This window comes from Pipra filicauda, unplaced genomic scaffold (genome assembly GCF_003945595.2).
Source record: "Pipra filicauda isolate LSUMZ 115617 unplaced genomic scaffold, ASM394559v2 scaffold12_size5214236_pilon, whole genome shotgun sequence".
Taxonomy (NCBI): Eukaryota; Metazoa; Chordata; class Aves; order Passeriformes; family Pipridae; genus Pipra; species Pipra filicauda.
Window position 1 is genome coordinate 3,037,650 of NW_024103763.1, and position 144,179 is coordinate 3,181,828.

General features: G+C 39.2%; 2 protein-coding genes across 4 annotated transcripts; one reads left to right on the plus strand and one right to left on the minus strand.

Moving 5' to 3' along the window:
• The first annotated feature begins 297 nt into the window (after positions 1-297).
• MAP3K15 (mitogen-activated protein kinase kinase kinase 15) lies at positions 298-83,463 on the plus strand. Of its 2 annotated transcripts, none has more exons than XM_027738247.2 (29): positions 298-784; positions 27,143-27,282; positions 30,507-30,530; positions 38,597-38,790; positions 41,344-41,512; positions 42,799-42,905; positions 50,743-50,913; positions 51,919-52,031; positions 53,044-53,203; positions 53,827-53,977; positions 54,382-54,489; positions 55,802-55,851; positions 58,725-58,820; positions 60,206-60,293; positions 63,926-64,059; positions 64,639-64,766; positions 66,484-66,614; positions 66,897-67,002; positions 70,021-70,178; positions 73,860-74,043; positions 76,517-76,694; positions 77,398-77,572; positions 78,923-79,108; positions 79,527-79,632; positions 80,840-81,050; positions 81,899-82,011; positions 82,178-82,275; positions 82,377-82,453; positions 82,962-83,463. In XM_027738247.2, the coding sequence occupies exons 1-29, from the start codon at positions 469-471 to the stop codon at positions 83,077-83,079; spliced, it is 3,990 nt and encodes a 1,329-aa protein (XP_027594048.1). In that variant the 5' UTR covers positions 298-468; the 3' UTR covers positions 83,080-83,463. The 2 variants fall into 2 exon arrangements, with proteins under 2 accessions (XP_027594048.1, XP_039233922.1); XM_039377988.1 differs by lacking the exon at positions 298-784 and adding an exon at positions 17,370-17,383.
• A 127-nt stretch (positions 83,464-83,590) lies between these two features.
• PDHA1 (pyruvate dehydrogenase E1 subunit alpha 1) lies at positions 83,591-99,278 on the minus strand. Of its 2 annotated transcripts, XM_027738250.2 has the most exons (12): positions 99,103-99,278; positions 97,792-97,806; positions 96,304-96,372; positions 94,621-94,794; positions 91,159-91,285; positions 88,734-88,825; positions 88,287-88,379; positions 86,725-86,880; positions 86,462-86,533; positions 85,592-85,659; positions 84,695-84,803; positions 83,591-84,056 (listed from the first exon to the last, which is right to left on the minus strand). In XM_027738250.2, the coding sequence occupies exons 1-12, from the start codon at positions 99,166-99,168 to the stop codon at positions 83,892-83,894; spliced, it is 1,206 nt and encodes a 401-aa protein (XP_027594051.1). In that variant the 5' UTR covers positions 99,169-99,278; the 3' UTR covers positions 83,591-83,891. The 2 variants fall into 2 exon arrangements, with proteins under 2 accessions (XP_027594051.1, XP_027594052.1); XM_027738251.2 differs by lacking the exon at positions 97,792-97,806 and having other exon boundaries at positions 99,103-99,267.
• Between the last annotated feature and the right edge of the window lie 44,901 nt (positions 99,279-144,179).

A 144,179-nucleotide genomic window follows, 5' to 3' on the forward strand; every position in this document is an offset into this window, starting at 1 on the left:
CGTGCAGCAGTTGCCTTTGCTCCTGAGGCAGCGGAGCCGCGGGCGGTGCGCGGAGGCGCTGCCCGGAGAGGGGCGGGGAAGGGAAGTAATAAAGGAGTCGCGATCGCCCCGACGGCGGTGCCTCCTTTTCAGTGCCGCCGCGGTCGCGGAAGGAAGCGGGGCACGTTGTCCCGGGAAGGCACGGCGGGGTGGAGCCGGGCTCTCCCGGGCTGTCCCGGCCGGGGAGGGCGGTGCCGAGACCCGCTCCGCTCCGGCCGCCTTTACCTTACTTCGCCTCGCCCCGTGTCCGTGCCCGCCTGCCGGGGCAGGCTATCCCGGGGCACGCTACCGCCCGGCCGCGGGCAGAAGGGCCGGCAGGAGGAGAGAGGGAGGGAGTTGCCGGAGTTTGCCCAGCCGTTTGCGATGGGACGCGGCCCCGCCTGAGCACCTGCCGGCAGCCGCCCGCTCCCCTCGTCCCTCGACGCCGCTATGGAGAGCCCCGCGGGCGGCAGCGCGGCCGCGGAGCCGGCGCCCCCCTGCGCGGAGCCGGAGCTGGCGGCGGCCGGGCCGGCCGAGGCGGAGGCGGCGGAGGTGGGCGCGGCGGCCCCGCGGCCGCGCTGCCTGCGGGTCGTGTATGTGCTGAACGACCCGCCCAAGGCGGGCAACGGGGCGCGGAGCCCCGAGGCCGGGGCGCGACTGTGCCTCCTGCGGGCCTGCGAGGCCGAGGGAGCTCAGCTCAGCACGGTCAACTTCGGGGAGCTGGACTTCGGGGAGACGGCGGTGCTGGACGCCTTCTACGACGCAGGTGAGCGGGTTGGGCTAGGCTGGGCTGAGCCGGGACGCGGTGCCACCTGCCCAGGCGGTGCAGGGACGCTGCCGGCCGGGCTGGGGAAGGATCGATAAAGGCGCCATAGAGGCCAGAGAAGAGGGGGAATGGGGCGAATAAGAGACTGCGAAGGGGGGCTCTTAGGAAGGATTGTGGAGACAGGGAAACGTGTGTGAAGGGATTCTCAGGTAATGTGCCAAGCACATGGAAGAGGAGGAGGAGGTGTGAGGAAAAAGTTCAAGCGCTTACAGCAGCCTTTTGAGTCCCTGCAGTGTGTAGCTCCAGCAGGACTGTGGATCCTGCAGCACCAACCGAGCCTTAAGGAGTAGCGGCTCTTGCTGGTGTGGTTTGCCCAGCCTGGCTGGGAGCTTAGTGTGACATCCCATGAAGACAGTCCAGGCTCTGGTCTGGCTTGGCCAGAGGCTGCTTGTTCACCCCTCTCACTCCAGACCTGGACAGTGAAATTGGCTTGTATGTAGCCAGGAACAGAGTGATCCAGTATTGCTCTGAACAAGGGCCCTGAGGAAGACTTGTGAGTATTGCTCACCCCGTTCTGGCTCCAGCTGGTCACTGGTGTCGGATGGTTCAAAAGAAAGCTGCTGTCCCTTCTCCACTCAAAAGCATGTGGCTGCTTGGGCACGATGGCAGAGAACCGTGAGCTTTTTGAGCAAGCAGAGGAAGCCTCTGAGTCAATAGGTATTATTAAGACTAATCAAGATATGTGAACATGTTGCTGACATGCAGACTTCTCCTATCTGTATGAGCAGGCATTAAGAAATGGGGGAATTCACAAATTTCAAAGAGGGAAAGTCCATGCTGATGTCTGTCTTTCACAAGAATAACTTTGTTTTGCTCATGAGATGTGTTAAAGAATACTTCTTAAAACTTTAATTTTATTTTAAACTCTCATGTGATTAGGAGTCCGTTTCATCCCAGTAAGTTCTCCAAATATTGAAGAACTTTACATGCTCTGTTGTCATTGTTTTTTACATTCCCCGTCAAGGGTTTTTTGTTATAACTGCTAGCGAGGTTGACGGGTGTGTAATATATTCTTTGTGTGTCTTAGTACACAAGCATGAACTAGCAATTTCATTGTGCATCTCCAATATTTTTTGTAGCCCTTTTGAAAGTAAACATAATAGTGTACTCATCAATACAAGATTATTTCACTGTTTCCACTAATAGTCCTATTAATGTATTGTGCACACACCTGCTCTACATTGTGCTGAGAGCTTGAGACAGTTATTCAAAATGTTTTCCTGCTGCGTTCTGGAGTGCCTCTTTTCTGGGAATGTGGCCTAACTTCATGGACTTTTGCATTCAAGTCATCTTGTAGGACCAAGATAATTTTATCAGTGATTAATATCACTTTGTAATAGTAAAGTGCATTGTTTCTGGATGCTCCTTCAACACATATCCAGGTTTGGTCAGCAAATACTTTATATCATTTTTAGTGTCCATTAAAATTGAATAGTCGCCAGTCAGGAATTTCAAAGGAGACCAGTCAAAGTAGTGTTTACGTGGATTTCTTTATAGTAGCAACATCTGGAGATCAACCAGGGGGAGAGCTTTTTAATTTGTGTAATGTGTGCCTTTATTTGTCAAAATTTTTGGTCAAAGCATCCTTTAATGATAAGTTACTTGTATTAAGAGAAACTCGAGTGTATTAGCATAAGTCATCTTTATCAACCAGACCTTCAAGCTGTCAAAAGCAGAAAGATTTATTTCACTGTATATACTTTTTTGAAAACCATGCTGAATATGTTAATAGTATTTTAGCATTACTGTATTGTCAGGGATCCCAATTATCTGCCATTGAGTGCAATGTCACCCTGAAAATGCTAGCATTCTTAATTTAAAAAAAACCATTATTTTAATAGGGTTTTTATTTAACTCTTCTGTTGTTTTAATATTTTAATAAGTGGCTCTTCTAGCATCGACGTTTTTATATCATTTTTGTTTTTGCTTTGCAGATTGATGATCTGAGAACTCCTCAGTCAGAACCTTAGCATTTCTAAAATTTAAGCTTACAAAATTATGCTGAGCCATTGAGTTGAAGTGTCACTGTGGGTTTTAAAGTGCTGCCTCTTTTTTTTCAGTTCTCATTTTATGTAGAATGATCTGTTATTATTTCCTGAGAATTTTTGTTACGCCCTTCTTGTTTTCTTGCTCTGTGTTCTTTATTGGTGGGTTCTCCCTGCCTCATGCTTTTGAATACAAGTCAAACTATTATCCAAAAATGCCGAATCTCATAATTTTTCATTTACATGCAACATTCTTTATCCACTACTTTGTGATCTCTTAAATCTTTGAAAAATCAGTAATTTTTAATTTCTGTGTTTTATAGATGCAATTCATTGTTACCATATTCTTTTTCCAGAATATGTGTTGGATTGGGACCATTGACATCTATTCAGTTCTTAATGAAGAACAGCATTAAGAATGAGTTTTAATACAAGCAGTCCTATGCTTCATGATGAACTTTGTGTTTGGAAATGACAGTGTGTTTACTTTAAGAAGAAAAAAATCTAAAGAAGTTTTATTACTACCTGTGCAAGATATTGAGCAGGTGTTTCCTACAATGAAGATATCTGTTATAGTATCTATTTACTTTCTGTACATCGGGGCAGAACCTTGAGAAGAATGTCCTCTTGCTTTGTAATGAGGGTGGGGGGGATCTCTAAAAGATGCCTGTAACCATCTCTTGGTTTACTAGTGGAACCTTGACCATCTACTAATGCTTAAAGGCTGAGCAGCAAGGACCATTTCATTGTGAGTAGTAAGGAGAGTCTTTGTTAAAAATGCTGTCTATTTGCCTTTTTCCCTGGCCCTGCTTGAAATTGTAGCCATTTATTTAGTCATAAGACAATCCTTGTCCAAATCAAGCTTATCTACCTTATTTAGTATGAATCTATAATATGATTACTCTTGGAGCTGGAAAATCGATGACAAAGTCAGCAAAGTTGAAGGACAGAGTGCAGTAAAAAAGATCAACAGGAATTTCCTGTCTGCAGGCAGATTTTCTAGTAGATGATTTTTCAGTACAACACTGAGTGCTGCAAAACCACCTGTATTCCATAGTAAGACAATATGTCTCTTTTTCTCCTTGAGTGTACTCATTACTGACTTATTATCATTTGAAATCTTATCATGCATGGAAGTGTGACTTATGCCATTAGTTAAGTATTGCAGGTAATGCAGGATGACCCTGATCCTAAGAAATCACCCAGTGTTCTCAGGTGCTTTGCTAGAGGGGAACTACAGCACTTGTGAGAGCAAATGTACAATAAATTGTGAAATAGCAGAAAGATGAGATTTCTTTGCTCAGTGTGTGCTAGAAACAAGCTGTCAGGAAAGTAATTTATGTTATGCTGAAGTGGGTGATGGTATGTACCTAATGGAGAAGCAGCAAGGATGCTTGCATACATTGACTTTATCTCTGGGAAGAAAAAGAAGCGATATTTTTAGACTGAAACCACAGATACTGGGCATTAGTGTGAAGCTTTTTTGCACAAAATAAAGTATTTTCCTTAGGAACAGGGAGCCTAGGAGCTCACTAAGGATTTTTAGAATTCTTCAGAATTGTCCCATGCAGAAAAACTACAAAACTACAAAAACTACAGGTGGTATGGTGCATTCATAAACAGCTTAAGAAACAGTGAAAAGGTGAGTGTGACTTGGCTAGTGATGTTGCAGGCAGAGTGGTTCATAGCTGCAAAGGATCTTCCGTTCTGGATGTACTAAGACAGCAAACATGATGTCAGAGTCGAATGTCTGACCTGTACCTCTGGAAAAATGATGGTAGATAGAAAGAGATGTAGCTTTTCCTTGTCAAACAAAAACTTTATCTGGGCTTATTGCGTGAAGTGCCACAGCGTTTGGCTACTGTGTGGAAGTGAAGGAGTGGATGAAGTACAGTTATACAAGTTTTGGATGTTTCTGTTTTGGATTGTGAAGTCCTGTTTCTGTAGCTGATCATCCTTTTCCCTCATGAGGGATGTACAGCACTCTGTTTCGAGGCTTGGAATGTTTCTTTGAACATTTGACCAGAGCATTCAGAGATGACTGCAGTCACTGAAGTCATCAGGATGAAAATCAACTGAAAGGAAGACAAGCTAGAAAGAGTGGTATACTGAGGAATGAAGCTAAATATTGGCCTGAGAAAAATGAGTGTTCCTCTGACAATCCAGGACACTATCTCAGCTAATTTGTGAGTATAGTGGAATATTTTGAAATGTGTTTCTGTTGTTTTGCTATATATCGAATTGTCTAACGTGCATTATAAGGCAGCCCAAAAATTCATTGGTATCTGTCTCTGCAGCCCCATCTTCACTCAGAACCAATGTTAAACTTGGAAGGGAACCCAGACAGAGACTGAAGCGTGGGTCCTCCTTACTTCTGTACCATAGTTGAACCACTGTTAACATAACCCTTATTTCTTGTCCCTGAAACTCCTCTTGTTCATGCTATACCACGAAACTGGAAGGAGGAAATGTATATGCTGGATCCTAATTTTCAGACTCTGGCAACCACTGGGAGAATGAATGATTGTTGCCTGTACCCGGCTGCCTGCCCTGAAGCTCTCTGTCCTCAGAAGGCCGGTGTCCCTGCTTCAGAATTGGCAGGGATGCTTCAACTTCTTCAGCCCAAAGGCTTAGTGTGTCAGAGTGCAGTAAACATTTGTCTCTAGTTTAGGATAATACATGGCTTGGTAACCAGTGTAGCTCAGCTGGAGGCACGTTCTTCTCTCGCTGGCTATGCCACAGGGATTGTAATCTGACAGGAAGGTGAGAGTGACAGTTGAGGGCAATAACATCTTAAAGTTCAACAGACCTTCCTGCTGCAATTTATCTTTGCCCCTGGGTGTGACAATGAGCAGCAGGGAAGGAGTTAAGAGTTAGCTGTCTCATACTTACCTCAGCAGGCAGGGTTTTTTTGTTTTACTGGGGAATACTTAAACTTTTTTCTTTCCTTTCTTTTCCCTTGCAACTGGCTCAATGGCTAGGGGAGTATTTGCTTTAAATCTCAAAAGGTGTATATACCACAGAATCCAGAAATATGAAGAGAAGCAAACCAGCTACTTTCAGAACAAGAGAGTGGTAGCTGAGAGGCCAGAGCTGACTGGGTTGAATATTGTGCTGCTTTAATACAACAGCAGAGCTATCGGGACCGGATCTTTTATCTCTGCGTGGTATTGCAAATGTAGAGTGACTACAGATGTCTCCAGCAACGCTCTGCACTGTGTCATCGAACCAAATATTTTGATAACTAGACCTTGTAATGTACCGGTATTGTAACCCTTTTGCATGCAAGTATGTGAGGCCAGTTTTAAATTATGGTAATGAGCCTGATGCAATCCATCAAATCTGTATGTTACTGTCACAGAATCATAAAATGGCTTGGATTGGAAGGGACCTTAAAGATCATCTCACAGAATATGCTGAGTTGGAAGAAACCCACAAGGATCGTCGAGTCCAACTTCTGGCCCTGCACAGAGCCATCCCCAAGGGTCTCACCATGTGCCTGAGAGTATAATCCATATGCTTCTTGAACTCTGTCAGGCTTGGTGCTGTGATCACTTCCCTGGGGAGCCTGTTCCAGTGCCCAACCACCCTCTGGGGGAAGAATCTTTTTCTAATATCCAACCTGAACCTCCCTTGACACAACTTCAGGCCATTCCCTCGGGTCCTGTCACTGGCCCCACAGAGCAGAGATCAGTGCCTGCCCCTCCTCTTTCCCTCATGAGGAAGTTGTACACTATGATGAGGTCTCCTCTCACTCTCCTTCAGGCCGAACAGACCAAGCGACCTCAACCACTTATATGAGTTCCCCTCAAGGCCCTTCACCATCTTCATTGCCCTCCTTTGGACACTCTAATAGCTTCATATCTTTTTTTGTATTACAGTGACCAATATTCAAGGTGAGGCCACCCCAGTGCAGAGCAGAGCAGGACAATCCCCTCCTTCGACCAGCTGGAGATGCTTTGCCTGATGCCCCCCAGGACACAGTTGGCCCTCCTGGCTAACAGGACACTGCTGACTCATATTCAACTTGCCATCGACCAGGACCCCCAGGTCCCTTTCCAAGGTGCTGCTTTCCAGCATCTCATTCCCCAGTCTGTATGAATGTACATCCAGGGTTGCCCCAACCTGGCACTTTCCCATGTTGAACTTTGTTTCAACCCACCTGCCATGGTCAGGGATACCTTCCACTAGACCAGGTTGCCCAAAGCCCTGCCCACTCTGGCTTTGAACACTTCCAGGGATGGGGCATCCACAGTCTCTTTGGGCAACCTGTTTCAGTGCTTCACCGCCCTCACAGTAAAGAATTTTCTCCTAATATCTAGTCTAAACCTGTTCTCTCTGTTTAAAGCCATTCCCCCTTGTTCTATCACTACAGGTCCTTGTAAAATGTCCTTCTCCAGCTCTCCTGTAGTCCTCCTGTAGGTACTGGAAGGCTGCTAGAAGATCACCCTGGAGCCTTCTCCAGGCTGAACAGCCCCAACTGTCTCAGCCTGTCTTCGTGGGAGAGGCTCCAGCCCTCTAATCATCTTCATGCTCCTCCTCTTGAACTTGTCCGATGGGTTCCCATCTTTCTTATGTTGGGAGCCCCAGAGCTGAACGCAGCACTCCAGGTGGAGTCTCACAAGAGTGGAGTAGTGAGGGAGAATGCCCTCTCTTGACCTGCTGGCCACCCTGCTTTTGGTGCAGCTCGTGGTTGGCTTTCTGGGCTGCAGGCACACATTGTTGGGTCATATCATACTTCTCATCATGCAACACTCCAAGTCCTTCTCCTCGAGGCTGTTCTCAATCCATTTTCTGTCCGGGCTGTATTTGGGCAGAGAAATATACCTTGATTCTCTAACAGAGAGAGATTCCATTGTGTTACTTCTCCTTTTGGAACAAGCATCTCTTTTTACTTGTGATGGGTCAACAAGTAATACACAACTTGTAATAACACAAAAAAGACATATCAACAATCCAAACCCAGTATGAGTCCTGCCTTTTAATGAAACTTTGAATGAAGTTGTTTGCCTCTCTAAAAATCTGGTGTGAGCCATGCAAATTTGAACTTCTGTTGTTCCAAAGTGAGATACTAAATGTGCGCACATATGGTCTATGTGAAGTGACTAATTTCTGTGCCATGACTTTTGGGTAAAGGAAAGAGAAAAAGCATGCAGTTATTTTTGTTCCGTGTTCTTTCCTGTGCATAAACTTGTTTGCATGAAAAACCCAAAAAAACAACTCAGCCTACAACTGTGTTTTCTGTCTTTCTCTATTCCTGAGCTTAAATACTAAATCTGAGAAGGCTTCCCAGAATCTGACTGTGAACTCTGTCACTGGGCTTTGTAGCTAGGAACATATCAAATGATTTCTAGGTGTTGAATCGGCTAAGAAGGAATCTTCTCTCTGGATACAATATAAATTGTTTGTTTCTGTTTTGTTTTAACTTACTCTGCAAATAGTATTTTTCTCTATATTATTAACAATCTTATTGATTCTCACTAAATAGACTTAAAGGCTTTTACGCCCATTACAGTCATTACAAATGATTTCAAAAAATTGAACATTTAGGGTTATTCTGAAGAGAGGAACAACTGCATCTATCTTAAACTGCCTTTGTTCTGAAGACCAATTATTGGTGCACTTAACTGCCCTTGAAAACACTGCCGTTAAAGTGGGTTAGGGTTTTTTTTTTTAAATATCGTTTAAATGTTTTTTGTGAAGTTAAACTTCCAGCATTTTCTGAAATTCTTCACATCAGTAAATGTTCTGAAAATGTTTTCCCTCTGATAGAAGGAAAAAAAATGTGCTGGCTATGCATACCAGTCAGCGCATTCTAAAGCTCACTTTTTTTGTTTAGTTTAGGAGTTCTATGCAAACATATTTTTCAGTGTAGTTCCTAAGTCGCTCTGAAGGAATGTACTGTGCCATTTGACCATGAGATGTGGGCAAGAGATCTCTGGTTCTGTCTTGTGGTATTTCAAGTTTACTCTCGGTGACATCAGAGAACTGCTGAAAAGAAGCTGTACGTGAGGCTGACAGGCTTGAGTCAACCAGGGGCTGCTTATGTGGGAGCCTGGTCCCTGGCCACTGATCTCCTTTACAGGGATTGCATGCTTGTTCAGTCTCACTGTGCTGTGTGTAGCATATTCTTCATAGGTTTAAGAATTGTTTTTCTTAGACCTGAAAGTCACAAAATTAGGTTAAAGGGAAAAAAAAAGGAACTGTTTGCTTGTGTGGGTTAATTACACTGCTTTAATTTCCATCCTCCCATAAAACAGACTAATTATGGTAGATATGCAGTAGCTCATATTACGTTCTGTGGTCATGCTTTGCTTTTATCAGTGTAATCATGTGTTGTTTTTTAATTGTCAAATTACACTTGCATGTACTCTCTAGTTAAAAAGTAACTAATGTTCGTGGTTTGCAGATGTAGAAGTTTGAGGTAAAGCTCTTCTGAGGTGTAAGGACTTGGTGCAAACTTGGTTGAGAACTCAAGACTTTTTGGGTTCCTCAAGATGGACTTGTAGCAAAGTAGTGAAGAGAAGGCTCTTGGCCAGGTGCCAGAAGTAGGATATGGTGATTATGTGAATGATAATTATTAGATTTATTGCTAATTCAGTATTGAATATTGCCAGTGCAGTTTCTCAAATAACAGCTCTATCATCTATTATAATAGATTATAGTATGATCAAGTCATGGTCCCTTTGGTTGAGTCATGAGCTTCAGTGAAACCCACTTGCTTTCTAAACTTCTCAGAGAAGTCTAGGTGTAGCTAGGTCCACTTAATCTCAGATTTGGTCAACAGTTTACGTCTAAAGGCTTATAATGCAAGCAGGTTTGGCTAGAAAAGTACAGGTTTACAGTCTGGCCTTGCTGAATTCACAATTACAAAGCAACAAAGTACCTATGCTGCTACTTTAGAATTTTATCTCCGTATGTGATGGGATCTAAGTGCTTTTTACTCACCTGTCGAAAAGTTCCTCATCTTCAGGTTGCACATACCCTGCAGGCATCTGTGCTGGGAAGGGGCTCTGCCTGGAAGCTGCTTGCAACACTGGGAGACCAGTTGGCCCAATGTCCAGCAGCGTTTTATACCCTTATGCAGGCCAGTGTGTGCCAAAGTCAGTCCCAAACATCTGGGCTCCCCCATCTCTGAAGTGCATTTATCATGCATCCAGACAGTTCCTCCTGCAATACTCACCTGGTGTTCTTATCCCAGGACAAATCTCATTACAGTCAGGGACTGCAGAAAGGGAGAGGAGGGGTGGGGCTGCGTGTGGAGGATGTATGCAAAGACTATATTTTGTCACTGTCAGGGGCCTCCAGTTTGAACTTGCTGGCTGCAAACCTGTGTTCAGGTGGTACTCAGGGCATGCTGCTACTTTGGTGCATGTGGAGGAGCAGCTGCAGCAGTGATTGCTTGGCCAAGCCTCGTTTCTCACTGCAGTTTGTTACATGGCTGCAGTTTGGCAGTCGAGATGGGTGTAGGGTCTTAGGGGGACCTCAATGTTTGCTGCTGGCAGGTGAAATCCGTGAATATGGTAGGCTCTGTTTGCCTTGCACTTCAGCGCGGATGTGAATTGCTTTAGCCTCAGGCTACCTTTGAACAGCCATTTGAGTGCCTCAGGCTGAGCCAAGAGAAGGATTGCAACTGTTGCTTTATCCTGCTCCCTAGCACAGGCTTGCTATAAACAGCATAGTGTGTCTGCTGAGGTCAGGGTGATTCAAATGGCAGCCCGGTGGTCAAACGTGTCTCACAGTATGAGTTCACCTAACCTCTTCTTTCTCTCAGCAGCGCTGCAAGAGGCCACCTTTTCCAGGAGGTTGGGCTGGCTATAGAGGCATGCCAGGAACAGAAGTTGCATCACTGTAGTCTGCAAGGTGGAACCCAAAGCTGGAATGTGAATTCTGACACTTAATTGTATTGGATTGCTATGTCATGATAAACCATGCTTGCTTTTTTTATCCTTTGTAATATTCAACCTGAGAAGGTAAATGATTATGCTGTGGTGTTCAAGGTGGTAGAACTGAAACTTTTCAAATATTATTTGGTAGCGCTTCTGAGCATTTAAACTTCTGTCTGAGTCAGTAGTTCAACAACAGTTATGCCTTGGAGCTCCAAGACAAATGGGATTCAGAACTTTAAAAAATGTACCCCAGCTTTTACTACATTGAAAGGACATGATCCCAGTTTTGGTTAGTATGATCTTTCTTTGACTAGAGGAGGCTCTGATGACAGACACAAATCCAAAACAGTGATGACACTGTTCAGACTATGTCCCTAGCTTTCTGCTCATCCGGGATGGTATTGCCAAATCCAGTAGCAAGGAAGGTAGTCCAGTTTATCATAGCTGAACTTGTGCACATGCAGTTGTGTCTACTGTAGTATGTACTGCTTTTGTGCTTAAGTTATGTTTAAAAAGTCTTCAATACCACTTCAAAGTAAAACACAAAGAGAATCATCTTGAATTAACTGTTTCAGTATAATCTTTTTTGTTTCATTTTGTATCAAGTTATGGAAGGAAATGTCTGGATCCTCTGCCTTTTGTGTTTTTAATTCTGTTTAGGAAAACACGCCTTTATGCACAGAACTGTAGCTCAACTGATGGTCATGGACCTCTCAACAATTTGAAATGTGTTGTTCACATGATAGCTAAAGCTTTTGAAGTCTATGCCAAAAATGTGTTGGTTCTGGAAAACAAACAAACTCCTGTGCAAATCAGCACGATAATAAGCTTTGTCTAAAATTCTTCAGTTTCCTACTGGTGCCAGCAGTGCTTTCCATGAATTGTGGTACTCTGATGCCTCCAGGCCTGTCAAAAACAGTGCTAGACTCTATGAAACTGATTGTGGGGAAAATAACAGGGGAGTTACTTTTTTAAATTCAGGATAGTGAATTACTGCCATTTGATTGCTGTCCTCTCTCCTGTTCACCTTTAAATTTGCTACAACCATTTAATAGCCAGCTCAGCCACGAGAAATTGTATTGAATCAAGTGTCCTTGCCTTAGCAATCACAGAAAGGCTGTGGGTTTTTTCTATTGCAGAAAAGTATCTGCCTATAATAATTTCACTTCGGTGAGATTAGCTGCATTAACTCTCCTGTTGCTGCCCTTCACTCACAGCAGTTGAAGAAAGACTTTTTTTTAATTATTTTTTTTTAATTCTGCAGTACAAGGCTGCATTCTATCTGTTTCTTTCTAACAGTGCTAGACCAGTCATCTCTGTTGGACTAATCTTAGTCAATAAAAATTTGCAGTAGAAAAGCTAATGTTTACAATGGCATTACTGTTTGGCACTAGGCTGCCTTACTTAGCAGAGCTTCTGTGTGCACAATCCTGTTTCACACAGTAACTGTCAGCTTTTATCAGCATCAGCTCTGCCTTTTGTGCAAGTGTGATATTGTTTCAGATGTTTTCTTTGTAAATGGATGCTTGACATGCTTCAGTCTTTTTAAACCCAGTTTGAGGACATGATTACCATCCTCAAAGCCAGACATTCTGCCAGTTCCTACTACTGCTGTTTATGATGCTTTAGACAAGTGACAAGTTATGACTTGTTGTCAGGTGAAGAAAGTATCTAAATTAGAGTGAATGTCTGAAAATGTTTTGAGATGGATTTTTTGTTTTCATGATAATGAAGTTTTGGAGCTGATAAACTTAGCTTTTTGCTTATTATAGTAACACAGCTAGGTAAGTCATCATATTGTTTTGGGAAAGCCAGAAACTGCTTTGACTTTCTGGCTTGCAGTCAAGGCACAAAAGAATGCTTGATTATTTTTTAACTTTTTTTTTTTTACCCTCTGATGCCTCTGGTTGTATGTTGGACATCTTGTCCAGAAGAATACTGTGAGAGACAGTATAGAAATCTGTACTGAAATCCAAAAGGATTACATCAAGTGGCTAATACCATTGCTGTGATTATAAGAACTTAATTTTTCAATGAAGGCTAGTGAAATCAGGCAATGTCAGAACAGATGGGAAGATTTTGCTGATATACACTGAAGATACACAGCCCATGTGCACCAAAATGCATCAAGACTCTGTACAGTGTTTGGATGACCTGATAACACAAATTTCTGAAACGTTTTCTTAGAAACTGCTTGCCATCTGAAAATTTCACTGCTGTTATTCACGTATTTCTTTTTTTCCATATCGCTTCTGAAACGGTGCTTGTAAAACCAGCACACCTATTCTAGTGATACAAAATGCAGTGTTCTCCCTGCTCTGTGGCTCAACCCTTACTTACAGGCACAGACCTCTTAAGTTCCTCCAATCATTTGCAATTGACTTTTCCTGCCAGTTTAAAGTTGAAAACTGATTCTGAGTGACTGATAGAACAGACGTTAGGAGTTTTTTCAATGTTGAATTCTGCTCTGTGATCACTGGGGTGATGCAGAAAAGTGGTCCTAGCGTGAATATGCATGAGCGTGGGGTAAAGCACTCTGCTGAAGCATTATGGCTTGGCCCCATCCTCTCCACAGAAGGTGCAATACACAGAACTCAGAAGTCTTCAGAAGAGGAAAGTGACTTAGTAGAAACACTTTCACATTAATAAAGATGCTCAGTGCTTCTGCAACCCTTTTTCTTTTTTTCTTTTTCCTGAGTTTTGTTTTTATTCTTTGCTGATCATCCCTAAATCTGACTATGGTCTTTCCGCAAAATAAAGAGAAAAGGATACTTCATCAGGAAGTGACAGAGATTTCATAAAGTCTTTTTGGGACTTTGGACAAAGAAAGTACTCATAGACTGCTGATTTGTGTAGAAACTTCAGCTGTGGGTTCAACTGTATGATAAATATAATGTTGCAAGAAATCAACCTTAAAGCTGCGGAGTTAAATTTACAAGAAAAAAAGCTAAGAGAAAAAATACACCATTGAACGCTTACACTGAGATATTGTCAGCATTCCTGCTGGAATCCGTATTGTGACAACTTCATACTTATCTATATACAAATATAGGCTGGGCAGAGAATGGACTGAGAGCAGTCCTGAGGAAAAAAGTCTTGATCTCTACATAGTGTCTTGAAATAGATCTTTCTCGTTTTTTAATGAAGGCCGCCCATTTTTTAAATTACAATATTCAGTGGTACATGCAGTGTTTTAGGCTGGCACTTAAAGCTTGTACTGTTTATAGTAAAGCTTAAAATAGCAGATTGAATCCCCATCTGCCCAGCATCCGGAATAATAAATCAAGAACTCTGTATTAATGTGTGAGTGCAAGTTTCTTGGCTCACGGAGGATGCTGTGGATTTATGTAAACTATGTTAATAAGCTTTTGCACTTTAATAATACTGCCTTTCCTCAATTAACATTTTCTCTGTGTGTAACTTATTGTGCTTTTATATGGGTCCTAATGAACAATGTGGGTGTCTGTCAACATATAAAGAGGAAATCTGTACTCTAGTTGTGAGTTGGGATAAGTCAGTTTGGTACATTAAAGTTCTGAGTGGTAATGATGGAGATGTCTCTTGATGTTTGTTTTTAAAAAAAATTTGGGAAAAAGTAACAGTCAGAGTACGAAAGTCTCATTTATTTTCGTATGCTGTATTTTTAATTCTTAAAGAAGGGAATAAAGGTGTTTAGTTTAACCCAGGCTTATGAGCTTTAGTGTACTGAAATATTTTTTCTTTTGATTTTTAGTTCCTTTTATTTTGATTACTGTTCTTATATCTTACATTTCTTTGAGAAGAAGATAAAGCTCAGCATAATTTTATTTTTCTCATTTTTTTTAATATATCATGTTGACCAGTGTGTGACCTGTGGGAGATGTGCAGATTAGGCTTTTTTTTTTCTGTTACCCAGCCAAGATATTCAACATTAAATGATGGGTGACTCTCAAGTGGTTTAGTTTGGATAAATGTCTAAAAGTTTGAAGCTTACCTAAATCTCCTTGGCCTAGAAATTGATTTGCCTGCAGTCAGGGAGGAAGGGACAACCTTTCTTGTTGAATTTCATACTCTTCTTAATTTTGCTTAGGTTGGGTTATTGCATTACACAACCTTTTTCTCTATACTTCATTCCCTTTCACTGCCTTTTATGACCCAGTGGAGGAAGTGCAGAGGTGCAAGAAAAGTTAAATAAAGTTCACTTTCTCGTTTTCCCCCCTAATTTCAGACAAGGTTCAAATTAGGGTCAGGCTTGGGGTGATTTTTCTGTGTGCTCTCAGCTGGCTGCACTCTGGTGCATTTAATGGAAATCGTCTCATGTGAGGCTTGGCACGCTGCGAGTGCGGCGGGCAAGTGTGAAGTGCCTGTTTTTAATTTACTTCACTGTTTCTTTTCTTCTCTGATATTAAATAGGGCAGAATAATGAGAGATCCTGTAGAATTGGTAGGCTCTTTGGCTTGCAGAAAAATTTTAGGAAATAGTTATCCTTAGGAAATTAGTTATCCTTAATGACTTGGCATAGTGAACAGTATGTATGTGAGATATCTACTCATTATGGCTGTCCAGCATCTCTGTAAAAATTCTGAATATACTTGGAGCATATAAACAGGGGAAATTATGGAACAGGTGTTTTTCTCAGATTGTCTATGATGGGTAAGTTTTTTTGTAGCGTCCTGGATACACAGATTTTGGGAGCCTTTCAGTAATAATGAATTTGGGAAAAAGTGAGAAGTGAGTGACTTCTGGAATCTTCATTTGCCTAATTCTTGTAAGCTTTTTTCTGCAGTGGTTCCTGCTGTAGCAATTTCTATAACATGCAACTCAAAACATGGTTGCAGCAATTTAAAGGTATATCCATTACAATCTCCACCCCTTCTCAGTTTGGACCAGACCATAGGGTTTAAAATTACAATTAAAAAAAAAGAAAATGAACTCTATCTCAGCCAAACTCAGCATAACCGTATTTAAAAAAGTTTATTGGAATGTTAAGATTCTTCAATATATTTTAACAATAGTTAGGTAGTCAGTATCACTACTGTCTTACCACTCTGTGATAGAGTATTTCACCCTAGGAAGGATTGTTTATCCTGAAACTTGCAGTGATTAATAGATGTTGCTTTGTACAGTATATATGGTCAAGTGATGAAAGTCAACCTGCAGGTAGCAAATTGCTTTGTCTTTTTTTTCCTGTTTTACTCCTGTTGAGTACATGCTTAGAAAGTTTAAATAACAGTCATTGTAAGTGTAAGTACTTTGTTTTGGCACTCATGAAATGTGAACATAATATAGTGGGGATGACTGTAAGAGGTGTTAGTGTGTGTACTATGTGAGCATTGAGTCTTTTTTTACTACTTACAGAACTGGATTTTTCAGTTACAGGTGCAGATGTGTTTTGTTATATGATATGTAAAAAGTGAGTTTTCATGAAATTAAGTTTTTAACCTTTATTTCTTTCAATTGTTATAAAGTGTAACAGTTTCATAAAGTACTTTTCTGGAAGGCTGGTGTGAAGCTGGTAGCTGATACCACTCACAGGACTGATTAGCTGCAGTGACAGAGCAGATTCTGTCTGCTATTGTGCTGTCACTGAGTTAGCCAGAAATTGCCAAGTTAAATATAGGCTGAGGGATAAGGGGAGAATAGAATGGTGAGAGAAGGAAGCAGAGACCATGGGTCATGGGAAAGAGGTAGGAGTTGCAGGCAGGCATAGGCATTCATCAGCCTGAGCTGTGGAACCGCTGAAATGGCCAGGATCCAAGTGATGAGATCTCTCTCATTTCCTAACATGGGAGCTTGAAGGGTGTAATTTTACAAAGAAATTGTATAAATATTGATCTCCTGTGCATGTCACAACTTTGATAATTCATTTATTAGCTGTGTGTAGATTTTGGTAGGACCCATCTGAAGTGTTTGTGGTCGGTAACTAAAGGCATCTGACTGATTGTGAATTTTTACAATCCTTCCTCAAGGAAGGGAGACTGTGTAAAGGGGTGGGTGCTGGGTGAGTTTCCAGTGACAGTGTGTGTGGACGTTCTCTTTTTCACTGTGATCTCTCACACCAGTGTGAGTTAGCTCCCTCACGCTTGAGGTTATGTTGTTCCCGGGACCTCACAATCTGTGGTATGGAAGGAAGAAGTAAAATAAAATAAAAAAAAAAAAGATAAAGTGTGTTACTCACTGTAGTATGAATGTCAGTGCCTTACAGGGAAATGTCATGCTTGTATTTGTCTTGAAGGTAATTTTACTGAGAATTTAACTTCTGTATTAACTTCATCCATAGGCCAGGAGATTATAGTCAATGTGCCAATATAATTAAACAATCAGATTATATGAGTTGCAGAAAACTCTCTGGGCTGTGATAGTAGATGCAAAAACACCTCTTAAAGAACAGTCATCCCTACAGTTATATAATATTTCATCATCATCATGACTGGGCTTCGCGAACGAAGATTTGGGAAAGGCTCTATCCACATTTGTTACAAGCACGCTGGTGGCTAATAAGGCCAATACGAGACAGACATTGAGTGCCAAAATAACCAACATTGTAAGTTGGGATTCAGAAATGAATGTGTAATTTATGGAAAACTCGAACAAGAGTTAGTTGTTTCAGAGACTTCTTTGGAAATCTTAGGTGAGGGTTTGAATTGTGACAGTCCTTCCTTTTCTTTCTCACAGATAGAGAAACTGTAAGTCAAGTACTGATGAGAAAGCCCTGTAGTCCTTCTCCATTGGCTACCATCTGGTTGGTGGGAACATCTCCAGGGAAATAGCTGCTGTGATTATATCATCGTTGTCTGAAATGGCTTAATGGTTCATGAAATTCTTCAAAGCAGAGCGGTGAGGCTCCATAGAAGGGGTGTCATAGCACTGAACACCTTCAGTGTGGGTGTCTGCAGTCGCTTGGACTCCCTTCACAGCCAGTGGGGAGAAACAGGCACTTCTGGCCTGCAGTTCATCTCATCCTGAAGTAGGTGTCTGACAGATGAGAGGAGCGGTGCTCTGAAGTGCTTTTCCTCTCTCTGCATTGACAGTGAAGGCAGTGAGGACTGGGTGATCTGGGTCCAAACACCTCTCTCGTGCCTGACCAACTCACTGCTGATAACTTTGCTTTGGAATGAGCACCATTTCATGAGGCTAAAGGAGTACTACTTCCAAGCAGCCTGACCCACCTGACACATTTCTGGTTTTCTGCTTGGAAGCACTAAGGCTTCTTAATTTGGCATGAGAGGATGTTTAACATTGGCCAGAAATAAGTTCTCCAGTACAGTCTCAAAAACTAAGTCGGTTTTAAGTAAATCTCTTATAAAGAAAAATCCAAACCCCAACAACCTGAAGCAAAAACTGGCAAAGTTAAAAAGGAACTGAAAGCAAAGCTTTGTCAGGGAAAACATTAAGCAACTTTTAAGCCTAGGCCTACATTGTTTACAGTGAATTATATTTTTCCTTACTTCTGCAATTCAATATTGCAAGAGTTCTTTGAGGATTAATTGTTTCCTTCTTTCCTTGAACTGCCAACTGCAAAAAAATAAAAAAAGTTCTATACTCTGTTCTGAATGACAGGTCACTTTCAGTTGTTTTACTATTCCAATCATATAATATTTTTCTCCTTCATACTTGTGCAAAAGCATTAAAAAGGCATTCTACATTTGGATGCCCTATGTGTTACATTGCTTTTCTTCCCACACCAGTTCTTGTTGGGTGGTGGTTGTATTCTGATTTGGCAGAGTCTGAGAGACTCGCTTTAAAGATAAGATAAATAATAAGCATAGGCACGCTCTTGACACAACTTTCACTTTTCTGGATCAGGAAAATTGCCTTCTTAGTGTAGCATATTGCCTTGTTTGAAACTTAATTTTACTGTGAATTCAATTATATTTAAGAAGTATCTAAAATGTTTCTTAAAGCTTTTGCTTTTGGTATTGAAGGTTTTTGGAAGAATTCTTGCTTCCATTTAACAAAAAAGTTCCTAATATGGAATTGCAGGGTAAAAAATTTAAAAGTTTCAGATGATATATCTAATGAATAAGGAAACCCCAAAACACAAAACCAAATGAGTGCTTAGGTTACAGATCAGCTCCTAGAACTAGCAGTTTTGTTCACCTGCTGTAATTTGTTCTGTTCCTTTTAAAGCGCAGTTTCTTGTGATTCAATTTTTGGAATGGATATTTTGATATTAAGGAATATGTATCAATTATAAATATGGCATAAATACTTTGTCATGGTTTAGAAAAATGAGTAGTTTTAGATACGGGTGTCTCCTGAGTTGCAGTAAATGCCACTGAAGCATGAAAAATATGTTCTAGTTCTATTCTTAGTGTGAGTTCCATGTACCAGAGGACAGATGAAAGATGCAGTATCTGAGTACAACTGTAAAGTAACACCACAGCACTAACATGATTAGTGACTGTAATGTTTGGGTCTGAATGTAACCCTGTTGTGGAGGCGTTTGTATGAAATGGGTTTTGGTACAGAATTATGAAAGCCAGAGAGGAGCATTGGCCCCTCAGTCTTGTCTGTCCTGTTGTTTTGGATGGTTGTTGATTTTCACTACATGCTGAAAGTTGATATTGCTGGGTGGGGTTTGCCAGTGAATGTTATAATGTCATACATTACTAAGAGAGCCTAACATTAACATTTCCTAATGTTGCCAAAGCTAGTATTTGGAATCAAAAGGACAAAAGGTTACAGGTGAGAACCCATCTCAAGCACAAGAATTTCTTTCTGGTTATAACTCAAGTAAATATTTAAAATAAATACTTTTTTTTATTTCTTACCTACATTACTTTGCTGTCAGGCTCTGTGTACATGTTGCTGTGCTGGTTGCATTCATTACTAGTTTCACTCTAGCTACTTGTGCCTCAGTTTCTTCTACACTGGATTATTCCGTTGGCTGCTTCTTTGGACTTCACATTTCATCACCTACAGGATGGCTGTCCAAAAAGTGCTCCTTGCTCTGCCATTTCAGGCCGCTGAGGCTTCTCCCAGTGGTTTGAATGGAGGCCGTTTGGGGCATTTTTGTGATCTGTACATGAAAAACAGGGACCCCCTGGTGGTCTAGTGGTTAGGATGCCATGCTCTCACCGCCGCGTCCCGGATTCGATTCCCAGTCAGGGAACCCCTCCGGGCAGATGGAGCTCGTCAGCCCTGTAAGGCCATCCAGCTAAGAGAAGGTCACTCTAAACAAACCTACGTCCTGAGGACCTCGCTGCCACCGTCCCAGCTTCGTTCGGCCCCGGCAGATGAACCTCAGGATTAAAGGGTGGGCTCAGTTCAGCGCACACTGTGTCTCACCTAAAAAATCCACTGCGCAGGCTCGAAGGGTAATGACCTTTCCCAAATCTTCGTTCGTGAAGACTGACCATACTATACTATACTACTATACTATACATGAAAAACAAGTGCACCAGCTTTGTTACCTCTACTTTCAGACTGTAATCCAGGCTACAACTTTTCTTGGTAAATTTTAACTATTCTGGTAGTTTAAAACCTGCTTTATTTCAGCTTTTTGCCTTGGGAGCTGAGAGGATTGAGTTTGAGCGCTCCAGACTTTTTAGGTGCGTAGGAAGGAGGAGCTGCCTCGCTGGGCCACATGAAAGGACTTTCTAATATGCACCCAAATGCTATGACTAGAAACAGATTTGGGTGTCAGCTGTTCCTCCTCCTCCTCCTCCTCTGTGTGGATGTGTCCTCTTTCCACACAAAGGCCGGTTGGACCACTTTCCTTAACACAGCTGTTCCCAGATTTGTCTCTGGAGGTGGGAGTCTGCCAGTTTTAATGTGTTGTGTGTTAAGTGAAGTAAAGCAATCATTTGAATTGCTGCAGTTAGTAATGCTTCTGGATAGTGGAAAGACTCATCTGAAAAATTAAAGTTTTTCGATTTCCTATTAATCACTGGGCTCTGAATTTGCCTGATCCTTTCAGGAAAGTTATTTAACAGCTGACTTTCTTAGCCAAGAATGCTGCTTCTGCTCAGTTAATACATAGTTAAAATGATTTCTTCAGCACTGAGCAGAGTGAATTCATGGGAAGAATGTGAAACTGCTTTCCAGAGCAAGATTTGACATGCAGGAAGGAGGAAATGCAAAAGACATGCCTGACTTTCCCCCTTGTGTTTGTGGTTCTAAGAATGTTGGCTTTTATAAGGCCCTCAGTTGTTATGCACTTTTTTGGTCACCTTCCATTTTGCTGGATGAGAGGAGCAGAATCGATACATGTTGGTATGTGGTGGCTTTTCTCACCAGTAGATGATTTTGTAACATAAAACCTGTAGCTGAGGAAGGTAAGATTAAAGCCATAACTAAGTAAAAGGCAAATGACAAGCTCAGTCTGAGAACACAGATTAGAGGTGTTGCCCTGTTTTTTGGTAAAATAACACAAGTCTGAAATTGCCACTTTACAACAGTTCTTTTGTTTTCCTGAGCAAACAGACAAACCATAGAAAGACACATTTCAGAATTTTTACCATTTGATACCCGGGTTTTCAGAATTGCTGAAGCACTTAACAAATCCATTGGAGCTGTCAAAAGGGAGATATATCTAGGTTTAGATTTTACTTCATTTTATAGTCAGTGTATGTGTACGGATAATATACCACAGTCGGAATCAAATTCTCTCTTAAGGTAATAAAAATTTTAAAATAGTGAATTAAAAATTATTTGGCCAGTATTCAAGTTACCTTTATTCTCCAGTTTGTGATTGATGTCATTAATAAAATCTGAAAATGTAACTTTTTTTTTCTTTGGTGCTTACTATCTGTGAACAGAAGGAAATCTTTTTTCCCAGATTAATATGATGATTCATAACTAATTTAATTCTTAAATTTCCTGTTCTTTGAGTCGCTTCCTTTGGCCTGTGAACTAAAAACCCCTTCCAACGGAAGTGCCCTTGCTGCAACAAAAAGTTTCAGACATCCAGTTTGCATGCTTGTGTTTCCTTTTCTGAAGTAAGGAGTAGGCTGAAACTTGTAGTCAAACACCAGCCACGGCTGAACTCTTGTGCAAAAGTTGATTGGATTGTAAGAACAAGCATCCTTCTTAAGGGTGCCTTGTAAGCAATTTCTAAACTGTAACAGTTAATTTAAATTTTAGTATTTATATAAATGTGCAGCACTTGGTTTTAATCTACAAGAAGTTAAGCTTAGTCTGAAATAGAGGAAATAGTTTTTAAAATGGTATTTAATGTGGTTATAATATATACAAGTCTGTATTGCAGGATAAATCATTCCTGCCTAGTTGTTTTTTATTTTTCTGACCAATTCTTGTCCTATAGCAAACCAATGAAGTTAGCAGAGTTTATGCTATAATACTGCAAACTTGAAGAGGTTGAATAGAAATACCATAAATGCCTAAATTTAGAAAAAAAGTTGCATCTTTATGTTTCATGGGTGTTTTAGCTTCTAAGGCAAGTTTAGTTTTAGTGTTGTATTTTAGAATGTGATTGTGATTGAAACAATTTTTTTTTAAGAAAAATAAGCAGATTTTTACAGAATAACATGATTTTAGAGCAGTAAGATTTTAATAAAACTTGCTTCATTATAAGAGTCACAATAGCAGCACGAATGTTGACAGTGGTGTTACATTAACATTGGCCTGTGCTTAGGATGTAATGAAAGGCACTGACAGTTTGCTGGTATAAAAAACTGCTGAAAAATTACTTCAGTAGTTCTCTTGGTAGTTACTACTAATGTGCTTTGTTGCCTTGAGCTATTCCCTTCCCTGGTTTCTGGGAGGATGGGGTATATTAAAGTTGAGAGTGGTGTGCCTTTTCCTTTAGCTTAAGTGAAAGATGCAAAGGGTTCCTGGTTTTCAAATACACCAGATTTTACCATAATTGTTGCCCTGTAAAAACTTTGATATTTTCTCCTTTAAAGGACCATGCAGAAAAGAAAATGAATGTGCATTCTGAAGTTCAGGATTTTTTATTTGTCATCGTTCTTCTGAAGAACTTGGCAGTTTCCTCCAGTGGATTTCAAGGAATAACACATTTGTTTACTTACTAACTATGAAGGACACTGATGCAAATAGCTAATAATCTGAAGTGATACTAATCTGAAGATTCATAATTTGCAGGATGCTAGTGAATAACAAGGGACAGAGTTCTGCATTTTCCTCCAATAATGTTTTTATTATCATGTTAATTTTGGGGATTTTTTTAAAATCAGTTATGTATAGAAAGGTTCTAAATACTGTAAAATAATGAATCCATAATAATGGAGTAAGGTTCTTGCTCTTCACATGGATAAGGCTGAATGGAGTCTTAGATTAGAATATGAAGGCAGTACAGACTTTTTTTGAATTTTTCTTCTGTTAGGCTTCCTTGATTCTATTTAACTTTCAACATATTTCCGGCTTTTTATTGATTTTCTCTCATTTACTACTTTTTCGCTTACAGATCCCAAAACCTGGTGCCAAAATTGTCCTTTTGGTTTTCCTAACAATGCCATAAATCATAGAACAGCCATATGAAGACTTGTGATTTGCTTAGATCGTTATGTGATGCCTTCGAGTGCATTTCAGAGAAATAAGTCCTGTGGTTTTAACATCTGTAATAATGTTTTTCCCTGTTGAATTATTTATAAGTTTTATAGTCGCTTGTTTTACCACAATTAATGATATGAAATCTTCATTTCTGGTCTCTTAAGACATAGTAGTGTAAGAAACTATTTATGTTTCATCTGCTGCAACAATGCAGAGACCTAATCAAGATTGTGCTAGGAATATTGATGAATTGCCTTAGTGCACTGAAAGTACACACATAGCTTAATCATTTTATGATGGAAACAAACAAAACCCAGACAAATGAACTGCAGATACTCAATAAAGTGAGATCAGTTTGGGGGTTTGTGACAAAAATGAACTGTTTTCAGAAAGAAAATAGTTTTATGCGCAACTATGAGAGAATAGAAAGAGTTGAAAATATCTGTTACGCTTAGGAAATGTTCTTTTGAACATGAGTTGCTGCTGCAGCAAAAAAGCAATGAGTTTAAATGTGCTGTTCCAGATCATCCAAAATTGGTCATATGCAACATTAAGCACATCCCCACCCCTCCACACCCTCTGGCAGATACATTGTATAGATCTTTGGGCTTCGCTTGGAAGCCTTCTATCTTTGCAGAGGGGCTATGCCTTCCCCCGCTCTCTTCCCTTCTGAACATAGGGAACCATATCCATTGGTCATCTAGCTCTGCGTGAAATGTTTCATTATTATATAAAATTTCTCATGCATTGTAAGACTTGATAGAAGTTGGCATTAGCTTTTGCTTCACGCTTGTCTAATGGAGGAGGTTGAACCTAAATCTGGAAAGGGAAGTCCAGAAGTATATTTGACTGAACAGGCTCTCCTGTTATGGAGGATGATGGGGGTTGAGGATGAAGTCTGATTGACATATGTTTTTATTCATAAATCAAGATGGGCAAAGCAGATACTAGTGTTATAGTATTTCTTTTCACGTATCTCAGGAAGTTTAAGGGAATTCTTATCTCTCATCAGTCATACTAAATATGTGGTTGAAGTGCAGGGCCCCCTGTCTGTCTTTAAGGAACTGTAAATGAAAAATTGTAGTATGAATCATAAGAAAAATCCAAGACAATTGAAACCGAAATATTTGTGGTATTTGTGGTGGCACACATGAGCTTTGTTCACTGAAGGATTCACAAAACTGCCTTACACCAAGGAGAGAGATGTACCTCTGAAAACAGCAGTGGTGGGGAGCATGCTTAGACCCAGCATCCAGTAACGCTGGACGCTGTGCTCTGGCACTCCATGCACTGGATACATCCTAGGGTTCTACTTCTTTAATAAGTGTTTACTGTTGTTCATCTCTTCTCCATCCAAATTTGCATTATTTTGGGGCCCACTGGACTCAAGCTACATTTCAATAGCACATTAGTAAAGCTGGTTTGTAAGTAGATCTCTTTCCTCCCTGCTCTAAGCTTGCTGCTGTTACTGGTGGAGGAGGGCTTGGAGAGCTCTTTGGGAATGCAGCTTCTCATCTCTGCTCAAGCCCGCAGCCACAAGCACTTCTGATGCTCTGCTTCTGTCTGCTGTCATTTACTTCTGTGTCATCCCTTGATTTCCATGACCAGACCGAAACCGTTTAGTTTTCTTCCTGGGGCTTTTTTTCACTTGCATGCCTATTTTTGTGATACCATCTTCATCTCTGCTAGTCCTCAATTTGTTTTATTTTTATTGTATTTTATCTTACTCATACCTGTTTGTGAGATGTAAACAAGCAAGAAAAACTCATTCTCATAAATCTTCTTTTATCAGTGTGGATTAATATCTAAGTGATGAATAATCATCCTTTTTAACGCAGGTGCTCACTTCTGTTCTTATGTCTATTTAATGTGGTTTTGATACCACTTACATTGTTACGGAGCAGCAATCAACAGAAGACAAATTTCATTGTAGACCCGATGTGGCAATGAACTTTGTATAGCCTTGTTTCAGTGAACGCCTTTACAAATCATTGCTCACATTGTATTGTAAAATGCGATATCTGTACGCTGTATGAACCCATTGTCTGAATTCTCTTACCAGGATGGTGATTTTGATTTCACAGCACTCTGGTTCCACAAAAACAATTTATACAAGCACTGCAAACCATGCAAGCTCCTAATATTTTTCCCTATATGATATTTGATTCTCTGTTTGCTTGTTAATTTCTCTTAACTTTTGTTTTATAGATTATTTATGTTTTCCAACTGATTTTGTAATATTGGGATAGTCTAGATATGGTTGGGTTTATGGAGCTGGGGTTTCCTTCTTCAGTCTCTCTCAATTTATGTGACTCTACAGTGTGCAATACACTAAGAATTTTGTCCATACTGTATAGAGCTGACCAAACAGGAACTGGAAAGATCATCAGTAGATGGTGCAGGATTTGAGGTTACATAGGAATGAGAGGATTTTTTCATGCCATGACTTTGTGTTGGGGTTTTGTTTCTTTGATGGGGTGGGGGGAAGGCATGTTTGGATTTTTTGTGAGTTTCATTGGGTTTGGGGGTTTGGGGTCTTTTGGTTTAGTTCTTTTTTTTTTTTTTTTTGATCTTTAATAGTGATGTTTTGGTCTTAAGACAGGTGTTTGGACTCAAAATATTCCTTAGGCTTTAACAGGAGTCTCACAGTAACCAGAGGGACTGGCTGACCCCGATGTGGTATGTTGGAATACCCTGATGGAATTGTACAGGAGTGTATATTCATTGCAGGTTTTTCCAAGAACTTGCATACTAAGTATGTACTATTGATTCTTGTGGTGCGTAACCTTGGTGACACCAAGGTTAACTGACTGCTGCATTTGGGTCTGAGCCATCAGACCTGCTTTTAACTTTCTTGTTTACTAGCAACTCACCCTTCTCTGTCTTTCCCCATATGTACAGACACTGTCTGTACCCCTTCAGAGATGTAGGATTTATTGCCCAGCTGCACTGAGTCTCTGCAATCTGTTTTGAGCCTCAGACTACCCTGGGTTTTGATGCCAAGGCTCTAGTCTTATGAATATATAGATTTAAATTCATCCGTCTGTCCCATAGTGGTGAAAGCAGACAGACATATAGATACAGACCTTTTTTAAAAAGCTTTAAAGCAAAATTTTCCTAGGTAGCTATAGGAGATAAGGATCAAGGAATAAAAACTCAGCATTAAGTGTCCTCCAGTTACCCCTTCTCTGTACTGGCCTTTAGATTTATGTGAGAACAAAATGGTGAAATCAGAATCTTTTACCTGTATCTCAGCTGTTTTGCATAATATGGAGTATTTCTCTTTAACTCTCTGTACAACTCATCTTCCACTGATGTAAACTTTTTAACTTCCATTTCTGATTGGAACACTAGCCAAGAGCAGCAGAGGTCTTGCTCTGGCTACCTGTGGTTGAATTCCTTCCTTCCTGCACCCTCCATCTTCAACATCTTGCCTGTAGCTTTTAAGAGTCAACTTTCACAGTAATTTCTTTTTCTACTGTTTAGGAATTTCCCATTCTCCAAACCTTAACCTCTCAAGATAAACTTGGTCTGACAGTTTTCCCTAATTTTCTTCTGCGTTATAATTCTTAGAGATTCCATCTGAACATTTGAAGCTTTCTGTCCTATTGGGTATTCAGGCTGTCAGGCCTAGATCAGAGAGCAAGTGCAAAAGCGCTTCTTCTCCTAGGCCATTCCTGATGCAGTAATTTCCAAACCTCAAGCAGGATCCAAAAACTGTGCCTCCCAGTTACGGTAACACTGTGATAATTTAATGAGTAGGTTCATGTCTTTTATATGAATGGCATAATTTACTTCTCTCATGTTAAAATTTACCATGAGGAAATGATCCTTACTTGAATATGTTGATTTTGTCTTTCCCAAATGTACATGTAATTTCAGGATTTATTTTAAATCCTGTGTAAGAATAAAGTTGGTTTTAAGATTATTATTTTTTAGCATTTTCTTTTCCACTTTTCTCATTTCAGATGTTGCAGTTGTGGACATGAGTGATATTTCCAAGCAACCATCACTGTTTTACCACCTTGGCGTGCGTGAAAGCTTTGACATGGCTAATAATGTTATACTTTACCATGACACTGATGCTGACACTGCTCAGTCTCTCAAAGTAAGGTTCTCACTCGAAAATCTGCTTCATTTCAGAAATATCTTTAAATACCTGAATCTACAAATGTTTGTGTTTTTCTGAAACTTCCACTGAATGTAATTTCCTGAGAGCTACATAACAGAATCATGATAAGAAGAAACAGTTGCTAGCAAAAATGGTAATAATTAGAACAGTATAAAAGCTTTTTTATAAGAAAAGTTCCGTAATGTGGTACTGATTTTACTTCATGTGGTTAGACTTGGAAGTGAGAGTGCAGGTCTTATTTTTTCCTTCCTTTCCCTCTTAGTTTTAGTACATGTAAAAAAACCGTTATGGATTGTATTATCAGGACACTTGAACAAGGGCTGTATTGCAACCTACTCCTATTATTGAAGCACTTCTGTCAGAGGAGGTTTGTATTCCCTAGGTGCTGAGCAGCTAAAACTACAGGAATCTCCTTTTTATTGCTATTTGAAGATTAAAAAAGAGATCCTTGCCAAATCTTTTTATAGAACTATCGTTCATTTTTATAGTAGGATAATACATGCTATAGACTGAAGTCCTGAAACTGCTGTTCTGGATGCAAGTCATAGGTTGTGGATGTTTCTGCCTTTCTCAGTGCCATCTATTTCTACTTTTAATATCATCCATTTTCTGTTGCCTTCACTGAGGGCAGCAGTGTTCTTGCTTTGTTGTTTTTTTTCCTTATTTTGAGTTATTGCCCCTTGCTACTTTGCTTTCTTCACACCATCAATGTCCAAAAATCCTTTTTGGAATTCTCCAACCTCTCTTGATCCTGTAAGAATATTGTTTCATCTTAATTTTAAGTCTCCTTCTTTCTTCCCCAGAAAAGCTCCGTTCTGTCAAAACTTCTCATTCATCTGTCACTGATTTTAGTCTCATGTATTTAGTATCCCATACTTGTTTCTTCCTGCAGTGGTCCACATACACATTCACATTCCATGTGACCTGGAGTCACAAGAACTTAAGAGCTGGAGCCTCTCACACTCTTGCTCAAAGAGGTTATCCATACGGATATGAGCTAAGGTATACTGGCATGTCTTCCTTTCCTCCAGCTAATCTGGATGGGCAGGAATGCAGCTTTTCATCCTGTGTTGGTAGTACACCTGACTGCAATGAAATATTTCATTTTTGGTTTTCATCAGCACATTTCTATCTTTCTTTTATGCTGTTGCTCAGATGTTCTGATCAACTTGGTTCTCCCAAGCACAGGCTAATCATCTTCTATTTGTCACTGCCCAATGAGGATGGCTTTGATTTCTGCACTTGGTGCCAAGCACACACTCAAGCACCTGCTCCATAACTGGAGTGCTGAATGATCTCCAGGATTACATCCGTCTGATTGGCTCTCAGATTGATTGTTGTCAGAACTTGCAAGTCTTTGCACTGTCAGTTGTAAGGCTTTTTTTTTCTGAGGATGTAAAGCTCAAGTCTGCGGACCTGGGAACACTGGAACGTGACTGGGTCACATAAAGCTAGAAAAGCTTTATCTTTGTCTTCATGTCTCTTCTTCAGTGCCTCTGTCAATGGCACTGATATCTTCCTCATCTCTCAGTTGTTTGCATGACCTCTTTGGCCTATATAGGTCCCTAGCATGTGTTACTGTGGGATCATAAAGCTCGATGTAAGTTCCTGGAACCAAGCAGAAGAGATCTTCTGTATCAAGTGCTAGAGTAGTTTAAGCAGGACACTGGTTCAGGGTTCAGTCCTACTCTGTTGTCCATGGTATCTCTTCTGCAACTGAACCCCAGTTCAGTTCTGGGTAGCATTCAAATATGCTAATACGGCTTTCTTAGGAATACTTCAGAAAGTAGGCAGGGATTGTTCTTGGGTTATTTCAGCCAGGAACCGTCCATGACACATTTCACACAGTTTCAGAAGAGTTAATTTCTCCTGATGAGAAAGATCTTTATCTGCAGTAGGTAAGGCTCTATTGGAGATACTTGCTTAGCTTGGTAGACATTAAATTTCAGATATGTGATATTTCAGATGTCTAAGCCTTCCATCACTTTTTTCCTGATGTATTTTATTGGGTTTAAGGAGTTTTAAGTTAATGAGTAATTCTGTATTTTTGACCATCTGCCGATGGTTCTTTGTTCTCAAGTTTATGACTAATTTGGTCAGGACTTTTTTCCTTCCCTTCAGGAATTTATTACTTTGTTTGGATCTAGGTTGCTGTGCACACCTCTTAGGAATGGTTAGCCTAAGTGTTACAAAGGCAGTATTCATGTCTGCTGTTACTTCTACTGAAGATCTGTGAAGTTCAGGCAGCCTGACTTTATGTAGATTATCTCCTATGACCCATCCTGAAATTGTCCCAGGAGTTGTCTCTTTAGTTTCACCAATATTCTTTCCAAAACAATCTAGTTCTGAGGACATAGAAGATTATGTAATCTGGCTGTCAAGAGGGTCGTATTTGCAGAACTAAATCTCTTAGATGGCTCCTGATATTTTGTCTGTTGTTGAGGAAAGGGGTGTGTTGGCATGATCATTTCTGTGCAGTCCAAGTGGATTTCAGGCTTTCAGATGTGAAGTTGCTAAGCAGAATGACCTTAGGTTTTCAGAGCACATTCCATTAAATTATATTGATAACCTTGCTTAGAAACAAGTCTACATCTAATATTTGTAGCATGGCTTACCTGATGATCTCTTCAGTTTGACTGAACAGTGTTCATTGGACATGTAATCCATCACTAAAAAGAGGAGAAGGTTACTTACTGGCAACTGAAATCTTTGAGGTCTGGTTTACATGCCCATTAGTTTATCATCTGCTTCACAGTTTCGACATCTTTCTTTAGATGTTAAGGTGAAAAAAATTAGGGTATAGGAGGAATGTGTTGACCTGTGCCAGTCTGGTAGGAAAGGGGCTTAGGTATCTGAAGGATACCCTTTCAGAGAGAAAAACCCTCCAGCTTTGAATGCTTTTGTCTCACAGATGCCCAGAGTGTGTCTGGGTGTGCCCAGTCTGACGAACTCCAGTTACTGGCAAGTACAACTTTATATTCTGAGCACTTCTTCAAACAGGTTTCTTTGCTGAATTGTTAATTTTTATGGCTTTTCTTGATGTTCTATCCCTTTACTGGAAATCTACCGTGTCAGGAAATCTCACTTATACTGTGAAGAAAACATCTGCGTGTATATATGTATAGCAGTGATTTTTATTGGAAATAATAATTCCCAGTAAAAACAATTAAACATCTCTATTATCTCTCTTTTCCCCACAGGATATGGTGTCTCAGAAAAACACAGTAAGTATTAAATCCACATTCATTTTAAAATACAAAATGGAAATACTACATTAATGTAATAAATACTACTGTATACCCATTCTCTTCCTTACAAATTCACAGATTTACTTAGAAATATAACAAAAGCTTACTTCCCCCCAAAAAATATTCTTACTGCTAATGTAAGTAAAACCAAACAAGTAAGTCTGAGTTAAGATAAAATGTTGGTGTTATTTTAGGCTTTTTGAAATATGCCACAATATCTTATGCAGTTGTATATTTGTCATACTTCACATCATGTCAGTGGTTACTTTCATTAAATCCTCCACACTTTATTTTGAGGACTGCTGAATTTGCAAAATACTTAAACTTCCATTTATCCTTTCTTTTTCCCTCCGTTCACCATATACTTTTATTTTTTTCAGAACAATATCGAGTAGGAATAAAATAATAAAATGGTCTTAGAGTTTGATAATAATTTAAAAGGGAACTAGAAGAAATAATGCATTAGTCACAGCAGTTTATTTTGAGCTACTGTTTATACTTGGCCCACAGCGCTGCATTAAGGCTAAAGATAGATCTCTTTCAGCAAATATAAATGCAGGTCATCCTTCCCGGCTGTCTGGTGGTCTTTGAACTAGTTTGACCTGTGTGGTGGGAACTGCTTTTACTGGTTTATAGTTTTGTTAAGGGGGACTCAGAATGAGGCAGATTTGCTTGTAGTTGCTACTGTCCATCAGCTGGTGGATGACCAAAATTTCACAGGCATGTGTTTTCCCCTCCAGAGCAAGAGGGAGAATTGTGCCTGAGCTATTTGGTGGGAATTCCAGAAATGGAGTAAAGGAAAAGGGACAGTGGCAAGTTCAGCCTAGTGCAATCAGGTTAGCAGCCTGCAGTCTTTTCTTTTGGCAAATTCTTTCTCCAAAAAAGGAGGTATTGATCTTTACACTGAAGAGAAGAAAAGATAGAATCACAGAATACGCTGAGTTGGAAGAGATCCATGAGGATCATCGAGACCAACTCCTGGCCCTGCACAGGACATTCCCAAGAATCACACCATGTGCCTTAGAGCGTTGTCCAAACACTTCTTGGACTCAGACAGTCTTGACCAGTTCCCTGGGAAGCCTGTTCCAGTGCCCAGCCACCCTCTGGGTGAAAAACTTTTTCCTGAAACCCAACCTAAACCCCCCCAACAGCTTTATGCTGTTGGTTCTAGTGACATGGTTTCTACAGCAGGGCCTGGTATAGGACCTGTAAATACCATGTGGCTAGCAAAAGGGGCAGGGAGACATCCCTGAACTAGGATCCTGATCCCTCCTTTAAAAAAGGGGGATTGCCTAATCTACTTTCTTCAAGTGCTTAAATTAAGAAAACAGTTGTGAGTAAAATACAGTGAGGAAAAAAAGTAATGACTTTTAATATCAAGTATGGATTCTTGACCCTTTTGTGTTATTTGAAATCGTTCATATTTTCTTTTATTAGATAAATGTACTCCAGTATTTCATTCTTTCCTCAGTTTTTTTTAATCAGAAATTAGAACAAACTCATTAGCAAGCTAAATAGTTAATAGGTTAAAACAATGTTTTTCTAAGTTGAAGCTGACTTCAAACAGACAATTGCTTTTTCCTCCTTTCCAATCCACTGAGTTGTCATAAGAGGTTTGCAGTTTACTGCTGATCCAATGTGGTGCCACTGCTTCATTGTTCGGTTAAATATTTGACAACCCTATGGACAACATCTTGTTTGAAGTTAATTGCTGATGAGGCTTGCTGTGCTTATCAAGGAGGCACAGAATTGCCATGAATTTATTGGGTCCAGTCAAGTATGTAGTTAGATAACCATTTCAGTTTAATTACTGAATATTAGATACAGCAGTTAATACCCCTTTACTAGGGCTTTGTGCTTTCCTGTCACTTTTCCTGATTGAAAAGTATGGATATGCCTCTGCTGTAACTGTGGAACAGCAGACAGAGCTTAAATGCACTCTTCATCAGGGGCTGGAGGCATGCTGGAAAGAGGATAGATACTCAATCTGCTAAGCCTTGCAGTGGTAGCCACAGGAATATCCTTGCTGGAGAAGTCCTCTCTGTGTTTTACAAGCTCTATCTCCATGCATCTGCGCGGTATGTAAGGAAAGGGCAACAACTGGGGTTGTTACCAGGCACAGCACACCTTTGTTCCAGCAGCAAGAGTGAAACTTTCTGTGCTGGCTGCTGTAGCTTAGAGCTTTCTCTGAGATTTCCCTGCCCTCACCTTTGCTATTTATCCTGCAAATGTCAAGTCATCTACAAAGGTGCAAAAATCTTAGCCTAGAACAGATATGGATCCACACTAAGGATGCAGAGAAGGTGAATGACTAGTGTGTTGTCTGGGGCTATTTGCTTTTGTGTAGTACAACTAAGCCTTGAAGAGAATGGATGTTTTCCATGTAAAGAAAATATTATTCTAATTCAGCATTGAGGAGGAGGCAAGAGCAAGGAAACTGTACATAAAGCTGAAAACAATGCGTAGAAAAAAGAAAGGTCAGCAATTCATTTGAGATTTGGCCTGAGTACAGCTGACCTGACAGTGAAAATTATGCAGCAACATGCTGCAGTGGTGTGAGTCTGAGAGATTTAATAGCTTACTGTCTGAAAAAAGAGTGTGAGAGTAGGAGAACTTTCTTCCTTCCACCATGCAGGAATGAAGATTTCTGTGATAAGATGGGAAATATGATTCAGTTCTACTTGACTCCCCTAAACAAGCAATTAAAATTCTGTACTGATAATGTATTACATACTTGGATGCAAAAGGAAAGAATTATTGGATGTGGGAGTTCAGGTCCCAAGAAAGAATTGCCCTGGCATGAAATTCAAGGTCAAGATTCTGTGTCCCATCAGTTAGATTTCCTTCTGTAGAGCTCATCTGAGCTTTAAGGACTATTTTCTGTTAATTTTACTAAGGATTGCACACCTTCCTATTTTCTGTAAAAATTATTATCAATAACATAAGTGGCAAATTTGCAGTCTTGTAGAACAGGTTTTTTCCTGTGCCATTATGGAAGAATAGACTAAAAGGTAGAGGAAAAAAATGTATCTATGGAAAGAAAATGGGCTTGTGCTTTGGAGTTTCTTTAGATGTCAGACAAACATTGGTTTGAAATGAAATTTCAAGGATTTTCAAATGCAAAAGGTTAAAAAAATAATTTTCCCCAAACCCATTGTAATAGTCAAAATCCATGGGAAAGCTGTTTTGATGAAACATTTGTTGCCATCCTTGATATTTTATATTTTATATTTTTTTAGAAAGGAAATTTCATCTCCTTCAACAGGATTTTAAGGAATGATGAATATAAAAAGTTCAAGATTGAGTGAAGAAAAGAGTGCACAAGGGGCTTTTAAAAAATTGGTGGAGTCAGGTAGCAAAATGTACAGTCCTTCTGGCAACAGCTCGAGCATTAGTTGCACATGGTTTGAGATACATACTTTGATCCATTCAATTTGTTTGAATGAGGCATTGCAAAGACAAACTAGAACTTTCCACTCTGGAAAAATTACTTTGGCAAGTACAGAACAATAAGGAGAAAGACTTAATAGTTAATTTTTCTTTAGTTGATGGTATACCTGAAGAAATTTGAATAACCCTGTTAAATGTGTTCAGGGAAGGTATTTAAAGAAAGTAGGCTGGCTATTTAGCCAAAAGGTTTATTATAGTATACTTAGGCCTGTGGGCCTGATGAAGTATTTTCAGAGATTTAAACAGTTATTTTTCATTAAATCCTGTATAGGAAGCAGAGAATAATGTCTGGGCCATGGAGGAGTCATTAGCAAAAATTCTTCTTGATCTAAAGGGAACTGCATTGCAATTTATCCTTGCCACAAGGAATTTTTATGTTGAAAAATCACTTTTTATTGTAACTGGCAGAAAGTCTCTTCAGAGTTTCAGTAGCTGTATAAATTAGACTGTATATACTGTTTCAAGGCAATGAGCATTGAAGAAAACTAAATAGAAAGATTTTGGCACTTGGATTCATATTCTCCAATTAAGTAGCCCCAGTGGATTGAAATGAGAGCCAAGACTCTGAAGTATGATTACATTATATGAATTTAGTAATCCAAAGAAATATTATTACAAAGTAGTAATAATATTTTTTATTTTCTAATTATTTTTACAGTATGTAAAAGCTTATATGATACAGTCTTTTAATGATATATTTCTAAAAAGGCCTTAGGTAGCAGAAGTGTTAAAAGAGATCGTAAAAGGGCACAGAATGAAAGAGTAGGAACATCTTAAATAAAATATTTTTTTCTTTTGGGTGTAAAGTAGCACAAAGGCAATGAGTAACCCAGCAAATGTTACTTTTAATGCTTCTAATCTCAAAATATACCACTGTTACTTTTGATAATGAAAACAAAGTCTTTTAAATTTATTTATGAAAGTTAGTTTTGATAGAAATATTACTATCTCAAGCGATCCATAGTGCTTGGAATATAGTTAATTAATCAGGTAATGAGTCTGACAGGTTCATAGATGGAAGACTTGAAAGCATCTTAATGATGACACAGGGAGAGGTATAGACATGTCATGTAGGTAGGAGAAATCTTACATTCTGGGTGACAAAGTATTGACCTGTTTTATGGGCCTTGTAAATATAGTCTTGCTGTAAATATCTGTATTCATTTTCTGTTGTTTCTTTCTTTAATTATTTCTTTATTCATGTGTCATGTCTGTCTTTGATTCTTATGGTGTTTTGTGGTGGTGTTTTCCTCTGTGTTGTTTTATTTCAATTTGGAGTAGGTTGCCAACCTCAAAGCTTTTCTTCGGGTTCAAGTACCTCCCGAGTACCACAGTGGTAATCTAATAGGCAAAGTATGTATCACTTAAAATCTGCTTTCTGTTGAATAGATATGCCATCCTTTTTACTGTGTTTCTATAAAAATGTATAAGGATAATTTAAGGATCATACTTGGCAGGGTCTTTCCTTCAGGGTGATTGGAGTACGTGGTCCTTGCAAGCTAGATCCCAGGCATTTAGAATGTTTGTCTTGTGATAATCTCTCTTTACAGTCTTTACATAAAAATATAACATATATTCAACTTTAAAAGAGGAAGTATTTTTTAGAGGTTTATATTAGCTTAGTCACTTGTATTGCAAGATGTCACAGAAAACAATGGTGAAAATCATAATACTGGGGACAATGGTGAATTAAACTCCCTGAACACTCAGGATTTTGTGACTCGAGTGAATGAAGTTCATTTTCTGTTACCCTGTGTTTTCCTTCTAACTGCTTTGTAAGATAGGGTAAGCACTCCTAATACTCCTGAATGAGCAGCAAAGTGAATAGTATGGCTCAAGAAAAATAATTGTTCTATTAGCTAGGCTCTGCAAATTTTACTCAAAATTATTTATTTGGAAAAAACCCACCTTTAATTCTAGTGTAGCATCTCTATCACAAAGTGACAGTTGCATCGGAATAAGCAGTACAATTGAAAAAAACCTGTTTATGTTATTAAGGTCAGCAATTCACTTTTAACAGCATTAGCAAAACGTTGAGAAGAGTATTTTAAGACAAAAATCACTCTGTATTTGGCCTGTGTTGCCTAGAGCCTAAAAATGTCTTATGTGGGCCTCACTCTTTCAGCTCTTCAGCAAAGGCACGGCTCTCTGCTTAATTCCTTTAACCATTTATGCTGATGAACAGGTCCCTCTCTCAACTTACTTGCAGTTGTTTCCTGGGTTGGTTTTTTTATGTTCTTAAACTTTTTGTGGTAGATTTTAAAATGTTGTGATTGAATACAGAAGTTTCATTGCTAGCATACTGGGCATACATTAGTTGCTGGAAGATGACCTGTTGAGAGGTTTTGTTTTTTTTTTTAGTCTGCTTGGCTATAATTTTTAACTTAAAAATTTCTCAAAATCAGATAATGAAAATAGCTTAGCTACTAATCTTGAAATTAACCAACTCAACCTACAGCCTTTGTAAGCTATAAAGTTATAATTCTGTTACAATTAATGTCATAATTTATAGATTATAATTTATGTATATTTGCAGCTAGAATTGCTATATATGTTACTTCATATATATCTAAGCCATGTATTCATTATCTTAAAAAGCAATAGTTGGTGTATGACAAGACATTATTTTTAAAATTATTAGCTTTTGGTGTCAGAGACCAGCATCCTAGGTAGAAGATCAGAAAAAGCAAGGGTAGTATTTTCAACCATCTCTAACTCTTGTTAGCATAAGAAAAATAGATGGACTGCTTTTTTACGTAATGAAGATAAGAAAGATTCTCTCAAAAAGGCCACACTGTCTATATGAAGCAGTTTTATAATTTATTATATGTAATATTGGATAGAAGAAACTAGAAAATTGGAGCTGATTGCTTTTCAGACAAGGTTATGTGCTCAAATATGTGCAGGGTTCCTGACTTCTGCACACAAAAATGGGTTTGTTATGTATAAAAATGTGGGTTTAATTGCAGAGATTTCACTATGCAAAAAGACAAGAAACCTAAGTCAAGTAGATAATATGTTGGCTGGATAAGATTAATACAGTGTTTCACATGTGTAATTTAATTTTTTTCTGAAAATTACTTTGCTTTTTCAGTAGATAACTGCAGCTCTCTTTGCATCACAAGATACATCACACTTTCAAATTGGATTTTTTTTCATTGCAGAAAGAGCTAATTAACTGTTATAGGTTTAAGAATAGAGTTTATACACAAGCAACTTTTGCATTGAGCTGAAGTTAGTGTTTATTTGGATAAACTTAGGACTAAATTGTTTCAACATATTGGTGATTTGGGTTGCACTTTTTCCGACTTTTTTAGCAGGAAATGAAGATAACAATCCAACAGATAATTATATTGGTACTATAATATAGTACCAATATATAGTATATAGAATGTACTATAGGGTTTGTAAGGAAGGAATGTGACTTGACACAAACACAGATCAGCAACAGGATGTACCGATACAGTTTTTTTATCTGTATTTTTAGTAACTGCATGGCCTACGTTTTTAAGTTCCTGTGAACAATTTACTTCTCTTGTCTATTTTGTTAATACAAATAAAAATGTGCCATCTTCATATCCATTCTTTTCATCATCTCAGCATTCTCCCATTGTTCAAGGTGACTTTAAATGGCTATGGCTTTTCTGCAGGCTTAGATGATATGAAAAAAATGAAAGGTATGATTTTGCTGTACAAGTTCAGTGCCTTGATACCTCCGAGGTGGTGGTTGAAGGGCATTTAGTGGTAGGTGATTGTGGTAGATGTATCATACTGATCCGTGCTACAGTGCTCCTGTCTGAAATGTAAGGTTTACTTGTCTTCTAAACAGCAGAGAGTTCTCGTAGCTCAAATGGGATACAGCTTCTACTGGCTGTGGAAAAGTTCACAGTGGTCTGTTTTTTGGGGTCTTTCTTAGGATTTGAAGACTCTGAACTTGCTGGTTTTGGGCTCTGAAGGGCATTTCCTCTCCCATTTCAGTACCTTGACCAAGTTTACACATTTTATGTTGCATATTAAGGTTTTTTGGGTTTTAATTCTAGAATTTTGTGTTACAAGTACTACATGTATTACAAAATATTTCCAACTTTTGGGTTTTGGTTGGTTTCGTGTTTGATGTAGCATGCAGCAGATGTTTTGTAGGCTGTTCTGGATTAAACATCTCTATAGTCCTTCCAGTGCCTATGTTTCTCTGTTTCTCTCTTTGTGGGGAGCTCTGCATCATGTCTTTCTTAGCACAGAGTGAACCTAGAGGATACAAGTACATGTCTTACCCAAAAAATTTGGAAACAGAAGGTTAGCTGGTAACAGACCCTAATAGGATTTGTACGTCACATAAAAAAAAAATTGAACAGTTTTGTTGTATTGTTCCTTAACAAACCTAGACCCTTATTCATCACCCTTGTTAATATTTGTAATTCTTCCACAGAAATTTCCTTTTAATGCTTGCAAATCTTGTATTAAACAGTGCACTAACACTTCATAGTGCACCAGCACTACTCTGGTTGGTTTTTCTGACAGCAAAAGATTCTGTGTACACACAAGTATATTTCCATTTTCATTTGTTTTCTAAATGCTGCCTGTTTTTATTTTAGGCTTCCAGTGGCAACTATTATTTTATTCCATACATTGTCACACCTTGTGCTGATTACTTTTGCTGTGAAAGTGATGCCCAACGAAGAGCTTCTGAGTACATGCAGCCCAGCTGGGACAATATCCTGGGGCCGCTTTGTGTCCCACTGGTGGACAAGTTTCTCAGCCTTCTGAGGGATGTTCATGTTACATCATGGTAATGTTACAACACATACACTTCAGGAACCTTTGATTGTCTCTTTTTAGTGTTATGCAAAAAAGATACAGAATTTCTAGTAGCACTGATTTTTTTATTTTTTCACTGCGCTTAATATAGTGGTAAAAGAAGCAGCTAACTTTGCTACTTTCTGTATTCCTGTCCTGCAGCTGTTGCAGTTAACTAACCATGTTATGCTGCAATTTGATTTATGATTACTTTCCAATAAGCACAGGCAGTCCGTGGATAAGATAAAGTGCTTAAGTTTAAATTACAGTGCATGAGGTTGTAATAGGAGATAAGATCATAGCTTCTTCATAGAGCTCAAAGCCAAACACTGTCCCTTTCTGTCACCAAATAAAATATATATATATATGGCAGCAATGGGCAATCAAATATAACTTTCATGGTTTGGTTTTATTTTTAAATATTAACCTTTTGATATCACCTAATAAATGGGATATTGTTTAGCTGCTTCTACAAGGGACTCTTGGAGTTTTGAGATTGGGGCTGAAGAAGGAGGTCTCTCTCCACTGCTCACCCTGTACTCTGCAGGTGGTCTTGTTTTGTACATATTTTTGGAAAACGCTAGGAGAGACTGAGCTTCTAGATTTTAATTTTCCTGGTGTCTGAAACATGAGGTAGCGCTGAGGGCCCTTGGATTTCTTTCTGTTTCCCCATTGCCATCTCACCCAAGTGAAAGGCTTGCCTAAAAACCTCCCTTTCTCATGTGGTCCCACCCTTGGGATCCCATGAGTGACTGTGCTGTGACATCCCACCCTGAAGAGGAGGGGAGCACCCAAGATTCCCAGGTGCTCATAGTTGAAAGGAATGACAAAAGTCAGAGGGTCTGCAAAAGCTTAGAAAGTTTATTATTAGTAAACTACACACTTGGCATGGAAATTGGAATGGTAGTCCGTGACCTCCTAGTACAAGCACATGGCAGTGGGTTTTGGATAAAGGGATAGGGTGAAAGGAAAGAGAGAAAGATGAATTGAAGAGGGGGAGAGAGAAGGAAAGAGAGAAAGAGAGATCACCCATCCTGGCTCCAGTGTCAGTCCAGCTGGGGTGTCCACAGTCCTGGGGTACACATGCAGAGCAAGCACCCTGGGCTTTGTTGGGGGGGGACCATTTTATAGATAAGTTTATTTTTCTAGATAAGCACAGTTGGCCTTGGCAGTAGTAAATTTTGGTACCATTTAGTGTTTGTGTCATTGCGAAATGATGCTCTGAGCACCAGCTGTCCAAAGCTGCTTTGTCTCTGACAGTTACAACCAGGGCTGTGGTTATTTTGGGTTTGATAATTCTGTTGTGAAGTCCTACAGTAAGACCTCTCTTCTCTTTCCCATTTTCAGGCTGAAATGCCTGAGAGAGGCTTTTGTACAGCTGCAGAATTAGATACTGTTGTGGTAGATCCCTGTGAAGAGGTAGATGTAGTTAGATGATACCTCATTCCTGCCAAAAGCTTGAATAAATTTGAAGATGTTAAGTGTTCCATCATTCTTGAAAGTGAGACTCTCATTCCTAAGTCATTCGGTTACTTTTGAAAACTATTAGCCAGTATCATCATTTGGTTTGGTTTGGTAGCACAGGAAGGACTAATTATCATTAGCCTAATTATCATTAGCCTGGTGGAAGCCAATGCTGGATAGAAACATGAGACTGGTGAATTAAACTTAGCCTCCATTGACAGTAAAGCAACTATTGAAAGCTTTCCAGTAGTGCTTATTGTGACCTTGCTGCTCTGATTATATCTTATATATGTCAGGCTTAGGTGTAGGGTTTTTGCTAAGCAAGGTAGAGTGTTTTGCAAAACTCATTTGTAAACAAGAAAGGGATTGTATGCACTTGAGTATCTGTCAGATGACATCTGCTAACTTCTGAACTATAGACTCCATAACCTTCTCCAGATAAACTTTCCCCTAAGTAGTTTGTCCAGGCTCTTTATACCTACCATACTTGGTAATATAAATAAGACTTTTTATTTTACAAGAGCTCTGATGTTGCATTGCACACTGATGTTCGTGTAAATAAGATGCACTTACTGGAGGCTTTTACATAGATCCTGCCCACATTATGTATTATGTTCATCAAAGAGATTGCAACTAAATCGGCTTTTGGTGGCTAGCTTTTGTTTTAGTTTCTTTGTTTGCAAACCTCTTTCCTCCTTTCACGATAAAATAACGTACCTCCTCTTTACATCACACTGGTCTTTCCTCTCTGTAGCACTTTATTATCCCAGTTGCTGCCTTCTTTATGGTACAGAGGCAAAGTACCGTGTCTGTCATGATCAGTAATGGGGCAAAGAAATGCCCCAGTTTTCCTCTGTTGATAAAATTAACTCACAATCCTGGTTATAAACATATTGATAGAGAGCCTCACATTCTGAGGTGAGGCAAGGTGGAATATTTGTAAGTAGTTAATGAAAAATTTGGAGACATTTGATGTGCACCTTACTCTGAGGAAATGGTACTTTTTATTGGAAATATAGTCAGATTTCATAAGAAATATCCAACAGTCTTCTTCCCAGATGTCTGTCTTTCATTTCTTTAGTACGTATTATAAAGAAACACTGCTAAATGACATTAGGAAAGCTAGAGAGAAGTACCAGGGAGATGAACTGGCTAAGGAGCTGGCCAGAATTAAACTTCGTATGGATAATACTGAAGTGCTGACTTCTGACATCGTCATAAACCTGCTGCTTTCCTACAGAGATATTCAGGTATGTGCCTAAAGACTAAGGAAGATTATTTCACCATGGGACTTTCTCTCTTGTTTGTTCTTCTGTACTTCATTGTTTGTTAAACAGTGATTCAAAGGTGCCATTAAATCGGCACAATTGTTGCATTGTTTAACAGTTTGACTTGTCTGTTGAGCAATGTAAGGGACTACAGACTCTTATTTATTTTGCCTATGAACAAAAGACACAGATTAGGTGCCTTCCCGAGGTCTCTTCCATTGTTTTTAGTAATCTTTAACTTCCTTAAAAAAAATAAAAAGAACAAATTCCCTGCCAAAGCAAGGCTCTTGGTTTGCCCTTCCTTCCCTTTCCTCCTTCCCTGCCAAAGTCAGATGTATTTAGAAATGAAGAAAATGCATTTGTTGTGACCACTGTATTGGCCAGAGATACCCAAATTGAGAACTATCATTTAAAAAACCACTAATCTGCTTTTAAAATATAACTGCACCTTTTTTTTCTCAATTTTATTTTTTAAGTAAATTTTTTAAAGAAGCCTGTGTGCTGTCTTTCCAAACTGACAGTCTATGTGTTTGACATCCCTTTTAAAATGCAGTTCCAACCATTCTACAGAATTTTTTTATTCCATCGGGAGCTAAGTTGGTTATTTCATAAGTGGGTTGTGAGAGCAGTGGGTGACCACATCATCCGATGTTACCCAACTTTCCATTCTGAGATGCGCATTTTCCTGCAGCACTTTATGCAACTTCACTTTGATTGTCTCTGATGATCATTTGCATTCTTTCAAAAGGTCTGCCTTGAGAAACATACTCATCTCAAAACATGTCTTGAAGAAACAGATTAAGTAAGGTGAGGCCATTTGAGATGCCAGTAAACTGGCCTCCTCAGCAATATACATGTGGGTTAGCCCTGAGAAGCCGCAGTGATGTACAGTCGGGTGACGCACTGCAGAGTGAACTGTGCTCGAGTCTGCGATGACCCGATGAAATGTCATTCATCAAAAGTCCTTAATAAGGCTGGAAAGAGCCAGACTCATCACCTCTGCTTCCTGGTGCTGGGAGTGCAATCAGTCAAACTAGCTAGAGGCATTCAGTAATATGGGCAGTGGCACTGTGGTGAGGAAGAGGCAAGCTCTGACATGGACAGACAAAATCCCTGTTTATCCTTATGCAGCATTTGTAGCTGTTTCACTGACTCTTTTAGGAACAGTCACCTGAGAAACTGTCTTAACAGTTATGATACATTTTAGCTTCGTGGTGCTTTCCTCTGCTTTCAGTATCTTCTACTTTCATTCTTTTTTTTAATTTCAGGACTATGATGCTATGGTGAAGCTGGTAGAAACACTGGAAATGCTTCCTACCTGTGATCTGGCTGATCAACACAACATTAAATTTCATTATGCTTTTGCATTGAATCGGTAAGAATCATTGATTGAGGTTGATCTTTAAAAATAAAAAACTGTGTTTACCTATAATATTCTATTACTTTCAGCATACAGAACAGCATTAATGTTGCTCAGTATGACTGATTGAGCCTACCAGGAACAAAACACAGTCTATGCAAAACAGAATTAGCAGCTGTATCTGACCCTGCAGAATGTTAATGTGTGCTTAATTTCATTAAGAAGTATACTAGAACAGTGATCATAATCAGCAGAGAAAGTAATTAAGAGAGAAAGTAATTCATTTATTTCCTCTTGGACTCTGTAACTGAGTTTTGTTGGCAGTGGATCTCACTTAGCATTGTCAAGTCAGAGTTATTTCAGTGCTGCACAGAGCCAGTGATATGGCAGACAAGGGACACAGGATTGAGGCTTCTGGGTGCCTTGAGGCTTTGCTGGTACATCAGGTGGACACAAGCCCAATCTGAACAACAGTTGTGTGTAGGTCTGGGTTAACAAGTTGTGCTAAGGTAAGGGACAGGGATGTTTTACTTTAGACTCATCACCATTTCAGCCTTGCTGCATGTCATCTGGCTCAGAACCAGCCTGAGCTGGCTTGGATCGTAAGCAAAGCAAGCCTGGGCCTGCTTCTGAGTACGGTGCAGAAATGTACTAAAGCACTTCCTATTATATGTAGGAAAGGCAGACATTTTCATGCTGATTTCTAGTACCCTGATTCACATGGCAAGTTTTTAAACACAGCCCCTCTCCTGGATTACTGTCTTCCTCTCTGTTTTCCTTTTCGGAGCAGACCATTTGTCATCTCTCATGTCTCATATCAGAGGCTAATAATGGATGACAGGCTTGTGCTTGCTTCCAAGCTTGGGCTGTCTGAATACATCACCCTCCTGGATGCTTATTTAGGAGTCCTAGGGAGCAAAAGGCCATTCCTGTTCAAGTGTCTTCAGCTAATTAATTTGGATGTGACGCACAAACAGAGCAGAGAGTGCTCTCTTCTATACAGACATGGACTGGTTTAAGACATTTTTCCTTGTTACCTCCTAGCTGAGATTTAGGTCTGATTGTATCTTAATTTAGGCATAGAATGGAACACATCTTTAGGTATAAGTTCAGCCCAAATGTGCAACATGAATATTTTCAATATTTGTATTCACAGCTTTGGTATGCTGTGTAATTGAGGACTGGGTGTTTCAGATGTTGATGGCTGTTTGCTTCTGTCCATCGGTACACCTGGACTGGGAGGCAAGCACTGTGTAAGGACTATTTTCTAATTAGCCTTATTTACCATGACTGCAGTTACCAAGTTCTGGAAGCTTGCAAAGAAACCAAAGGGTGTGCCAAATTCTGTTCAAAACAGTAGATTTTAAACCCAAATCCAGCCATAGTGCGAGGCCAGAGCTGTGAAAACTTCAGTCTCTTTCCAGGGCACTTCTGTCTTCTCTTATATTAAAGATGAGGACAGCTGCAGTCACTATTACTTAACTCAGCATGCTGTGTTTTAACAAGCAACATATTCCAATACAATAATAAAAAAAGGCAATTAGCAGGTGAAGGGCATAACAGGGTGCAAGTAGAAAATCACTGGTAATTGTGAATAATAGCAGCCATAGGAAATTATTCCCATTGATAAACACTGGGGTATTTAAAATGTTCTGTTCTGTGATTACTCAGATTTAGTGAAAAACACATTGTGAGGCTCCTCATTTTATGTGATTGGCTTGCATGAAGCACCTGAAGTGTATATGAGGAAGAAAAAAAAGTAAAAAAGCTGTTTTTTCTTCATTGTCATATCTGTTTGCAAGCTTGTAAATTTAATTCTTGTCTCAAAGCCCAATTTAAGGTCTTGTTTTTCCCATTCAATGTTTCAAATATCAAAGATTCTGCAATCAAATTGCACGACTGAAATGTGTCTTAACTCAAAAATTAGTTTCAGGTCTTAAATCAGAATGCAAGTGCAATAACTAATAAAATTAGTTTATTATTAATTTATTAATTACATCTCATTAGTGTAAACAAAGATATTGTACATTATGATAATTAAACAATAGCATATGTGAAGACCAGTTATTTTATGAAAGGTGGTGTTTATACTACGAGAGTAAGTTGTCTCACTGACACTTCTGCAATGTGACAATGAGATCAGAGGGTTTTTTTTAATTATTGATAGCTACTTCAAGGCTAAAATCAGAAGATAAACAAGGTTCATATAGAAATAGAGTGGAAAAAAACCAGGTTACTGTTTTTGAGTATTTGTATGGGAAACATTGTCACAATTGCTTGTTTTGCTTTGATTTCTTCCCCTGTGCATTGCTCTTCAAGAAATCTGTTTGCTTATAGAGGACTTAAAAATAATCAAATGAGTAAGTCAACATGAAATATAAAGGAAACAAAGGTGGATCCCATTCAGTGAATACTTTTCATTGATAAAAGAGTTTTCTATAGTATATAGTCTTCTCCAGATAGATGGATGGAAACAAACCATACAGGGGAACATGTGAGCAAAACGCTGAAAAAGGGAAGACTATACCACCTGTTACCTACAGAGTGAGCTAAGTCTTGTCCTGGTGAAATCCATGAAATCCATTCCCACTAACTTTGTTGGACAAAGGTTTGGTTCACTGAGTGTAGTTCTGGTTCCTTAACCACGCCAGTTCTTTAAAGCTGCTTAAAAGCAGCCTGTGAAGCAGGAAGATTTTTTGTTTTAGGGATGTTTAAAACTAGGCTTCCTTATAACAACTGGAGTGGAGAGAAGGACTCAGAGAAGAGAATGGATTTGAGGGGGAAGAAAGAAACCATGAAATACAAAAAAAAAGGGGAAAAAAAGAGAATTTGAGTTTTACTGTGTGTTCTAGGTGTTATTCCAGGTGAGAGGATGTGATATGACTATGATTTCTAGATGATGTTTGAGAGCTGAGGGAGAGAAACAGCTTAGGGGTGGTCATACTGGCTCAAGGCATAGTTCTTTCTAGCTAGATTCTTATTTTTGAGAGTAGTCAATAGCACATATTTGGGAAGAGGATGATGACAGGAAAAGGCATAGTGGCAAATCTCCCTAAATATTCCAACTGCTTCCACCCACTTGTGGCTCAGCTACTTCCTGAGACAGCAGTGGTAATTTTTGTGCTTGTCAAGAAAATCTGGAAAGAGAAAAAGAGGATAGATCTGTAATATCAATAGCTATAGAGGATGCTGTGAGTATCACACAAGAGAAGAGTATGAGCACATCCTTTAGGACTTAGTGCTCAGTGGTGCACTGGCTCCCCATGGAAACAAGCAAACATGTCTCGGCAGCAGAGAGTACCTCTGGACTTCTACATCCAAGCCACAGTTCTGGTGACTGAAGTTGCCAAGTTACAGAATAGCAGCAGCTTTCCAAGAGGGAGAGCAGAGTGTGGAGATGTGGGGATGGGGCAGGAAGAGACAGAAAAAATTGTATTGTAACTGAGAGGTAGAACATTTTTAAAAAATATCAAGTTTTTTGGAAGAAGTGATATTGCTTCATTTTACAACTTGTCCTTTTGCTTCAGAGGAAAGTGTTAGAGTCGAATACCTCTCATGAATAAGAATGTTTGACTCCAGCCTTAGGCTAGGACAAAATATGGCAGCAGGATGGGGTTGGAGAGCAGCAGATCAGAACATGTGATACAAAACTGAAGTTGCACACTAACTTGATCATACCTCAGTTCTGCTTTTTCAGTATATGTGTTTATATGCACATGCTTAAAATGTATATTTATTGTGTGCTAAGCTGTTTTTTTCATCAGGTTTGTAGCCCTACAGTGATTCAGAAAGATAAAGGAGGAGTGGATAGTTGGACAGGACAGGGAGACAGATACAAGTGGCTTGTGTAGACCAGTGTGAGAAGACTTTCTGTGACTGAAGAAACATGGTAGAGTAAGCAAACAGATAAATCATGTGGCAACACTGCAATGAGCAAACTAGCAAATGGGCAAGCAAACCAGTGAGCAGTTTCGGGAGGATAAAAGTTCTCAGGCAAAACAAAACTGGCAGCAGAACACTGGGACTTATGTAGAGGAAGTGATATTGGAGGCTATAAAGGTGCCCTGTGGGACAACTTTTTTTTAAGAAAAAAATCTTTACAGTGATTTCTGTCTGAAAAACCTTCATTTGAATTTTTTCTCCTAATCCTAATAGTTTAGTTTCTTTTTAAATACAGCTTAAAACTTCACACAGTACCGAAGATTAGTGTACTGGCTATTTGCAAAAGACATTGTGATGGTTTTAATTTTGTAATTCCTAGCATTTTCCCTGGGGGAATGTTGGCAATTTTTTATCGAGCACTAGAATGTTTTCTTAATTGCCCTGGTTTTTAGAAGTTAATTGCAGATCTCTTCCTTCACTGGCAGTACTTTTGCAGTTATCATGTTCAGATAATTTAGACTGATTTTTCTCTGTTCAGTTTCTGTGCAAGTTTTCACAAGGCAAGGTTTGTAGGGAGAGAAGTAAAAATGTGCTAACAAAGAAAACAGTGAGGAAAAATAATAGTATGAGCAGTTCTCCCAAGGCATGTGCTTTGTTTTAATACAGTTGCTAAATAAATTGTAGTAGTAGTCCTTTTTTTCCCTAGCCCTTTGACCATTAAAATATATTTTTAAAGGTAAAACTGTATTTTGAAAGAATTTGCAGATTGTGATTAATGATTTTAAAAACTGCTCCCCCTAAACCCAAATAAACTATGAAGTGTAGCTCATATTTTCACTGGGTGTGTATGCAGACTTCTTTAAGGTGGGATGCATCTTATCCCAGGTGTGGAGAGGCTAACAGATTGTATGTTGAAGAGCACCATTTAAAATTGCCTATTTAGAAATTATATTTCATTCCTAAAGTGAATTGTTTATGTCATATCATGAGGGACATTTGTATTGCAGTGTAAGCTGGCCTGTAACTAAGCAGCAGTAAAATGAACTAGCAGGGTCCTTTCTATAATGGTCTTTTGGGATTCTGCTCTGGCTTATAAAACTTCTTATTCAGGGAATTTGCTTTGCAGAATCAGTCTCTCCTGGTGCACCAACTTACTCCATAAAGAGAACGTTTTCTACCTTCCTTCTCATGCCTGTACATCATCATATGCAGTAATTCAGCTTTCCCCGTTCGGAGAGGCTGTAGCATCTCCATCCTTGGAGGTTTAATAGATTCAGCTTTTCAGACAAAGCCAAGGCTGCTGTGGTCTAGTTCTGGGAGATGGACCTGCTCTTAGAAGGTCATCTATTAGATGACCTCCAGAAGTCTCCTCCATCATGCATTTTTGTGATTTGCTCTACTGTGGCTTTAAATGGGGGCTGGGGAGCAAGGGAAAATTAATATAGTTGAGATTGGGTAAAAAAAAAATAGAAGTCTCTGCTACAGCCGTGAGGGTTTAAGGTAATCTCTTCTACTCTATTGGTAATACCACAGACCTGTTTCAAGTCACCTTGAAACAAATTACAAGTTGTCAGGCATACAGATCTGACAAAGTGTGGGGTCTGAAATAAAAAATGAGAATCTATCTTGGTCGAGCATAACATATTCTGCATAAAATCCAACAGTACATTTTCATAGCGATTTAGAGAATTTGCTTGTAGCCTAAACAATGTGGTCTTTCTGTTGTTTTTTTTTTTTTCTTGGTTTGATCTCTCTTTTTGGGATTTAGAAAGTGATAACTGTTCCTAAACTTGTAAATTACTATAATTGGTACGCTGGATTTGTATTGCCCAATGGGCATCAAATTCTGCTGCTGTGAAAAACAAGAGTTTAATATAAAGATACCTAAACTGTTATGTTTAGTGATATCCTGTTAGATGAGTGTATACTTACCATGTGCTAAATTTTGTTGAATTTAATTATTTTTAATGATAATTTTTTCCTTATCTTATAAGAGATAGAAGTCTTTCATTTTGAGTCCTCTGGCACACTGGTTTTTTAGGGCTTGGTCTTTTGAAATGCTGCAGCTATTGTATTTGGTGTGTACAGGTTCATCCTTTGACCAGAAATGTTGATCTGCGCAGTGTCCCATTTTAAGCAGTCTTGCTTTGTGTGTTGTATTTTTCCTTTAAAGTTATGCTTTTTTCAATGAGTACATAACACCTCTTTATATTAACATTAAATAATTATCCTGTTCTCATACAAGGCGAGTTGAGTTGAAGTTTGTCTTGTGTGTGAAGCAGTGATTTTTAAATTTTCTTTTTCTGTGCTGAAGTGCTCTAAGTTAGGTATTAGTTGTGCATTTCTTGTTTTCAGCAGAATTTTGAATACATGCCAGCTTCTGTGACCACATTACACAAGACCAGGGAGCTGCTGGACTTTCATTTTAGGGCCTAATTTTGTTCTAAGCTCTGTTTACTGAACTTTCTCTGTCTTCATATTAACAATAGTAAAACTTTTGTACTCTTAGTGAAAGAATCTGCTTTGTTCAGAACAGGTGTGGTAAGAGGACGCTGAGCTGTGCGATGGATTTACCTCCACGCTTTTTAACTTCTGTTTATTTCTTGTAAAACTGAAAAACAATACTAACTTTCCCCTTGTGTGCTCATTAGAGAAGACTGGTATTAAGTTCAGAGCAGTTAGTCTGAAGAAAAAATACTTAAAAAAATATTCAAGTACTCACTGTGAAAGTTTATACTCTGCCAGTGACATCAAAGGCAGGATAAAGCCTGCACAACTAGCTACAAATCTGTTTAATCTTATTAGATGTTCTCCATCACATAACATGTACAGAAGCCTGAATTTTGCTACAGATGTGTTGTTACTGGTCTTACTGCGTCAGCTAACCTAAGGAACTGAGCTACTTCACAGTACATATTAATCCCTTTGGGACATGCAAGTAATAAATTTACCAGAAAACATTATCTGCTACTGGTATTGCTGACAAAGTAGTCATAGTCCTTGTACGCCTGTTCATGGATACCTAGGTAGGGATTGGAAAATGGTAAACAGTTCTGAAAAGAGGTTGGTAAATATTTTAAATCTCTCTAGTGATTAAAAAAAGTCTTGAAGAGGTTATTAAACTCTTAAGCTGTGTTTGCGTTACTCTTGCAAATAGACATTTTTGTTTGTTATAAGTGACTTTTTGCAGTAAACATTGAATTCTTACTTAGAAAAACAGGAAAGTAAATGGAGACGAAAATTCTCATTATTTAATAATAACAAGGAATGGAAATGTTATTTAATCACTGTTTTCTTGCTGATGCCGTTGTTAAATATTTTTCAAAAGAAGCTGTATAACAACTGTTTGTTTTCCAAATCTTTTTCTACTCTGAATAATTTTTGATGAAGAAAGAAATACAGTTCAGTTTCACCCTGTAATTCTTGTTGTAGTTCCAAAGCTCCATATTGAGCTGCATCATTCTTTTGACTAAAATTGGACTGACTGGGTTTCTTCTGGACTTAGTTGATATTTCCTGGTATTGTTTCTGGATCAAGATTACAAATCTTGGACATAGCTGAATGATCTGTCAGGTTGAATGCTTAATATGGCCATTTTTGTTAAGTATATTGTCAGGAACAAACACTAAACAAGCTCTTGTTTCTCATTGCAGGATGTGTAGGGTCTGTCTGCCTGTATGAAAAGGAATCAAGTAGATGGCAGATTTTTCTCATAGAGGAGTTCTGGCCTTAAATCAGTTCTTACGTAAGCCAGAAGTAGAGCCCCATGATAGGAGAATACATTTGGTTTTTATCAGTCAACCAATAATCACACATCAGTCTAAATAAAGTCATCTCTATATATAGTCAAGTCTGTATATAGTAATGATGGATAGCTGTAGGATAAACAAGGGATAATGTTATTTGCCCATCTTGCAGTTACTGTTTCAGATCTGAACTCATTTATTTTATTCTCTGTGTTTGATTTCAGAAGAAATAATGCAGGTGACAGAGAGAAGGCACTACAAGTTATGCTTCAAGTTCTACAGACGTGTGATCACCCTGCTCCAGATATGTTTTGCTTATGTGGGAGGATCTACAAGGATATGTTTCTTGATTCTGACTGTAAAGATACCAATAGTCGAGATCGTGCCATTGAATGGTAACAGAAATAAACCCCACAAAAATATCTGTTTTAAAACATTTTCAGACTTTTGCTTATGGTTTTGAAAAGCAGGGCTGTTGAAGATCAGTTGTTCTACTTATGTTTTTTTTTTCAGAGTCCTGACTTCCAGATCTTTGGATGCGTATTTCCTTTCTTCTCTTTATAAACTGTCATGGATGTAGAATGATACACTTAATTTATTGGGGTGATGATGATTCACCTATGTCTTTGTAGAGAATAAATGCAATTAATCTGCTTCAAGGCCAAAATGAAGTACGAGTGAGATCATAGGATTTACATTGGTCCTCTGTGCAAGGATGTTTTCTGTGCTGGATTCCCAGGAAATGCAATGATCTGTATATAAGGAAACATATTGATAAACTGTAATATGAATTTTCGTAAGACAGTAAGGCTTGAATATGCACTCATAGTGTGCATTTAGGTATGTTTGTGTCATCATACAAACTACTGCTGATACAAGAATGTTAACAACATGGGTTTGTACTGTAACTCTGAAATATCCCCCCTCTCCTTTTCTTCCCCATGGAAGCTTCAGGTGGATCTCTTCATCCTGCACCAGCTGGTGCCATGCGTTCAGCCTTGGTCAGCTGGGTCTCAGTGATCTTTAATGAATGTGAAACTTTAAAGCAAAGGGCAGCCTTTTTTAAAAAGTTGCACTGAGGACTAATATTTTCGTTGCTTTTCTTCTATAAATAATATAGTAAAATTAGGTTCTATTGCATTCAAGAGTTTTGTAGTAACCAATTCGTTTTACTTTCACGAAAGTACACAAGCTGACAGGACATAAAGCTAAGCAGAATGTTTTCTTTCTCACGCTAAGATGAAAAGCTGCTTTCTTTCAAGTGCTCTTTGTAGAATACCATTGGTGCCAACTAGCCATATAGTCCTTACAATAAATTAATCTTAAAATACCTACCAAAACTTTGCAGTATTTCAGTTCTTCTAAACAGTGAGATATGAGTTCTTGACTCTTCTCTGCAGGTATCGCAAAGGATTTGAACTCCAGTCAACTCTATATTCTGGAATTAACCTCGCAGTTTTGCTGCTTGTTGCAGGACAACAGTTTGAAAGCTCAATGGAACTGAGAAAAATAGGTAAATATCCACACACAGTGCCACAGACAAGTTTTCTGCCTCTCTCCCTGTGAAGAAAACAAAATAGTGATGGGTTGCATAGAGAAAAAGGTGGTTTAGGCTTTTTAGTGGTGTGTCCTGGATGGCAGTCTAAAACACAGGGATCTTGAAGAACCACTTTCCTTCTTGCTGCCTTGGAGCAGCTTTCTAGTAATGTGGCCCATCTAAATGGACCCAGAGACTGGAAAAGAACAGAGAAGGACCACCTTCAGTGCTGTCTATAAACTGCCTTTACTGCACCGCAGAGATTATCCCATTGCACCGCCAACAGAGGACAAACGCAGGAAGGGACAGCATGGCCCAGTTCTCCTCAGGGATGCTGGGGAAGGATCCACAGAGTTTCTGTTGTCATTGAATTGAGAGATCCACAGAAAGTATCACCTGGAAGGGTCTACCAGGACAGTTACTAGTTGTCTGCCCATAGTCACATCTTCCGCTAAAACACACCACTGTACATCTACAAAGAAATCATATGATAGAAACAGATATGCAGTTCTTCTGAGGAAGATAATATTTGAACATTATATTTGGAATCAAATCCTGCCTGAAATGCATATTTGAACCTTAATGGTTAAAAGTGCAAAGGTGACTTTAAATCACTTCCCTGACCTTACTCTGGGGGTGGATCTTTTAGCCATGGATCGCTTGCAGTAAATGCAGATCTTGATGACACATATTTGTGCATCTTACACTGAGAATCAGGAGGCAGATAGCCCAGACTGATAGCACAAGAGGTTTTTTAGCACTGTGTGTGTGGGGAGTTCTGACTGTCTGAACTGTATTGGGGGTGTTATTTGCAGATCCAGCCTCTGTGTTGGCCAATGTTGTTTTCTGGGGAAAACTCGCTCCATTTTATTTTCATCAGTAAGGCTTAATCAAGTCTTAAATTAGTCTTTTACTGATACACATCCGTAAAAACACTATTTAGTGTTTTACTGATAGAAAAATATGGTTTTTAATTGAAATTTTACAGGTGTACGGTTAAACAGTTTATTGGGAAGAAAAGGAAGCCTAGAAAAAATGAACAATTACTGGGATGTGGGACAGTTCTTCAGTGTGAGCATGCTGGCTAATGATGTTGGTAAAGCAGTACAAGCAGCAGAGAAACTTTTTAAGCTGAAACCTCCAGTGTGGTATGTGGTAGAAGGCTGTAGCTCAAGTATACAACTGTGGGGAAATACACAAATTTGAAAAACATTGCAGTCACATAGATAACTGGATTTTTCTATCATAGATTGTTTGTAACTCTTACTTCATACTCTGTTCTTTTATTATGGGAAGGAAGGGGGAAGGTAAGAAATTAAGTTGCCCATCATTGTTGGATTTATATCCCATTGAGGAAGATCTTTTATAAGAAAGAGTTTGGAAATTAGTAATGATTCATGTGAAGCAATTGTGAAAAGATTGTGAAACCATTGTTTTCAGAATTTAGCTAGCTGCTGCTTCCCTCCCCCACCATCTTCTATCTTATCATATTCTGTCTAATCACTGTGTAACTACTCACATAACTACACCCTTTTGCAAAAAGCTATTGTTCTTGAACATCCATGTGAGCTTATGACTTAAAGTTTTGTCTAAATTTGCTATTCTTTCCAGAAATCTGTAAAAATCATCGCTATAATTTCCATTATGATAGCTTTTAAAGTACATTTAATTTTGCAGTTAATTTTTTTGATGTCTAAGTCAGTTAAGTGGTTTTAAAATCTGGTCAAAATTTGTTTTCTCTCTGTTAATTTACTAATTCAATATCTTCTAGGTACTTGAAATCATTAGTTCAGAATCTGTTGTTAATTGAGCGTTTCAAGAAACTCACCATAGAACATTCTCCTAGACAAGAAAGGTTGACTTTCTGGCTAGATATAATTTTTGAGGCAACGAAAGAAACAACTAATGGACTGAGATTTCCAGTAAGATGTTATGTCCAAACAAGTTTTGTATGTTTTATGTTTCTGGATAGGATATTACAAGAACTGAAGACTCTAAACACAATACTTACAAACTTAACTGCCTGTTATTTCGTTGCATGAACCAAACCCCTGTATTCTGTTAATCTTTATGCTGTAAAAAAATTTAACCCAACACCCTTAAAGTATTCTAAGAAATACTTTTAAGACTCCTATAACAAATTGTGATAATACTATTCTGTTGTACATAAGAACACAGACTTTACCTGCCTTGTCTGCCCTTCTGTCTCCCTTGAAAATTTTTTAGGCCTGACATGAAGATTACCCATTACCTGTATCAGAGCATCTGAAGCTACTGTAGCGTATTAGCTGCTGGTTTATTAAAGAAAAATGTTCTCTCTCCTCAGGTTTTGGTGATAGAACCAACTAAAGTCTACCAGCCTGCCTATGTTTCAATCAACAATGAAGCAGATGAGAGATCTCTGTCTTTGTGGCATGTGTCTCCCCCAGAAATGGTAAAACTGTCAGCAGATGTGTTAAGTCTACTGTGATTCATTGTGCTTAAAGTTACTTTTTTACATGTAGATTTTGGAGTACTTGGCAATAATTTAAAGTTTGCTACATTTCTGTGAAGCACAAGCCTCAGTATATCTTTTGTGCAGATTTACAGAGAAATTAAAAGGAGGGAATATGATTAGAACTGAGGTGATTTTGACCTCTAGTTCAGATTTAACTTTTCTTGACCATGTCTCCTAGAATTGCTTGGGTTATTCAGTCTGCTCCTAATATTTCTTATTAGAATTGTGTGATTTTTATTAAGATGCAACTCAAAGTTAGATAAAAAGTATAGATAAAGCCCAATATTGTGTTTAATGTTTTAGACATATTAAACTTTTACAGTTATAGTATTGGAAACTAGAAAAAATGTCAACCTGTGACAAATAAGTGTCAAGAAATAAAATACTCCGTGTCTTGGATTATTGGATAAGGCACAGGGAGTTAGGAAAGGAGTAGGCACAGTTATGGACAGTGTAAGCTCTTAAAAATGAGAAATAATTTCAGTTTCAATTGAAAAACTTGATATCTGCAATGTATTTTGATGCCCCTTCTTAATATCAGAGCAACACAGGTGAAGAATAGACTAAAAACGTAGAGAGTCAAAGTGTGGAAAAGAAGCATATTGGAGTAAGACGAGACCACATAATTACCTGGGTCTGTGAACAGTTTTTCCAGAACACTGTTCTACTTCTCTGTTTCAGGTGAATGTGTCTGACACAGCTTTGCTTTATGGAACAAATTTTTAGTGCATATATGGCATTGCTAAATAAAATGCAGCTATTAGCTATGGATTTGTGGAGGGCTACAGTCCTAGACACAGGCTGTCCTTCCTCTGTTTTGCCCTCCAGTGTGCTCCCCGGGCCAAAGCTGTTGGCTCGAGACCTCTGAGGGAGATGTATGAATATGAGCCTTTGAACCTAGATAAGAGTAGGGCATAGTCTGCTCCATGTTTAATATGAAATATTGATGTATTAAGTCAAAACACAATGTTTGGTAAATTGTACTTTGCAATTTATTCTTCAAATTTAATTTTACATGAGGAAATACAGCCTCTATTTCCACCCTGTGCCATTTGTGTTAAATTTTTTCTCAAGTGAGTAAAACAGCAATGTATGTATAACTTCTTTACCCATATATCAATCTTATTTCAAATTGGGGGGAGAAGAAAGAAAGAAAAAGAGACGTGTTAGAAGAACATTCTTTTGCTTACCATGTTGTGACTTTGTTTTCAATAATAACTCAAGGATTATAGCTCTTTGTTCTTTACAGAAACAGATTCATGAATGGAATTTTACAGCTTCTTCCATTAGAGGAATAAGGTTGGTATGTCAGAAAACAGTCGTGTCTTTTTGTACATATTTTGTATTTCCCTCAGTGGGAAATCTGGATTCTACCTTAAATCTTTGCTTTGCATTGCCTGTTATAAAAGCTTGTTCTGTCCAACCTGCCTTGAAATGTCAACACAGAAGAGTTTGCCTTTCAATGCAAGGACAGAGCTATACGTTTCTCCGGGAATACTCATCTAAGAGGAGTGTGTGGACATGTGTATTCTCTGGTAGACTTCCCTGTTTCCAATCATGTAACTCATTTTTATATATTTTTCTAAACTTTTCAGTGAAGTTACTGCCATTTCTGCATTTAAAAACTTGGAGGACAGAAGGAAAGAAAAGCCCTTAGCTCTTCTCACTTCCTTCCATAAGTGAAAGAAGATTTTGTTTGTTTTCCTTTAAGGAAAGGAAACCATGTTATCTGTTTTCTGTTTGGAATTCAGAAATGCAACTTGGATTGTTAGAGAAATATTAAATGAGGCATGGACATAGTTTGTGCTAAGGACAGAAAAGACTTCTTGAGCTGGAAGGAGACTACTAGTCGAGTTTCTCAAGGACTAGTCTTTAAATAGTTAAAATAGTTCCATTTTGTGATGCCTAGATTAATGGAAACACTAGGCATGACTAAATGGGTCAAAATATTAGTGCCAAAGAAGATTAAGTACAGCAGAATATCACATAGAAAAACAGGATTGTTCTGAGAGGATAGAAAATGTTCGCATTTGATATTAACAACTACAAAATACATGACGACACTTAGAAGCTGCCTTATATAAAGTTGGGCCACTTTGCTGCCAGAAAGGTGAGAACCAGAACACTAGGAGAGAAAACAAAATGAAACCTGTTTGCTCTCTGTCTGAATTATGCAGGCTGCAGCTAAGAACCAGAGGAGCTGTAAGTACAGGGAACGCAAGGTGGACTTTTGCCTTCTCTCTGAGTTCCTGAGTCACTGCATTGGTGGATCTGACCTTTCTTGGGACATAAATGACTGTTGTCTGGGGCTACTTGTGTGAGTGCATAAGCCTAAGTGCTTGAAAAAGTTTCTGATTCAAGTACAGGCATAAATTCAGGATAGCTAATGAGTTCTGTAGTTCTGAAAGTAAAGGGCTTCTAGGCTATGATCTTTACCCAAAGCCACCTGAGTTTTAGGTCCCGTGTTTGTCTTCCCTGAACTTGTATAATTTGCCTAAGCAAATAAGCTCAGTGAAGAAGTATTTCTCTGAATAATGTGAGTGGTGGTTGCTATGAAAGCCTACAGTTGTGGATTTGGACATAGATTCTACCATAACTCCAGTATTTTCTTCTAAAAAGAAACAGGATTAGGTTTAAATGTGATATTTTATTCTACTACTTCAATGCAAGTGGATGGGAAGTTGTCATTACTGAAGTCTGTGGAGCTGATTGAGCATAACTCAGCATGAAGTTTCTGTACCATATTAATTACCTTCAGTCAACACAATGTACAGAAATTAATCTTTGAGAAAGACAACTTTAATCAAATGGAAGCAAGCAACTAATTTCATTTGCTTTGATTTTTAATCACTTCTGGGGATTATAAAGCTCAAAGAGGCAGTCTTTTTAAAATTTATTAGATGTTTGCTTTGTATGTGACAACTTAAAACTTCTATATTTTTGAAATTGCATTAGTTTTAGAAAAAAAATATGTTCACATAAGATCTATCAAAACCCTTAAATTGTATTTATGCTAAACAGCTCACCTTACATACCACATACATGACACTGTTCATAATGCAGTATTGTTACTTAGATAGTGTCTTGTCTATCCTGTATTTGCCCTTGGAAGAATCATCTTGCTTTGTCACTTAGTTCTCGTATGTGTCTTGTTAGGCTAGAAACCACTATATCAGAATGAACTACAGAATGGCAAAGTGTATTTTCACATATTTCTATAAAAGTCTTCTGGCAAAATTCTCATGTTTTGGAACATTTTCCATGTGCTTAATGATGCTTCAACAAGTTGGTCTTGTAACATGCAGCAACTTTACTATAGTCTACTGTCATTTTACCTAACTGGCTCAACAGAATATAAGCAAAATTGAAGAGTTTGACTTTACAGATCGTGCAAGAATCCAAGAAATTTTAATAATTTGATGCAAAAAAATACCTTTAACAAGCATAACAACTCGGCATGGTGTAGCATAATACTGAAGTGCAAGTGTTTGGAATAAGAAATTAATTTGTAGATTTACTTTCATATTGATATTGTCTTTTGACACTTCACTTTTCAGTGCATTTAGATGAGATATATATATAGCACTGACAAGACAGGATATGCGATAAATAATCCCTTTGTCAGAATTATTGCTGCAGTTTGGAGTAAATATTGGTCATTCTGACACTTGTTCATCAGTAGTAAGGCCATAAAAAGTATACACTGAGGAAAATCTGCTAACTGTTGGTATTTCCCAGTTCAGTTTTAATGTAGGAGCAATGGAATAAAAAGCTGAAATACTTTTCAAGGTTAAAAGAAAGGCTTTCTGGATAGCTGAATTAGTGTCAAAACAATTCACTTTCCATTGAAGTGTTATCAAATACCAAGAAATCTGACAGAACTGTGGAAAAATGGAAGTGGAGGTGAACAACAAACTGAGCTCAGTACACTTCAGATAAACTAGTATTTTACTGAAGTAAGCAGTAGCTTATTTATCAAATTGGAGGTAGGATTATAGAATATATAAACAAACTCAAAACTCCTAGTTATAAAGAAAATACATATAATCTGCCTCGCTGAGATAATTAACTGTGAAAAAGATGTTTCTTAAGTGTTCGTAATTCAAAAAAGTTAACTTACTTCTTCTAATAGTTACATCCAAAATAATACTTTCTTAATGTGAATTTTACAGCATTTCCAAGTTTGATGAACGATGTTGTTTTCTATATGTCCATGACAACTCTGATGACTTTCAGATCTACTTTTCTACAGAAATCCAGTGTAGTAGGTGAGTTCAGTTTGTGTGAGTGTTGCGTGCCTGATCTACGTTCTAAATAGAACTGATTTAGAAAAGGTTGAAAGATGACATTTTTGCTTGACAAAATTATTTCTTCACTTACTTTCTCTCAGTGAAGAAGCATTGAGCTAAACACAGTGATGTTTAAAGTGATGATGTCCCATTACACTTGTCTGATTCTAATTAGTTTATCTCCAAGTCACGTGGTCTGAGAAAAGGCTTACCTAACTTATTCTAATTTATAACTGTTATCTTATTTTTGTGTATCTTGACCATGTCATGTAAGTTTCTACTTTGTTTTAGGTTCCCTTATGTGCCTGTTTAGTTTGATTTAAGAGCAACTAGATATAATAAAAAATTCTAACTTATATTGTATCACAGATCTGTGTTACTGTTGCACCTGAGGTATTTACTGATCATATGTTTTCTCTAAACAGTAAGCAGGCTAACTGAATTTCAGGCCTAAATCTTTACAAACCAAATTCTTCCTTATGACTGATATTTTCATATAAACCTTCTGAATGATGTAGGAGTGAGTTGTTAATACACTTAGTATTTGGAGTTGAATGCTATATTCACTTTTATTGCAGTAATTACTATTTGTATATTACATGGAACAAACTTCAGCTAAAGAAAATTACTAGTTTTGTAGAGTGTGTTGCATAAAGCATAGGAAACTCTAAAATAATGTTACCTCCTCAGTCTTAATTTGGCATTGCAATTTGTGTGTTATGAGACATGGTTGCATTTTTTTATGCCTTATTCAGTGCACTACAGGAGTCTTTCAGAGATGTGTCTTTCTTAGTAAAAGAGATGTGAATGTTTTATAATAATTTTTAATAATTGTACCATGTGTTATAGAATTTGGAAAACAGCTAGTGGCTCAGGTGGGGAACTAGAGGAAAATGTTCCTGTACTTAAGGATCTCCACCCCAGAGAACTAGAAATTAGTTAAAACTCTGTTCTTCTAAACATGTTACTACTTTTATACTTTTGGCTTTCTGAATGTCTGACAAGAAACCACAACATCTGATTTTCAGAAGTACTGAGTAATCACACTTGCAACCAAAAGTGTACAGCAAAAGTATTTGAGTATTGGATCTACCAAGCTTTTACTATACAATTACAATAGCAAGCAACTGTTGAGTCCTGCTACAGCAAATAAAATAATTTGATAAATAATGAGGCTTTTCAGTGTGTTTTTGATGTTCTTCATCATTTAAAATGGGAAAAATATGGAGAAAGTAATGAAAGAAACCTATGAACATGCTAATCACTTTATTAGCTTGAAAGCAAAGCCCACCTTGTGAAGAATCTGTTTAATCTTTCAAAAGGATATTCTTCTTTGATCCTGTGCTGTTTATTGCTTTTTTTAGATTCTGTGGTTTGGTGAAAGAAATTTTGTCTGATGGAGTTGGCAGTACTTTGGAACTAGAAGGAGAAATAGATGGAGACACATTGGAGGTACGTCAACGATAAAAGATCTGGAGCTTGTTCTCAGTCTTCCCTGTACTTTCATATCAGTATACTAGAAAGATAAAAAATAGCATTTAAACTCTTTAATTGCATACAAAATTTAAACTCCTACAAAATTATTTGCATGTGAAATTTGCATTCATTTGAAAAAAGCCACATTTTTGATGAAGTGGGCCTGTTACTACTGTAAAATGTATAAATCCCTAATGAAGTGTGTTACTGAGTATGTATTTTGTTGCAAACAATCTATAGATGAGAATTAACTGATATCAGCTGGCTTAAAAAAAAAAGATAAAATACCAAATAAATTCTAGGAAAAAGGTACTTCAGTTTTTCTAGCTGTTACCTGATACCGTTACTGCTGCGGGTCATTTCATCTGACAGGCTTCAGTCCCAGAGATTTGCAGATATTTAGGATCAGATTAATACATTGTACTTTTTTCTTATCACTGTAACACCTATATTAGGAACCCAGTAGCTGTAGGCTTTCTTTATAATCAGTGGGGGAAAAAAACCCCAACCAACTTGGAAAAGGTTATTCACATATTATGTGGGCTCAGGTTAGGGTAGGTGAATCCATGTCTTCATAAGACAGTACCTCATAGCAGATGTTCAGATTTGTAGCACTGAGTACATATCCTGTGCTTCTTTTTATTTGTCTTGAAATCTGAAAAGCCACCACAAAAAGTAGGTTGTAAGTTTTATTTGTGGTCAAGCAAATTTAGTCAATCTGATTAATGAGTGTGAAAACCCTACTGTGGTTTGTTTGAGCTGAGTATCTTTCTGATTGTGTCTCATGCCAGCAACTCTCTCAAGCTTATGATTCAGAGCAGCTCTTCATGGTAGCAAACCTTTTGTAGTACCTGAGGCTTCAGAAGAGGTTTAAGAAAGTAGAAGACCCTCTACTGTACCACTGAATGTAATTGCATATGGTGAGGAAGATGAGATTTTGCACTGGAGTTTCTGCATAGTGGCCACAGAATTTTTCCTCAAGTGAAAAGGACAGATATTCACATCTGTTAAGCCCAGCTTAATACATACATTTGTGGTCTGACATAGGATCAGGGCTCTGCCTTGGTAAAGACAGGGTGGTATCTATAGCTGCAGATTTTACATTACATACTTATGTACATAGCTAATAGCAGGACAGTCTCCAAACACCACAGTCTGTTCAGCTGTATAATAGTCTTTCAGAGGAAGTGAGTTCACCATGGCTTGAGCCTTTTAAAAACTGAACTGAAAAAATCACTTGACAATGCACAGCAGGAAACACTCCTGCATGAATGAATGGCATATGGAGATATGACTGCAGAAATTAATTTTAAATATTTAAGCTATATCATTCTACATATCTTGAAGTTTTCACAATTGTACCTTGTACTTGCTTACTGTCTTAGGTTAGGACATTAAAGTGGAAATCAAGATATAGAAGGGGAGAATTAATTAGTTTAGTGTATAAATGAGCTAAGACACTAACGTCTTCCTGCAACCTGAGATCTTACATTTTAGAAGAGACAACATGGAAAATGCAGCTTTGTATGATCTTGATGGGCTTAACCAGCACAGAGAAAGCAGAAGTTCTTACTGTTAATAAAACAACTGTTTATATTTGGGGAAGAGGAAGAAATAACATCCAGCACAGTCTGGGAGAAGAAAATCAAATTTCAGTTAGAATCCTTATGAGAATGTTGTTGCAAGGGGTTGTATATTTTGTGTATAGTCTAGTCCTACAGCTAACAAGTATTTTGAAGACTGAATGTGGAAGTCCTGTCTGCCTTAGGGTATTCACTTCTCTGTATTGATACTGAAGAAGTTCCTGTCACTTTAAGAGTACCTGATGTACCTCAAGTAGGATATCCTGGAGATCACTTCTGCCCTTCCACATTTGTGCAGAAGGTCAGCTATGAACACTTGTTTACTTATACTCAGTGTTTGGATTGCACATCCAGTGGATCACATATTCAGACTTTTGGCAAACAACAGTGATTTATTCAATCTTTGTAGCTGTTGGAACAAGAAGAGGCAAATGTAAAGTGGCATCAGGTATATACAAGTCTATTAAACTGTCTACTAACTAGCATTGAATTATAAATCCCAATGATTTTCATGTATCATGGGACCCAGACTGGAGAACATAGGTTTCTCCACAGTGATTACAGGGTTGGCTTAGAATCAGTCTGTTGCAGATGGGGTTGCTGTCAATCTTAGATTCTGCAATGTGACTGCTACCTTTTTTCTGCACAGTTTTATGTCATGTGATAGCTGTGAAAGCTGGATATGCTCCTACCAAAGAACCCATCAAGTTTTGCATATGGCATTTTGGGTCAGTTATGCCTCTCGTATAATAAGATTATGTTGTGAACTGTGAAGGGCTGAAATATGGTAAATGGAACCCTACCAAAGCTGTGCTAGCTCGAGTTTGGTTCCACTAAGCAGATATATGCTGTTAGGATAAACGACAGATGGGTTTCCTTTAGCACATTCCATACAGCAGCATGAAACTTGACATCCTTGCTGAGGTGAAGAGGGGGAATGTCAGTGAGAAATGGATATTGCAATAACAGAGCTGCAGTATGGACTGGGAAGACACTTCAAGGAAATAGATCCCAAGGCTGTATTCTGTATCGGAGAGTCTCATTGGACAAAGCAGAAAAAGTGATCATTGACAGAAATTTCAGTAGTTATGGCTATTGTAAAAAAAGTTTGTTGTTTGGGTGCTTTTTAATAGAGAATTTATATGAAGCCAGAGATAATACCCTGCAGTTTTCCCATATGAGACATGCTCTTGAATGTGGGAAGATATTAGTGGAGGTCTATTTACTCCTGATAATATCTGTCTGATTCCTTTCTTAACTCTTTGCAAAAGTGCTTTTTCAATATCCTTTATCAGTTCCCTGATTTAAATCACAGATGTGCTGCTTAACCCAGCTTCCATAAGAAATTTGGTTTTATGTAGTGTCTACTTTCATTGAGCAACATTCACTGACCTTTATAGTAGGAGAGCTCTGTGACAAGATCACTGTATGGGACAAGACCATGAGGTGGTGTAAATTAGTGTAGCTTTACTGCAGTCAGTGAACCAGCACTGAGTTATTCAGCTGGAAATAGGACCCAGCATGTTTCTGCAGCAGTGGAAAACACCACTTCATATATTTAATCATTTTTTGAGAAGATGAACTTTTTTTTTGCCTACTGGAAAAGCTCATAATGAGGGGGGAGTATGTCAGAAATAATTTTACTGTGGCTAAGCTCAAATGAGAATTATGGGTTGTGTTCTGTATATTTATATATTCTGAAGGCTCTGTCAGCAGTTTGTAGAGATGATACTTTTTGACAGCACTGTTCCATTGAGTTTGGTTTGGTGTTGTGTTCCTTGTTTGGACGAAATGCATCTCGAAGTTGGTTAGGGATGATGGTTTTACAAAGCAAGTAAGATGGAAATTTTACAAGTTGTATAATGTTATCTGGGCTGTCAGATAACCTGCTGTCCTACAGCTGTGCTGCAGTAACCCCTCTGTGCTGTTCTAACTTAGTACATAACTGTTGTTAAGGCTCTCTGTAATGTCAGATGTTAGTGATAACAGTTTCTGTGCCGCTTTGTTTATTTTTTCTGCTTGCAGTATGAATATGATTATGATGAGAATGGTGAGAGGGTAGTTCTAGGGAAAGGTACTTATGGAATCGTTTATGCTGGAAGAGACCTTAGCAACCAAGTCCGAATAGCCATCAAAGAAATACCCGAGAGAGACAGCAGGTAAGACCTAATTTATTGTTATATACATGTAATACAAATGCACTCGTTTGCTGAAAACTTGCTCTTCTTAGTATGTGTTTCTTTGTGGTTAGTTTATGAAGTCCAGATATACTAAAATCAGTTATTCTTGCCTCCTGATATTCAACTGTACTCTTTCGAGAATAAAAACTTTTAATTTTTTAAAGAGTTATGATATATATCATAAATGTTACAATTTGATAATGTATATGCATATCAAGTTGCAGTTTTATCTTCTTTTGTATTCTTTTTGGAGAGGGAGAAAAGCATAAAAGGAGCTCTTTGGTGGCAAAGAGAGTACTGTGTATTGATAGAGAAAACACACATAAAAATTCTTTGAGGGCATGTTTCTGCATCAGGGTTCTTCTGAGATCTGTCTCTGTACTTTTTCTGACTAGGCAGTGAATCACACTGCAGTTTGAAGGTCATGGACAAGATGTTTTCTGAGAATTGGATGGGTATCCCTAAAATCCATTCTGTTGTCAAACTAGCATCTAAATGTAGTCTAGAACCTTTTCCTCCCTGATGAAATACTCATTGGTTCTTTTCTTTTTTAATTAGATATTCTCAACCTCTTCATGAAGAGATAGCACTGCATAAATATTTAAAGCATCGGAACATTGTACAGTATCTTGGATCTGTTTCAGAAAATGGATACATTAAGATTTTTATGGAGCAGGTGCCAGGAGGTTTGTATCATTCTGAGTTTAGTCTCTCAAAGGATTCAGAAGCAGTTGGGACTCTAAACTTACTGAAAGTTAGTAGATATGCACTTAATATGTTTGTACACTGTATATAACTTTTCTGTTAGGACATCAACTGTAGGTGTCATTCTTATATAAAGAGTAGATTTGAAGATCCCAGTAACTTCTTCCCTTTCTGTAATAATTCTAAACCTGGAGAAAAGTCATTGAAAGTATTTGGTGTCGAATACTTGATTGTTATAAAATAATAGTTAGAGCTGTATAGTCCATTTAGCTTGAGCATCTGAATGACGACTGGAGCTTTTAGAATAAATTTCTGTTGAGCAGTAACAGTGATAGAGCAATTAAGTACTGTTTTGTAACTGCTATATACAAAGCACTGCTATTTCCTAGGTAGACTGGAGGTAAAAGTGATATGTGCCCCTTGCTCATAATTTCCAGTTTCACTTCTCCAGCATTTCTACATTTTAGGATGTGCAGTCCCTCTATATCCTCTCTAGTTTATGTTTTCATCTTCCATTTGCTATTTACTCTTCAATGTCAGGGATGTGTCAGAATGAGTGTTAAATTATTGTATGACGATAATTTGCAAAATAAAAACAGAAATAATAGGAAGAAAGGTCAGGTTTTCTAAGAAAGATCCAGACACAAACATTCGAAGTGTAATTAAATAGATCTGGGGCATTTAATATAGGGAAGTTGTTTAATTTTTTAATTCTTGTGACCTTCTCACCTGAAAGCTGAGACAGTATGACCTGCATGATGCATGCAGATGTGATGAGTTTATATCAACACTTCCCCTGTTTTCCCACACTTGTTAACAGTATCAGCTGGTGTTATTTCCAGTTCATATATGCACAGTAAAGTGGGCTGTGATTAGTTGCTAATGTCAAGATATTTTGAATCAATTCAGATACTTTAAACAGTCTTAAAAAGGAACCAGCTGTTCAGAATATACAAGATTCTTTGAGGAAACTTAAATTGAGAAAGCTGTTGGTGTGGACTGAAAATTCCTTTAGCTGAATTTGTCTGGCATTAAATAGACCCACTGCATTTACATTATTTTATGCAGAATAAGCAAAACTATTATTTTTTTTTTGCTTCATGATTAAAATATTTGAGTTATTTAAAGATTAGTTTTATTAGAAGTAGGGGAAGTGTGGATGACCTACCTCCTACTCTGAACATCCATTCAGAGGGTTTTTTCAGGAGCTTTCTCTCCTGTCTCTGAATATTTCCAGAAGTTAATCCCATATTTGCAAGGAAAAGGCTCTTTCTACTTTTCTTCTCCCTTCCCCTCCTCGAGAAAATCAGCTTCTCTTTGCCCATGCATGTGGTTCATGAAGTGTAGTTTATAACATGATAGAGTGTTACCTTTAGTCTTTATTTCATTAAGGGCTAAATGGGTGCTAGTCTTAGTCTCAAGAATTTTTAGAATGAAGTGAGGGGGATGGACCCAGCGCTGTCAGAACATTTATTCTTGTCTTGGAGGTGGAACCTGAGCTGAGAAAAAAGAAATAACCAGTCAAGAGCAGAAACTAAATATTTGCTTTGAGGCAACTAGGAAGAATTTGGCTTAATTATAGGAATTCCTTTTCTCTTGTATTAGGATGGTGAGCAAAGGCTTCGTCCAGACTTAAATGCTTCATGCTAATTTGGGGATTTTGCTATCTTGCCACACTTTCTTCTTAATCTCTTGTAGGCAGCCTCTCAGCTCTCTTAAGATCTAAGTGGGGGCCAATGAAAGAACCTACAATTAAATTTTACACCAAGCAGATTCTGGAAGGCCTTAAGTATCTCCATGAGAACCAGATTGTACACAGAGATATAAAGGTAAATTTTCCTTTGGTGTGTCTTGTTTGATTTGCTTTTTATCTTATTTACTTCAGTTAGTTTTACTCTGATCTGAAGTAGAATTTTTAATAGGATTTCGTGGAAGCTTAAAACAAAAGGAAAGTATAAACCAACCCCTTCTCTCCCTGGTGTTCCTGGAAAATTCCTTTGTAGAAAAGTATATTACAAAGATAACTGCAAACTTGAAGGAGTTTTATTGAGATTTAGAATCTGTATTCATCTGTCTCCCCTTGTTCCCTGCCTTCCCTATTCAAACCACAGGGGGATAATGTTTTGGTGAACACCTATAGTGGCGTGGTTAAGATATCTGATTTTGGTACTTCCAAACGTCTGGCAGGAATCAATCCATGCACTGAAACGTTTACAGGTAAGATGAATTTAGCAGAGTTTATAACGGGGTTTGTGATAGATTTTGCATTAGAACCAAAAGGCTCTTTGGATTTGTGATGAAAACACTATTAGGTCTCTGTTTTCAGGGAAGAGTCAATGGGAATATGATCACCATAAACACAGAGTTGATATCCTTCTGTTTTTTTAAATGTAATTTTTTTCCAATTTACTTTTTTTTCCCCTCCATTTTTTAAGTGTGATGGGGTAATAGTTTTTCTTCTAAGTGTTTTTCATTAACTAACAGTTGATTTGTTGCAGTTACATCTGGAAACACTTGAATACAGCAACTTTTTCATTTAATAATCTTGATATTAGTAACTCATACATGCACACTTTCTGGATGTATGTTTAAAAGTGCAGAAAACCAAACTCAAACTTGTGAATCCTTTCAGTTTTGAGGCGTTAATTATAAACCCCAACCCACTGACTAACTTGGTGTTATGGCAACAAAAGTAAAAAGAAGTTTACATAAAAATGTTAGGCTGATGTGTTACAGAAAAGCTTTCAATACAACATCGTTGTAAAGACTTGTAATTGGAGAAGACAAAAATTGCCAAGCACCAGGTGAAACTCCACATTGAAAAATGAATATATGGTCACATAATTGCTCAGTTCTGTGATCACTGAAGATACAGGGTAGCATGATGGTTTTTCTTGTTACATGGCCTTATGCAAGGGCTGGTATCACAAGCCTCTTACTGGCCTGCAGTTTAAATAAATGGTACAAATGAAAATTAAATTCTTAAGGTTCTGAAATAACTTGCCTTTCTAAGCTTTTTTTACTCATTATTAGCAAAGCTTGTGAATTGGAAACTAGGCCTATATTACATCATGATCTGAACACAGCATGTGATGTCTGCATCAGTGTCTTATGAGATCAACTTCCCATGTGCAGGCATTTTAAACAAATCAGTTCCCTTCAAAGCTGTAAAGATTGTAGTTAGAATCAAATTAAATTAAGTTAGAAGCTCATTAAAGAGAAGAAAAAAAAATTATTTGTCCTGTTGATAATCACAAATGCAACATTTATTTGTTTTGTTAAGAAATTAAGAGCTACAAGAAGCAATCTCTTCAATTTAGAGATGCCACAACAGATACATAGATGACATTATATCTGAACAGAGCTGGTTAAATGCTGGCTATTGAAGCATTCCTGTAAGTGTTTTTCAAACAAATGATTTCAAAAAATAATTTTCTTGTCAATCATCTTGCTTATGCATCTGGATTGATAATTCTCTAATATGTACAGGTCTCTTGTGGTATCTGAAAAAGTATTTTCAGGTTTTTCCTGTAATGTTTGTCCTTGCCATTTTTTAGACTGGTTCAATACAGTTACATTCCATGGAAAAGAGTTGCACTACCACGTGGTGCTCATTTCTGCAGGTTATTCTGAAGACTTTAGATATATGAAGGGGTTCCATAAGGTAAAAATTGAAGCCATGGTGGAAGATGCTTTTGTGACTATTAAAAGTCATAGTTCAAAATTTAATTTTTGCCCAGGAAACCACTATTATGGCTGATTGCTATTACAGTTAGAGCAGGTGCTAAGGAAAAATCATTCTCTCTTTGCCTGTATTTTATATACTCCTTGGTGCCTTTTTAGCAACTAGTTATTATTAGAGATGATGTATGGAGAAATGGCATCTAAAGAAATGTCACCATACTGTAATAAAAAGAGGTAAATCTTTCCTTGTGCCCTTCTTTGTTCTCTTGCATGTTTGCAGCCCTGTTTGTGCCTTCGAGATGTAATTTGCCATGAGAATAAATATTTTACTTAAATTATCATTTAAAATCAGTAAGCAGATAGCTATAGCCCAGAGGGTCTTAAAAGGTCTCTTGCAATTTGTTTTGTTCCATAACTCAGTACATAAACCCTGGTTTTCATGCATTGTGTAATAAAATCACATGATGGGAAGAATCAGACTTCTAGTGGTTTAAACATAATATCCCTCCATTCAAGACACACAGCCTAGGGCAAAGCTGTGGCTTAAACTTCCATTCTGCAGCAGCCACATTGAATGAACACAGTGATACCCTTTTTTTCTTCACCAAATGTCTTTTACTTAATAGTTCATAGCTTTACCACGATGTAGTCTTATTGCATTCTTAAGAAGAAAAATAATTTAAAGATGTCATAACAGAGCTGGTAGAAATTCAGGTGGAGAAAATACTGTAGTGTTCAAAACACTCAGAACATCCAGAGGTTTCTGCTGGTGATGTGGACCCTTCCTGTAAATACCTCATGAGCTGGGTTAGTATATGGTTCAATGTCAGTTATTTCGAATTGACCATCTTTTATTTATTTTTTTACTGTATTTTTTATTTATCATTATTATAACTAGTATTACAGTCAGATTGTCTACAGGCAGATTGTCTACTTTGTCACCATGTATAGCTTTAGAAATGTCAACAGGTTTAGTTAGCTTTAGAAGTTCCTACATGTTTGGTGTTTGGTTTTTTTGGCTAACCTTGGATGTCAGAAATCCCAAGCACATCCAAGACTTCCTGGTATTCCAAATAAATTATGATGGGTTCCCTAATTGTCTTATATTTACAAAAATAGCTTCTTTTCAAACTAACAGTTTGAAATTCTCTGTCACTGATGTTCTCATTATTGGCGTAAAAATATGAAAAATTATTCTCATGAGGAACTGTCACTGCAGATTTTCATTATCTCTTACATGCATAATCTTTAAAATTTGGTGTCTGCAAAAATTGTTGATGTAATTTTGTGTTCTGAGGAAGCTTTTGGAATATGTGGTGAATATACTTTTAGCAGTTTGAAACCTTGTGTTAGAAAGGAGGGGCAAACAGGTAGCATATAAAAAGATGTTAAAATATAAGTTTATGTCAAGTTTTCAGTGCTGATTCAGGAAATTGAGTATTTATGTTATACAGGTGGCATTTGACAATTTTTGGCTTGCTGAGTAGTGTGTTAATTCTCTTCCATAAGAATGAAGACTATACACTTGACTGTTCTTTTTGTCCTGACTAGGAACCTTGCAGTACATGGCTCCAGAAATCATCGATAAAGGACCACGAGGATATGGTGCACCAGCTGATATCTGGTCACTGGGCTGCACCATCATCGAAATGGCAACAGGCAAACCTCCGTTCCATGAACTAGGGGAGCCTCAAGCTGCAATGTTTAAAGTAAATACAGCTTCATTGCTTTAGAGCAATAAAAAAAAAATTCAAATACTAACTTATTTTATAGTATTAATTGGTAGTAACATTTTGTGACATGGGTTCTTTCGCACAAAGCCACAGTCTGATCTGTGTTTTTGGCTCTCATTGAATGATTCTTCTCTGCTCTAAGCTGTATTGCTCTAGGGGTGATCAGTTATTTTTGTGCTGGAACTAGGTCATGACTCAGAGCAGCAATCTGAAAAATAAGTGAAGACGTATGAAAACTAATATTCTCTACTGTCTTACTTCTGTCATCTCCTGCTCTTGGTTTATGATTTCCTTCTTGTAACCAGTCTCTCCAATAATGACAAACAAGTTATTTAAGTCCTTTTTTTTTTGTAAACTTCCCTCCCAGGGTATCTGCCCACCTTGTCTTTCAAAGGCCCAGTCTGTGCAACATTCTTCTGTTAGGAAGATATGATGGATGAGGGCAGGGGGGTAGCTTTTCAGGATTTCCAGTGTGTACTAAAGGAGTAGAATACTCTGTATTTTTCATTCTAAGTCCTTCAGATCAGAGCTTCCTTCTCTGTAAGCTGTTGTCTTTAGTACTTGATTTCTCATACTGTATCTGTTTTCAAATGCACAAATTAACACTTGAGAATTCTTCAGACACTTTTGATAATAAATGTTTGAAAAAAGTTGCTTGTTCTGACTCTAAAACTAACAGTAGTGTAAAAGCTATGATGTGATTATTTGTCAAATATGCAGATTAAAAATTTTTGGTTCTTCCCTTGGCTTGTGTAGACCTTTACCAAAATACTTAAGTTTTCACTTTTGCTTCAGAGTCCTCATTCTTATAATGGGGAAAATATCCCATCCATAAACCAGCAAACTGCTTTAAATTACCAATGTTGTAATTCTTTTGTGTGTGTTGTTGAATGTTACTCTGTGAGCATTAGTATTAATAATTGATGGAACCATGGTGGCAAAATCAGATCTTTATCAGTAGGTATAGTGATCTGGGCTGCGGCTCAGCATAACATGTAATGCCATACATCCTAATAGGCCTGTGAGTTGTCCCATGCACTGCAGGTAAAAGGCAAAGAAAGAGGTTATTGTGGGTTTTGATGTAGTTATTTCAATGGTAAAATACGTCACCATAGTGCTGTCAATTGGTGACATACCTCAGAAGAAGCTACCTGGATGAATGTGGTTTGGCTCACTAAAGCTTTCCTGAGGGAGCCGTGGAAAGAGACTTTTTTGCGCATGGCTGTAAATGTCAGGTACAGTTCTGTTGGCAGATGCCTTTTCATCTTATGTACCTGGCATGTAGCTGAACAGTTCAGTGAGTTACACATCTTATTTTCAGCAGAGTTTATTGAACTGTCTGGAAGTTCTGGTTCAGTTCTGGAGTCTGGTTCTCTGTGCAGGTTCACAAGGTGAGCTCTGGCAGGATTGTGCCTGTCCCTGCCTACTGCTGATAAGCACTTCCAGACTACAGAGATGTGTTCTGAAGTTTCAGAACTGTCATTTTTAAAATACATTTCATGCCTTTTTTTCTTCAAGGATGTGGCAAACTTTTTAGCATTCTTATTGCAGAGTGTGTGAATGTGCTACAGTCAGGCATTTTTGTTTTTGTTTTCTGTTTCTTGGCTCTGCTGGGACCTGCTTGGAACTGTGTCCAGCTAGGCACCATAAATTGCAAACCATGTTTTCTTTTTCTGTATAGTAAAATGGATGCTCTGTTGTGCATAGGGCAGGTGAGGAGGTGGAGGGTCTAAGTGTGGCTGTGCAGTCGCTATAGAAATTGCAAATGACCAGAGAGTTGGACAAAGAAGAGAAAAGGGGCTAGAGTAAACCAAGAACTGGAAATAGTTCCTGGCTGGGTGTGTGTTGTGTGGTATTTCATCTGTGAGCATAGAATCTGTGCATCTGTGTCTGGTGAAAGGAGCACTAACAAATGGCATTCATTAGAGACAAAATAAACTAATGTTGCCACAGAATTTCTGGATGCTTGTGACAAAACTTAATCCTCCTAGGCCACAGAGATTAAGATCAGAGACAAGCTTTCAGATTGCCTGGTCCTGGTTTGGGCTTTCCTAGATTTTTGTTAAGTGCATAAGGGTACCATCGGAGTGCTACCAGCATCTGACACTGCCCCAGCTGAAGCTGGTTGTGTGAGCCTGTCCCTGGAGTGCACACAGAGGAGTGGGCTGGCCACAAGAGACAGACTGATCAAAAGCAGTTTTCAGAGCACAGCAAGCTGGTGGATGTCTTCCCTCTCTGCTCCAAAGCCAAAATCCTGCTTGGGCTGGCATTTTTTTAAGTGGTGAAACTGTATCTACGCCACTTGTAAAACACTGTCCAAAATGTGTGTGTGGTTTTACAAATCAGATAAAGATGCTTCATCAGGTAAGGTAAATGTATAGCAGTGATACCCTGCCAACAGGATGCAACATCTATTTATTTATTTATTCAGTTTCTTTATTCAATACATCAATCTAATTGTAGAGGTTATCGAGTTGTGTATTTTAAAAATGTTACATGCAGGAAATCCTGAGTCTTGAATGTGCTCAGAGTCATGGCTCAGAAGGCCTTAATGCACTATTAGCATGTTATTTCTACACTGTCATTCAAACAGAGGCACGACTGCTCAGCATTTTTTGCTTCAGCTTGCATTGAAGCTGAACCACTATTGTGAGTGCCTAATGGTGCCACAGTGTGTTAATGCAGCTGTATAATAAGATTATTTGAAAGCAGCTGGCACCTGTTTAACTGCTGGGCAGCTGTCTCCCTTGTGGCCGCTATCTTTGTGTTTGTTCTCCAGAATGTGTTTTGTGTAAAGATGCTGAGACTACAAGCTGTAATCCCACCAGACACGCGCCATACAGTGCACATGGGTTGTACAGCTCTTGCTGCAAAACAGCTATGCCAGATTGACATTAGAAACTAAGAAGGCAGAGAGGGAGCTGGAAAGATCACTAGGGAGCAACCTGTAGAAGAACATTTTTCATTACTTAAAGAAAGAGTCTTAAAAGAGACTGTTTTTAAGTAGTGACTTTAAAGAGTCATTACTTAAAGAAGGGTTTAACAAGGGTCTTGGTAAACCTTTGGACACCATGTGATTTTCAGTTAAACAACACTGAAAGACTAGGGAAAGACATCTGGCCCTAGTGCAGGGGTGGTGACAAGGTCTGGCAAGGTCACTGAGAGTATTTGTGCAAGGAAATTTGGCAGCAGTGGGAGCAGAACAGGTGCAGCCTCAGGCAGTCAGTGCTAGAGGAGGAAATTATTCCTGTTCCTGGGCATGAATGTGCTGGAGGAGGCAGCAACTGAGACACAGTCCTGGGCAGGGGTGATGGGAAGCCTGTGCAATAACTGGAGGGATTTGTGGCTGGTAAGAGAAGCAGTGTTTGAAGCACTTGGTGTGGATAATGCCCAGATCCTGAGATTGCTTGAAAGCACATGGTTAGATACATCTGTACCTTGACATTTGTTTAGTATCACATGGATATTCACACCATGTTTGCAATGAAGTAAAACAGGATTAGAACCTCGTTGTCACTTCACTGCTCTGTGTGGGTACCTGGATCACTCCTTTTCCACAAGAGCCAAGAAAAGTGTGAGAGATCATATAAGAAAGCTTTGGCCTGTGGTCTCCTTGCATTTTAGGAAAAATAATTAGTACTTCTGTTTTACTTGCAGGTTGGGATGTTTAAAATTCATCCTGAAATTCCAGAATCGGTGTCTGCTGAAACAAGGGCCTTTATTTTGCTCTGTTTTGAACCTGATCCTAGTAAACGTGTTACAGCATCTGATTTGCTCAGAGATTCCTTCCTGAAGCAAGTAAACAAGGGCAAGAAAGGCAGAATTGCATTCAAGCCTTCAGGTAAGGAATTATCAGCCAAATCCAAGTCAACATCATCATTAAGTGTTATATAAAAGATTGGAATCATTAAGCATTCCGTTTTACAAAGGACATTGCTTGAGCCAGGAAAGCAGCAGGAACTCAGCTGCTGAAAGTGCCTGTGATTTGTAATTACCCATATTTAAATTTAATAATGCCAAGAAAATATGATGTCTTGTTTATTTTGTGTTTTTCATGCTAAAATCTCTCAAGGCCATTTTTCCTCTCCCCATAAATAAATGCCTCTTTTGTATTAAATTAAAATTAGAAAAATTACATTTGGTGAAGACTTGCTATAGCAATTCTACATTTTAGATTCACAATTATGTACTCTTCAGAGGTCTGAGTTTTACAGAGTAGATGTTTGGCACCTGAAAATGTGGGTCTATTAGGTGTTTGGGTCAGCATTTTCAAACTTGATACATAGCATGGAAGTTTGGCACAGAGGTGCTGAAGTAGCTGTCTAGTGGGCTGTTTTGTTTTATCTGCATAGCATGTTTCTTCTCACCTCTCCCCCCAAATATAGCAACCACTTTTTCAGTGATAAGATAATGAACCTTAATATAGGCCTGCCAAATAAATCATTAGCATTTGGAGGAACTGGCCATTTATAAACAGGCAGAGCCATTGATCTTGCTGCTTCTTTCCCCTGTCTGCACATACACACACACTCCCAATGCAAATTGAATTACTTCCCTTTCTGCACTTTTTCCCTATCAACAAGGAACTTTTGAAAGAACGAATTCTAAGGAGAAAAACATAGCAAGGAATTTATAACACCTAGCTGAATTGGCTTCAGCAAGGAAATGGGCCTCATCTGTTGTCCTGAGGGACACTAAGAACTCCAGTCCCTGCAGTTACCCTGAGGTCATGGGAGAGGTCCCACTGCTCAGCCAGGGCCGTGGCACTCAGGAGCTGTTGCCAGGCTGTGCCTCGCTGCCCCACTGCAATCATTTTCTCTTGTGACCTTTCACCTCTTGCTTGAGGATATCTTCCTGGAAAAATTGTGTGGCATTAGAAAGGGTGGACCTTGCCTCGTTTGCTGCCCTGGGAGCAACAGGCTCTTTGTCAAATATCAGGGAAGACGCAGTTGTCTTTTGCACACTCTCCTCCTCCTTTCTTCTCTTCTTCCGCTCATTGATGAGGTTATGGATCTCCTTCAGATGGTGAGGATCTCATGCTACAGGGTTTAGCACTGAGCTGCAGCAGGAAGCAAGCTCAGTGCTGGCCATGGAATGAGCAGAGTGGGCAAATGCTATAAAAACTGTTTGTTGGGTGAGGAGAAGGAAAGGCAATGCAGAAGAGTATGTGTGCTTTGCCATGCTGGAGCTGGGGAGAGCTGTGCTGGCTGCTGCAGCCATCTCCAAGGGGGGTTTGGTGGCCTAAGGCAGGTCCTGACCCAGCAGTTATCCCAGTCTCAGCTACAGCAGCTCACTGGCTTCTCCCTCTACTGTTTCCCTCACTGTCAGTTTCCTCACCTTTGTCCCCATCTTTCCATCTTGTCTGTCCCTGTCCCCTTTTTTCTTTGCAATAATAAAGGTGGCCCAGAGCAACTCTCAGCCCTTACTCTTGGGACAGCAACCCTCAGTTTTCTGTACTACTGAGAAGCCTTGAAACAGGTCTTACAAGGTGGCCTATATTGTTTTATTTCTGTGACTGTTTAACCTCAGCCATCTGAACATCAGTTGTGTCCCAGGGAATCTGTCAGAGCGTCCTGAACAACTTTTACCTTTTAGCTCTCTTCCTCCCCTACCTCTACACAATTTGTAGTGACAAGTATCAAAAACTTCTGTGATACTTTAGCTCCATGGATGTGTGCACCCTGAGTTGAAAGAACTTCCTTAGCTTTCCTACCACACAACTGCAAACTGGCAGTCAGGATTACAGCAAGCTCTCATTATCTGGGTTTTTTTATTTCTTCTTACTTTCAAGATGAATTGGAAAGGGACAAGAGATTTCCTTCTGGCTAGTGCTGACAGAGAGTCCTTACTGAGGGCAGGGGGACATATGAGTGAGGAATTACATGCACGAGCAGAGATGAGGAGGGCAGGTAGTAGAGTATTCTCTGGTTAGAGAGATGGCTGTGGTGGACCTATTGGTTCGATTCAGGCTCTTTAAACAGCTCTATATCCAGTTGTACCACTTTGTGGGACAGCACCCAGGGGGACTGTGTGTGTATATATGTGTGTGTGTGTGAGAGAGAGAGAGGGTAACAACATGGCAACAGGACAACGTGTCCTGTCTTCGGGTTCAGCAGTTACATGTTCGCAGCTTTTATTGCCTATGCATATAATGATTTTGAGTTGTATTGCTGCTTTTTGTCAGCAAGATTACCTCTCCCTCAGCCATTTTGCAAAATGAGGTCTTGATATCACTGAAGATGATCACAACCGTTTCAAGCATGTTGCCCTTTTTGGCCTAATTCTGTTTCACATTTTACTGTGTCTGTTTGTAGATTATAATCGTAATACATCCCTCCCACTGCCAATCCATGGAGAACAGGCTGGCAGTAGCAGCAGTGAGCATGGCTCTGTTTCACCAGACTCTGATGTACAGCATGACGTGTTTTTCGAAAGGACAAAAAGATCCATTTCAGAGATTCAGACAAAGCATCCCATTTCCCATTTACTAAGGTAAAGCATTTGCTTGTTGCTTGACATCCTTGAGGGATTTTGTGGATTTAATTCACATTATATTTTATCTGAGGGCATTTTTTTCACATAATGGCTAGAGATAAGTAGGCGTGTTAAACAGGAAGTGAGTTGCATAGGTAGGTTACCAGTTAATGTAAATATTGTCTATATTTAATAATGATCAATGGTTCTTCTCCTTTAAGGTTTCCATGTACTTATATACTTTACTCCCTCCAATGAATAAATGTCAGTCTTATTTACCAAGTGGATATGGATTCAGGAGTCAAGTGAAGAGTTGACCCTTCCCTCTACTCATGAAAAAATGTGGGAAAGGGGAAGCAGAAATACAGTTCTGCAGCTCACAAAGTACAAAGCAATACCTTCAAATTAGTATGTTACAGTATGGGTCCAGAAAAAATGAATAGTTTCAGCTTTCTCCAAAACTGACCAGTGCTGACTGACATTAATGCCAGCTTCTTGGCAGGGTGAAATCAGCCATGTGCTTTTGGCTTCAGTGGGTTTTGAACCAGCACAGGATCTGAGCCACCTTCTCTCTCAGAATTAGCATTTAACAGTCTGATCAATCTGCTGCTGTAGTTTTAATTCCCTTTTTAACCTCGGAAGTATCCCTACTCGCTTCTGAAAGTACTGCTGCGTTGCTAATGCTGAGGTCTCTTGTGCATGTGGCCCGGTGGTGACACAGTGTTCCTGATGAGGGCTCGGCCTCGGAGGACAGGAGTGCCTCTCCTTCAGTGGACGATAAGGATTCTGGACTCTTCCTGCTGCGGAAGGACAGTGAACGCCGAGCAATCCTATATAAAATCCTCAAGGAAGAACAGGATAAAGTTGCTTCCAATTTGCAGGAGTGTATTGCACAGGTAATTTCATTTCAGCTCTCCTTTTTCCATGTAAAAGGAAAATAACAGGTAGTAGTACTAATAGATGAGGGTGCTTGGATTGTTTCTTCTGTGAATATCTTTAATCTCTGAGACCTGTAACTGTGTAAGCCATTTGCTGCATAGCAAGCACCATTTGCTTGCATAGCAAGCACCAGCTTTTGGTTGCTGCTTTTGGCTGGTTTTATCTGAGGGAAAGGTTGGGGCATTTGATATGGGGTTGTTGAGACTTAGGTTGGTGGGTTGGGTAGTTTTGATATTGTGTTTTCTTTTGGCTTTTAAGGTACATGGAACTAGAACACCATGTAGTAATAGGTATGTTTTGCTTAAAAAAGCTAAAGTAGATTTTCTGTAAAAGGAAAGGTTGAGTGGGAATGCTTCGTGACTGTAAAGAGAAGCAAGAAAAATCATGTTTGCTTAAGGCATAACCAAGCATTGGCACACACCTGTAACAGAGCTGCTGGCTTGGCCTTTTCTAATGTCTGCGTCTAATGTGCCTCTGACATCATTTATTCTTACCAAAGCTGTGTTTTTTCACATGGACTGCACTCACATAAAGGGGAGCCTGCTTAAACTACCAAATAGCTTATAGCCTTACAGAGGACTAAAATTTGTATGTGAGATCTTAGTCAGAAATAACCAGGACTCTAAATTTTTTCCACAATAAACAATTATTTAGTAAGAGCAAGTCCTACTTCAGTCTTCAGCTGTTTCGTAGCACTGTAATCCTCTCTTTTCCATAATTTATGTAATACTTCTCCCTTTACCTTTTAATTATACAGATTGTTGTTCTTACAGACACTTGGATGGTTACGGGGCACTGTGAGGGTTATGGACTGCAAATCATAGAATGAACACTTGTGAACCACTTTGCCAGTTTAGACCTTTTTCTAACTTGGGATAAATGCATATATAAACATACTTTTTTGCCTAAGGAAATGACATGTCTGCATAATTAGATGTAAGATTCATCTTTTCAAAAGGATAGCATCTAAAAAAATTGGGTCTCTTAGCGACTCACTGTGCTGTTTTTATGGAGGAGAGCTGCCCTCTGCAGTACATTGCAGAAATGTGTAGATACATTCTGCAACCTCTTCCCTTTGTGACAGCCACAGTAGCAGTAGACGTAATTTCTTTTTCAGAAAATAGAAATTACTATTCAAAAATTTTCTGGTTAGGAAAAGGTAAAAGCTAGAGACTTTGCAGAAATGAAAGTTCTGTGGTTTCTGTGCATCAGTGAGAAATATACATAAGCAAAGCTATGTAACCCTAAAAATATTAATGCTAGTAATTAGATGTTTACTTGATAAACGTTCATTATCTTTTCTCCAGAGCTCTGAAGAACTGCAACTTTCCATGGCCCACATCAAGCAGATTATTGGGATTTTAAGGGACTTCATACACTCTCCTGAGCAGAGAGTGATGGCTTCTACCATATCCAAGTTGAAAATGGATTTGGACTTCGACAGCACTTCCATCAATCAGATTCATCTGGTACTGTTTGGATTCCAGGATGCGGTGAGTTCCTTTCCTAGTGCAGGGGGAGAGGAATTCTTCATAGAATCACAGAATGGTTTGGGTTGGAAGAGACCTTAAAGATGACCTATTTCCAACCCCCCTGCCATGGGCAGGGACAACTTCCTCTACATCAGGTTGCTCCTGGACAGAGCTTACCCCAGGGGTTGGTTCGGAGCTTCTGCACTGTTTCTCACTCCTCTTCCTCCTTGCACTCTAGAAGGGTTTGAATGTCAGTCTGGTTTGAAATGTTTGAAAGCTGTAGCCTAAAACTTGTCAAATTTGTTGTTTAGATTTTGAAAGGTGGGAGAGTTTCAGTGCTGTATGCAGTTGTTACCTTATAAAGCTTACTGTGACTATTGAAAAACAAGATTCTCTCTCCTAAGGTGTGAGCAAATGTTCTTTGCTGCTGCTTTGACAGGTGAACAAAGTATTAAGAAATCACTTAATAAGACCCCACTGGATGTTTGCAATGGATAACATAATCCGCCGTGCAGTCCAAGCAGCAGTCACTATTCTTATTCCAGGTAAATCAAAGCAGCTGAAAGCAATCCTTTTTTCAAAAAAAGGTTTTTTACATATCAAAGAGTTACAGCAAATGGAACGGTTTAGATGTTTAATCTGTCAGCATGCCATTAACTGCATCCCAAGTGCCACTCATCAAAGGCACGGGGTCAGAGTGTTGCAGAGAAAGAAGTGTTGATCTGGAGGATTAATGCTGTACTTTCAGTACAAAAGCACATAATGAGGAGAGAACCGCAGTGGTTCTGCACCCCCAGTGTGGGTGCAAAATCCATGCACCCACATGACGAAAAAGGGCAAATTAAATTCAGTCCAAGCTGGAGATTTTCTAGTAAGAAAGAAGATGACTTTCTACCACATGTTAATGACATCCAGGGTGGGTAACACTGCACAGATTTGGTTATATGTTCTGAGAAATTATACTGAGGTGTGGAACAGATGTGTAGAAGGGAGTGCATTAATAGGAGGAGGAGGATTCTGGCCCAGAGATGGACCGTCGGAAAAATCGCCAGCAGGAGGATACATTACTAAGAACTGTCTAGGAATAAGTTAAGTTGGAAATTTGCAAGTAGTTTTGTAACTCCCTGAAGTGCTGAGCACCCCTTCCTGTGTAAGAATGTCTGACAGCACTCTAGTGAGGTGAACCCTTGCAATCCTAAGTTGCCATGGCTTTAAAGCCAAATTGGCCAAATCTTTTAAGACTTCGTTTGTACCTGAAAAAGGGCAGCTATCCTTTGGTGAGAAAGGTGGCCACCTGCAGCAAGTTTTGAGGACTGGGGTTAAAATGCTACCTGGAGGAGAGGAAAGCTTTGTAAAGTCTTTGGTACAAGGCATTAGGGGAAAACAACTTTTTTTTCTCACAATTTAGAAAAAAGTAAGCTTTCAGGAGTTTCTCATTAGCATATTTTATTAACTGTCTTATTATTCAAATAATGATATTTGTCCCCTCTATGACTGTGATCTAGAGCTACCTACCTCTACTGGTGCACTGCAGCACCATTCATTTCAGACAGAGCTGATGCCAGAGAATCTGTAGTCCAGCTCATGTAAGACTTCATTGCAATAGTGAGCAGGGAGGCAGCAAAGCACATTGTGCAAACAGCCACTGCCTCAGCTGAAGCTCCCCACCCACAGTAATAAAGAACAAACTGCAATACTTCTGGAAAAAACTTGTCAAAAAAATCCTATCCTTACCCTCTTTCCTTTTACCAGAGCTTCGCGCTCACTTCGAGCCAGCATCAGAAACGGAAGTTGGGGACAAGGATGGTGAGGAAGTGGAGGACAGTTTCCAGCCCTCTGAACAAAACGGGGCTGAGGATCCCGCCATCACATCGGGAGTCAGCACCCTTAGCTCTGTGGTGTCACATGAGGCTCAGCAGCAGCTCAGCCAGGAGCTGGGCAGACTTAAACACGAGACCTTAAGGTAACCCTCCTATAAAGACTGTGCAAGCATTTTCAGGCAGTCTTTGAAAAGCTCTCAGACTTTGCTTTCTACATTGACATGCTTTCTTAACATAAGTACTGCTCACCTATTGCCTCCTGATAAAGGAGACCTTCCAGGAACACAAATGGATTTGGAATACACTGGCAGTACCAGTATGACAGCTCAACACCCTGCAGTACAATTTTTATTTCTGTGTAATTATTTTTTTAATTGCAGAATGTCACATTGGATTTCTACTTTAATTAGGTTTGTGCAACTGTGCCAGTTTCCTTCCTACTTCCTTGGATGCCACCTGACTTAGTGTCAGTGCCTTAAGGCTGTTCCTGCAAGCAAAGGCCAGAGCAGCTCTGTCCTCATGGGACAGGCTGCCCACTAATGAGCACAAGCATAGCTCAGCAGAGCCCCTGCCCTGTTTCTCACGAGTTACATCTGTAGGCTGCTGCTGGTGTGTTAACAGCTGAAGGTCCCATTCTTCCTTGTGGATGTGATGTGAATCTGTGATCAGAAAGTCTCTGGTAAAACATCAGTGTTACACTGTTCAGAGTAAATTACAGTATAAAGGCAGCAACTCTTCCCAAGGAGGCTGCAAAACAGCAGGAACAGAATTTACAAGCTATTTATTAAATTCTGCAGGTGAAAGCCTTCAAATGCCACCCCTAAGTGAGTCTCAGACAACTGAAGTGAAATCTGTAAGCCATAAAAGATGTTACTTACGACAATATCTCTCAAGTGTCTCTGTCCTGTGGTAGGCATTAAAAATGATAAGTATTTTTTTCAGCTACTTATTCTCAGTGTGGTGGTGTTTGCTCTCTCTCATATGCTGCCAGGCTTTTGGAACACCTTGTTCAGAAGGAGAAAGAGTATCAGACCCTCTTACGACAATCTTTGGAGCAGAAGACTCAGGAACTACACTTGCTTCAATTAAAACTTAAACCCAAAGGTATGAGGAGATACTGCATATTTTGACAGTTGCACACAAATATATGGGATCACATCTTTGTCAAAAGGATGAAAAACTATATCGTTCAAGCTTCAGTAAACTGAGAACTGCCACTTTTGCCCTGGTTTTGAGGTATATTAACCTTTATGTTTGTTTTCTGTTATAGACTCTCAATGGTCTGCAGCGACTTTTAGAGAACATGCTGACCCTGAGCTCATGAAGTGGCTGAAACAACAAGGAGCAGACTTGGATGCCATTAAGAGGGTAAAAAGAAACCCCACCTTTTAGAAAAGGTCACTGTAGTCATAATTAGCAGATTGGTTTCAAAGAAGAAGTAATAATTTATGAATAAATTTGCCTTTTAGTTTGCCGAAGAAGATTATACACTAAGTGCTGTCCTTAATGATATCACCAAAGATGATTTGCAATATCTTCAACTGCGGTAAGAAAGTACTTGTTAGTTCATTGTTCAGAGCTTAATTAATATATTTTGTAAAAAAAACTTCAATTTGAAGTTCAGTTATTCAAATATGCCAGTGATAGTTAGAGGCAGCTTCTCTCAATTTCATCTGGATTTTCTGTTAAAGTTTTTCACATCTTAACTGAAACAATTGCACTGAGGGTGCTTCAAGCCATCAGACTTCTGGCATTTATCAAGGTTGGGAGCTATTTCTGCACCCTTCAGAACAATGTAATCATATGGAAAATAAAGAACTTATTTTTCCTACCCATTGATTTGAGACCTTTTATCATGTTCTGTTAAGCCCTGGCTGACCTGGAAGTTTTAGCTGTAACCATTAAAAAAGTGTAGTGTTTGCTGTGTACTGTAGAGTGTACTGACAGACCATAAATGGTCTGTCCTTGGGATTTCTAGCCTTACTTCTTGCTCACTTAAAAGCAAGGGAGATGACGGAGCTTTCCCTAACTGTTCTCCATTTTCCTTCATATAGGGGTGGTCTTCGCTGCAGAATCTGGAATGCAATATTAAACCACCGACAAGCCTCTGGAAAGACCTCAGTGCAGAAGGCTAATGCTTTGGAAGAACAGGAAATGGGAATAAGCAAATGAGATACATTCCCAACACTTAAATTATTAGATGTATATATTTATATGTACAGTGACCCTGCAGGTTTTGCACAATTGTGTAGCTTGTTTGACCATCAGTGTAATACACAGTGAATAGTAATAGCTTTTAAGTCAGTGTCAATGCACTTAAATTATTTATGGCAGAGTAATGCACACAATGCCTATCAATGTAATACAAAGCATTAGCTGAGCAAAAACCCAACCTCTTCTGCAAACCTGAATTGGCTTCAGCATTGTGAAAACTGTGAACTTAAAGTGTGTTACAGTTCTGCCAGCTGATGGTTTGAGCAGGGAGGGGATATGCTAGAGCATGTCACTCTTTGCAGGTGAATTTATACAGCTTTTTGTATTAAAGCTGAACTAGTGAAAAAAGCCTGGTGTCATGTTTTCAATTAGTGACTTTTCTGCAGCAAAAACAGAGCATATAATGGTGCTTTTGGTGGGTTTTCTGGGAAAGCAGTTCATGAAGAAACAAAGCACAAAGACCACTAGATAAAGGTTGTTAAAAGTTTAAATTTTTTTTTTACACTGTACATAACACATACAGCAATCCAAAGAAAGTCAGTAAAGCAAATATATAGCACTTTAAATAAATCACTGCTTTCTCTTAACTTAGCTTCTTCTGAAACAACAATCAGCATGTTTAAGGAAATCCACAAGTAGATGGATTTCCTTACACATTTCTTCTTTTGAAAGAGCTTTTGAATAAGCTTAAGGGTTGTTTCTGAGTCGTTATAGTTCCCATAAAAGCATTCACTTATTCTTATGAATAAGTTACATCAACAAAAAGGCCTTTAGCAGACAGACTTGTACTTTATCCACTGGTTTGGGCCACGCACTTCAAACGGTGGCTCATTGAAGTAGATGTGGTTACCTAGTTCTTCCAGGGGAGGCTCTGGGTCAGTGGTAGCAAACTGAGCAGCTTCCTCGATCTCCTTCCTTACTGCCACATCAATTTCCTAAACCAAAAATGGATGCTTATTAGAAGACAGCTCAGAAAAAAAGCATCATTATTTTCAATTTAAATGCTATGCTTAAGTATTGGCCAGAATTAGTTAACGCTGTCTAGAAACATAAAATTAAAATCCTATAGAAATTCCCTCCCTACTAAGCTGCAGTACCAGTAACTTACTGACAGAGGAGCATGACTCTACTGAGCCTCTACATATTCTGTTCTGATTCCATGGAACACTCAGTGTGTCAGTGCCATTATTTTTTAAACAGAGTTGACTAAAGGAGTTACAACATTTGCTTAGAGTATTCCTGACTCCTTCACTATGATTTTTCCCTATTCATAATTTCCCTTTCCGAGATTTACCCCCTTCCTAGGGAGTCAAGCAAGCCTGGGTAACTGATTTCTGTCTCCTAGTAATGACACCCAAAGCCTTACTCAGCACCCAAAAGCAAAAGGCCTTTCCAGCAGAACATCACTTCATTAACTGGAGTGCAACAAAACTTCACCCTCACTTATAGAAGTGATGTTAAAGCAAACTCTGAAGAACGAGCGAGCAATGGACACTGCCCGTGATGTGCTTTTCAGAGATCATCAGTGTGTGACTGCTCAGGAGCTTTCTTAGATAGTAACTAAAAGCCATACCTTTAGTTCTTCAACACTAGCAAGGTTGTTGTTGACCATTCTGTCCTTCAGCAAAGTGATGGGATCACTTTTGCTTCTCACTTCTTGGATTTCTTCTCTAGTACGATAGCTAGGAGCAAGACAGGCAAAGACATGAACTTCTTCAGGGGTGCCCTTGAATCAAGGGCAGGTTCTGGACACAGCTCACTTTTAGAAAAAGGTGTGTCCACAGAGTTGTCAGGGATGCAATGAAAATACAGAACATTAATCTCTCAAAGGATAGTACACCAACATCTAGAACCTCCCACCCACCCCAATCTGTAAAGCCAACTGAGCTGAACTAGCTCCAAGGGAAAGGGGAGCAATCCCAGTCTGGGACAGTTACAGTGAGGAGCCATATTTCCTCCTTCCCAGCCCCCCTTAGGAAGCATGCTTCCAATTCAGTGCCAGTTTCATCCGAAATGCTGAGATACAACTCCACATAGACAAATTCAGATTTGTCAGCTGGCGCAATGCCAATGTATGTTTGTATTTTTAGGAAGTGTTCTACCAGACTGGGCAGTCCAAACTATTCCTACAATTTTACCTTACAAGACTTTAAATACCCTAAAAACTCCAGAAAAGCATGCTGCTTTTTAGTCAAAGCTTAATTAGGACACACCATAAAGTTACAACTAAAAGCAGAATTCAGTAATAGCACAGAAGTTTAACTGACTCTGTGCTTGTTCTAAAACCAAATCTCTTAATTCTGAAAATAAAACAAGTATGTTACATGGCCACAATGGGATGAGTGATCATAGCAATTTCATCATGTTTAATTGCTCATTTAAACACTGAACTTAAGAGTTTCATCTCTTAGAATTTGATCATCAATACTTACTTGTTTTCAGTAAGTGCTAAGAAAGAATGTGACAGTACCTTATTCCAGGGTCACTCATACTGTGGCCATGGTAACGATATGTCTGTAACTCCATCACAAGAGGGCCCTTAAAATGAAAAAACAATACAGAGAGTGTTACCACAAGTGACCAATTTGTAACAGCAACAAGTATTTGCTACAGGTGAATTGCACTAGTGATCAATTATTTTAATTCAATGCTTTTTTCTCAATTTATGTAACATAAGCACATACAGATTCATTCAGTAAAAGGAAACCTAATTCTTTTCAAATTGAACCTTATATGGATATTGTAAGCATTTCTTCTCATATTCTTACTGAGCAGCATTAAAAAATTTCCTCCCTTCCAGTGTCAGTCCACCATTATTCAGAATATTTCAAATTACCTGTTGTTTCAGTGTAAGACGTAACTCGCAGAACCTTCATTACTTCACCAAATATTAAAAATCTTCAAAACCATACTTGGGTGACACACACTAACACTGACTCACAAAACTTTTATTTTACTTTTCATTTCTTACAAATATAGAGTGATTATTACTTTACTTGATCAGTTCTGCCTGACAGAAGTTGTGACAGAACACAACTGCCTGACAGTCATAATACCTTTTGCAACAGAATTTAACTGAGGTAGAAATGGGGAAAAAGATGACAGTATAAATAATATATAAGTGCTTGGTTAATACCAATTGCATGTTAATAAATTCTAACAAAAATCAGAGAACCACTCAATTGCATATGAGTTCAATACTGTGGAGAAAAGAGGAAATAAAGGTCAAATAAAGTTCAACAGCAACTGGAGAAAATGAGCTAGATGAAGAACTTCTTATGCAGCAATAACTTGGTTAAGAGTTTCACCTATGGAGAAGGAATAACTATTACAGACTTACTTTTCCAGCTCTACAGTAGTCAGCTGCAAACTTTACTGCTTCTCTAACACAGAGAATATCCATGCCATCCACCTGATAAAGAGAAACTACATGTTAAGGCAAAAAAATGCCAACCTACAAACTTCCAATTTCAGTATTTCCACAAGTGCAACAGGAATTCAGCTTAAGTAAATTTATGTAAAAATAAAAGAAATGCACATGTACGTATTGTGCAGGTGTGCGCGCACACATCCGCCCCTCAAAAAAAAGCTGTGACTACTCACCCTGAGCCCTGGAATGAAGTATCCTCTTTTGTAGTAGTCAGTACTGGCTGCAGCTCTTTCAACTGATGTTCCCATTCCATACCGATTGTTCTCACAGATAAAAATACAAGGCAACTTCCATAAGGCAGCCATGTTGTACGTTTCAAATATCTGGCCCTGAAAGAAAAAGAGTAAGTTACATGTGGTCAGGGAGCTCAGCCTTCAAGCATTAGGCTCTACTGAAAATCCTTCCATTGCAGAGGTCTAGCTAGGAGAAATCTGAATACTAAAAGTGATCTGAAACCAGTCACTTGCTGCAGCTCAGAAGGAATAAAAGAGAAGCTACACTATATAAGGTAACTTTCATCTCAACTAGTAGTTTACAGAACTTAATTTTTAAACCTCTATCAGTATCTGTGTTAGGATAGCACAAAACCTTCAAATTTAACTGAGGTATTTCAGCAACAGTCATAAAAAACTTGGCAACTGATTAACCTGGCAGGATGCTGCTACAGCAAAGTAAAGTTTGACCACAGTGACTGCATCAGCCTTATTACTCTGAAGTCAAAGACAGGGAAAATCAAAAACTGAGATCTCCACCTGTGCTTTCAAAGTGGGAAACTCAATGGTACGCTCTAAACCACCAACTGCTTAACTGGCTTAATGTCTCAGCTGATAACATGAAGACACTGGCTGGAATGTCAATTGTAAGTGGCTCTGCGAGAATGCTCTGTCTTCAGAAACCTAAGTGACACATTTCTCCCTATTCAGCAGCACTGTCATCTTCACTGCCATCATTCAAGAGCTCTCCTTACAGCACAGGCACTTCAGGGTGTCACACTTAGGTGAACTGTATGCAACTGGAAAGGGGGTAAAAAGAGTACCTGGAAACCCCTCTTCACATGACTGGTGTAATGTTCATGTAATTAGCTACTGGCCTTGCTCATTCCCTGAGTATCTAGAGCACTGCAGAAGGGAAGGAGCCAAAAAGCTTTCCCTCCACTCCAGGGACAAGGGCCAAGTTCAAAATAGGGGTGGGGAAGAACAGATGTTTACACAGGTCCAAAATAAGACAAAAAATATGCTACATTCCTGATATGTAAAGAGCACCTAGCAGTTAACTGTTCACCTGAATCACCCCTCTGAGGACTGTACAGTTCTTGAAACACATCCCTACTCAAATGCCTAAGACAACTCAAATGAGAGGTGATAGTTTCTAAAATTGGCAAGATGCCCAGCCACCTACACTAAGTTCATCTCAGTCAACAGCACCTCACAACAAAAGCCTGGAGAAAAACTGCAGTGAACTGTAGGACTGAGGGTGGGCATTGTCCACTTTCTCTCCAGGATCTGCCTTTTCAGTATTAGTGGACTCCTTTAATAAAGTGTTCTTGTAGCAGAAAACCCAACACAACAATCTCAGCATAAGTTCTGAGGTAGACTTTGCCTGCGTTGCAGGTACCACACAGGGAGGGCAGAAGGTGCTCTCCCACTCCTCGTAGGAACGGCAGAGCTCACAGTTCCCAGAAGGAAAATCAGTTACCCCCAGGCACACTCCTCAGAGCCACACCAGACAACTTTACCTGATTGGCAGCACCGTCCCCGTATAACGCCAGGCAGACTTCATTTTTACCGAAGTATTTACAGGCCAGCGCGATCCCGGCTCCAAGGGGAACCTATCACAGAGTACAGAACAAACCAGAGTTGGAGAACAATGTTAAAGGAGCTGAAGATGGGCATCTTGTGAACTGTAAGGAGACATTTATGCTGTTAGGGACCTGCTCAGCAAACAAGTTGTTACCCACCCACTTCCATTTGTTCCAACTGGTGTTACAGCCAAGAAACAAACATGAACTGTATTCTTAGTTTGATTCATTTTTGCTACAGTTTACAAAATGGTGAGCAAACTAGAAAAAGACAGAGCAATGGTATCTGCATCAAGCTCAAACCACAAAAATTGAGAGGAAACACTGGCAACAGGACATAAGCCAAATTCAACTTGTACTTTGAAGTAGAAGTCATGTACATACCTGAGCACCAACAATACCATTGCCACCATAGAAGTTTTTGGTATACATGTGCATTGATCCTCCTTTTCCCTTTGCACATCCTCCTTTTCGACCTGAAACATGAATAACAAGCGATTTACTTTTCAGAGGAAAAATACTGTGCAAATGGGAACATCTAATGCAATTCCTAAAGGTAATAACACCAAGACCATATAATTGTTTTCATGTCGAGTAAAGACATGATGGTCTCTCTCCTAAGAATTCATGGTTAAATATCTCACAAAACAAATAAGAGGAGGGGAAAAAGAGAACAATAATGAAAACATAATTCTGGAAATAGAGAATGAGATTAAGAAGAAATTTTAAAACCAACCAAGGAGTTTCAGTGTCCTACTATACAAAAGCATTTTCTGATGAATATGGGGTGTTTTATAAAAGACAACAAGGTCTGTATTTCTGATATACATACTCTGCAAGAAGTATACACAGTCCTTATTACTTTTGGCTTCTGCAAGATACGAATACTATTCCAAATTAGTTGCAATGACTTATATTTTTCTTCCCTTTGACAATAACCACAATTAAAAATTACAAACAGGACACTGAAAAAAGCACAACTAACAGCTTCCCATTCCACCCCAATATAAACATAAGAAGGCACCCAGTCAAGCTTTATCCAAGCTGTAATTTGAAGATAACTAGTGATTCATGAAGCATTGCAACAAACTCTATTTAAATGAGCCAATCTAAGGACACAGAATTTCTCATCAGCCCATTCAATTTCTTATTCCCATTTGTCTTGTTACTAGTTGCAGAGGACTGTATTTTATTTTTAATAAGCACAGCTTGTTTGGTGGTGGGTTTTGGGGTTTTTTGTGCATTAGCCTTCGTGTTTATTTCAGAAGTGGATCTCTTTGTACTTCTCTTTCTTACTTAATAGTGGATCGTTTTTATTATTGGTCTTTCTCATACCTTTCATATGTTTCATGTGAACTGTAATGGATTCTGACAGCTAGGGCCAAAAGAAAAAAAAAATCTAATTTTAAGAAAAAGTTTTCTGATTAAGTGTAATTTAACTTCAGTAAGTTCCCTCCACTTTTTGTACAATCCTCTCTTGTATTTTAGAATGTGTTTAAGAACTCCTGATTAACCAGTGTCACTGTTTGCTACACTTTCTAATTAGAACACTAACCTGTTTCTCATGTATTTACCAATTCCCCTGAAAAGTCCTTTATCTATAACTTGTTTCCTATAGGATCTTATCTATTAGTCTTATTTTGGGTTACTCTGCTTCCTTCTCCTTCAAAGACTTTTTAATTCTGTAATTTCTTTTCATTGTAACTCAATCTGTCTTTCAGTTTGGCCTTTTTAGTCAAGATCTATCTTTGCAGGAAAGGACTCTAGCAGCACTCCTCTCTAGGAACTTTCCCAAGTGCCATTTCTTAGAACAACAGTCCTGTACTGCAGCTGCTCTTTCCCAATTAAAGGAGCCCCACTAAAGTCAAGTATAATGCTACAGAAAATTATGTGTGTCATGAAATGAAATAAAGAAAAAACCCCACCACATTATCACTCGTATTTGTAGTTTCAGGGCCAACAGAAGGCTTCAGTCATGACAATCTCCTCACTTACTTTCTGCCTTATCAGTATCCAGTGACTCTTGGCAAATTGATCATCCACTAGAATCTGGGCTTTTGTGCACGTTATTAATATGCATTCTTAGCACACACATATGCTCTTTGTATACAAAATCATACCTCTTATCTACCCCAAAACATGCTTTTCTATAATAACATTTCAAGCATGCAGATTCTCAGATCAAGTCTTTATTATACCCGTGATTCATGAAGGCCTTCAAGCTCCTTGTTAATTTTTCACTTCTGGCATCTGTTCACAGATCTCATAAGAGTTCAGCAGGCTGATCCTCTCCTCTCCTCTCTTCCCTGCTCCATCCTCAACCCTACTGTGAATAGCTCTCTCTCCTTTCTGCAAAATCTCAATCTAGATTATAATTTAATATTCTTCTTACAGTCAAATTTTCCCAAACCATTCAGTTGATCATTACAGGCAGTGCTAACTAGTCTTCCTAAGACTTCAGCAGCATAATTCTGAAAATCCAAATCTGTCTCCTAGGGAAGGTAATGCCCTGTCCCACTGAGAACAAATGCCTACCACCAGCAATTTCCAAACTGTGCTGCAGCACAACAAATACAGCATTTGGTATTGAGAAAAATCTTATGAATTTGTGCTTCAGAAGTACTTATTCATTGCTTTTTATAGTTAAAAGTGGCTGCATCATAAAATTAAAACACTGATTTATTCTGCTATGTCACTAAACTGCTTCTGAAGCCCCAGTATACTTTGTGCATCAACATAATTCTGAACTTGAATAAAAACTTCTGACAAGTATGGCAGCATGTGAATCCTCATTTTACCGAGCACACACCTGTAAGTTCAGCAAGGATTTCCCGAACAGGCACTCCCCGGGTGAAGGTAAAGCCGTGAGCTCTGTACGCTGTTATCACATGGTCTGTAGGCTTTATGGCAGCTTCAATCCCTACACAGCAGGCCTCCTGTTACAAAGCAAAAGTAAGCTTAGCAATGAAGGAAAACACACAGCTTCCACAGCCAGCAGTGTGGCAAGGGCTCTGATCCCACATACAACCAATATCAGCAGGTAACAGGAAGAGCACAGATAGAGGAGACTAACTTAAATCTCAAGGGGCAGTGGCAGGCCTGGAGCTACAACAGCCTTGGGCTCTAAATTCCAACCTGACTGACTAGCAAAGGCACATGGGAAGGGAAACAGAACCTGCAAAAATCTGAAGGCTTTTTCTCCCAAATGAAGCATCTCAACAACCAAAATTCAGAAATGTCAGGGGATAATGAACAGACAGCAAAATTTCGGTAAGGTCATGAAGTTCCTTCTCCTGGCTGTTGCTTTTTAGTGGGCACATGATCTATGAGACATGGAAACAAACCCCATCAATTAAACCTGAGGAGGAAGATGCAGGCCTTCAAATGTGTTGAATTTAATATGCTGCAGTTGCTCATTTCTCACATTCAGCTGATCTTCAGCTGCACTGTGCCTTCTCTCTCTCTCTCCCTCCCTATTGTATTCAGTTCTACATTTATTCTCCACTCTATTAAAATCCCTACATTCACAGAATCACAGAATCAGTTAGGTTGGAAGAGACCTCTGAGATCGTTAAATCCAGTCGACGACCGAACACTACCTTGTCAACCAGATCATGCCACTCAGTGCCACATTCAGTCTTTTCTGAAACACCTCCAGGGACAGTGACTCTGACACCTCCCTGGGCAGCCCATTCCAATGCCCAATCACTCTTTCTGTGAAGAACTTCTTCCTAATGTCCAACCTAAACTTCCCCTGGCACAGCTTAAGACAGTGCCCTCTTGTCCTGTTGCTGATTGCCTGGGAGAAGAGACTGATCCCCACCTGGCTACAACATCCTGTCAGGTAGTTGTAGAGAGTGATAAGGTCTTCCCTGAGCCTCCTCCAGGATAAACAGTCCCAGCTCCCTCAGCCTCTCCTCATAGGGCTTGTGCTCCAGTCCCTTCACCAGCCTTGTTGCCCTTCCTTGTACACACTCAGCGTCTCAACATCCTTCCTAAACTGAGGGGCCCAGAACTGGACACAGAACTCAAGGTGTGGCCTAACTAGTGCCAAACACAAGGACAGGATCACTGCCCTGGTTCTGCTGGCCACACTGCTCCTGATACAGGCCAGGATGCCATTGGCCTTCTTGGCCACCTGGGCACACTGCTGGCTCATGGTCAGCCTCCTGTCAATCCAGACCCCCAGGTCCCTTTCTGCCTGGCTGCTCTCCAGCCACTCTGTGCCCAGCCTGTAGCGCTGCAGGGGGTTGTTGTGGCCAAAGTGCAGGACCCGGCACTTGGCCTTGTTGAACCTCATCCTGTTGAAATCAGACCATCTCTCCAGCTTGTCCAGGTTCCTCTGAAGAGCCCTCCTGCTTTCTAGCTGATCGACACTCCCCCCCAACTTGGTGTCATCTGCAGATTTGCTAATGGCACACTCAATCCCCTCATCTAAATCATCGATAAAGATATTAAACAGAACTGGGCCCAACACTGATCCTTGGGGGACACCACTAGTGATCGGCCACCAACTGGATGCAGCCCCGTTCACCACCACTCTCTGGGCCCAGCCCTCCAGCCAGTTCCTAACCCAGCACAGAGCGCCCCTGTCCAAGCCATGGGCTGCCACCTTTTCAGGAGTATGCTGTGGGAGACGGTGTCAAAGGCTTTGCTGAAGTCCACGTAGACTACATCCACAGCCTTCCTCTCAGCCACCAGGCAGGTCACCTGATCATAAAAGGAGATCAGGTTGGTCAGGCAGGACCTGCCCCTCCTAAACCCGTGCTGGCTGGGTCTGATCCCCTGGACGTCCTGTAGGTGCTGTGTGATTGCACTTAGGATGATCTGTTCCATAACCTTGCCAGGCACTGAGGTCAGGTTGACCAGCCTGTAGTTTCCTGGATCCTCCTTTTGGTCCTTCTTGTGGATAGACATCACACTGGCCAACTTCCAATCATCTGGGACCACCCCGATGAGCCAGGACTGTTGGTAAATAATGGAGAGTGGCTTGGCAAGCTCTTCCGCCAGCTCCCTCATCACTCTTGGGTGGATCCCATCTGGTCCCATAGACTTGAGGATCCAAGCGGCTCAGCAGGTCACTAACTGCTTCCTCCTGGATTACAGGGAGGCTATTTGGCTCCCCATCCCTGTCTACCAGCTCAGGAGGCGAGCTGTCCTGGGGATGACCTGTCTTATTGTTGAAAGGAAGGTGTTAAGTACCTCAGCCTTTTCCTCATCTTTGGTGACTATGTTCCCCTCCCCTTCCTGTGTCCAACAAAGAAGGAGGTTTTTCTTGCCCCTCCTTTTACTATTAATGTAATTATAAAACACTTTTTATTATCCTTTACAGAAATTGCCAGATTTAAGTTCTAATTGTGCTTCTGCCTTCCTAATTCTTTCTGCATGACCTAACAACATTCTTAAACCCTTCCTGAGTTGCCTGCCCCTTTTTCCAAAGGTGATAAACCCTTTTTTTTCCCCCTGAGTTCCTGCAAAAGATCCCTGGCCAGCCAGCCTGGTTGTCTTTCCCACTGGCCCACCTTTTGGCACACAGGGACAGCCTGCTCCTGCACCTTCAATATTTATTTCTTGAAATATGTCCATCCTTCCTGGACCCCTTTGTTTTTCAGGGCTGTTTCCCCAAGGGTACTCTCCAAATCAGCATCCTGAATAGGTTGAAGTCTGCCCTCCAGAAGTCCAGGGTAGAGGTTTTATTGATGCCCCTCCTTGTTTCACCAAGCATTGAAAACTCCATCATTTCATGGTCACTGTGCCCCAGACGGCCTCCAACCACCATATCTCCCACCAGCCCTTCTCTGTTTGTAAAGAGCAGGTCTAGCAAGGCCCCTGGTAGGCTCACTCACTAGCTGGGACAAGAAGTTGTCCTCCATACACTCCAGGAACCTCCTAAACTGCCTCTTCTCTGCTCTGTTGAGTTCCCAGCAGACATCTGGCAGGTTAAAATCTCCTACAAGAATAAGGGCTGGAGATCTTGAAGCATCCGCCAGCTGCTTGTAGAATAATTTATCACCTCTTCATCCTGACTAGGTGGTCTATAACAGACTCCCACCAAGATGTCAGCCTTGTTGGCCTTCCCCCTGATTCCTCCCCATAGGCACTGAACCTTATTGTCACTGACCTCCAGTTCTACAAAGCCAAGAAACTCCCTAACACACAGACCCACCCCTCCACCTCTCCTACCTCACTCACCTGTCTCTTCTGAAGAGCATGTAGCTTTTATGTTAAGTAAGGTAAAACAACATAAAACTTCCAGAAAAAAAAATCTTACCTGACCGTCATATAAGTGGCAGAAGCCACGAATAATCTTCTGCTTGTAGAGCTGGTCAGACTTGAGCTCCATGCGCCGTATGGTCTGCATTGTCTTGTAGTAATGGAGCCCCTCCTCTCGAGTCATCACTGCTGTGGTACTGGGGCCTTCTTCCAGGCGATGGAGGTCACATTTCTGCAAGGTTGAACAAGTTATTTCCTGAAAATAATTTGCCCTATTTATGAATATTACTTAATTATTTTTTATGATGTACCATTTCCAAATTCAGAGGGTAATACCTTTTAAAAAAGAAAGCCAGCCAAACCTAAATTCATAGGTCAAAATAACTGTAAAGTTTGTGCACTGTTTCCAAATTTAGGGAAATAAAAGCCTTACTTTTAATAAAGACAGATTTACACTGAGAAAATGAAGCCTTGTTGTACCTACAAGGAATAGATGAACTAGAGTCCTCAGAAAATGAGGTAAAAAAGAAAACTTCCATGGTTGTTGCAGGTCAAATACCTGGTAAGAGCTACAGAGGCTTTTTGAAGAAAGAAGGGAGATCAAGAGTTTCCTTTGTAAAACAGTTTCTGGCCCTAAGACTGGACCTCACCTCTACTACCACAAGCATCACCTGCATCAGCTACACTGCCAGTGAAACCGCCATGTGTGCAGTACAATTTCCTCCCCAAACCATGGACTCTACTGAGGGAGGGCTGATTTTAGGCACCCGTACAAAATAAAGAAAAAAATTTAAAATAATAATAATAAATAAAAAGTTAAGTTCAGTGGAAGAAACCAAACAAATTACTCTGTCAGTGCAGATTAAATGGCCAAAATACTACTATACAGGTTAAAGACAGTTTTTATTACAGCAAAAGTCTCTTCAGAGCAAATCCACTGACACCTTAGATGAACTGGATATAACAGATGGGCACACTGCTCTAAGACAGCCCTGCTTCCAAGTTCACATAAAAATAGAAACTTCACAGTTTTTTCATCAACACAGGACCAAACATTAAATCTGTATCTACTCAAAAAGGACTTTTCATATGTTCCTTCCCTTCCACCTGTGAAACAATTTTAATACTTTACAGGCAAAGATAAACAGGGAGAGGGGTGGAAGAAAAACTAAATGATTTTTCAGATTTTCTTTCATCAGTTTCTGAATGAAATGCCAGCACAAAAGCTATTGCCAATGGAAGCATCACTTTTTCCTAAGACCCAGGCACAGGAGAAAGTTGACAGAATATAACACAAGTTCTTTGAGCAGCACCAAGCCAAGCATTAAAAGGATGCCATATTTTTTCCTCAAAAACCCATACACACCTCAATCAGCTGCACATTTGGGATAGGCTGCAAACACCACCTAATTGTCTTAAGAGCATTAAGGAAACAAATACTCTTCCCTCAGAACAGAAAAGGTTCTTTAGCTCCTTTCTGACTCTGTTCTCACAGCTACATTGCAGTATGACAGCTGCAAAGAATCACAACTTCGCATTCTTAAGAAACAAGTACCACTACTACACACTGCCAAGCACCGTTACTTCCAGCTGCACCGAGTAATCTGGTCACAGAGTGAGGGCTTTGGTTCTGGAAATTCAAACAGTATTTTTCTAATTGAAAAAGATACAGGGGCAAGTCCATTACGTCAAGATGTGCAACAAACGCTTACACAGCATGCCAGTATTAAGTGTTCTTTACCTTAATCTCAAATGAAGCTTCACTTGCAAAGTCTCCATAGTTACGTGATGCCACCATCACTCGAGAGGCCTTAAAAAAAACACAAAACCAAAGCATGAGCAATATTTAAATATAATTATCAAGCAGAAGTAGGTGAATTTTCAAATAATTTCTCAGAGTACTCCCAAACTGAAACAATGTATGAATTAAACTCACCAGTGGCATATCCTTGTAAGGCTAAAGAATGTTTATTCTGTATGAATGTGTTAAAGTCCTTTAAAATCTAGTAATTCAAATTAAGATTAAAAAAAAAGAATTCAAATTTGCAATATCCTTGATCATCTAAAAGGAACCCAGTAAGTTTCTAGAGATTGTGAAGAGCATCAAAACCACAAAAATAATTGTTTTACCCTTCACATGCCAGATTGCCCATGCAAGGATAGACAGCCAATGCAGATTTCAATGGCTCTCTGTGCTGATTGGAATTTTGCCTTGATAGAACAAAAAAACCCTCCAAAAACCAAACCAAAACACAAACCAAACAAAAAAACCCAAAACAAACAATCCCTCCCCAATCCAAAACAAACAAAAAGAACCCTGCAGATTTCTGAGGTACGAACTACTCTCACCCTTTCTTTTCAATAGGAAGAGAAGCTGGGGGGATTCAAGGCAGTAACAATGAAGAGAGAGAGGATTTCAGTGAGCAACAGCATGGCCACTACTTAAAAATGATATGGAAACACAGAATGTACCTGAGGATACGTGAAACACAGAACAGAAAGGGGGCATGGCAGAGGAGAGATAAGAAGGATGTTTGAAAACACATTACTGGTCTGTCTTAAGAACGAACACAGGCTAGTGACTAATGAACACTGGTGTTACACTGCAGCATCTGACAGGATGGGCATGTGTCCATGCATGCACTGTGGCCACAGACAAGGAACATACCACATCTTCAGTGGCAAAGTTGTATTGCTTAACTAAGTTACACAAAAATTTCATTCAGTCAGGAAATTCACATAAATTTAGCTGAAGGTTAATTATTTCAAAATTTTGAGAATGTCCAAGTCACTGTTTCCAAACAAAGGTCTGACTGACAGGTATGAAGCCTGGACAAAAAACAACCAGGAGATATTTCTCAATCCATCTTGATTACCTACTCTGTTGCATACTTGATTTAGCAGTAACAATTTCCCCCTCCCCTATTATCAGATTAAATATTTAAGGGTTTAATTTAAACCAAGTTTCTACACTGTTTACCACAATGCATCAGTATTACTGGTGAAGAAAAGCTATTTTACTTCTAGAGCTGGAAGTAAATCAACGGTTTGGGATTTGCAGAATCACGGAACGGCCGGGATTGGGATGGGGGTCTATAGGCCACCTGGTTAAACCCCTGCCCTGAATATGGGGCATAAAAGCAACACTGAGGAGTCTGTACAAAAGTTCTGACACATGGCCAGTACAGGTATCAAATGCAAACCTTGACAAAACTGACTGAGGCCTTACCTCACTAACGGCTCCCTAGGTTAGCAGCATTTGGAAAGAAAAAAAAGGGAAGAAAAAAAGAGTGAGTAGCTGTACCAAACAATCGGGGAGGAGAAGTCAGCAAATTATTAGCCAACTAGAATACAACACTGCAAGTGGTCCATCTGTACAGTCTGGAAAATGCTCAAAGCATATACGAAACAATGCTTTGTGGATTAAGTCTACTTCTATTTATTTGTTAATTTATGCCTTCACTATAGGTGCCTAGGAACAATTCAAGGCAAATATTTACCAAATTGCTAAGCACTAGGATCCAAAAATCAATTACATTAAGATATCCAAATCAGCTCTAGTTTGGCATTCCAGGAAAATGCAGTATCTCAGGAGCAAGCCGAGTACTTGTAGTAAGGAACTAATTTTAGACACCCATATTTGCAAAATTTAATTTATTTTGTAAAATTCCAAATATTTTACTTGTGAATTAGGAAATACTTTTAGACATGAAGCCCCAACACACATAGGAAGATCTCCCAGTAAATCTGCTCCCTTGTGTGATTCTCACGAACCCAGTCACTCATAAGCAGTGAATGCTAGGGTGAGAGAGCTGCCTCAGAACAGGAGTACAGCAACAGATCTGCTCTCCATGGCAAAAAGGCAGCTTCCAGTTACCAGAAAGCACCTTTTAACTCTGATCTCGCCAACAATTTTTTCCTCAGCAGGGGCTAATTTTTCCTCATGGCCACAGTCATTACAGTGGAATAAGGAGAACGAAGAGGTAAGAGCATGATTTTTCACACAAAAGAGGTAAAACACAGCACATGACACAAAAATAACAAACTTTGAAAGAAAAATTCATGCAGCAATTGCAAGGGGCTGTTGGCTGGGCTGAGGCAGGTGGTGAAGCTCAGACAGTCCGACGATGAACTCCAAACGGGTCGAGCAGCGCGTGCTTATTATCCCTGTAAGGGATCTGACTTGTGCTGTCAAAATATACATGGAACGACATAAATTAAAGCACTGCGCCACCAGGCCTTTATAGAGCGAGCTCCTGCACGCGGCGACCATTTCACTGTCACATTTCACGATCTTCAGAGTGGAAAAAAAATGCCCAAAAACCCAAACTCTTTTGTTCTTTAATTTCTCTTTTTTTTTTTTTTTTTTTTTTTGTCTGCCGGCACCAACTTCCCGGGCCGTTCCCGCCGTCTCTCCCGGACCGTTCCCGGCCGTCCCCCCCCGCGCGGGGCGGTTCCCGCAGCGCCCCCGCGCGGCCGCCCCCGCCCCCCCCCCCGCGGGCCGCCGCTCCCCGGCCGGGCCGGCACCGGATGCACTCACCGTCCTCCCGGCGGCCGCCGGGCCCTGCAGCACTCGGGACAGCGCGGCCAGCAGCATCTTGCGCATGGGGCGGGTGGGACGGGCAGGAGCGGCAGCGCCTGGCGCAGGCCCCCGACCTCGGATCTCCTTCAGCCGCCGCCGCCGCCCGGGCCGCGACCGCCGCCTTTCGCTGCGTCCCCGCGCATGCGCGACGCGGCGCTGCGGCGGGGCAGCGCCACCTGCCGGGCGCCCGGAGCCGCTAAAGGTCATTAAAGGTGATTAAATGTGGGGAAGGGCTTGGTTTTTTTCGCGCCGGCATTCCCGCGGACCTGCTCCGGCCTGGACGTCAGGAGGGATTTTGGGCGTTAGGGAGGATTTCTTCACGTAAAGGGTGATTGGACACTGGAATGGGCTGCCCAGGGGGGCGGTGGGGTCGCCGTCCCTGGAGTCGTTTAAGGACAGACTGCACTCGGTGCCCTGGTCTGATCGACCTGGTGCTGCTCGGTCATAGGTTGGACTGGATGATCTCAGAGCTCTCCTCCAACCCAACTGATCCTCTGATTTTGGTGCGGACAGGCGGGGTTTGGGCATGTCCCCGCCGCTGTCCCCGGACACCATCGCTGGGGGCTGTGCCTCAAGGTTGACTTTGCTGTTCGAGCTGCCCTGTGCCTGCGCATTCCCTGATTTTTAAATGGATAAAGTAACTGTTGAAGCGGTTCCTTTTAATGTCACAGGCATCCATCCCCTGGGAAATACACAGCGAAGTTAAGATTTAACTTAGTGTTCTAGAGTGCTCTCATCACATCACATCTGTTGATCTCTCCAGAACAGCCTCCCCTTTTCATGCTGCCGGCTCCGGGCACACTCTGAGGTTGGATACCAGATTGCTGCGGAGTGTCCAAGCCAGGTTAACTGCTGGCACTGCTGTACTGGCTCCACACCTGGCCATGGACTCCCACCTCTGTTCTGCTTCCCTGAGTGGTGCTGACAGCAGCACTAGCGTAACCCTGCAGCTGAACACTGAACAGATAGAGCTGATAGATAGTGCACCCTCCTCTGCCCCACCCCACACACGAACACCACACAAACCAAAAAACAAACACAAAACCAAACCCACAAAACAACAGAAAGTAAATTCTGTTGACCTGTTGGCATCACAAATCCGTCTGCTGAGTCCTGAGGGTTGCACAGAGCTCAGCACATCTGCAGCACAAGTGCTACATGTTTAAGGCATAATCGTCGCTGAAAATGTGTTGCTCAAGCTACACCCTCAGCCTGTATCAGAGAGGACAGAAAGGGATGTCTGTTTCCAAACTACAGCCTCATCTGGATCCCCCCTGTACTATTCAAGTCCTTCCTTGTCTCCCCACCTGTTCCATTAATTAGGACACTAGTGGCTAATGTGGTTTCCTCCTCACAGTCTCTCTAATGCAGAATAGGAAGAGAGGTAGCCATCTCATTGCTGGTGGACTGAAAATTACCAAACTTTTTTCAGCTTTAAGTACTGGTGACAGTGCAGAGCACTGGCAGTGCTCAGCATCCTACCTTTCTTCTGCTGCCCTGCAGGCTCCCTAAAGGCATGCATGCTGTGCCTTTACACAGACTGGGATGTATAAAAGAAGGCCTTTTCATAAATAAGAACAAAATCTGCAAAATTCACTTTTGCAGTAATGAAATCCACCCATGAGTAGCCAGATAATGCTGGTTTTGATTGTCCCTAGGGATGAAGCAGTTCTTGCTAACACACTGATAAAGGCAAGTCTATACAGGAACTTCTTGAGGAGTCATTTTTGGCATGCAAGTTTTTTAAGTCTGCTCTGCACTACTAAACAAATTTAAACAATATTCATGAAGCAATAAGAGCAACAACAGCAGCTGGCCTCTAAGAGAATAAAAAGCAAAGTGAACAGGTTGATCAGTTGCTTCAGAAGGCATTTTTCCTAGGGTATCTTTAGTCTATAGCATTTCACCACTAGGAAAGCAAGCATGGACTTTCTGCAGATGTTTTTCTGCGGGCAGGGAGTGGCTCTGCTGCTGGAGAAAACATTATCCCAAAGGTTTGTATAAGATTTTTCACTAGGGCTTCCAAGGTGCTGAGACAGATTCAGAGGTCCCAGGCCACTTGTGAAGTGTAACCATCTCTGTCTAGAATTTTACAACCTGCATTTTTATCAATCAGTCTGCACAGTCCTGGAGAGATTCCTGATGGATTCATGCACATACCAGTTACCTCAATGACACTCACGGAACACAAATAAGAGTGTCCTCCTGCCCTACTCAGGTTTATAGCAAAGCAAAGTGGCACCTGGACTGAGATGACTTGCTCTGAGAATTCTGAGGCTGTCAGAATTTCCTGCAATACAAAATGGCAGAACAAGGATTCACCGCTTGTAATAGTTTTCACATTACAGAAATGAAGTTCCTTAAGAGAATGAAGCATACTGATATCTGTACATGAGACAGAAAGCTTCTGGCAAACTCACATGCTAACTTCACTGGCAACATTGTGAAGGTTTCAAGAGATCTATTAACAATTGTTAACTGTGGACATGCTCCTCCTCAAAGGAAAAATTATTATTACTATTATTATTACAAAGGAATGCAGTTAAGTTTGTTTCATGTTCAGTGTCCATTACCTGTTTCTTCTCCTAATGAAAGAAAAAAGCAGAGAAATCTGTATAGTTACACAATTACAGACCGATATGTTATTAACACTTCTAATAGTCATGGGAAATAGTTATTTTTGATGGGAAAGGACCCATTTTTGTCCTCTCTGGAAATACAGTAAAACATTGATTTATATTACCTCTGCCAATTTTTTTTACTTTTCATGGCATTTCATTAATATTCATATGTTTTCTGTATTAAAAGCTCTTAAAATGTCCTGAAATTATTAAATTGTCCTACAGAAAATAATGCAGAATGCTAATTCATTAATGATGTAAACAACGAAAAGGAAAACATAATAAAATCATAAGCAGAGAATAACACTAGAAAATAATTTAATGAAAGATGATTGTATAATATTTCATAATGGAGTACCTTGCCATTAGTGACTCTAGTATTACGTCAAGGGTGTGTTGTGTGGCAGTTGGCCAAAATTCATTGTTTTCTATTGTTCTGGGTGTGATCCTGAAATGTTATCATTTTTGGGATTGCAGCTGCTGTTACAGATGTCTGCTGTTGGCAGAGGGGAGCGTCCAGCTTTCAGGACTCACCCCAGCTCACTGTCTGCATCCAGGAGAAAGCAATCCCTGCCTCATTCCAGGATCCCGAAGATTGCTGCCTGATTTTTCTTCCCCCCCTGCCACTGCAGATCTCACTCACAGCAGGCAGCCAGGATGGCTGCCATGGAACAGTTTGTGACCACATCGCTCCAGCCTCACTTCCTCTGTGGGAGAGTCCGCACTGGGGCATGCTTGCCCAGGTCTCCTGAGTAGCACCATATGGTGACACCTTAAGTTGCAATATCTATTCTCCATGTTCACTTAATTCAAAATGCTTGAGGCAGCAGGAGGCCGTGTAGCAGCCCTTCTGAGTGGCACTTGAATGGCACTGTGCAGTGTGACTGTGCTCTGTGCTCGGTGGTGTGCGGATCTGTGTGGTCGCATGGTGAGCTGGCTCTGCTTTGGAGGACAGACTGGGAAGGACGATGGCATAATCTTATCTATGCTGGTCATGCAGCAGCCTCCAGAACCCTGCCCTGGCTTTTTCCTGGTGAGAAGCGGTCAGTTAACTCCAAGTGAGAGCACACGAGTGGATGAGCATATTCAGATGTGAATGACAGGGAACCAGGTCCTGGGACTGAAGTGAAGAATTAAGTTATCAAACAGAACAGATGTAATCTTAGTTCCTTTTCCATGTTTAAAACCTCTATTATCAGCTTCACTCCAGATGCATCTTCCCATTATAAATATACTCTGTTTCAAACTGCTTAACAGGAACAATCCTTTTTCTCTCATTATTCTTTGAGTTTCCATTTGTTTTGTCTCCTCCCATTTTTCTTCCTGTCCTCCCCACTCTCATTTGATTTTCTTGCCCAAACATTTCTTTTATCAGTGTTCCTCTCTTCTTTTTCTCAGGTCCACATTGCTTCTCTACCCTTTTCACAGAAAATATCTCTGTTTTGCTGTTTTGTCTCCCATCCCTTCTGACTAATTCCCATTCTGTTTTACATTTCCTAGTAGTTCCTGCTTTAGACAGCAACATAGATGGGGGAATTAGAACAATTAATTATACTGTCAAAATCTTTCAGATGATTTCTTTCCTTTGGAGTCATTGGAGTTTGGAAGAGAAGCAGTTTTCTAGGATCTTCCAGATGTTTTGCTTCTAGAAGTGATAGAAAAATGGATTAAGGAAGTATAATTTTTGTTCATCATTCTGATTGCTTTTCTGCATTATTATTTGGAAAATGCCAACATCTTGAAGGAGCAAGATGCCAACAAAATTATAATGTAATTTTTCATTCTTGAATTACTTATCCTTTTATGCTTCTGTGCTTCCCATTATGTTAACTTTCTTATTTTTTTTAGTCCCAGGAGCAATTAGTATTACAACATACAGAGAAACACTGCTGTATAAAACGTTCTACCATTTGCATAGTAAAGTCCTATAGGAAAAGAGATATTACTTTACTCTTCTGGGTAAGTCCAACTATGGTAGAGTTATGTGAATTGATCAGCTTGAAAACTGTGAAGAAAAGAAAACAGATGTATTTTCTGTTGTTGCTGTATCTCACTGGAAAATTATGGTTGGGACTCAGTTCAGTCCTTCTACATTTTTAAATCATATATGTCTTTTAGGTATATACAAAGGTATAGTTTTATTCAAAATCAAGATCTTAGACTTTGTGTCTGTGAGGCTCAGGCAAATGCTCTAAACAAATATTTTGTGAAATGAATTCATGGAAAGCTTTGTAAAGAAACTATTTGTACTTTGTGATTTTTACAGAGGCATCCTTCTTCTTCTGTATTCTATTTCCCAGCACCTTACAGATAACATTCCTATTGACAAAGCTCTGTGTAACACCTACCTTTTTCACAGTGGTAGAATATTTTTGAACAACACTCGCTTGTGAGCCACTACAATGCCAAATTCTTTCCTGCGGGATTGTTGCCAGCCTCGGTGCTCCCTGCCTGCCTTTTCTTTGGTGGCTCCTGCTCTCTGCTTCTAGGTGTAAACCACTGATTTACATCCTGACTTTCACACCACTCTTCCACTTTTACAAATAACTCTGAGTTCTGATCCTTTGCTCCTCTCCAGCTTATGGCTCTCCAGAACTAAACGGGAGATTCTGTTCTTCCTTATCCCTTCTAATAATGCAATTGAATTAGTATAGGCACAAGGAAAGACTTTTTCAGAATTGTGTTACCAGCAGAATCATAGATAACTATGCTTTGATTATGGACTTTTTGGAATTTTAGAGGGAACAAACGAGAGCTGTGCAGCAGAAGTGCCGTGAGGCGGCAGTGTAGCCCAGGGATAGAAGCGCCTCTGCACTTTCCCCTGTAGCCGGTAGTGAACTGTTTCGGCAGCGGGGCGCTAGAGGTTGCCTAGTTACTTGGGAAAGTCATGTTAGGATAACATTAAGAGAACAAACTGAAAATAAACTGGTTACACTAGAAAGGGTGTGACCACTTGGTATTGCTTGCCCATTTGTGTCTGTAGTATTTATTTCCTTTCCCTGAGAACAAGAAGGGGATGTTTCAGTACCCAATCTGCTGCCCTTGCCCCAGTCCCCCAGCTCCCTCAGGGGAAGGAGTGCCTAGTCTAGGTCTGTCCTTCACTAATTTTGATGATTATCTGGTTTGTATGAAGCTCGTACATTTGAGTGGAGTCAAATTCATACAGCCCTCCTCCCCACACCAGAGAAACAAAACTGTACTCATTCCAAAGTTTTTTGAACCTCTGCAAAGTCTAAGACAGTCCTATGGTATACAGAAGGGGTCATGTATCACAAAGAAAACAATCCTGAGGGATGTGTCATGACCATTTGATACCAAACTCTTATGATTTGAAGCCATTTTGTACTAAGTCACATTGTTTCTGACAGCCCTTAGTAGATTGTGATTGCTCTGGTTTGGGATGATATGATGCCACTTGCCTTATCATGTATGCATCTGGATCCATGTGCAGAAATTTTGCAAATAATTATAGGAGAGAACGCTTATGAAAATAGATCAATCAAATTACAGAATTAAGGATGTTCTTTAATTTGGCTTCCTGAGCTTTGATACTTACCCCTTTGTGGAGGACTCTGGAATAAAACTTGCCTCTCTAATCTCATGCTTTCAGAAATACTTTTCTTCTGCCCATGATTAAGGGCGTTAAAAATTGTCTTGAATTATGGCACTAAGACTGCTCTAAATGCATTCAAATAGAATGGGGAGTGGGAGTGAATTAAGAAAGAAAACAGACTTCAGAAAGGTGAAAAGTAGTTCCCTCAGCCTGACTACCTTCCATTGAAGTTTTTTCTTTTCTTGAGGATGGTTGAAAGACATTTAAATGCAAGGTTTTGTTAAGGGAACTTGGCTAACTTTCACCAAACTGTCAAATCTCTTCTGGTAATCTGCATGTGACTTCCTGCATGAGTAGAGTGAATCCTTTTTTATTGGTACTTTGTTCCTAGGTTTTAAAATTAAGTACAGCTTTGTAGGAGCTCAATTCACTGCCACCTGATCCTGAGCATTACAAGGCAATGGCTACACAGTTTTTTTCTAAATGTTATTCTCTTGGTAACATTAAATAGGATTTTCCATACAATTTTGTCCTAAAACCTCATAATATTTTGACTGTATTATTGCTTTACATTTGGATACTAGATTTTCTTCTTTTGCTATAGATCAGGCAAGTCCTGAACAAGTGGCCAAAGGCAGTGCTAGCCCAGGGCTGCTAAGCAGTTTAGGGGAGACTGAGCTGGCTAAGCAAAATTTTGAGCTGAGTCCTGGGCCAGGGGCAGAAAGGAGTGAGGAGAGCTATAAAACTGTAAGGAGAGCTGTGTGGAGTGGGGTTTGTGCTTCCTGAGGCATGGGTGGAGGTGGGGAGCACAGACCCCATGAACCGCCTGAGCAGTGCTGCTGCCCCGGGGACTTTTCTGCTAGCAGCAGCAGCCAGCATGACTGTCCAGGGCCCTGGTACAAGCAAAATAAACAACAGTGCCATCATAATTGCCTCAGTCAGCTGCTCTAGGCAAATCCCAGCTTTGCCCATGGTTCTAGTTGACCCTGCACAAAAATGTCCTTTTATTCTCAGCTGCAAACATAGACTTGATTGCAAAAATATTTGCTAAAGCCACAGGAAAGGGAGGAAGAGGAGAATGTCTCTTCAGAAGGCAGCTGGTGAAGGCTAGGAAGAGTTATCTGTGTATCTATCATCTTGATGAGAACAAGATTTATCATATTGGTTTTCAGATTATGTGTCTTCTCTAGACTCAATAAAAATCAGTGAGAAGCTTCCTATTGATTTCTGTATGTTTTCAGTCAACTCCACTATGTATTAGCTTTCGAATATATCAATATCTATCTATTTGCTGTCAAACATACAAGCCTATAATACTTTGAAAGAAAACATACAAATCATTAAAAGATTTGAAGATTGTGAGTCCTATGTTTGGAGTTTGGAAGCACATGATTAACTTCAGCTGCACTTAATGAATGCGTAAACATGAGTAAGAGTTCACGTTTGGAACTATTTTTGTTTGTTAATTTTACAGTCTCTGCCAAATAAGGCACAATGTGTTCCTTTTTGTCTGACTAACTTCAACTGCTTTAAAGTCCCATAAACTTCATACAACAATTATGCCTTGGATCTTTTTGCTGTATGGTACCACATCCCTTTGCTCTATTTTTTCTTGGAGCATCTGTCTCCTATTTCATATGACAAGCAGTGTTCTCCCAGATCCTTTGCCAGCTAGACTCCAGTATTCTCTTTGTTGACAGCAAATTTTCTTTTCCATTTGAAACCTCAACAGTCACTCATTTGTTTTGAATTATGTTTGTTGGAATATTTTCCATTTTTTTTTACAGGTGGCTATTTTTTTCCCCTCAAACAAAGCTGATATTTCAAGTGTTTTAACTTGAATTTTGAATTACATATTAGCCAAATAAAATAAACTTGTAAAATTCTGCTTGCTCATTTGCCTAAAGCCAAGTACATTGTGATGAGGAAAGGAACTGTGTGAGTTAGATGGAGTTGGTACAGACAAAGAAAATTCATGTATTATATTTTTATACAGCACCCAGACAGTAATTTTCAGCAAGATTCATGGCAACTTGTTTTAGTCTCCTGTGAGATTAGTTCATATTTTTTTATTAATTTGTCATCAATTTTTCAGTGAGAGTAGACAAGCAGACTGAGTATTTGATTTCCACAAAGACTGGAAGAGATGTTTTTAAGATTGCAATGTGGCTGGATAGATACATCTTGCTTGTTTTTTATGTACACTTTATATAGGTTTTTTTCTTCTTCAGAATTTAACCCCTAAAAAGATTTTAAGCCATTCTAATTGCAACATATAGTCGCTATTTATATATTCAACTTGATCAATGCTTTAAAGAATCTGAAGATCTGTATTGGAAAAAAGAATTGGGTAAGCCCTTTTCAGAACCATTATGAGTGCACATCAATTTTCAGTATTAATGTTTGTCCAGAGAGAGTTCTAATAAGGAAAACTCAGTGATGGTAGTCATGTCTGTCTATAAGGAATTGGTGGCAATGAAAACAAGGGATGCACAATATTAGAACATTGTTTTTATCTGTTTTTCACTTGGACAGGAGAAAACAAGACTACTGAACAAGTTTGGTATATGAGGCCGTGATAGCATGACAACCAACCACTTAAAAATCTAGTAAGGAAAGATGGAGAAACAGAACTTGTAAGAGAACATTTCTCAGCAGCTGGAAAAGTGTTTGAGGCAAGTGACCCAGCTGGCTGACCCAAGATGGTATGAGTGTTGTAGATTTCCAGTGTGGATTTTTTTATAGCTCTTCTAGGAGAAGTTTAGCTGAAAGAGCACATCAGAAAACAGAAGTGAAGGAAATCTGAACCAGTGCGAATTTTCCGGTTATTTTTCCAAACTTTTCGAGTGCGTACATTCGGTCAGCTAAAGAGCTCCCTCATTTGTCCTGCATACTTCTTTCCACTTGTACAGCAGAAGAAAGGCCAGAGTTTCAAATATAAAATGGTGGTGCTTCAGGGTTCTGTATTCAACTGGTTTTCTTTCTGGTTTGCCTTAATATGGTGCTGATTTTAGTAAATAGATTCTGCACTTGGCCTACCCATAACTGAAATATTTATAAAGATTTATGTAGTCTGAAGCTTCTTGTTAGCTATACATTAAAGAAAGTTCAAGAGCATAAATTATTCCAGGAAGGGAATGGAAGAAAATACTTAACAAATTGCTTCTGGATTGACTTTTCCTGGACAGTAGAGAGGAATAACTTCTTCATTTCTCCCAGCACATGTAGTTTTGGTTCAGCTGTGCCTCTGTTGCAGGTTCCCTGTGCCAGCAAAAGACATATCACTCGGAAGAACAAAACGTTGCAGGAAACAGTATGCCTTGGATCAGATGAAATGTTTTACACTAAAGGTGCCGTCCTGCCCTCATAAGTGTAATTAATCTTCTTGTTAATAAATTAGAATTAATGTGAACCCCACAATGACACTGAAATGAGCAGTTAAGCTATTAGTGTGGCATTTTGTATTAAAGGTCTGATTTTATTTTTTTAAAATAAAATATCAAACCCATGAATGTGAGAGTGAGACACTGGCTCTGAGACTCATTACTGCGTAGATTAGGACTACTTAACAGTTTAGTGAGATAGATGCCAATTTGGGGAATATGTGCTGTCCATTTTTGTGCTGCTCTCTCAACTCACTTAGATGGAATTATTACTTATCAAGGAAAGGGCCCAAGCATTTGCAACCACAGTAGGAGAAGTCTGAACTGTTAGAGGCTGAGTAAAATCATCCCACCAGCTGTCAGCTGCTCTCTCTGATCTGGACTGTTACTCTCTGCTATTACTTCTTACCAGACCTCATTTTTGCAAGGCTATTATTTCTTCCATAGCTGGAAGACTGCTGTAACAGAACAAATGAGGAGAGATTTCTGTTAACTGGACTCTCTCAGCATTAGGGAAGTTGCAGTTAATTGTAACTCTTCGTAATACCAGATCACCAGTCTTAGAATATAATGAGTCTCAAAGAACTCAGAATGAAAGTTTCTGACAGTACTTCTTTGCAAATCATTATTACAAGGACATTAATTCTGAAAACAAAGGCTTGCATCCTCTTTTTGCGTGTACAAAACTGCATTGTTATCAGTGGGATGTTTACATGCAAGAAAAGCTGTGGATCTGTAGGCCTGCCCTGAAGGCTTCTTGAATAATTTCTAGGCAGCCAATTGATTAGGTTCATAATGCATTTGAACATTTGATGTTGTCAAACTGAAATTTGACATCATTAAAAGAAATATATAAGTGGCCATGCCTGTTTCAGAAAGCCATAATTGCGTAGTAATCTGAGTGCAAACAGCCCCTTTGCAATTAAGGCGATAATGATACTAATTTGACTATTTCTAGAAGAAAGGAGCACTTGGGTAAGTAAAAGAAGCATACCTGAAACCATGTATTTCAGAGAGTAGGGGGAAACTCAGATCTTAATGAAAATTGATTTTGAGATTACTGCCTTTTTTTAATGTTCTTTCTCTTAGCAATTTCACATCTGTCAAATATTACTCATGTCAGAAAAATGCTTTTGGACTTTTTCTGGTGGGAATAAGTCTTACAAAATTGTATTCAGGTAATGCTGGCATGTCTTGATTTATATTGTTCCCTCAAATGGAAATCCATTAAGAATAATTCAGAAAAATCTATATTTTGGATAGATTTTTTTAGAAGATCAGTCATGGAAAAGCAGCCCATGTAGTGATAAAATGGTTCCCTATTTTGCCAACTTGAGCTAGCTCGAGTATTTTTGTCTATCAGCTGTGCTTTATTTGTGTGTGCATGCATGCATACATAAAATGGTGTACAAACAGTATAGATCTCTCCGAGAAATGAAGTTTGAAGGTGTCATTATGTTAGTAATTAAACAATGGGGTCTTTCCGCCTTCTGTGGGCCACCTTGCTCAAACAAGAATCTAATGCACACAAAAGGAGGCAAGAACAGGTTACCATCCACACAGAGCATAAAAGAGCAAAGGCACAGAGAGAATAGGTCTCCAATACGTGTCAGTCACGCAAAACAGAAAGAATGCCAGTATTAGAAACATACAAAATGTGCCTCAAAAAAAACACAAGTGCATGAGATGCTACTGCATTGCCAGACAGTAGAGCACAGGGTGTACAGTGCATGGAACTGGAGAAGGCCTCAAAGAACAAAAGATAACAGTGATGATATGTTTTTTTCTTGACGGTCATTCTGTGACTATAGCAATCCTCTATGGACAATAAAAGCCTGTGATTTTATGCAAAAGTTCATACTAGAAATAAGATTTAAATGAGACTAAAATATAAAATAAATTCAAAATTACTTATGGACAATAATTTGAGATTAGAAACAAAAAGCATGCAAATGAGAAATCAGAATCCTAGGGCCAAATGAAAGGATTCAGAAGTTTCCCTGAAAAATGGTAGGGTCATCTTACATTGTTTCATATATAGGAAGTGAGGCACTGAAGTGAGTCATGCTGTCTGAGCTCATTATTTAGACTTCATGGTCACTGAAGAGAGGTAAACAATCCTGCAGAATTGTCATCCGTAAAATAAATGGATCTCTGGGAAAGACTCTCTCAGAATATGTACCTAATCTGGAATGGCCATACGTAGGTAATAAGAACCACATGTAACATGATTAGGATAGGAAAAGAAGGCAGGAGTTAAATGTTAGTTTGTACTAAGTAGAATAAACCACAAAATGTTAAAGGGACCTTCTCAACCAGGAAAACAAATATCTGTAGCATCACAACTTCAAAGCAGTGCATGCCTGCTATGCATCTAGGATTAGATGCAAGTTCAGAGCAAAGGAAGGTTAGTAGGGGGAATTGCACAGTCACGAAATGGTTTGGGTTAGAAGAGACCTTGGAGATCATCTAGTTCCAACCTTCCTTGCCATGGGCAGGGAACCTTCCACTAGACCAGGTTGCTCAAAGCCCCATCCAACCTGGCCTTGAACACTTTCAGGGATGGGGCTTTCACAACTTCTCTGGACAATCTGTTCCTGTGCTTCACCACCCTCAGTTCATTGGTGCATTTGTACCCATTAAAATATCAGAAGATATTACACATTTTTTCTGTCATTTTTTTTTTCATTTAAGGATAAACAGAAGAACAAAATGAATCCAGAAATTCAGTGATATCCATCTTTTGCTTCCTCAAAAAGCTTCTGAAATCTCATTTTCATTTCCTTTTTCATAGTTCCTATTAAACAAGCAAAACCCACAATGACTTTTTAACTGCACTCCCAATGGATTTCAGAGATTTTTGTTCTTTGGTGTGGCCACTGCTGAAATAATGCTGATACCTCTAGTGCATACTAAAAGGAAGGGGAATTTTGCCATCTCTTTCTGCTCTGACCCTGCCAAATGCTATATAGCCTGAACTTTGCACGGGAGTTATGTTTAGTTTTTAGACATTTGGAAATCTTATTCATTCTTTATTATGATTAAAAATATCACTGCAATTATCCTCCATATCCAACCAGCAATGGAAAATAGATCTATGGGAAGGCTGAGCTAAGGTAATCTTGGTTCCTTGGGCTTAGGTGCCTTGCTTTTGAAACAGTCTCTTGCATCTATCCAAGGGCAACAGTCTATATTTATCTCTGACTTGCTGTTTTTATTTTGCGCGTTGCAGTAGAGATATTCTTGAAGTACATTTTACGACATGCGGGTTTCCCTCTCCAAAATAAACACATGGAATCACTGTTATTGTAGTAACTCTCCTTTTTGGAATCTGGACTGGTTCCTTCGGCTGGTACTTCGTGAAATAAAGTCATTCCAGTTATGGAGGGCCAGTAAGCAAGAGAGAAGGATATGTCTGACTCATAGCTTTCCAATTTGATGATTCTATGTTACCAGCATTTTTTTACTGAGGATTACACCATTTCTAAAAATTTTTACCTTCCCAGCCTCTGGTAGATAATAAGTATAATGGAAATTGGAGTGAAGTTCTGTAGCTTACCAGCCAAATTGGCCTCAATCCTGCAAATACTTTTGGAGTGGCTGAACTTTACACGTAGCAAAGCAGACCCCATCACGGGCCTGCTCATTTTAGTAAAACCAAGTGTATGTCCAGTGATTGCACAGTTGTGGGAAAGGAGAAAGACAGGATGAAAGAAAATCCTAAATTGGTTCAGTCTTCTCCATTGTGTAAGTTACAAATTGGCTTGGAGGGAGCTTTTCATGTGTCATATGGTATAATTTGCAGCAGGATGAATTTCATCAACACCTATAAGGAGTCCTGTTTCTTCTACGTATGTGAGTTGGCACAAGATAACATTCTATAAGAAACTCCTGATTTTTGGTGTTCTTATATGAAAAAAAAGTGATGTACAACCGGAGACCTCACATCTAGATATGGTTTAGTGTTCTCTTTCAGGAGACAACTGATACACAGAAGAGCCACCTGTCCTTTTGAACATGGAACATCCTGTCTTTTGTAAGAGAAAATGAAGAAATTAGTACAGAATGGACTTGAGCATCATCTTGGGTTGCTTTGAGCAGAACTGTGGGAATATCTAGTATTTTGTAGTTCATCAAAAAGTTTATGTCCAGATTTTGTAATCCCTTCCTAGAAGCAAAGAAGTGTGCAAAACTGATGTCAAACTTCAGAAGTACTGTTAACGTAATGAGAGAAATTTGTTACTCTTGCAAATTTTATACTTTGGGGCAGTGACCTTGAAGGCTTGAGATAGGTTTCTTTCATTAATGTGGAAATACGTGTAAGTATTAAAAAATACTTATGATAATTCATACCTGTATAAAATGGGAAGTGGTGTGAAGAATCAGGAAAATTATTTTATCTTTGTTTATAGTGTTGATACTGGAATACTATGTACTGTTCTGAAACCCTTTTACAGGAAGAGTAAAGTGAAAAAACAAGTATCTCAAGATGGTTATAATGCTTTAAGTCATAAATTTAAAGAGTACAACCTGTTTATATACACAAAATAAGCTTTTCATACATAAAATATCACCCTTGATACTTTCACCACAGGCAAGTTCCTAGGGAAAAACCTAACAAGAAACAATGGCCAGAAAATCTGAGCTTCTAGAAAAAACATCAGCTGTGTTTAATGTTGGTGATAATGGCACCCAAATAAATTGCCAAGACAAGTGTGGGGCTCTCCATCTTCAAACTGAAATTGTCTGAAATGATTTCCAGAGCTGAGGACAAGTTGTTAGACTCATTATATGAGTCGTTGGATGCCATTCCACACTATGCAGGAAATCAGTCTGGTGGTGTAATAACTTTATTAATCTATGAATGTACAAGATTTTATTGGCCAAACTTTACTGTTCCTGTGGACTTTATTGTAGATTTTGATATCATTATTAATATTTACCAAAGTGACAGAAATAAATTACAGATTATTTTCTACTCCTTAGCAATATAGTATTGTCTGTTGCAAGAGAGAAGGCAGTCACTACTGCATTTCATTTTCTGAGCAAGCATTCTACCTGAGAGTGTTGATGAATCACAGTTTGCCAGGGTGGCCCCTGCAAGCCTGTTTGAAAATATTAATGAGATTACTGTGTTTGCAATTTGACCATTAGTGGTAGGCTAAAAATAAGCTTCACAGTTATTAAGATTTATAGTCATATGTGAAAATATAGTTTGGGGGGGTCAGAAAATGAGATCAGTTACTTTAAACTGAGAACAAAAATAATATATTTTCTGACCAATTTGTTTCTAACTCTGATATCTCATGTAAGCCTTGAATAAGTTTGACTGTTAAAAGAACAAATGTATTTTGTCATTTGGATTTATTTTAAGGAAGCAACATGAAATCATATTACAAACAGGAATTCCAAGACAAAAAAAATATTAAAATTCTGATTAATAATTTGTTGTATTTAATAAGACAAACATGACAGATTACATTTGGGGTTACCAGCCTGTGGATGTCATAATACCTGTGATGCAAAGTGAACTCTCATTCGCTACTCAAAAAGAAAAAATGTCCAAAGCAGCTTTGGTTACACAGAGAATATGCTGGTGCAAAAATAATATAAGATTCCCTCTAGTTGCTGATTTATGAACTTAGAAAATGCAATGTCGCTTTAAAATAGAAATCTAAAATTCATGCAGCTCCTTTCACAGACTGGTAACCTCAAATGCATCTTATTAAATGCGCTGTGTTAATAATTTACTAAATTTTAATCATTACTGTGACTTGCTGCTTGGGATATAATTTGATTTTACTTTTCATCAAATTTGCCCATTTAATTAATGATTTAAAACTGAACCATAACTCCCCCATGAAAATGACGACAAATTATACTTGATTCTTTACTAATCAATGTCTAATGTTTTTCATACAACATGAACCCAAGCAGTTTGTCCAGTGAAAAGTTTTGTCTTTCTGCATCTGCACGAGTATAATTTCCAGTGCAATCAGAATTTCTCCAGACTGATGCTGGTTTTATGAAGGCAGAATGAAGCTCACTTCACACAATAGGTATTATTCCATTATGCATATCTGTGAATTTCAACTTTTTATGAGCTCTTGACCTTTCATAATTTTCCAAGGAAATACAGATACTGGGATAGTGAATTTAAATTATGATGCCTGTAGTCTTATAGTCTCATGTTGAAGACCTTTCAGAAGCAGTCAACAAATCCCCAGGTGTCTGTGGGTCACAGTGTGAAAACCACTGCACCAAAGGAAATATTTGCCAACCTACATTGTGACTGATAGAGATCTCTCTCTGTGTTCTGCAGGGCACAAAGCAACCTCAGCTTCAGCTCCCTCCCCTCCATTGCTGCAGTCACACTGGAAGACCAGAATTCCCAACTCAGCACAAAGCATAAATAAAGTACTTTTAATTAAAAATGCATGGAAGAGGGAGAAATCTGTTTTCCTATTTCCGGTCTGACGAGAACACACCATTTTAGAGCCCATTTCCAAAACAGTGTGCTTTCTCTTCTGTGCAGGCGTTGACTAACGCTAAGGAATGTATTCCATTACAGCCTTGCTGGCTTGCACTGTAACTTCATGTAGAACTAGTTAGTTGCTATGGTGACAGCAACCAACAAATAGAAAAAAATTATGCACTCTTTCAGGACTCTTTCAGAGTAGTTTAATGACAGTATTCACACTTAAAATTGTCAAAGTTTCTTGTTTTGCTCTCTTTTAGAAGGAGACTCAAGGTGTAATATCATCCTAAGGACATTTATATCTCCTCCCGAGATAGTGTTCCACATATCTTGTACATTTTTGAAGCCACAGAGACTGTAATTGTAGCTGTTATTTCAAGCAAATCTGGAGTTTATCTCCCTAATAACAAACTGAGCCACAGTTAAAACTTGGTGAAACCCCACTGTCTTTTGGAGAGGTAGGTGAAGACAGAGCTTGTGGATGGGGATAATGTTCATCTAGTGCTAAAATCCGTGCAATACCTTTATAAACTGAAATCTACTACGATGTTCAATAGTAGTGTTTGAAAAATAAGGTAGAATAAATATAAAACTGCATTATTTTACAAAAGAGGTACAATCTCCCTGAAAACTCACAAAAAATAGAAGTCGTAACTATCTTCATTATTCCTTTAATATTCAATCTTATTAACAATTTCAAGAAAGGCATAGTGTGGGATGCAGTCTATGAAGAGGTGGAGATTTCTCATTTTAAAGAGGATAAAATGTTTTAGTAGTCCATTATTCAGTTTTGAGCTTGGTAATGTTTAAGTCTGCAGATGCAATCCAGTGACAATGTGATGAGTGTGAAGTGTGGTTCAGGTTACTGCAAGGATGCTGAGTTATCTGCTCTGTGTTAAAGGAGATGGAGCATGGGGGGAAGGGTCATTAGGGTTCCTACAGAAAAGGTGGAGATTTGTGCATCAGGAGGACATTATTGTGTTCTCTTCCCTCACATTTTTTTTGTTCAGTTTGATCAATAAAGAACCAAGAGAAAGATTTCACAACAGGCCTTTTTGTTCAATCCTTTCACCAATTTTAGTGACTGCTAAAATCTGTGATTGCAGTTTTGTCCATTGCACAGCTGTGAAAGAACTGAGTTTCTCTTCTTCTCTTAATGCATTCTGTCTTAGAAGAGTGTCATAGTTAAAGTTGTTCATAAAAAAACTCTTTCTGGCTGTGGAACTCCCAGACTTCCTGAAAGTGTCAGGAGAACTCAAGTAGATTTCCCATCGAATTACACAACCACAGCACAGCCCAGGCTGGAAGGGATCTTGAAAGGTCATCTGGCCCCATCTTTCATAGGAGAAGGAGCCCAGATGATATTATCTAGCACCTTGTCCAATTGCATTTTTAAAGCATCCATTGATGGGTACTTCCCCATGTCCCTGTGGAGGCTGTTACAGTGATTGATTGTTCTTACTGTAAAAAATTTCCTAATGGAAGATGGAACCTCTGCTTGAACAACTTGTGTGTCCCGTCCCATCCCCCAACCCCCATCTTCTCCAGGAAGCTCCCTGCGAAGTGAGAGAATCTGTCGCCTTTCTATAAGGAAAAATCTCAGTCTAAAATGATGCAATTCCCTCATTGCATCCACCTGGCACTGAAGGATTCAGAGAGACTCTTTGATTGCTGCCTGCTTGTGGGAGCCCCTGTGGAGGGGGTTCTGGGTAACCCCACCAGAGCTGCCAGCATCCTGTGGTCACAGAATGCTCAGGGCCTCATCAGAATGTCCCACTGTGTCATTGGCAGCCCTGTAGAGAAGATGTCAAAGGGCTCTTCCTGTGTGGGCTCAGCATCTGGGATTAGTGGGGCACCTACTGACAGATGTCTGACAGAGGTCAGACAACATGCAAAAATATGGACATGAGGTACCACCACGCAAGTACCCACTGGGAATTAGAAGGTGCCTGGGCTCACTCACCTCAGAGGAGTGTAGCTGTGGCAGTGTGTGCAGGCACTTTTATGCATATGCATAGATCTGGCACTATACATCACTGTTGTTATTCTCATACATAGGCATTTTAATGGCCACATCCATCTGCTGTGGAAAACCGTGCATGTAAAAATGAATATGGAAAAAACAGGCTTGCTGTGGTGTGATATGATTTGGAGAATTTGGCTCAGAAGTAATACATCTGCATATATGTGCCTGTAAGGACATACATTTGTATGCATGTGTGTGTCTGTACCTGTCATTAATATATGCTATATTATTGCTATAGTTAGGTAATTCTCAGCCTATTAGTTTTATTGCTAAATTTGTTAATTTACCATGTATCCTCAAGAGACTGTATTAACATTGGCAGGATAAGCCTAAGGACTGTTGTGATGTCTAGACAAAAGGAATTAAAAACACACAGAAATACTTACTCAATATTTCCCCTCTGTGGGAAGTTTCTGTCTCGCTTACAAGCCTTTTAATGTAACTTTATTAATGGTTTAATGTAATAACAAGTGTGTGTTGTAATGGAATAAGTGTAAGCATTTTACATGTATTTACAGTTGGCTGGGCAGTCTCTCTGCCTAACATCAAAGCCAATTTAATATTGTGGGTTTGAAATTAAACTAGGAATGTTAAGTCTCTAGGACTGTCATTGTAAATGAAAAAAAATCACACCAGTTAGACTGGTACCATGGAAACCCTGTACTATTTTGAAGAGAAGAGAAGTAAACCCACTCTTTGAACAGCAGCAGACAAGAAAAGGACAATGCAAAAACTTGGGGTATCTCTGTGCAGGTAACATAATCCAGGGAAGATCCAAGGATGCTTAGATTCTAGGTCAGAGAGGACCATTATAATAAAAATCTTGTGTGAGTTCCTACCAAACCATCAGACAAAACATCCTGCTGCATCCTCCTATTATAATTGCTGCAACAAGAAAATTAATGAGAGGAGTGCTGACAGCTGTCTTTTCAAACTTGTGTCTTGATTTTTCTTCTCAAACAAATTATTTACATTAAGGTGGCTCTATGAAGAGGATCTTAGATTTATGAATGAAGGCTGGATAAGTCAGATTGTCATGAGAAAAAGTCAGGATAAAAGAGGAACAGAAGATTAAAGGGCAGTTCAGAGAGAAGAGGAGGGATATGATAGAGTGAAGCAGTCCAAAAGAGACTGAGATGGAAAAGGGATAAGTCAGAATATAAAGAGGTTTTGAAAATTTTCTGTACTTGTGAAGATTGAGCTGAGTGGAGCTGGCCTGAGTAGCCAACAAATAACTTTGTCAAAATATTCACTGTTGGTTCAGACTAATTAGTCTGTCTTCTCTGGGACTGTGCAGGAAGTGTGTTGTAGAAAAGCTGACAGAAAAGTCCCCCAAATTTCCAGCAAGATCTGTTCCCTGCTATTGCGATCCCTTCCCTTCTTTCTGGAGTAAAGCCACATGCTTCATCTCCTTCCTTTCACTGTCCATCCCAGCTTGGAAGATCCCACATTGCATTGTGGGATGCTTCAATCTCTGCTGTGTTACAGCCTGGCTCTGTGCCTACATGCTGACAGGTTTTATGGCATCATCCTGTTGTTTCCACTCCATACCTTCCTCTACTACCAAATGGGCAGATGGGCCTCACCTGTTATTCCAACTGCTACACCTTCCTCCATGACTGATTACGTATCTTAAAATGTAAGGACAATGAAGGAAAATAAATGTTTCTTGGCTTTGGAGATTTGCTTATCTCTATCTTTTCCAGCAGAGAAAAAAACGTAGACAAAACCGAAAGGAGGAGGAATTTAGAAGACTGAATACCATAGTTTTATTGCCCAGATCTTTTTATAACATAAATTAAAACATAAAATAATGGAGTGATATATTATGAAAAGAAACACGGAAGAAAAGGATGTAACCAAAGTGGAGAGCTTGGAGAAAGATATCTGGTTTACATATGTTATATTCTTAGAAAGTTTAAAGATACATTTTGTTTTGGAAACTAGGAATACTTTTCCCAAAACCATAAAACTCCATCATGACCCAGATTATGAAAAGGCTTTTCCCTGGCCTTACTAGAAAGGAGAGTCCATAGTGGTTTGGAGGCTGTTTGACAGCCTGGAGCACGGGGCTTAAAATGATCTATTTTTTCTGGACTTGATTTTGAAGTTTGAGAATACACTGTCAGTCAGCAAACCACAGAACACATGTAATCCAAAACAAAGCTACTAACAAATTTACAAATGCAACTAGATACAGGATTTTTCATAATGCCTATTCACATTGGGCTAAACTGTATCCAAAAGCTATCAAAGACACTAAGTTCTCCAAGATTTCAACACAAATTCTCAAAACACATGCACGTGTCGATATATATTTTTACACACACATTTTTAAATGCATTAAAAAAGGAAAAGATTACAAAAGTCAACAGAGATGACTGAATGGTTTTGTATCCAATTAATTTAAATTTAATTATTATATTTCCTGCCTGATTCTTGCACCAGTGCTGACAACTGATGTAATGGAAATGTTGCTGTAAATTTCGAGAGCCTGATATAGCAACACGGATAAAAACTTCCACTATTTCTCATGTGGTCATCTTATTTTTACAGGCACATTTTTTCAGAGGAATTGTTTCAAGATGTCACAAACTCAAGCAAGCAAAATTTAATCTAGCTGATTAGAGGTATTATATTCATAATGGCAAACAATAACTACACCTACCATTGTAGAAGTGTCTACTTGGGTCCTTACAAGACCAACTACCTCCATGGAGCACTTTTTGTGTAATATCAACTGTGAAAGTAAAGACTCTTGAGGGACTAGAAAGAAAAGTATTGATTCTTAAGATGAATTTTGAATGAGTATTTTTATTCTTGATTTATGAAACAGTAGGTCTCTCTCTCTACCCTATGAAAAGGTTAAATTCGGCAAAAAATACGTTACATTATTCATAACTAGAACAAGTTCACTGTGTTCTTATTCAGTATTTTCCTCTTCTTGTAAGTGCTCTAGAAAAGTAGTATGGTCTTTGCATCATTCTTGTATGGTGCCCAAATGAAAAAAGGAGTAAACCTGAAAACTGAAAATAGCCATTGTAATCTTCAGACAAAGACTGGCCAGAGGCAGCTGTGTACAGCTGTCATTTGCCCTGCTTTCTGAGAAAATCAATCCAACCTTCCCTAGCACCTGAACACTTCAGCTCTTGCCTCCTAACATACTTCTGCTTTACAGATTGTTTTTCTTCTTGGCTTTCTTAGCTAAAGTGAATTCTGGGATTTCCTGGGCTGCTCCAATCCTAAAAAAGTGATAATAAAAGATTTAATACAGTTAAGGGACAAGTGAGTTAGTGTTAAATACATAGTGAAGTCAGCTGAAACTCTGCTAACATTTCCTGCAGGTCTTAAGTAACATTTAAGAATCTCTACTTTTAAACTGAAGTTTCCAAGGCAACTCCCTGCTATAATACTGCAGGTATCCGAAAGATGAGTCTTCCAACAGTCTAGTTTACTAGAACTTCACAAGAAACAAGCTTGATATGAAAATTTCCAGGGGTATTCTGAGAAATCAGAAGTGTGCGTGTAGGATTGAAATAAATATTTCTATTTAGATTCTGCACAAAGCACTCTTAATACCTGAAACTTAAAGAGTTTTAAAAATACTGGATTTTATTGCTTGATTCAGTTTCTTGGTAGACGTGGGGATAGGTGGCATTTTGGAAAACTGAATGCAAGGACCCTCTCCAATGTTACACATAACTCTACCTGGCAGAGGTTCGCTTCACTCATGTCTGAGCCGGAACTGATGACCACTGTTATCAGCACTGTTTCACACAACAGTGGCCTCCTAAAAAAGCTCATTTAGCCACTTCTTCCTGTTCCAAGCCAACAATAAAGAAATTAATTAGCAATGCTTAAGCAAAATTTCAAATTCAGATAGTCAATTTACATTCAATTAGTCTTTGTTTGAACCAGTGCTTTTACCTGGGATTCCAGCTAGCACTGACTGTTCCTTCTCTGTCTGACAGGGGTCTGTGAAGACACTGTGCCAGCTTCTTGTTCTGCCAATGTGCTGCTTTACTTGCAATTGTCTCTCATCCTCAGCAGTAGCACTGGCACTCACAGTCTACATCTTCCCAGGCAAGGTTTATTTTTCATTGCTGGCTTTTTAAAACTGATTTCCAGGTGTCATATACTCAAGCTCCAAAAAGCGCTTTGTTCTGTGCATCAGTGCTGAACGGTGTCTCCATAAACTCCAGTTTTCTAACACCAATACTGTGCTCAGTTTACAGACATTTCTAATTGAAAAAAAATCTGTCACTATGGGATACAGAGACTGTTTATTTGTTGGGTGAGAAAGGTGCATAAGGTTGAAGTATTCAACTCTGTGGTATGCATTTTACGCATGTGATACCCACTCTGTCCATAAGTAATATATAAAACATTTTATATGCATGAATCATGTTTCAAGTTGTGTGTTCTTGTATAAACCAATGAAATGCATTTTTTACAGTTTCTCTCCTATCATCTAATAACTTCAGTGAGGCCCTCACTTTTATGTTATATGTATCCTTTATTTAGTAGTCATCATTGCATACTAGTTCTTCCAAGCTGCTTGTTGAGGTAGTTTAACTAGGCAAATATTTCCCTATAAACAGTAAATTCCATTATAAAGATCATCTATTTATCTTCTCATCAAACTGTTTTCTGATTTTATTTTAATCTAATAATTAAAAAAAGTTTAAATAGGAGGATGCCAAATGCTGGGGATTTCAGATACTAAATAATTATGAAAGTTTGCAATACTCTGAAATAAAAAGTTTGCAGTACATCATGCTTCTGTATTCCCTAACCTGTGATTTCAGATGTTTCTGTTCTAGTCTTTACCAAATCCTTAATTCTGTAGGGAAGTAAAATATCCCTGACAAATTTTGTTTTTCTGAAAGCAAACTGTTGCTATAGCAAAATCTGATGTTTCAAATTTGACTACAATGGAGGCTAAAGAAGAGCAAGATATTTTAGAACATAAATCATCCCTGCAAATTCACTGAACATGCTGTTTAATAAACAAAAGAGGGTGGAATTATTATTTAATTGGAAACCATCCTGTTACTGAAAATTCTCTTTTTCTCAGTGGAATCTACCAGCTCATGTTTTCCATTTAAAAATATTTACATCTCTCTTCCAGGTACAAAGTACGTATATTTTCTTGAACTGTATTCTTACATAGGTGTAACTTATCAGATGAGGTTGGCCTTGGAGCACTCAAGGAAACCACCGCTCTGGGTTTGTCTTCTTCTGGATACTCTGGGACAGCTGCCCCACACTGAAGAAATAAAGGAAGGAAAAGAAATGTCTTAATCTGAAGGCGATACTCAGTTCCCACCTGGTGGCTGGGCTCTCCTGCTCAGACAGCAGTTCCCATTGTCCCACAACCCTGATAGGAAGTCCCCTGATGTCGATGCAGTGCTGGGTTAGACAGAGTAATTGGCCAATACACGTCAGCTGCTTGACTCTCAACAAAGACATTTGACCAGATGAAAATAAAGCAATTTACAGGAAAAAAAAATTATTTTGTGACTGGACATAGCATTGCAAATATTTGCCTTCATCTGGTATCCCAGCCCATAGCTGCCCCTGGCCTGATGGGAGCCTCCCAACTCCATCTCCCAATCACACTGACTACATCACACTGGCGCTGGATTTAAATACTCACAACATTTGAAAACATCCACACACAGGTCCATACAAACTATACAATGGAGCATGCCTGTTGGACATCCTCAGACTAGCAGCAATCCAGTCAGCATTAGGACCAAAGACAGTATTGAATCAATATGGACTCAGGTTAATTAACTGTGCTAAGAAGTAGGATTAATTTAGCTCAGGGACAGTGTTGCAAGCTCCAGAGCTTTATGATGCATGTGATGCCACACCCCTTCATTAGAAATGCTGGGAACTAGTTTAGGGGCTTTTGCTCCATACTGTGGGGCACAGCATAGACATTACCCTGCAGTCCAAAAGAGTGTGTAGTGATGCTCAGTGACACGATGAAGTAATAGGCCAAATCATTTGTACACCTTGACCTCCCTCAATCTCAGAGCTGGATTTTGTAATGATTATGTTAAATGCTGCTCCACAAAAAAGCACTGTCTGTGCCAGGAGCAAGATGTTACTCAGCACGGTGGCAGACTCTACTCAAGGGTAAAAAGTTTTTTTCCTCTCTTTTTGTTTTCATCGAAGATGTCAAGAAAAGTGCAAGTGCCTTCCAAAATTGTATTTTCAGTTTTTACTAATGTATGAATGACAACAAATAAAACATTTTTCTTCAACTGGTAGCCTAACTTAAGTACAGACCACCATCAAAAATAAGTGACTACTTCCCACATTTGCATAACACAGGACATAATCGAAGCTGCTATAAAGGTGCCGCATAGAGTCATAAGGATGACATTGTGAGGTAAGTCTTTAATTACAACAACTCTAAGTATTTATCCAACTATGAAGGACAAAGAAATGCACATCTTGACTATTTGGGAATTAAAATTTTTCTTCTTTTAAAATACAGTACTGCAAATATGACCTCTTTCTCAACTGGTAGCTGAAAATGGCTTTTATGTCATCTAATTAGTGCCTGCTTTATGTATTTAAACAAAACAAGTTATGGATAGCCTGTCAGCAATATAAAGTCACTAACCAATCCAGGAATATATTTCATGTAATTCTTTTAATGAAATGGGTAAACATATTTTAATAGAGCAAACCACATTTGAATAGAGAAGTTTAAAGACCAAGTAGAAAAAAACATTTTTTATGAAGTATTCCACTCCTTTTGGTAAGGCCTATCAATGACTGAACTCTCCCTCACTTAAACCTTGTTCTTCTGTCAGGTTGTGTGCACCATAGTGAGACCACAGTGCCAAGAAGACACCACTGTGGTCCATCCTCCTCTCCCAGGAAAGGGTAAGCTATTCTTAAGCTATTTCCAAGGGACTATTTTGAATATATTTGTTAATAATGGAAATTTTTACACGTCATGTGTGAGCTTCCTATTAGTTTACCAAGAAATTTTTTCCACTAGTTCATACTGTTCTGTGTGTTTTCCACATAAATGGAGTAAAAATAGTTGCCAAGGATGCAAGAAGCGACTACAGCCCGAAGTGCTTATTAATATTCAACTCAGGTGCTGGAATGGGCAACACCTTGTTCGGGAGAATTTTACTTGCCTGACTCCCAAACAGCATTGTTTAGATGCAGCTGTTCCTGTGGCATGCCAGACTGTCCTTATAGAATCTCACACCAAATTGTGTAGATCCAGATGGATAATGATAAATAGAGCTCATATGGTTAAAAGAAGTAGATAGTGTTTTAATAAAACCTGCCATTGTGATTGATGTGCTCAAGCACAATATTGGAAAAATTAATGAATAACTTGGAAATATCTGTGGTTTCTTACAAACAGGAAAATTGTAACACATTCCAATATTTTGAAGATATCTGGCAAAATACTTCACGTGTCTTTAAATTTTATGTTAAGAATTAATTTTTTAATTAATTAGCTAATATTACATCTTAATTTTTAATTTTTTTTTCTTCTAAAACTTATTCTAAAACTCCTTATTCTAAGGAGTACAGACATTAGCAACAGCACAACACCATTCAAATGACTTTTTCAAAACACTGAAAGTGATTCAAAATGAAGAAAAACAGCTTACAAAGAGCCTTGAGCCTCAAGATGGGTGTGCCCAGACTTTGAGGCAGCCATATTCCTGTGCAAAGGGGCCAGGACGAGTTCACAAGGAATCCTTTCTGAAGATGGAGTCCAAATATGATATCCGTATAGTGAGGCTGAGGTCTTACTCCCTGGCCTTGGTTAGTCCCTTACCAGCGCCTTGGAGCTGCTGTTGTGCATCTCAGGTGGTGCCACCAAGTTGAAGTGAGTCTGAGCCTCAGCACTGGCTGGGAAACTGCCTTCTTCCTGTGCAGTCTGGGTACTCAGGAGCAAGATTTTGTACTGTTCCACCAGGCATGGGGTGATCCTTTCTCCATCAGAAGACTGGAAAAGGAGACCTGAATAAAGGAGCTGCTGCTGTTGGCTGCCACCGAACCTCAGAGTTTTCTGTATGATTACTCAAAGGGGACCTTCATTTTCCTTTGTTGTTGTAGGGAGAGCAGCAGTCTGCTGCCACATTCTGTCCCCTTTGCTCCAAGACTCTGTCTACTTTACCCTTTAATGTGTTTCTGAATATTCACAGTGTTTTCAGCTATTTTGTGCTAAACTGACCTTCCAAGGTAAGTTTATTCCCATTGCCAAGTGAAGGTGGTTTCCAGGGGCTTACTTTGCAGTTGCTGCTTATCCCAAGACTTGAGACATTTGTACTCGCTTAGAGGAAGAGCAGATTATTTTTCCCATGTCCTGCATTGCCTCAGTCTGGCTAACAAGAGGTAGGTGCCTGCCAGAGGCAGGACTGCAGGATGGATGCCATGCTGGATGGATGCCCGACATTTGTGTTCTGTGCCATGTCCCCATCCCTGGCAGTCATTCCCACTCATGGGATGGCAGGGGTGACACCCTTCACTGTCCCACTGTCCAAAAGCCACCACACCGCTCTCTTGCAGGGTACCTTTGCATCCGAGTGTAAAATTAACTACTGTCTCTGTGTGCTCAGGGCCCTCTTCAAAGCTCTTTGAAACTGATGGGGATTTTTCTACCCACTTCAAAGGGCCTCGGCTCATGAGCGTGCAGCATAGGGTGCACCAGTTAATTTTTAAACTCCCATTACCCGAAAACTTCTTGTAAAGTGTACTGGAGCATAAGGCTGGGGACAAGCTTGCTGAAACACTTGACAAGGCACAGATGAACAACTGGGACTGAGAATTTCTTTCTTTGCTATTTATCCTTTTATGCCATGCACATGCCGTTTAATCATTCCTTGTAATCATTTACCTGTGCTTTCTGCTGTCCTGCACATTTAGTGCTGGGTCATTCCCCTTGCGACACCTCACCCAGCGATGCGCAGGACCCGGCAGGGTTGTGAAGCAAGTAAGGCTTTCCTGAGCTGATCTTACATCTCTGAGCAACCCAGAAGTTTAAAAACCCCTGATGTGTTTGAGTCAAATCCGTACCACCACACGGGCAGCTCTGCAGGAACCTGCCACCGCCAGGGAAATCCGTGGGCTATGTGCTCACTTGTCAAGGTGCTGGGTGTCCATCCCTTCCTGCCTCCTTCTCTTTGCCAGGGCATGACCCCCAAACTACCTCCCCCACTTCTGCTTGGGATGCTTACTGTCACAGGATGGTTACTGGCAGGACAAGAAGTTATTCAATGGTGTGTAAAGGCTGCTGTTATGTTGGGCTCTGCTTTGTGAGGTGTATAAATATATGATGTGAGATTAAAAAAAAAAAAAAGAAACAACAACCCACCAAAACCAAAGAAAGCACATTCCCTTTATTGACTTTTCCAGGAGAACTTCACGTCTTTGTTTCATACAGAGTCCTCTCCATCCGCCATTTTACATTCCAGCTCCAATAGTAATAAAATAAAGTTAAAAAAAAAACCAACAAAAAAGGTAATTTGAAGAGATGTTTTTGAAGTAGTGAGGGTGGGCAAAGAACATTTAATTTATAGAGCAAGGAATAAATAAACATACCTCTGAATTGAATTGTAGAGTAGTCTCCCAAAGAAAACAGTGGAAATCAAATCACTTGAATAATTTAAAACTTGACTGAACAAAGCACTCAATAATAAATGGCAGAAAAGAAGCCTGCCTTGGCAGGAAATAGAGTGGATGACTTAATCGGTCTTTTCCCTCTCTAGCCTGTATTGTTTTATGGTTTGTTACTGTAGATGACTCAATGCTAACAATGCTTGGTTTATTTTCTTACAGTTTCAAGATGCAGGACAGTGTATGTCCATGTCATTATACTTTATTAATTATCCCCAGTTACCAGAAAAGCACTGGAGGTGCTAAGCAGTGTGTTGTGGGAGTGTCTCTGTTTTAGGGCTGCATATGTAAGAAGAATGACCAAGCCATCTGTCAGCTCCATAGATTACCCTATAAAAGCACCATATATGTCACATATTGCTATCATGCTTTTTCCAGCATCACAAGTTACAGCAAAACTTTTTGTAGAGTGTTTTCAAAAACGTTGAAATTGGGTTTGTACCACTAAAGGTAAAACTCACTTTTCTTTAATTAACCCAGTGTAGTGTTACAGAGCTCCTGTGAGAGAGGCAAGAATATAGTGTGAATTTCTTCTGAAGTGGACCTTAAATAAAATAACATATTCACTACAGAAGTGTTTATAAACACTTTTAAATGTGACTGGCACCTGTTGTTCTATCTTATTTGGCCACAAAGGAGTTTCACACTTCCTTAGATAAAACACACAGCATGTGGGCAGACATACTCATTACAGGTTTAGGAAGTGTTTATTGGACATTGGGTAAGGCAGAAAGTACATAACGAAGGAAAGACTGGACATAAATCAAGAACTTCACAACTATTATCACACTCACTATGAAATCTTTGCTGTTAAGAGAATAGACAAACACTGATCAATAAACACAAGTGACTTAAATATGGGAGAACCTTACTTGGTTCAGGGACTGGAGTAGATGAACTCTATGAGACTTATGGAAGAGAAGAGAAGACGACTAAAAAGACTCAGTTCAGAGAAAAGTAGATGGGGACAAAATATAAAAACATCTAAATAAAAAGAAAAAATATATAGAATCTTCCACACATTTTTCTGTGTAAGAGCCATGGACTTGCAGAGAGGGAAGTGTAAGTTATACACATTGAGAACCTTTCTAATAGAATACCGAAAAACTGAAATATTTTGCTTGGATAGTATGAAAATCTTCAAAAGATGTCAGACGAATATCCATTTAGAATGATTTAGGTCTATTTGATATTATTTTGTGGTCATTTCTTCATGTTCCTTTCATCCCTGCTGTTTATGAATTTATGAATCAAAGGAGAAGGCATGTGTGGAAAGAAAAATCCTGGGAAGATAATGACAACAGGGCTTACGAGACTGGTGTGGAAAAGACTTCCACGCAATTATTTATAATATTGCCTAATTTTTACATTTTTCATGCTACTAGAAGAGACAGAAATTGGCATTTTGGAACCATTACAAAATTTTTGCAGTTGTCATATTTGGCGCCAGAAAGGTGCATTTACAGAGATACTGAGAAGTCTGTGGTAGTCCTAGTCTGAGGATCCAGATGGTCTTGGGCTGTGTAATTTATTTCCATGAAGGGGTTACAAATAGGGCTGTGCTTAGCAGAGGGAGGAAGATGCCAGGAAAGAAGAACATTGCCAGTTCTCTGTGTTTTGAAAAGACTATCACAATATTTCAAAAGCTCTCTTCTTTGCAACACCAGCAAAAGTTTTGGTCATAGTTTTTCAGCCATATTAATGCATATTGGCCTTTGGCAGAGGGCACATTCCACATACAAATGATCTGAGCCATTTTAATATCTAGGTTACCACAGAAAAAAGTCCTCTTATCTTCTTGGTTATTTCTGCTCCATAAACCTTCAATACAGCTTTGGGCTATCAGAGTTTCACATCTACAAGTGCCTGAAACAGGCTGAAAAGAATCAGTACCAGATATGTTGTGGATCTCTATCTCATTCATCCAAATTTTCAGAAGACCCAAATGAATACCACCTGTGATGGAGAAGCAAAATACTAGCTTTATCTACAGATAATATATCTGATGATGTATATCTGATTTTGTCACTACTAAAAGCTGTCTGCAGTTTCTTTTTAAAGTTTTTAACTTTAAAAGTTTTTAACTTTTTAACTGTTTTGATAATAATCAACATAAACAGCTATCAGTTTATGATAGAATATGGGCTTTTTTTACTCCTTCTTTATGCACTGAAAAATCTGTGGATTTTTTTTTTTTCCTTGCATGGGATTTATGTCTTCCCTTGTTTTATTGCTCTCCTTTTAGTTCCCTGTGTTCTCTCACTGGAAGGCACGGTATAAATAACTGAATACAAGCTATTCCCTCATCAGAGCTGCCATCTTTTACCAATACTAACAAGCATAATTACCATAGTGATGAACTCATAAAGCAAAGCAGAAAACACCTCCCAGAATACCATCCATTCTCCACTGTGCCAAAAGGCTCTGGTTCATTGTTCTCCACAGCTCTGCTAATATTTTTTCAACAGCTGCGTTTACTAGTCAAGGCTGAGCTATTTGGAGAGTTCCTTGGGCAAAATAAAATAGTGGCACAAACAACTTGGAACAGTATCACTCTTATTTTCCAGATATCTTATTTTTCCCCTATACTCAGTAAAACCATTGCAATACTAACTTCTTAAAGCTACTTCATAAAATTATTTGGCTGTCGATGTTGCAGTCCTGTGGGGTTCAAAGCTCATTGACAGAAGCAAATTTAACTGGGGTTTTCTGCAGTCACATGTTCACACCCACTCTTCTGGTTTGTTTTATCTTCTTTTTTTTCTTTTTCTTTCATCTTCAGAGATGATTAGAGTAGCCTCTGATGTTGCAGAAGAGAGTAGGTGATGGAAGAGGTGAAATTTATCAGAAGCAACTGACCCTTCTTAGCTGTGTGTCAGAAATCCTCAAGTGAGAAGAACTACGTGTACCACAGAAACTCGAGGGGAAAGGCTTTGATCATGAGTCATAAGCAGAAGTTGCCAGTGGCTCCTGGGAACGGCAGGGACCCAGTGTGGGTGAGTGCTGAGGGCAGCATTCCACAGGGGCATGGATGGAACACCCAGGACACCACACCACAACCACTGATGGTTTTGTCCTGGTGTTGGGGATTTAGATAACTCGGTGCTAACACAATACCTAACCTGCGGTGTGCATTTGAGCTGCTTGCAACAGGTTGGTGACATTTGATTTACACTGTCACAAGCCTCTGATCTCCTCTTTTAGATCAAAAGTAATAGGAGGGACCCAAATTTGTCTGTGCTGTACTTTTTCACTTACAATTTTGAACAAGTCACTTTGGCTGCTCTGATGTTGATGAAAGTAAGAAACACCCGAATATAGCCTCTTCAAACCAAAACAAACCAAAACACAACAAAAAACCCAATCCATCTTCTAAACAAATAAATTAGAACAGAGACAAGGCAGAATTTGGATAATTCTTAAATTTGGCAGATACATGCTACTAACTGAAAAGGGTGTGCATCACTCGGCTTCAGGATGAAACACATTCAGTAACATTTAAAGTTTTAAAGTACAAATTATAAGAGGTTGAAAAATTATTTCCAGGCTTGCTGCAGAGCATGTGCTAAGGTTTCCAGCAGAGGCTAATGGAACCACACCCCTGGTTATCACACATGGTGTGGTCTGGAAGAAACTTGGAGAGACGCTATTGCAATTATTGGCCTTTGCTGAAGCAGTTAGTATGAGAGAGATAGTAATTAGAAGCAACAACTAATTTCTTATAAAGCAAAAACCTCAACAAATAGAAGAGTCCCCAGTCCTCCTTGAAATATGATGGGAGAAGAGGTGAACACTGAAGAGATAAAACAAGAACAAAGGATTGACATAGAAAGGAAGGCTTAAAAAGTACTTTAGGATTGCAAGCCTGAGAATTTTTGCCTGAGCAAACCTCTGCCGGACAGTAGAAGTTTTTAGCTCAAGAGACATACTTGCTTTAAAATTGTAATTCTGCTACATTCTACTGCAGTTAAACTTCCCATTTTGACACACAGGAAGTACTTGTCTCCAGCTGTGTCAGTGATCACCCCTGTGTGCTGGCTCAGGAATATTTTTCAGCAGTTCGTTCTGAAGGTGTCCCAGATCCACACAGAAAGTCTATGCTGCTGTGAGCTTTGGAACTCCACCTGAGCTTCACTCCTGAGGCACCTTGATGTCCACACAGAGAAATTCCAGTATGTATATTAGAGGAGAGCAATTGTTCTGTGTATTCTCCAGTATGCATAATTTGAGTCATTGGAGTGTATTGCTGTCGCTAAGGACCAGATCATCCCCCTTTTTTTTTTGCTAAATTTTCACTCCAGCTCCATAGGTACCAGCCACCTTCTTAAACAATTTAAACTGCTATCAAACATTGGAGGTTATAGTCTCAGTGATCTCTTGGCTGGAGAAGTGATAGTATGGAAGTCAAAGCAATGAGATGATTGCACAGGAACAAATGGAATAAACAGGATAGGGCTGAAGATGTGTCAAGCCTAACTCTCTACAGTCCTCTGCTCTGGAAACTGCTGACAGATACACTGGTTTCTTGTCTCTTCCCAGTGATATAATATCATTTTACTGTTGTCAACTATTTTGTGTTCTGGAAATAAAGGTCTCTGTTGTAGATCAGAAGGTAGGAACCTTATCAGTGATGCAGTTTGGTGGCCTGCATGGCTCCATATGATGACAAAACTTCCAATTCTTCATTTTTTTTTCCTCCCCCCACCTCTCCCCCCCAACTTATACTTCCACATTTAAAACACTGTAAAAGCAACTTGAAAATTTCAGTCAAGTATTCTTGATACTACCATATTTCACCTTTCTCTTCAGAACAATTGCTTAATGGGAGATCTCTCTCTAGTTGCTGTGGTGAGGATTTCATACAAAACTTAAAATGAGCAAGTGCTTTGTGCTAAAACAGTCATTGGTGCTGCCTGGAGGAAGACAATCATGTTTCACAGTGAGCTCTCAAAATGTGAGTTGGTTTTGTGCACCTGAAATAAAACTAAATCCTTTCAAAACAGCAGCATCAAAATATATGGCATATCTATTGGCATATTTATTTTGAAATCATAGAATCATACAATCATTTAGGTTGGAAAAGACCTCTGAGATTATCGAGCACTCAGCACTGCCAACACCACCACTACACCATGTCCCTAAGTGCCACATCTACACATCCTTTAAATACCTCCAGGGATGGTGACTCAACCACCTCCCTGCGCATCCTGGTCCGATGCTTGACAACCCTTTCCAGGAAGAAATTTTTCCTAATATCCAACCTAAAACTGCTCTGGTACATCTTGAGGACATTTCCTCTTGCCCTATTGCATTTTACCTAGGAAAAGAGATCGACCTCCCCCGGCTACAACCTCCTTTCAGGTAGTTGTAGAGAGCAGTAAGGTCTCCCCTCAGCCTCCTTTTCTCCAAGCTAAACAACCCCAGCTCCTTCGGCTGCTCCTCATCAGACTTTTGCCTGTCTTCAGACTTCCAGTCTTTTCAGTTGTCTTCAGACCTGCTCATCAGACCCTTCACCAGCTCCGTTGCCCTTCTCTGGACACAGTCTAGCACCCCAATGTGTTTCTTGAAAGACTACGAAACAACGCAGGATTTGAGGTGTGGCCTCACCAGTGCTGAGCACAGTGGGACAATCACTGCCCTCATCCTGCTGGCCACACTATTTCTGATACAGGGCAGGATGCCATTGGCCTTCTTGGCCACCCGGGCACACTGCCGGCTCATGTTCAACCAGCTGTGGACCAACACCCTCAGGTCCTTTTCCACCAAGCAGCTTTCCATTCACTCTGCCCCCAGCCTGTAGCACTGCATGGGTTTTTTGTGACCCAGATGCAGGACCCAGCACTTGGCCTTGTTGAGCCTCTTACAATTGCCCATTGATCCAGCCTGTCCATATCCTTCTGCAGAGTCTTTCTGTCTTCTTGCAGATCAACACACACAGTCAATTTGGTGTCATCTGCAAACTGACCGATGGTGCCCTTGATCCCCTCATCAAGACTGTTGATAAAGATATTAAACAGGACTGAGCCCTGGGGAACACCACTTGTGACCGGCCACCACCTGGATGTAATTCCATTCATCACCACTCTCTGGGCCCAGCTGTCCAGCCACTCTTTTACCCAGCAAAAGGTACAGCTGTCCAAGCCATGAGCAGCCAGTTTCTCGAAAAATGCATCAGGAAATGGTGTCAAAGGCTTTACTAAAGTACAGGTAGATGTTCACAGCCTTTCCCCTCTCCACTAAGCAGATCCCCTTGTAATAGAAGGAGAGAGATCAGGTCAGGCAAGCAGGACCATGGTCCAGAATTTTCAGTGAATAAACAGTAAAAACTTTAACAATGTTCTCCCTCTTTAGCAAGCATTTACTAATGGATTTCACAATAACAATTCGTGTTTTCAGAATAAAATCACATGCAAACTAAACATGTTATACTCTGTATGGGAAAACCAACAGTTTTCCAGCTTCATTAAGGGTGGGTTGGACCCAAACTTTTTTTTTTGTAGTTATTAAATCATATTACATGTTTCTGTGTTGACAGGTCTGGATTTCTTCCAGAGTGCTATTGATACAGAAGGCTGCGTAATTTCTGACACTGGCTAATTTTTGAACAATGATGTTTATCTGTTTTTCAGAGACACAGCTGTGTGACTGATGGCTTTATCTTATGAACAGGATGTATTAGTTTTACTAGTTTGCATGTGCAACATTGCAGGGTACCAAAATGACTATCTGAATAACCATGACAAATGTGAAAGCTGAATTGTTTGATTATTCTAAACTCTGGGAATGGTTTAAAAATATTTCTCCTGGCTTGTCCCTCCCTGATTCCATTCACTGCCTTCTTTCCTTTTGTATGGACAGCAGTGGTTTGACAGGCGGGAGTTATAACATGGCCTAGAAGACTTTTTAGCTAATTGACATCTCTCAATAGCCTACATGCAGTGAAATGAGGTCTTGGGAGTGAGTGGGGAGTTTTCCTCCTAGTGCTTTGAATACACCTGCAGTTTAAAATAATAACAATTTTACACCACCTCTTTTTGCACTTCCTTTGTGCAAAAGAGTTTCCAGCTAAATCCACTCATTAAAATTTAGTTTTAGGAGAAAGTTCTCATGAATCCCATGCTTGAAGCAAGACTCATCACAATGTTGCTCATTGTTAAGTTTTGATTAATATTCCCACTCAATTGCTGACTCACTCTCTTTCCAGCATGAGCAAATATTTACTTTCTTTCTTTTTCTGGAGTATGTTCTGTAGAGCCCACTGCTGTAGTATCCAAGGAAATTTTCAACATCAACCAAAATATTACCAATACAGTAGAGCTTTTGTGACATCCTTCTTTTAAGGGTGTCAGACTGCTCAACTTAACCAACTCAGCATTCACACTAAACAGCTAAGTGCTATTCTATTGTTTGTCACAGAAAAGAGTAGCATATAGCAGTGAGAAATATCTTACTGCAGGTCTGTGGCTGCAAGGTAAACCAGAAGTGATATAAAACATCTAGACATACTGAAGGTAGAGGTTATGTCTGCAATCCCTCCAAAGACAGCTTCACAAAACCTATTTACAGTCAAATATTTGATGCTAACAAAAGTCAACCAGCTTGGGTAAATTTTTTAATGTTTCTGTGGTCAATCTAATACAGGTTTTCCAGCAGTTCAACCACATGAATGAATAAATCGGTCTTCCTTTTCTTGCAAGTCATTTTTTTTTTTTAACAAAGCTTCTTTAGGCTGACTGAAATCTGAAGCTCATTCTTGATGAGCATGTTGAAAGTAGAGCATCATCCTCCAGCTTGATAGTAAAGCAGACATCTTATGCTCCTTTGCTACTTTATACTTTTCAATAAACTTTCAAAGACTACAAGATATGCCTTAACACAAATTGTCCTTATAGAAAGTCTAGAGGCAGAATCTTTCAAAGTCAAATGACCCCCTGTGTCTCTGGGTCACTAAATTCTCATGTCATGGCCATGAAGTCACTCTTCCATCAGTTCTTTGCAGCCCTTCAGGCTGATTTTTCTTTCTTCTAGCATCTTTCCCTTCTTCTTCTGCATCTTTCCCAATTGTCTCAGCAAAAAGTGGTTTTATTATGCTTCAGGAATACTCCTGATTTTCCCAAAAAAGAGCTCATCTTCTGGGAATAGCTTTGCTCTACCTGTGGGATTTTCAGAATGCTGAATGAACATAGTCTTGCATTTCTTGAAGCTCTTCCTGGAAAATCTAAGCACCCGTGCATACATTGAACTTCAAATGCAAAAAGAAACGTGCCAAAAGCCTCTCACCAGAGAATGACTTTTTTCCCCGCCTACAGTCAGTGGTTTCTACACTGACCTTTTTCCCAGTCAGAATGTAATTACAGTCCGGCCTTCAAAAACAGTTTTGCTTGAAGTGTCCTGTCCCTCGTTCCCTAATTTGTAATACACAAATTATAAAAAACAACCAACGAACCAAAAACCACTTTTAACTCCCTGCCTTCCATGAAACAAAGTGTCATTATAACACTGTAACTTTTATAGCTGATGTCCAGGATAAATACTGGTACCTGCTATTTAGAAGCCGGCAACTATCCTGTCTCAGCAGTGCCTCTGAAAGAGATTTCTTGATTGCTCTTTGGAATCAGTCATGGCTTCCAGTACCTCACTGCCTGCCAAAGAGCCTTCCCTGTCACCCAATGATTACTAGGCATGTCTTCCTGCCCTGGCCCCCATGAAGAACGCCCTGTTATTCTCTGATGCACAGGAGGTGCATATTACAGTGCTGTTAAGGTGCTGTGGTTTATATTTTCACTGAGTATTTTGGGTGGAGAATGCTTTGTTGTTATTCAGTCATCTTGAAATCACTCTTAACGCATGTCAAGTTAACCAAAGATGCAAATAAAAGCATTCATTCACCGAAACCAAGCAGACCATGCAGCCTAAAAGTCTTACGAAAGACAAAGGTGAAGAAAACAGAAGAAGAATGCACTTCATCTGTTTGAAGTATGGGATGGTTGAACCTGCCCAGGGGCTCCTGCCTGCTGAGGGAGAGCATTGGGTAGGCAATCAGACCACATTCAGTGGGAACATTTCTGGGTTGCCACCAGTCTGATTACTAAGGTACAGACCAGGTATTGCATGTCTATATTCTAGCTGCCAAAGATCCAGAAGGCTTCTCTGTCATCTTTTTCCTTCAGGATATTCTCAGTCTGACATAGACCACAGGCAAGAAAATAATTGCTTCTACATGATGCTACTGCCCTTGGAGTCAAATGTGTCTCCTCATTTAGTGTTTGGGTACTTCTCTTGGTCTGTAACCCTTGTACTTCTTGGGTTACAATAGCTGCAGCTGGTCCGGCACTACCCAGAGCCTTCCACCCGTTTCCCAACGGAAGTGAAACAGATGAGTGGTGACATGAAGGAGAATATGCTTTGAGGCAGGGAATTGCAGGAGGAGAAAATATGTTTCATGATGAAGGTAGCTGCCATATGGCAGCTTCCATACGAGAGGAAATATTGGTTCAGTCCATGGGCCATGTGGCTCAGTTTTCTCTCTCTCTCAAAAGCCAGAATAGATCCCTTTGAAGAATGAGTCAAGGCAAACTCCCTTTTCTCTCCTGCAGCAGAGCTCTCCTTGCCTTCATTTGCATCTAAAATGATTTCCTGAGCCTTGAAATCACTTGAAATAAAAGTGGTTCCCTTTGTGGCTTATTTAGTAACTCCCAGGATCTCCCTTCCAGGTACTTGGTCTGTCCCTCCTGAACCTACATAAATTGCATGCAACCATATGGAGTTCCTGTGTGGTACTGAAAGGGACAGTGACTCAAGCCCTTCTAATTCTACGATGGGTAGAATGTATATGGGGATATTATATGCCTGCATATAGCAGTTGGCCTATGATGTCATTCTGATACCTAAAAAAGTGTATATCATCACTTTTCTGATATGACTGAAGGACAAATACATTGCATTTCAATATTTATCAGTTATTACACCAGGAAGCACCAGCCCTTCAAAACTGCTATGCTATGAAGTACCAGAGCAGCTCAGCTTCAATTACCCTTGAGGGTATACATGAACTGATTTTGAGTACTCATTTATGTAAACTAAAAGTGTCTACAGTAGTACCTATTTACCACAAAGGGACACTTTAAAAACAAATTCATATATGTGAGGCACTCACAGTGATAAATGCTATAAAATTTTACATGTGGGAGACCTATTTTTAGAAAGCTGAGAGTATCTAGTTAAATATCAGACAAAGGCTGTACAGATTACCATAACCTGTTGCACTCAGTGCAACCTTAATACTTGCTTTTCCAGTGTTCCTCTGAAGACTTTATAAATAACAGAGATTAATTCACGTTACACGATTCTTATCTGGATTCAAATGTATCTGCAATCTGAGGTAGCTCAGATGCATAGTTCCTTAATAAGAATTGTCAGAAATACTGCGCTCCTCTCCCCCGGCAAGTCTGGAATTAAAGACAACTTCTATAGAGTCAGCATAAAACTCCACTGGCACCATCAGAGGGGTGGGTGCTAGCGTTGAAATTCAACAGAAGAGCTAAAGTCGATTTTACTGCCATGTTGTAATTAAGAGCGTTAACATTTCTCTCCTTGGCCTCTTTCTTAGGACTGACCCATACTTGGAACGAGGCGTCCCAGGAGCACGAGGCGATTCCGTAATAGAAATAACATGTCCTTTCTGCTTCTCGCCGGGCCGTTTCTGGGAAATTGAGTTACGTTCTGAGAAGATGAACCCAACCGACCTGTGCTCTTCAGCAGTGCATGGAGAGGCTAAGTTGCCATTTGGATACGTTAGCCTGGTTTTTGTGTGGTTCTTAGTTGGAGTTGTGGGAGTTGCTTTTGCTCCAGTCCCCTCGCTATACAGGTGGCTTGCAGTGCTGTCTGACTGAGTGCTCAGCCCTGTCCCAGTCCCTTGTTCACATATAGTGTGGGATACAAGGGAATTGCTGTGCTTGTGCACTTCTAAAACTGCCTGATGTGGGTGTCTTGTGACAGTTTCTGAAGACACTGAGGCATGAGAAGCACATTTGCTGTGTTATTGGCATTCCTTCAGTGTGAATCTGATGCCACTCTCTGTAAAGGTTTGTGTATATAAAACTCATAAACGGCCTAAGCAGAGATTTATAACACGATAATGTTAAGTGTTCAACACATAATTGTGTTGTTTATTTTCATGGTATATAAAACTCTGATTTATATATCCTCCAGTGTAGTACTCGTAACAATCTAGAACATATCACTAATAAATCTATTACTTGTTTTGTCTTCATTATAAAATAAATGTTAATATAAAATAAAACCAAAATGTCTAATTATCTGAACATGGAAGTCCTAGATTAAAATGATCCGTGAAAGGTGAATACCTCATTCCAGGACAGAATAATGTATATAATTCTAAGTATATAGATGAATGTACCTATCTAAGTACAGCTCCAATTTTTCAGACTTGGCTCAGTGTCAACTTTTTTGAGAATTGCTAAGCAGCAAGTCTTACAAATACATTTGCTCCTTTATTCATCATTAGTGTGCCAATGGCCTGAAGAAATCGAGCCTTCAGCATACATTTTGCCCATTTCAACAGTAAATAAATTTAACCTTAAAACTCCTTGCACTTAACTGAGCCAAAGATCAGCCAATGTTTTCAAGGCTGAGTTATAATTTTTAAGACTTTATTTTGAGAATGAGACATCTGAACGAAGCCTGATGTCCAAGAAATGCTGAGCATACAATAATCAGGCCCTTCCTTTGCCTGCATTGGGAATTTGAGTCATACAATAACCCCCTGAAATTTCTTAGCACTTTTAATATAATGGTAGTGATGTTCCCTGCCAGATTGTGGTGGTACAGAGCATTATTCATGCTTCAAAAATATTGACTATTTTATTTGTTTAAGGTTAACTCACAGGATTCGTTAGACAGCACCTGTGGCGTGTCATTGATTTTAAAGTGCATCTTTAAAATGGGCAAGTTTTTCAGAAATTCTTTTATAGCATAGGCTTCATAATGAAGGAAGTTCCTTTTTGCAGGAGGAGATAAAAATGTAGACTCTTGGGGGCACAAAAATAATCTTGTTAAAGGACAGTTTTATACAATTTTTTTCCTGGTATTTTCTTGCATAAGTAACTTCAATAAAGCTATACTTGTTAGTGTTGATCAGTGTGAAAATGGGGTATGCATATTCCTGAAAAAGAAGCAAAAATGGAAGATATAACAGAAATAAATGGCATTCAGTTTGCAGTAAGGATTCCTTAAAAGGTAATTTCAACATAATTTTGCTTAGGTCTACCACTCACCTTGTCACTTGTGGGAAGCCACTATTTTGCATTTAATTTTCACAATTGCCCACAGATAAAAAAAATATTTATCCATGTGTGGAAACAGATCTTGAGATCTCTGTGTGAAAGTGATGGTTCAGATGCATATAACATTTTTATTCTAGTATGTATGATGGCATTTGTCCTGCAATTGCTTTCTTGTAAAAAATTTTAGTAACTTTTGTGTGTGGCTTTGTCTTTGTCTTTGGTGTGTAAGAAGTGTTGCTAATGATGCTTCTTTATGTCTTTGGGCAATGAGTACACCTCTCCCAGTGGAGTCACATATGTAAGGCTGGCTGATAAAAACACAGGTTTGCAAGACAAAGTCATGACCTTGGTGTTCAAATTCCATGCTTGTCAGACACCTTCCCGCAGAATATGTGCAGTTCTGCTCTAAGCAAACAGCACCTACATTTCCGTCTGCTTTGTTCAGTGTCTTGCTAAAGCACTGCATAACACTAGGAAATCTGCCAAGTTTGCCTCCAGCCAAGCCTACTTTGAAAGACCCCTCTGGACTTCATTTGCACAGGTGCAGCCCTGAGCACAGAGGAAGATTAACAACACAGGTATCTGAGCTCTCAGCTCAGCTCCCTGTAGGGATCTGATCACCTTCAGAGAGAGACACACACTAAAAACCTGCAGGAGTTATTGCAGACAGGAGAAATTACAGAAGGAGAGCATAACACTGGTTTTTAATACTATGCATGTATGTAAGAGAACAATTGCAGTTAGTGGAAAGATTAAATGACTTCAACAAGCTTTGGATTAGATCCTACTTTTTTTGGTAACTTTTAGTACAAAGCTTTTGCCAGTACAAAGTAAACGGGTTTAAGTATTTCCTGTGACTCATTGAAAAGTAAATGAGCTATTTCATACAACTGCTGTGTTCATTTCAATTGATATAATCTAACACCAGTCTAACTACACAGGCAGAATTATGTAAATCACTACTGAGCTAGTAGCAACTGATAAGATAATTGCTAAAATACCATTTGCAGGAAAGTAATCTGTGTGAAAAAGCAGTGTTGGATTGATGCTTATTTAATTGCTGTGTGATTTCAGTTCTGGACCCTTGTTCCTTAACCTTACCTGTCTAATTTAAATAATGAGATTCTCACAGAGAGCATTATCATATGCTGTTCTTGATATACAAGGAAATGCTTGAGACGCAGTTAACTAAGCAGTAACTCTATTACTAAAAGTATGAATTTTTAAGCTTTAATACTTAAAAAGTATACATACTTTATACATACTTTAAGTATGTTCCCCATTTAATGAAACACAGAAAAACTTATCATTGAATCTGTATATCTTCCACCACAGCTACACAATAATCATGAAGTAAGAAAATATTCCAAATACCTTTTCAAGCAAACTGCAAACCTAAGCTGAGAACCCAAAGTGGCTTCTCTGGGTTATTACAATGGAAGATTAAAATTACTTTTTGGTATCCTGCAGTCATAACACAAAAATAGATACATATATAAGAATTCATTTTGTTTCATTTTGGCTACTATATACAACAAAACAGAAAAGTCCAAAGTATTTTAATTTAGGCCTCATATTTCATACAAAAATTATGGAATTGCTCACTAGTGAAATAAAAAAATGGAACCAAAGTTCTTAAAATGTAGGTGAATTGTAAATCAACCAAAGCTGTTCTTGTGCTTACTAATTTAAGTGAAACCTGAGTCACTAAAAACCTAGAAAAATGTCAAGGTCATTGACAATAGCTTTCATTAGCAATAGAAAAGGGACACAAAAACAGGTTGATGATATGAAGGCATCAAATATTAAAAAGGAGTTATTGATTTAAGTGTGCTATTGCTAAAACTAAGTGGCAGTAGCTATTGACCAAATGGTAGCAATAAAAAGCAGTAGCTTTTTATTGACCAAATGTACATTTCTTACATTGTATACCCCAAATCATTACTATTTATCAGATATCCCCAGTTTTCTTGTAAATGTTGCTTAATCTGTTTTGTTTTTTTTTTGTTTTTTTTTTTTTTTTTTTTTTTTTTTTTTTTTTTTGTTGTGTTTTTGTTTTTTTTTGGTTTTTTTTTTTTATCTAGATTTGAAAACCGAATAAAATATGAGAATGAGCATACCATCCTGTTCACAAATCATTGTACCCAGTAATTTATGTTTCTGTGTTCAGGAATATGTAGAAAACGGAGAAAATAATATACATAATTCTAGGGACACCTTTTTTATATTCAAGTTTCCAAGAAGAGGCATCTATGCGTAAATATATCCTAGGCTGCAAGGATGTGCATCTGTGAACTGCAAGCATACATACCTCTGCCAAACATTGGAGACTCCTCCAGGAAGACAAACCACAGGAGACGGGAAGTCCTTCCAAGTCAATGAGATATCCCTTTCATTGTTCACAGGGCTTGGGCTGCAGAAACAGGGAATAAGTAAAGAGGAGAAGACCCTGAGCTTACCTCCTGACTGGTCTTCCTTTCACTACATTCCAAACTTAGATTTTTTTCAGCAGAAATGCAAGATTTTACTGCCAGCTTATAGGACAGATGCACATGCCAGGGACAGCTGTACATCATGAGAAGATGGCATAATCTTTTGAAGCATAAGTTTTACACAGAGAGGAGGTCATTCAAAGGAGAAGTTGTTCCCCAGATAAGCACACTGCGTGTTTATCCTTCAGTCTCGTGCTTCTTCTCTAAGTAGTTACAAAACGAATGACGAAGTGAAAGTCACCTTCCTGATAGATTGAACCTCTTGTCCATTACAGGAAGAAACGACTTCAGTGACTTGTGGGGTTTTATTCTTTGCACAGATATGGAAGAATTAAGAACAATCTAATTTTATGTTTGAAGAAGCTAAAACACCAGTGGAAACTATAGACAAACTAAACTCCAGCAAAGTGCCAATCCTATTTTTCATTTTTCAAATCTCATCTACTGTACGTCAACTTCAAATAAGTTGTATAATTATACTAAGTTAAGTGTTGCAGAAAATCAGATCACGTGTTCAACTAGTCGTCGTGAGCTTATGAACCTGATGTTTTTAATAAAAAAAAGAGATACAGATTTAATATGAATTAAAATGAAAAATTTTGTCTTTACAAACTACGGTGGTTTCTAATTAGAATAGCTTGAGTGTATAATGCACCTCGGTGAGGGCAGGATTTTTCAATAGGAACCTTTAGGAGCATTTTAGGAGCCATTCTACAAAACACTGTTAAAATTCAAGATGTTTTAAGTGGAAAAATTCAAGTGGACACACCTGAATTTTCCTTTGACAGTTTTTCTCCCTGGAATCTTACTAATGAAATGTGGTTACAAACTGAGTCATCTTTAAAGCCTAGCATTTAAGTAGGTTCTAAGTAATTTATAAACTGTTTTAGGAATCATCCAATGCAAACATTAGAAACAACACATAGAGTGCATATCTTTATTCTTGGTAATTAAACTAGAAACGTCATGGAAGAATGTTACTGATCAGAGAAATTCAGTTTTTAGAGTTGGAGCTTACTAGTAAATTCATGGCAGCAATTTCATACTATGAAAATACAGATATTTCACAGAGACTGACTGCTTTTAACCCTATTAGATTCACATACTGTCTGAATTTCCATTTAAAAGAGGGAGAAAAAAAAAAAGAAAAAAAGAAAAAAAAAGAAAAAAAAAAAAAAAAAGAAAATGAAACAAACAAACAAAAAAAAAGAAAGAAAGAAAGGAAAAAAAAAGGAACGTCTGATTGACAGAAGGGGGGATGTTTCCTGTGATTTCAGAATCAAAGAAATAAAGCAGTGTTTTAAACACCGACACTTTCTAGAACCAAGATGAGTATTCTCATTATATTCAGGTGGAATATCCACACACATAAAGTTATCAGGTGCCTTAATGCATTAACAACTGTGACTCAGTGAATCTCTCAGATAAGTATCTAGAATTCTCTGACCTTTTGTGTCTTTATTTTGTAACCTCTAAAGTTGGGACTATGAGGATTTTTTTGCATGCTTAGTTTATACCCTAATGATGATAGGGGTCTTTGTGGTGTGCTAAAATGCAAAAATCAATGTAACGTACTTCAGGAAAATAAGTATAAATAGAAAATACTAACACAGGAGTGGATTTAAACACTGGAGAAAGAAATAATTTCCCACTGACAGTGACACAAAAATGATGAGCTATCTTGTAAATCCATTAACTCTGTGACTCAGTGAATCTCTGAGGTTAATATCAAGGGCTCTACATAACAGTCTTTCACTTCCTGCTTTCATCCTGTAGCCTCTAAAATAATTTTTCTTTAACTCCAGGTGGTTGTAGCCCACTTTATCTCCTGGGAGTGATATGACGAATATATAATGTAAAAATCACTGAGGAAGCAAAATACTCACTTCAGATTCACCTTTGCCATTACTAGGTGATTTGAAGTTGTGGCACAGAGACTGCTGTGATGAAAGCAGACACAGAGCAGATTAGAGGTGATTTAGTGTGCTATATTAAAATGTGTGTGCATGTACAGAAGTAGATGAAAGGTGTTTTATTTTCACACCATAAAAGTCTGCAAATATTCTCCTGCCACTGTATGTTTTGCCTTGACTTTTAAGTGGTGCCAAAATTAAGAAAATAAGGGGTTAGCTTGGTTACAGAAGAAATGTTCTGTGGTATTCACGGTACAGTATAGCATTATGAAGAGATATACAGGCGTCAGTGAGTGAAGCATGCACACAGACCAGGAGATGAAGCAAATGGAAATTTCAGCTTTCCCGCAGATCACTCCATGAGAAAGATGATGATGATGATTTATTCCTAGATTCACCAAGGGAAAGTGGTCCACAAATCATGAAGTATGGTGTGCTCAGGTAGGTGGGGGATTCACAGTGACAACTCTTTGGCCTGCACATCCTTAAAGGCTAATGAAGTCCCTGAGAGGATATGCTTCAGGGCAGGATGTGTCAAGCTTCTTGAGAAGGCCTGCATGGCTGATATTTTTTGGTGAGACTAAATCTGTATATT

What these genes read in the sequence shown, in the direction of transcription:
- MAP3K15 (XM_027738247.2), top strand. Translation starts at nt 469, where the DNA reads ATGGAGAGCCCCGCGGGCGGCAGCGCGGCCGCGGAGCCGGCGCCCCCC. An exon ending in GATGTTCATGTTACATCATG is followed by an intron (nt 38,791 to 41,343) that starts GTAATGTTACAA and finishes TCATTTCTTTAG; the next exon opens with TACGTATTATAAAGAAACAC. An exon ending in TTGCAATATCTTCAACTGCG is followed by an intron (nt 82,454 to 82,961) that starts GTAAGAAAGTAC and finishes TCCTTCATATAG; the next exon opens with GGGTGGTCTTCGCTGCAGAA.
- PDHA1 (XM_027738250.2), bottom strand. Translation starts at nt 99,168, where the DNA reads ATGCGCAAGATGCTGCTGGCCGCGCTGTCCCGAGTGCTGCAGGGCCCG. An exon ending in AAGCTTCATTTGAGATTAAG is followed by an intron (nt 94,795 to 96,303) that starts GTAAAGAACACT and finishes TCAACCTTGCAG; the next exon opens with AAATGTGACCTCCATCGCCT. An exon ending in ACTTCATTCCAGGGCTCAGG is followed by an intron (nt 86,534 to 86,724) that starts GTGAGTAGTCAC and finishes TCTCTTTATCAG; the next exon opens with GTGGATGGCATGGATATTCT.